The 116,200-nt window shown below is 45.0% G+C and overlaps 5 protein-coding genes across 24 annotated transcripts in view; 3 read left to right on the forward strand and 2 right to left on the reverse strand.

The window, feature by feature from the left end:
• LOC109879703 (far upstream element-binding protein 1) overlaps positions 1-4,455 on the reverse strand; it is a 27,641-nt gene extending 23,186 nt beyond the window's left edge. Inside the window, exons 1-3 of one of the 2 annotated variants that reach the window (XM_020471868.2) lie at positions 4,294-4,455; positions 3,586-3,682; positions 1,554-1,589 (exon numbers count right to left, since the gene is read on the reverse strand). In XM_020471868.2, the coding sequence (XP_020327457.2) occupies positions 1,554-1,589; positions 3,586-3,682; positions 4,294-4,383 (223 nt within the window). In that variant the 5' untranslated portion in view covers positions 4,384-4,455. Of the gene's footprint in view, positions 1-1,553; positions 1,590-3,576; positions 3,683-4,293 lie in introns of both variants that reach the window. The other variant, XM_031806505.1, reaches the window with a different exon arrangement.
• Positions 4,456-7,921: 3,466 nt separating this feature from the next.
• On the forward strand, positions 7,922-14,187 carry dnajb4 (DnaJ heat shock protein family (Hsp40) member B4). The gene is made up of 3 exons (XM_031807229.1): positions 7,922-8,531; positions 9,908-10,512; positions 12,293-14,187. The coding sequence occupies exons 1-3, from the start codon at positions 8,321-8,323 to the stop codon at positions 12,524-12,526; spliced, it is 1,050 nt and encodes a 349-aa protein (XP_031663089.1). The 5' UTR covers positions 7,922-8,320; the 3' UTR covers positions 12,527-14,187.
• A 14,141-nt stretch (positions 14,188-28,328) lies between these two features.
• On the forward strand, positions 28,329-74,487 carry LOC109879698 (PDZ domain-containing protein GIPC1). Its single transcript, XM_031806506.1, has 6 exons — positions 28,329-28,944; positions 62,099-62,284; positions 71,425-71,605; positions 71,999-72,111; positions 72,264-72,345; positions 72,794-74,487. The coding sequence occupies exons 1-6, from the start codon at positions 28,672-28,674 to the stop codon at positions 72,943-72,945; spliced, it is 987 nt and encodes a 328-aa protein (XP_031662366.1). The 5' UTR covers positions 28,329-28,671; the 3' UTR covers positions 72,946-74,487.
• Positions 74,488-76,325: 1,838 nt separating this feature from the next.
• Positions 76,326-94,620, reverse strand: txndc12 (thioredoxin domain containing 12 (endoplasmic reticulum)). 2 transcript variants are annotated; one of them, XM_020471862.2, is made up of 7 exons: positions 93,886-94,620; positions 81,105-81,165; positions 80,806-80,858; positions 80,646-80,719; positions 78,457-78,526; positions 77,412-77,495; positions 76,326-77,306 (listed from the first exon to the last, which is right to left on the reverse strand). In XM_020471862.2, the coding sequence occupies exons 1-7, from the start codon at positions 93,980-93,982 to the stop codon at positions 77,230-77,232; spliced, it is 516 nt and encodes a 171-aa protein (XP_020327451.1). In that variant the 5' UTR covers positions 93,983-94,620; the 3' UTR covers positions 76,326-77,229. The 2 variants fall into 2 exon arrangements, 1 of the variants encoding a protein (XP_020327451.1); XR_004205729.1 differs by having other exon boundaries at positions 76,327-77,306; positions 77,412-78,526; positions 93,886-94,402.
• A 9,192-nt stretch (positions 94,621-103,812) lies between these two features.
• LOC109879692 (transcription factor BTF3 homolog 4) lies at positions 103,813-111,372 on the forward strand. Of its 18 annotated transcripts, none has more exons than XM_031806781.1 (6): positions 103,813-103,977; positions 104,612-104,673; positions 106,598-106,711; positions 107,117-107,318; positions 108,850-108,915; positions 109,328-111,372. In XM_031806781.1, the coding sequence occupies exons 2-6, from the start codon at positions 104,620-104,622 to the stop codon at positions 109,372-109,374; spliced, it is 483 nt and encodes a 160-aa protein (XP_031662641.1). In that variant the 5' UTR covers positions 103,813-103,977; positions 104,612-104,619; the 3' UTR covers positions 109,375-111,372. The 18 variants fall into 18 exon arrangements, 2 of the variants coding, with proteins under 2 accessions (XP_031662641.1, XP_031662639.1); XR_004205756.1 differs by having other exon boundaries at positions 103,815-103,977; positions 104,612-106,711; positions 109,328-110,634; positions 110,969-111,372; XR_004205758.1 differs by having other exon boundaries at positions 103,815-103,977; positions 104,612-106,711; positions 109,328-110,482; positions 110,588-111,372.
• The last annotated feature ends 4,828 nt before the right edge of the window (positions 111,373-116,200 follow it).

Raw genomic sequence — 116,200 nt, forward strand, 5'->3', positions numbered from 1 at the left:
GAAGGGGGAGCACCGACGAAGAAAGACCCTATTGGTAAAATAACCAGAACTGAAGTAGAACAGGAAGCTAAGCTGAAAACAGGACCCTGTCCAGGTGTACCAACAGGAACCCTAGTCGCTATATAGTAGGGCTGGGAATGACCCGGTACCTCACAACAAGATATTAGCTATTATACTTAGGTGCCGATACGTTATGTAATGCGATTACATACTGAGATTTTATTGTAATTTGATGTTCCGAACATATTGCATAGTCGTTCCCCATCCAACCTGACAGAGCTTGAGAGGATCTGCAGAGAAGAACGGGAGAAACTCCCCAAATACAAGTGTGCCAAGCTTGTAGCGTCATACCCAAGAAGACTCACGAAAAATGCAGGCCTTTTGGCGCAGGTACAGACGACTAGCACGAGCTGACGCTACCTACCAATTTTTTTTTCTAAATCGATACTTCGAGTCAAAGAACCAATGTAGTATTCTCACAAAATAATTGTGATATTTAAAATATCAAATCTCCCCCCCCCCACATCACGACTACACATACAGTACTTTAGACTAAAGCCTTTCACCTTACGGCACAACGTTGGCAAGTTACAAGGTACTCTCTGAAAGACCCACCCAACGTTAATTGCTGCCATGCAACACATTGAGAAGAATAGGGAGACTTGTGGTGGAATATTCTATTCAAATAAGAGAGAAGGTCATTTCTTCAATCAATCATCCTTATTCAATATCCATTCATTATTGCAATAATGAAACAAGTCGGCACGAGAGCCTACCCTTCACAGACCATGCTGTTCCACATATACCCGATATAAAAAATGTCTCAGCTGATTCAACCCCCGACCCCAAATACATTAAGGGGCACCATAAGCCACCTCGGGTTCATCCTCAGGTCATCTGGTGTTGTCTCCTAGATGCTAGGATAATCAGGAATACTGGGGCCTTTGTTCTGTTGCTCCAGGCTCTCCCTCTCAGTGACACCCACATCTGATCTATGGAATCATCCCTTAAAAATCAGTTGCTAGCCCAGGCCCCTCAGCTAACTCAGAAAGAGAGGGAGGTCCTAAGAACCTCACTCTATTAATTAAAAACAACCATTTGGAGCATAAATATAACAGAATCTTGTAATCCTGCTACCACAGGATGAATCACTAAAAACACTTAAATGGTTAGTCTAGACAGGACAACCTACACCTGTCCTTTAACAGCGAGCTAGAGATGAGGGACAACAATCGATGGTCACTCAACAGGATATTATTATTGACGATATATTCTATCATTTTGTCGCCAGTTTGCTGCACCAGAAATATTTTTATTTTTCCTTGATTTATATAAATAGGAAGTCAATTTGTTTTCAGACATTTTAGTTCCAAGGTCAAAGTTCGTTTTCTCCCATCGCCCCCTTATCCCCCCCTGCATGGTGAACAAGACGTCTGGAACATCGAACCGCAATACATATAGAATTGTGAGAATCGGGAATAAAATGTCATATCGGGCACCTAAGTACGGTGATAACATTGTGCTGCGAGGTCCCTGGCCTAGCAGATACTCACAGTCATTAGGTGCCACCTTCTTGGTCTCTGGTTGGTCTATAAGGAGAAGAGGAGACTGTCGTTATTGAGATGAAGACAGAGTTAAAGCCCTGTCATGGGTGTGCAGAGTTGGGGAGGGGGCTCATACTTCTGGAAAGAAAAATGGCCTTTTGACATCACTTCCTGTGCGACATGGTACAGACATAGTATTTTCTAGAAACAACTTCGTAACTACTGAATATATATATTTATTTTTTAAGGACAAAGGCAAAGGTTCCCGGTTTATGACCTAGGTGACAATCCCCCTGCGAAATGCAAAGCTTTCAAGCCACAGAATTAAAACAGAATTTCTGTAGAAACAAAATGGGGCATCTCTGAATACACGATCAGGGATTTTTATCCTGCCTTTAAAGGAATATAGAACTAAAACAAGTCAGGCATTTTGTGGCAAGTCTTAACAGCACTGAATAAAAGTTTTTTTTAATTAAATGAAATCAAAGTCAGAGGGTACTGCCTCCTACTATGTCCCAGATGCTAATATATGCATATTATTATTAGTATTGGATAGAAAACACTCTGAAGTTTCTAAAACTGTTTGAGAGTATAACAAAACTCATATGGCCGTCAAAAACCTGAAAATCCAAACAGGAAGTAGGAAATCTGAGGTTTGTTTTAGTTTTTTTACTCCGCCCCTATCGAATACACAGTGGGATATGGGTCATGTTGCACTTCCTAAGGCTTCCACTAGAGGTCAACCATCTTCAGAACGTTGTTTCAGGCTTCTACTGTGAAGGGGGGGGGGGCCGGATGAGAGCTCTTTGAGTCAGTGGTCTGGCAGAGTCTCACACGCTGGTTCCGCTAGCGGAACCCCGGTCCTAGACAGGTTTAACTAGACTATATCACCCTGTTGATCGTCACTAACCAGACTATATCACCCTGTTGATCGTCACATGAAGGCCAAAAAGATCATCAAGGACAACAACCACCCGAGCCACTGCCTGTTCACCCCGCTACCATCCAGAAGTTGAGGTCAGTACAGGTGAATAAAAGCTGGGAGAGAGTGAAAAACACTTTCTATCTCAAGGCCTTCAGGCTGTTAAGTGGTCATCACCCAGTGACTCAACTCTGCACCTTATAGGCTGCTGCCCACTATAAACAGACATGGATTTGTGAATTGGTGTGAATTGTTAGATATTACTGCACAGTTTGAGCTAGGAACACAAGCATTTCGCTTCACCCACAATAACAGCTAAATATGGGAATGTGACCAATAGAATGATTTGATTTCTCCTTTAAAGATAAACTATGCATATGTAACGGATGTGAAACGGCTAGCTTAGTTAGCGGCGGTGCTCGCTAAATAGCGTCATCATGTGTAACGGATGTGAAACGGCTAGCTTAGTTAGCGGCGGGGCGCACTAAATAGCGTCATCATGTGTAACGGATGTGAAACGGCTAGCTTAGTTAGCAGTGAGCGCTAAATAGCGTTTCAATCGGTGACGTCACTTGCTCTCAGACCTAGAAGTAGTGGTTCCCCTTTGCTCTGCAAGGGCCGTGGCTTTTGTAGAGCGATGAGTAACGATGCTTCGAGGGTGACTGTTGTCTGTGTGCAGAGGGTCCCTGGTTCGCACCCGGGTATGGGCGAGGGGACGGTCTAAAGTTATACTGTTACACATATTTCTGAGACAATCCATGTCTATCGGTATATTAGTGGTTTGGTTACTTGTCACGTTTCATGATGCTGTCATGTTCGCAGAGACCCTTGTGCGTGATTTAAGACATTCATACATTGTTTATGTCTTTCAGGAATAGTGTTCTCATCAAGCATATACTCATATATGGAAAAGGTATAACTAACATTTTTCTTAAACAAAATATTCCCTCTGTAGCAAAATACCCCAAAACAGCAATAGGTACTGAACCATGTGTTGTGTTTATTTTAACACACGTACTGTCTTGATAATAGAGTAGGCAAAAGCACAATCAGACAGGCAAAATAATGGATCAATAAAGAAATGGAGGTATGAAATGGGGGGTAGCCTACCGTACTCACCGGCATCTTCAAGGGGTCGCTTCTGGCCTCCATAGCCAAACTCACTGCCTGAGGGCGCCGCGGGGGGTACGCCGTCCCCCCCAATCTTTGCCGCAATCTGAAACACACAAAACACTCAGTTCCAGCGGAATCATAACGTTGAACTAGGCTCCTCGACAAACACCACAACTTATTTCGTTAACTATTTTCTCAATGCGTTTTCAATTTGGTTAGCGAAAACGTACATATACTGCATAAACTAACTCCGCAGAGTTAAGAGGGCATGTGGGGTGGGGGGGTGCGTTTTCTGATTCATTTCACACAATCACACTCCACAGAATTCAACAGCATTTTCAATAACAATACAATTAGGGACTTTGTTGAGGTAATATGGTTTTCGTAGAGAGCTAACTTAGTTTAGAGTTTTGTTAGATTTACAGCCCCCTTATAGAAAATGATATCAACATTGTACAGTCGGTAAGTTAGTGGATCAATTCACAGACGAACGTCATCACATTGAAACAGATAGCTAAATTAGCGTAGCAATACCCGATTAATTAGCTAGACTTAACTACATTTATTTAGCTTTATTCAACAGGCATCTTCCCGAAGGCCGCAAAATCGTCTCGTTGGCAAGTTGGAGGTTTAAGGCCTAAAGTTGATTTGCTTTTGACGAGTTTTCAATTTCGACGTGCTTCAACAAAACCATATCAAATTATTTATCTTTACCTGTCTAGCTCGCTGAAGTGCGTCTTTAAAAGCGTCGTTCATTCCTGCGCCATTTCCCGACGGCGGAGCCACGTTTGAATAGTCGGCCATATCTGTTGCAAATGAACAAATCCGGAGAGAGAGAGAAAATGGCCGTTCTCATCGGAAATGATCCTGACCACACAGATAGAACAAGGATACAGATTTCACCGGATGTATAAAACTGAAGCATCCGCTATGGCGTTTCCACACCCAAATATGGTAGTGAGAGGAAGCCCACTGGCCGGCTGTGGCAGAAGACAGAACGAGATTGATTTTGTCCGATATTCTGCACATTTTCTCATCGATTAAACATTTGATTTCAATACAGCACTCTGTTCTCAAAACTACAATATGTTATGAACAGAATGTATTACATTTTGTAGACTTTACCCTTTGCAAAGGTTTTAAAAAATATCGTTGTTCAGAAGGAGTACAAAGGCGAATAGAGTTAATGCACATGCGCACTGCACAGAGGAGGTGTTACCTAGCGGAAATATGCAGATCAATGCTAGAACGCGCCAATAGGATCTCGCTAACATATGCTTGGCTCTGCCCACCCACTTGCTTGTTCTGCCCACTCTGACTTATTTATTCCTGGTTGGAAACGACTGTGGCTGTGGTCTTGGTTGAGTAATATTTGCTGTCGCTGTGCGTGCTGCGACACAGCAGAAAAGGTCACACAAATCTCGCGAAATGGCTCTGTCATGCGTCCATCAAAGAAGAAGGCGGAATTATTGTGCTTGCTGCTACTATGATATCACAGTAGAACATCTTTGATGATATCATGGCGGTCCGCAAACAAACGTTTAAAGTGCATGCCGCCACCTACTGTGCTGGAATGTACGATTAAATCATGATCCACACAATTCGAAACAACAAAATGAATAAAATAAATCCCTACTAACTTCTACCACACCCTCTCCCCCCCAAAACGCTACCTCCAATATCTTTTGTTGTCTCCACAACAAACCTCTCCACAAGTCATATTGATAACCTTACCAATAAATGCTATGAAGTCAACTTATCAACTTCATTATCAAAGTTTCCTTTGACACTTCACGTTCTTGAGCTTGAAGATTTCTGAACAGGCCTCGAAAACCATACCAGGACCAGAAAAAACACCAGCCCTGACAGTAGGTCCACTTCATACAGGAACATCCGTGTAAAGCTCCCATCATTCCTACACTGTCGCGCCAACAACCGGTCTTACCGCCTCTGCATATGATACATCATAACCGATTTCATATCTGTGAACCTCTCTGAGCCTCTCTCTGCACCTGGCACACACCAAATGCTGCACTGTCATCCAACAATCTAACAATACACACAAATCTAAAGTAAAAGAATGGAATTGAGTATATATAAATATTTGGATGAGCAATGTCAGAGAGGCATAGACTAAGATACAGTAGAATATAATACAGTATATACACTGCCGTTCAAAAGTTTGGGGTCACTTAGAAATGTCCTTGCTTTTGAAAGAAAAGCTACTTTTTTGTCCATTAAAATAACATCAAATTGATCAGAAATACAGTGTAGACATTGTTAATGTTGTAAATGACAATTGTAGCTGGAAATTACTGATTTTTTTATGGAATATCTACATAGGCGTACAGAGGCCCAATATCAGCAACCATCACTCCTGTGTTCCAATGGCAAGTTGTGTTAGCTAATCCAAGTTTATCATTTTTAAGGACAGTCTGTGAGTCAGTGTGGGTTAGGGTTTAGGGTTAGTGGGCCTATGGGCCAGAGGTTAGTGTCAAATCAAATCAAATCAAATTTATTTATATAGCCCTTCGTACATCAGCTGATATCTCAAAGTGCTGTACAGAAACCCAGCCTAAAACCCCAAACAGCAAGCAATGCAGGTGTAGAAGCACGGTGGCTAGGAAAAACTCCCTAGAAAGGCCAATGCCTAGGAAGAAACCTAGAGAGGAACCAGGCTATGTGGGGTGGCCAGTCCTCTTCTGGCTGTGCCGGGTGGAGATTATAACAGAACATGGTCAAGACGTTCAATGTTCATAAATGACCAGCATGGTCGAATAATAATAAGGCAGAACAGTTGAAACTAGAGCAGCAGCACAGACAGGTGGAAGTTGAAACTGGAGCAGCAGCATGGCCAGGTAGACTGGGGACAGCAAGGAGTCTTCATGTCAGGTAGTCCTGGGGCATGGTCCTAGGGCTCAGGTCAGTTGAAACTGGAACAGCAGCATGGCCAGGTGGACTGGGGACAGCAAGGAGTCATCATGTCAGGTAGTCCTGGGGCATGGTCCTAGGGCTCAGCTCCTCCGAGAGAGAGAAAGAAAGAGAGAAGGAGAGAATTAGAGAACGCACACTTAGATTCACACAGGACACCGAATAGGACAGGAGAAGTACTCCAGATATAACAAACTGACCCCAGCCCCCCGACACATAAACTACTGCAGCATAAATACTGGAGGCTGAGACAGGAGGGGTCAGGAGACACTGTGGCCCCATCCGAGGACACCCCCGGACAGGGCCAAACAGGAAGGATATAACCCCACCCACTTTGCCAAAGCACAGCCCCCACACCACTAGAGGGATATCTTCAACCACCAACTTACCATCCTGAGACAAGGCTGAGTATAGCCCACAAAGATCTCCGCCACGGCACAACCCAAGGGGGGGGGGCGCCAACCCAGACAGGATGACCACAACAGTGAATCAACCCACTCAGGTGACGCACCCCCCCCAGGGACGGCATGAGAGAGCCCCAGCAAGCCTGTGTCTGTCTCAAGTGTTGTCTATAAGCCTGGACAGGAGGCCTACGGGTCAGAGGTTAGTGTCAGTCTCAGTAGGTACAGGTCAGAGGTTAGTGTCTATCTCAGGAGGCCTACAGGTCAGAGGTTAGTGTCTGTCTCAGTAGGTACAGGTCAGAGGTTAGTGTCTGTCTCAGTAGGTACAGGTCAGAGGTTAGTGTCTGTCTCAGTAGGTACAGGTCAGAGGTTAGTGTCTGTCTCAGTAGGTACAGGTCAGAGATTAATGTCTGTCTCATTAGCTACATGTCAGAGGTTAGTGTCTGTCTCAGTAGGTACGGGTCAGAGGTTAGTGTCTGTCTCAGTAGGTACAGGTCAGAGGTTAGTGTCTGTCTCAGTAGGTACGGGTCAGAGGTTAGTGTCTGTCTCAGTAGGTACAGGTCAGAGGTTAGTGTCTGTCTCAGTAGGTACAGGTCAGAGGTTAGTGTCTGTCTCAGTAGGTACGGGTCAGAGGTTAGTGTCTGTCTCAGTAGGTACGGGTCAGAGGTCTATAAGCCTTGACAGGAGGCCTGTCCTCTGGTTATGGACCCCCTCCTCGCCGTAGCTGATCATTTGAACAGTAAGGCACCAAATTTAGGCTATTTCTCAATTCAAATAGTCCTCCTCTTACCAAACACCAGCCCTTTATCACAGGACCTATAATAACCTGTCAAGGCTGTTACAGTGTAATGATTGTTTTTGTAGGCTACCATTTTCTTTTCACTCAAGTTGAGATGTCAATTCCATGTGGATGGGTGTTTAAACAGAGATAATCAAATAAAAACCGGAATCTTTGCCGAATATGGGAAATGACGTGCTTCAGCAGCATTTAGCATCTATGAAGAGCCCCTGGATGACAGCGAGCAACGCCGCCGGTGGGTCGGACGCAGGAGAGGGAGCCACAGCTATTTAAAGGGAGTCTAACGGGGGAGGGTGATGGATAAATAACCCAGGATCCACAGCGCTGAGTAACCACTCTAAACATCGCTACATCACATCCCGTTCTCTAGCTTCTCACGATTCAACCTCCTCTGTCTCCGTGTCTATCTACTGGTTATTGTTGTTTAGAGAGGCAGAGAGAAGCGGTTCAGGGTTTTTCTTTCTCTTGTTCGCCATATCAACTTCCTCAGAGGGGTTTGTCTCTTGTCTCTCCTCTCCTGGATATATTGCCCCATCAAACTAACAGGCAGCTTCCGTAGAACAGCGGCAGCTTCTCTTTGGCTACTGCGAGGGGCCGCTTCGGGGGAACTATGGGGAAAGACTATTATAAAATCCTGGGGATAGTGAAAGGAGCGGCTGACGAGGACATTAAAAAGGCGTACAGAAAACAGGCTCTGAAATGGCACCCGGACAAAAACAAAGCGGCCAACGCCGAGGAGAAATTTAAGGAGATCGCCGAGGCATATGAAGTCCTCAGTGATCCGAAGAAAAGGGAGATATATGATCAGTATGGAGAAGAAGGTAAGAAGATAGGACACATTCGGATGTTTATTAATTCCTTGTCATTTCATCCAGTCCATTATTTAGTAAACAACAGAACGTGTTGTAATATAATTGGCCATTATACAAGTCATACACACCGATATTTTAACCACACTGGTTAGAAGAGACCACACAGCATTTCACTCATTATTTATTCATACCATTTATGATAATAAGAAAGCCAATAAGCAGACGCAGAATAACCACCCTGTTGTCAGGGTGGCATATCGGTCTGCGCATAACATGTAGACATGGCTGTTGATTGGTCAGAAATACAGGAAACGTCAGATTGTATTATTTTTAGGCTACTATCAATTACATGAATTGATATTGAACATGTCAATATCGATAATGTTACTAGCTGAAGGCATCATGACCCTTTCAAATAGCAGATGGGGAAAGAGCAGATTTGCCATGGGTGGGAGGAATCCACTGACCTGCCCCATATGACCGATGTCTTGACATTGAGGGCTATTGGACTCATGAACTTACTGTTTATATTAGACCAGCATCAATGTAGGATTGCAACCCTTTCCCTGTATGGTACAGAGTCTACATGGTTATTCTGTGAGCAACCCTTTCCCTGTATGGTACAGAGTCTACATGGTTATTCTGTGAGCAACCCTTTCCCTGTATGGTACAGAGTCTGCATGGTTATTCTGTGAACAACCCTTTCCCTGTATGGTACAGAGTCTACATGGTTATTCTGTGAACAACCCTTTCCCTGTATGGTACAGAGTCTACATGGTTATTCTGTGAACAACCCTTTCCCTGTATGGTACAGAGTCTACATGGTTATTCTGTGAACAACCCTTTCCCTGTATGGTACAGAGTCTACATGGTTATTCTGTGAACAACCCTTTCCCTGTATGGTACAGAGTCTACATGGTTATTCTGTGAACAACCCTTTCCCTGTATGGTACAGAGTCTACATGGTTATTCTGTGAACAACCCTTTCCCTGTATGGTACAGAGTCTACATGGTTATTCTGTGAACAACCCTTTCCCTGTATGGTAGAGAGTCTACATGGTTATTCTGTGAACAACCCTTTCCCTGTATGGTACAGAGTCTACATGGTTATTCTGTGAACAACCCTTTCCCTGTATGGTACAGAGTCTACATGGTTATTCTGTGACTGTACAGATCACATACACAATACTTTCAGAGCACTTGATTTAGGAGGTTGTACTTTTGGGAGTATTCAATTGATTTTATTATACCGGGCAAACTCAAGTACAGCTCAAAGATTTCAAGGATATTTGACCTATGTCTGGTACAGTATATAGTAGGTTGTCATCTATATTATCTGAACTGTTGATGCCTTCAGTGTCCTTGTTCCTCCTTTTGTCCCTCAGGTCTCAAAGGAGGTGGCGGCCCCGGCAACGGTCCAGACGGACAGGGCAGCAACTTCACCTCTTACACGTTCCACGGCGACCCCCATGCTACCTTCGCCACCTTCTTCGGCGGCGCCAACCCGTTCGAGATGTTCTTCGGCCGTAAGGCCAACGGACGCGGTCCAGGCGGCGGGGACGACGAGGACATGGAGGTGGACGGCAACGACCCGTTCGGTTCCTTCACCTCGTTTAATCTCAACGGGTTCCCTCGGGACCGTCACGTGGGGCTGGGCGGGCAGCAGAGGAGGAAGCAGGACCCGGCCGTTCATCACGAGCTGCGGGTATCGCTGGAGGAAGTGTTTCATGGTTGCACCAAGAGGATGAAGATCAGCAGGAAGAGGATGAACCCTGACGGACGGACCATGAGGACGGAGGATAAGATTCTCACCATAGAGATTAAGAGAGGGTGGAAGGAGGGGACCAAGATCACGTTCCCCAGAGAAGGAGACGAGTCGCCCAATACCATCCCTGCTGATATCGTGTTCGTCATCAAGGACAAGCCCCACATGCACTTTAGAAGGGAGGGGTCGGACATCGTGTACCCGGTGAAAGTTAGTCTACGACAGGTGAGATGTGTTTTGCTTGGGGCGGATTGTGGTGGCCCGCCTCAAAGTGACAGTAAGGGGAAACACTTCCAGTAGAAGGTGGTTCAGTGTGGAATAATCTAGCTTGGTCTGGCTAGTGTAGATGCTATAGAAATAGGCATTCAGATTGGATCGTGTTCAGTTGGCACATCGTAGCAAAACATTTTGCAACAGAAAATGTAAATCTGTGATCTTGTTGTTCAAGTGATACCTCCCTGTTTCACTTTATTTCACAATCTCCTGTTTGGGGTCTACTGAACACAAGCCTGGCCATTGTTCAGCAGACTGGAGGGAGAACAGGGTTTAGACCAGTGCAGACAGAGAACATTATGATATAAGGACTATGTTATGTAATTCCCACTGTAAAGGAGAGAAACAGGAGAGGAGGCAGTAACACTTCAGGAGTGTGAAGAGACAGCAGGCTGGTAGCCCACGCATACTGACTGAGTTAGGAATACTAATATGGCCTGCTCACTCTCTCCTCTCTCTCTCTCTTGCTCTCGCTCTCTCTCGCTCTCTCTCCTCTCTCTTTCTCCTCTTGCCCTCTCTCTCCTCTTGCCCTCTCCTCTTGCCCTCTCCTCTTGCCCTCTCTCCTCTTGCTCTCTCTCTCCTCCTCTCCTCTCCTCTCTCTCCTCTCTCTCCTCTCTCTCCTCTCTCTCCTCTCTCTCCTCTCTCTCCTCTCTCTCTCCTCTCCTCTCACCCTCTCTCTCGCTCTCTCTCTCTCTCTCTCCTCTCTTTCTCCTCTTGCCCTCTCTCTCTCTCTCTCCTCTTGCTCTCTCCTCTCTTTCTCCTCTTGCCCTCTCTTGCTCTCTCTCTCTCCTCTTGCTCTCTCTCTCTCTCTCTCTCTCTCTCCTCTTGCTCTCTCTCTCTCTCTCTCTCTCTCTCTCCTCTTGCCCTCTCTCTCTCTCTCTCCTCTTGCCCTCTCTCTCTCTCTCTCTCTCTCTCTCTCTCTCTCTCTCTCTCCTCTTGCCCTCTCTCTCTCTCTCTCCTCTCTTTCTCCTCTTGCCCTCTCTCTCTCTTTCTCCTCTTGCCCTCTCTCTCTCTTTCTCCTCTTGCCCTCTCTCTCTCTCTCCTCTCTCTTTCTCCTCTTGCCCTCTCTCTCTCTCCTCTCTCTCTCTCTCCTCTCTCTCTCTCTCTCCTCTCTCTCTCTCCTCTCTCTCTCTCCTCTCTCTCTCTCTCTCTCTCTCTCTCTCTCCTCTTGCCCTCTCCTCCTCTTCTCTCGTATCGTGACTTGAGCTCAGTCGTGTTTTGATTAAAACAACAAAGTGCCTACTTGCACTACTAATGCACTACTTTTGACCAGGGCACAATACGGAGTAGGGTGCCATTTGGGACGCCCTTGTGCGAATGTTCTGGAAATGTTGTCGGAATTCATACAATGAAAACAGCTTTACTTTAAATCACTGCCTGAGCCTTGCTTATCAGTAGTGAAACATCTTTTCTGCTTAGAAGCAAAGTCCTGTTTTAGCAAACCACCAAACCAGAAGAACACAAGTTCAATCTGTTATAGAAACCTAACCACAAACCTAAATGCCCATTCTGTTAATGACTAGCAGGTTTCTGTGTGATGTATGTGTGCCCTGTGTTTAACACTCTGTGTGACTCTCTCCTCTCTCTCTCCTCTCCTACTCTTTCTCTCCTCTCTCTACTCTCTCGCTCCTCTCTCTCTCTCTACTCTCTCTCCTCTCTCTCTACTCTGTTCTCTCCTCTCTCTCTCTCTTCTCTCTCTCTCTCTCTCTCTCTCTCTTCTCTCCTCTCCCAGTCGCTGTGTGGTTGCTCTGTGACGGTGTCTACGATAGACGGGAAGACGTGTAACATGAAGATCACGGATGTGATAAAACCTGGCACGAAACAGACTGTAGCAGGACAGGGCCTCCCCTTACCCAAGAACCCCGAGCAGAGAGGTGACCTGGTGGTGGAGTTTGACGTCAACTTTCCAGAGAACCTCCCCAGCAACGCCAAGGATGTCCTGAAGAGGCATTTACCTGTATCCTAGAAGAACAGACATGGATACAGACACAAACACAGACACACCTGGACAACAGAAAGAAAGGGGTGACATCAGCATGCCAGCTCTCACATTCTCCTCTTCTTCTCTCCTCTCTCTCTCTCATCCTCCTCTCTCTCTCTTCTCTCTATCCTCCTCTCTCCTCTCTCTCTCTCCTCTCTCTCATCCTCCTCTCTCCTCTCTCTCATCCTCCTCTCTCCCCTCTCTCTCTCATCCTCATCTCTCCTTTCTCTCTCTCCTCTCTCCTCTCTCATCCTCCTCTCTCTCTCTCTCCTCTCTCTCATCCTCCTCTCTCCCCTCTCTCTCTCATCCTCATCTCTCCTTTCTCTCTCTCCTCTCTCCTCTCTCATCCTCCTCTCTCTCTCTCCTCTCTCTCATCCTCCTCTCTCCTCTCTCTCCTCTCTCTTATCCTCCTCCTCTCCTCTCTCCTCTCTCCCTCCCTCTCTCTCATCCTCCTCTATCCTCTCTCTCTCATCCTCCTCTCTCCTCACACATAAGGACAATGATGAATGTTCACAGATGAAACCCCTTTCTAAATGAATGTTAATATAATTGATATAGGTTGATGTTTTTTCTATATGCCATGCATGCAGTCCGAATGAGTGTGTTGATATCTGAACATGACTTAACTGATATCTGAACATGACTTAACTGATATCTGAACATGACTTAACTGTGTGGATTCTTTCCACATTCACCTCTCTGTTTTCTATGATATGGTGAAAACCTTTAGTCCCAAATAGCACCCTATTGTCTATTTAGTCCCAAATAGCACCCTATTGTCTATTTAGTCTCAAATAGCACCCTATTGTCTATTTAGTCCCAAATAGCACCCTATTGTCTATTTAGTCTCAAATAGCACCCTATTGTCTATTTAGTCTCAAATAGCACCCTATTGTCTATTTAGTCCCAAATAGCACCCTATTGTCTATTTAGTCCCAAATAGCACCCTATTGTCTATTTAGTCCCAAATAGTACCCTATTGTCTATTTAGTCCCAAATAGCACCCTATTGTCTATTTAGTCCCAAATAGCACCCTATTGTCTATTTAGTCCCAAATAGCACCCTATTGTCTATTTAGTCCCAAATAGCACCCTATTGTCTATTTAGTCCCAAATAGCACCCTATTGTCTATTTAGTCCCAAATAGCACCCTATTGTCTATTTAGTCCCAAATAGCACCCTATTGTCTATTTAGTCCCAAATAGCACCCTATTGTCTATTTAGTCCCAAATAGCACCCTATTGTCTATTTAGTCCCAAATAGCACCCTATTCCCTGTTTAGTCCCAAATTTCACTCTATTCCCTTTATAGTGTGCTACTTATGACCAGGGCCTATACGGCGGAATAGGAGGCCATTTGGAAAGTCACATTATATAGTGTATTAGAGGTTGACCTCTATACTATATAATGTAACACAACATGTGGGAGTGGAGGGATTTGTTTGGCCCCTTTTCAAACCTGCACGCGTCTGTCCTTTCAATGTATATAATGTATATAATTTATAATGGCCTCATTGTTCTGGGTAACATTCACATGACATTTCCTGACCCATTAAGTCAGCTAGCTACATCGTGGAAACAAAGTACTGTACGTATTTTCATAATAAACATTTGTAACCCAACGTACTAGACAACGGGGAGGAAACGAGATTTGGATATGTTGTTTACGCCATGGAATAAGGCCCAACACTTTCAACACAAAACGGCCTAGTGTAGAGAGGTGATGAGTGAGCAAATATAGCCTGGTGTGTGTGTGTGCAGAGTGGTGGAAAAAGTACCCAATTGTCATACTTCAGTGAAAGTAAAGATACCTTCATAGAAAATGACATACTGAAGCAGAGCATGATCCCCTCCCTTCGGAGACTGGGCCGCAGGGCAGTATTTCAACATGATAAGACCCCAAACACACCTCCAAGACGACCACTGCCTTGCTAAAGAAGCTGAGGGTAAAGGTGATGGACTGGCCAAGCATGTCTCCAGACCTAAACCCTATTGAGCATCTGTGGGGCATCCTCAAACGGAAGGTGGAGGAGTGCAAGGTCTCTAACATCCACCAGCTCCGTGATGTCGTCATGGAGGAGGACTCCAGTGGCAACCTGTGAAGTTCTGGTGAACTCCATGCCCAAGAGGGTTAAGGCAGTGCTGGAAAATGATGGTGGCCACACAAAATATTGACACTTTGGGCCCAATTTGGACATTTTCACTTAGGGGTGTATTCACTTTTGTTGCCAGCGGTTTGTTGAGTTATTTTGAGGGGACAGCAAATTTACACTGTTATACAAGCTGTACACTCACTACTTTACATTGTAGCAAAGTGTCATTTCTTCAGTGTTGTCACATGAAAAGATATACTCAAATATTGACAAAAATGTGAGGGGTGTACTCACTTTTGTGAGATACTGTATCTTCCCCACGGGCCGACATTAAAATACAACCACTGTATGTTTCAATAGGAACATCTCCACAGGACCTATCTTCCCCACGGGCCGACATTAAAATACAACCACTGTATGTTTCAATAGGAACATCTCCACAGGATCTATCTTCCCCACGGGCCGACATTAAAATACAACCACTGTATGTTTCAATAGGAACATCTCCACAGGACCTATCTTCCCCACGGGCCGACATTAAAATACAACCACTGTATGTTTCAATAGGAACATCTCCACAGGACCTATCTTCCCCACGGGCCGACATTAAAATACAACCACTGTATGTTTCAATAGGAACATCTCCACAGGACCTATCTTCCCCACGGGCCGACATTAAAATACAACCCCTGTATGTTTCAATAGGAACATCTCCACAGGACCTATCTTCCCCACGGGCCGACATTAAAATACAACCACTGTATGTTTCAATAGGAACATCTCCACAGGACCTATCTTCCCCACGGGCCGACATTAAAATACAACCACTGTATGTTTCAATAGGAACATCTCCACAGGACCTATCTTCCCCACGGGCCGACATTAAAATACAACCACTGTATGTTTCAATAGGAACATCTCCACAGGACCTATCTTCCCCACGGGCCGACATTAAAATACAACCCCTGTATGTTTCAATAGGAACATCTCCACAGGACCTATCTTCCCCACGGGCCGACATTAAAATACAACCACTGTATGTTTCAATAGGAACATCTCCACAGGACCTATCTTCCCCACGGGCCGACATTAAAATACAACCACTGTATGTTTCAATAGGAACATCTCCACAGATCCTATTAAAATATAATCAGAAAGCAAACCATACAGTTCTAAAAATCAAATCAAATGTATTTATAAAGCCCTTCGTACATCAGCTGAGATCTCAAAGTGCTGTACAGAAACCCAGCCTAAAACCCCAAACAGCAAGCAATGCAGGTGTAGAAATAAACTTAGTTCACAAGATTAAACATTTCGGATCTAGGTTGTGAGATGTTGGAAACCAACCAGAAAAACCTGGCTTTAACCAGCAAAACAATGTTTACTATACTACTAAAAATGAAATAGAAACGTGTTTGTAGATCTCCTGAGGTGAATGAATCTACAGCAGCCGAGGTGATAATGGCTGGGGACATTTTCGCTTGTTGTTGCTGTTCTCCAAACGGCGTTTTAACATTTTTTCATTGTATATAAATGGAATAAATGAGTTCCACTTTCAAAAAATGTCCTCCCTGACCTAAAACTCCCTGGTTACGGCCCTGGCTAGGGGCACGCTTCGACACTCAGACATCATTCACAAACTGTCCTCCCTGACCTAAATCTCCCTGGTTACAGCCCTGGCTAGGGGCACGCTTCGACACTCAGACATCATTCACAAACTGTCCTCCCTGACCTAAATCTCCCTGGTTACGGCCCTGGCTAGGGGCACGCTTCGACACTCAGACATCATTCACAAACTGTCCTCCCTGACCTAAAACTCCCTGGTTACGGCCCTGGCTAGGGGCACGCTCCGACACTCAGACATCATTCACAAACTGTCCTCCCTGACCTAAAACTCCCTGGTTACGGCCCTGGCTAGGGGCACACTCCGACACTCAGACATCATTCACAAACTGTCCTCCCTGACCTAAATCTCCCTGGTTACAGCCCTGGCTAGGGGCACGCTCCGACACTCAGACATCATTCACAAACTGTCCTCCCTGACCTAAATCTCCCTGGTTACAGCCCTGGCTAGGGGCACGCTCCGACACTCAGACATCATTCACAAACTGTCCTCCCTGACCTAAATCTCCCTGGTTACAGCCCTGGCTAGGGGCACACTCCGACACTCAGACATCATTCACAAACTGTCCTCCCTGACCTAAATCTCCCTGGTTACAGCCCTGGCTAGGGGCACACTCCGACACTCAGACATCATTCACAAACTGTCCTCCCTGACCTAAATCTCCCTGGTTACGGCCCTGGCTAGGGGCACGCTCCGACTCTCAGACATCATTCACAAACTGTCCTCCCTGACCTAAATCTCCCTGGTTACGGCCCTGGCTAGGGGCACGCTCCAACACTCAGACATCATTCACAAACTAAGCATTTGTGTTTAGTGATTCCTCCAGATTAGAGGCAGTAGGTATGACTACGTGTTCTCTTGATAAGTGCGTGAATTAGACCATTTTCCTGTCCTGCTAAGCTTTTCGCAATGTAACAGGTGCTTTTGAGTGTCAGGGAAAATGTAAGGAATAAAATGTACATATTTTCTTTAGGAATGTAGCGGAGTAAATATAAATAGTAATGTAAAGTACAGATACCCCCCAAAAATACTTAAAGTACTTGGTTACTTCACACCACTGTGTGTGTGTGTGTGTGTGTGTGTCTACAACTGCTGTAACCAACTACTACTGTCTGTTACTAACACATAACAGTGTAACTAAAACACATGACCTTTGACTGTTCCACCAGGGGGCGCCACAACATCGGTATCTATAGGAGCTGAGCCATGTGGGCTTTTGACTGAGAAGTTTCCCAAATGGCACCCTATTCCCTAGATAGTGCACCCTATTCCCTAGATAGTGCACCCTATTCCCTAGATGGTGCACGCTATTCCCTAGATGGTGCACCCTATTCCCTAGATGGTGCACGCTATTCCCTAAATAGTGCACCCTATTCCCTAGATGGTGCACGCTATTCCCTAAATATTGCACCCTATTCCCTAAATAGTGCACGTTATTCCCTAAATAGTGCACCATATTCCCTAAATAGTGCACGGTATTCCCTAAATAGTGCACGTTATTCCCTAAATAGTGCACCCTATTCCCTAAATAGTGCACGTTATTCCCTAAATAGTGCACCCTATTCCCTAAATAGTGCACGTTATTCCCTAAATACTGCACCCTATTCTCTAAATAGTGCACCCTATTCCCTGTTGAGCGTGAAAAACCCAGCAGCATTGCAGTTCGACACACTTAAACCGGTGAGCCTGTCACCAACTACCATATCCCAAAGGCACTATTTTGTCTTGTCCATTCACCCTCTGAATGGCACACATACACAATCCATGTCTCAATTATCTCAACGCTTGAAAATATATATTTTTACCTGTCTCCTCCCTTTCATCGACAACAGGCCTGGGCTATTCCAGTCCTCGGGGGCCTGATGGGAGTCACACTTTTACCCCCATACCTAGGGCCTGATTGGAGTCACACTTTTACCCCATACCTAGGGCCTGATTGGAGTCACACTTTTACCCCCATACCTAGGGCCTGATTGGAGTCACACTTTTACCCCCATCCCTAGGGCCTGATTGGAGTCACACATTTACCCCCATCCCTAGGGCCTGATTGGAGTCACACATTTACCCCCATCCCTAGGGCCTGATTGGAGTCACACTTCTACCCCCATACCTAGGGCCTGATTGGAGTCACACTTTTACCCCCATCCCTAGGGCCTGATTGGAGTCACACGTTTACCCCCATCCCTAGGGCCTGATTGGAGTCACACTTCTACCCCCATCCCTAGGGCCTGAATGGAGTCACGCGTTTACCCCCATCCCTAGGGCCTGATTGGAGTCACACTTCTACCCCCATACCTAGGGCCTGATTGGAGTCACACGTTTACCCCCATACCTAGGGCCTGATTGGAGTCACACTTTTACCCCCATCCCTAGCCACCACACCTGATTTAAACTAATTGCATTCTAAACTGAAGATCATGATTAGTTGATTATTGGAGTCAGGTGTGTTTAGCTGGGGCTGGGGCTGGGTCAAAACAGTGACACCAATCAGGCCTCTGAGGACTGGAGTTGCCCAGGCCTGATCTACACTGATTGAAGTGGATTTAACAAGTGACATCAATAAGGGATCACGGCTTTGACATGGATTCACCTGGTCAGTCGATGTCTTGGAAAGTCTAGGTGTTCTTAATGATTTGTATACTCAGTGTGAGTGTGAAAACGGGAACTCCCGTGCGGCTCAGTTGGTAAGGGCATGGCGTTGGCAACGCTGGGGTTGTGTGTTCAATTCTCACAAGGAAAAGTAGGAAAATGTAAGCACTCACTACTTAATGTAAGTCGCTGCAGATAAGAGTGTCTGTTATTAAATTATACACAGTACCAGTCAAAAGTTTGGACACAACTACTCATTCCAGGGTTTTTCTTTATTTTCTACATTGTAGAATAATAGTGAAGACATCAAAACTATAAAATACACATATAGAATCATGTAGTAACCAAAAAAAGTGTTAAACAAATCAAAATATATTTTATATTCTTCAAACTAGCAACCCTTTGCCTGGATCACAACTTTGCACACCCTTGGCATTCTCTCAACCAGATTCACCTGGAATGCTTTTCCAACAGTCTTGAAGGAGTTCCCACATATGAGCAATTGTTGGCTGCTTTTCCTTCACTCTGCTCTCCAACTCATCCCAAACCATCTCAACTGGGTTGAGGTCAGGTCATCTGATGCAGCACTCCATCACTCTCCTTCTTGGTCAAATAGCCCTTACACAGTCTGGAGGTCTGTTGGGTCATTGTCCTGTTGAAAAACAAATGATAGTCCCACTAAGCACAAAGCAGATGGGATGGCATATCGCTGCAGAATGCTGCGGTACGCAGGCTGGTTAAGTGTGCCTTGAACTCTAAATAAATCCCTGAATGCCTCTGCTGATCCTACAGCAGAGTATATACTGTATACAGTAATCATGTGCCTCTGAACCAGATAAACACTGTTAGCACTGAGGCGGTGTGCCCTAGGAGGACATCCACTGTGTGCAGCTCACCCTGCACTAACATAAATAACATGAGCATGTCCACATGCTTTTTAAAAGAGAGGTTGGAATCAAATATGATGCCAAGGTACTTAAAATCGGATACCACCTGGAGCTTCTCCCCTGACACATATACATCTGGCTCAGTAGCATCTGTTGCCCTCTTTGTGAAGAACATGCAAACAGTTTTTTTCACATTGAGATGCAAACACGAGTCACTGAGCCACTTTGTAACCTGGACCATTACAGTAGTGAGTTCTTGTGCAGCTTGTTGTTTGCTCTTTGCATGCACATATATCACTGTATCATCTGCATACATTTGAACTTCAGACCCAGTACAGACAGAAGGCAGATCATTAATGTACAGGCTGAACAGGAGGGGCCCCAGTATTGACCCTTGGGGCACGCCCACATCATAGCTACGAGTGGGCGACAGCTCATTGCTCACTCTGACACACTGAGTTCTGCCTTCAAGGTATGATTTCATCCATCTCAAGGCCATCCATCTCATGAAACCAATAATTCACTAGTAAAAGCCAATGTGTCTATGTATGCAGATGACTCCACACTATACATGTCAGCTACAACAGTGACTGAAATGACTGTTAAGTGTTGCAAAGTGCTGCAGTTAGTTTCAGAGTGGGTGGCATAGAATAAGTTAATCCTAAATATTTCTAAAACTAAACACATTGTATTTAGGACAAAGCTCAACTAAATCTTGTAATAAATAATGTGAAAATTGAGCAAGTAGAGGTGACTAAACTGCTTGGAGTAACCCTGGATTGGAAACTGTCATGGTCAAAACATATTGATACAACTGTAGCTAAAATGGGGAGAAGTCTGTCCATAATAAGGTTCTGCTCTGCCTTCTAAACAGCACTATCAACAAGGCAGGTCCTACAGGCCCTAGTTTTGTCGCACCTGGACAACTGTTCAGTTGTGTTATTATTATTATTGGTGTCCTTTAGAAGTGGTTTCTTTGCAGTAATTTGACTATGAAGGCCTAAATCACACAGTCTCTTCTGAACAGTTGATGTTGAGATGTGTCTGGGCTGCAATTTCTGAGGCTGGTAACTCCTAATGAACTTATCCTCTGCAGCAGAGGTAACTCTGGGGCTTCCTTTCCTGTGGTGGTCCTCATGAGAGCCAGGTAACTCTAATGAACTTATCCTCTGCAGCAGAGGTAACTCTGGGGCTTCCTTTCCTGTGGTGGTCCTCATGAGAGCCAGGTAACTCTAATGAACTTATCCTCTGCAGCAGAGGTAACTCTGGGGCTTCCTTTCCAGTTTCATCCTAGCGCTTGATGGTTTTTGCGACTGCACTTGAAACTTTCAAAGTTATTGACATTTTCCGGATTGACTGACCTTCATTTCTAAAAGTAATGATGGACTGTCGTTTCTCTTTGTTTATTTGAGCTGTTCTTGCCATAATATGGACTTGTTCTTTTACCAAATAGGGCTATCTTCTGTATATCACCCCTACTTTGTCACAACACAACTGATTGGCTCAAACGCATTAAAAATGAAAGTAATTCTAGGGCCTCCCGGGTGGCGCAGTGGTTAAGGGCTGTACTGCAGCGCCAGCTGTGCCATCAGAGTCCCTGGGTTCGCGCCCAGGCTCTGTCGTAACCGGCCGTGACCGTCCGTGGGGCGATGCACAATTGGCCTAGCGTCGCCCGGGTTAGGGAGGGCTTGGTCGGTAGGGGTGTCCTTGTCTCATCGCGCACCAGCAACTCCTGTGGCGAGCTGGGCGCAGTGTGTGCTAACCAAGGTGGCCAGGTGCACGGTGTTTCCTCCGGCGCATTGGTGCGGCTGGCTTCCGGGTTGGATGCACGCTGTGTTAAGAAGCAGTGCGGCTTGGTTGGGTTGTGTATCGGAGGACGCATGACTTTCCTCCTTCGTCTCTCCCGAGCCCGTACGGGAGTTGTAGCGATGAGACAAGATAGTGCTCCACAGGGATGCTGGCCCATCTCCAATGCTTCCCAGAGTTGATCCGGATTAGAAACTGTTGAGGTGAAAAACCCAGCAGCGTTGCAGTTCTTCACACAAACCGATACGCCTGGCACCTACTACCCCGTTCGAAGGCAGATACATTTTTTGTCTTTTCCATTCACCCTCTGAATGACACACACACAGTTGAAGTCGGAAGTTTACATACACTAGGTTGGAGTCATTAAAACTAGTTTACATACACTAAGGTTGGAGTCATTAAAACTAGTTTTCAACCAAACTATAGTTTTGGCAAGTCGGTTAGGACATCTACCTTTTGCATGTCATTTTTCCAACAATTGTTTACAGACAGATGACTTCATTTATAATTCACTGTATCACAATTCTAGTGGGTCAGAAGTTTACATACAGTAAGTTGACTGTGCCTTTAAACAGCTTGGAAAATTCCAGAAAATGATGTCATGGCTTTAGAAGCTTCTGATAGGCTAATTGACATCATTTGAGTCATTTGGAGGTGTAATTGTGTATTTCAATGTCTACCTTCAAACTCAGTGCCTCTTTGCTTGACATCATGGGAAAATCAAAGCAAATCAACCAAGACCTCTGAAAAATAATTGCAGACTTCCACAAGTCTGGTTCATCCTTGGGAGCAATTTCCAAACACCTGAAGGTACCACGTTCATCTGTCCAAACAATAATATGCAAGTATAAACTCCATGGGACCGGGCAGCTATCACACCGCTCAGGAAGGAGACTCGTTCTGTCTCCTAGAGATGAACGTACTTTGGTGTGAAAAGTGCAAATCAATCCCAGAACAGCAGCAAAGGATCTTGTGAAGATGCTGGAGGAAACAGGTACAAACGTATCTATATCCACAGTAAAACGAGTCCTATATTGACACAACCTGAAAGGCCGCTCAGCAAGGAAGAAGCCACTGCTACCAAACCACCATAAAAAAGACAGACTATGGTTTGCAACTGCATATGGGGACAAAGATTGTACTTTTTGGACAAATTTCCTCTGGTCTGATGAAACAAAAAAAGAACTGTTTGGCCAGAATGACCATCGTTATGTTTGGAGGAAAAAGGGGGATGCTTGCAAGCCGAAGAACACCATCCCAACCATGAAGCACGGGCGTAACAGCATCATGTTGTGGGGGTGCTTTGCTACAGGAGAGACTGGTGCACTTCACAAAATAGATGGCTTCATGAGGAACAAAAATGATGTGGATATATTGAAGCAACATCTCAAGACATCAGGCAGGAAGTTAAAGCTTGGTCGCAAATGGGTCTTCCAAATGGACAATGTCCCCAAGCATACTTCCAAAGTTGTGGCAAAATGGCTTAAGGACAACAAAGTCAAGGTATTGGAGTGGCCATCACAAAGCCCTGACCTCAATCCTATAGAAAATGTGTGGGCAGAACTGAAAAAGCGTGTGTGAGCAAGGAGGCCTACAAACCTGACTCAGTTACACCAGCTCTGTCAGGAGGAATGGGCCAAAATGCACCCAACTTATTGTCAGTATTTTGTCATGTTTTGTGTTCTTTAGTCATAGTGTTCTTTAGTCATAGTGTTCTTTAGTCATAGTGTTCTTTAGTCATAGTGTTCTTTAGTCATAGTGTTCTTTAGTCATGTGTTTAGTGTTCTTTAGTCATAGTGTTCTTTAGTCATAGTGTTTAGTGTTCTTTAGTCATGTGTTTAGTGTTCTTTAGTCATAGTGTTCTTTAGTCATAGTGTTTTGTGTTCTTTAGTCATGTGTTTAGTGTTCTTTAGTCATGTGTTTAGTGTTCTTTAGTCATGTGTTCTTTATTCATAGTGTTCTTTAGTCATGTGTTCTTTATTCATAGTGTTCTTTATTCATAGTGTTCTTTATTCATAGTGTTCTTTATTCATAGTGTTCTTTAGTCATTGTGTTCTTTAGTCATAGTGTTCTTTAGTCATTGTGTTCTTTAGTCATAGTGTTCTTTAGTCATAGTGTTCTTTAGTCATGTGTTTAGTGTTCTTTAGTCATAGTGTTCTTTAGTCATGTGTTTAGTGTTCTTTAGTCATAGTGTTCTTTAGTCATGTGTTTAGTGTTCTTTAGTCATGTGTTTAGTGTTCTTTAGTCATAGTGTTCTTTAGTCATGTGTTTAGTGTTCTTTAGTCATGTGTTTAGTGTTCTTTAGTCATAGTGTTCTTTATTCATAGTGTTCTTTAGTCATGTGTTTAGTGTTCTTTAGTCATAGTGTTCTTTAGTCATTGTGTTCTTTATTCATAGTGTTCTTTAGTCATTGTGTTCTTTATTCATAGTGTTCTTTAGTCATTGTGTTCTTTATTCATAGTGTTCTTTAGTCATTGTGTTCTTTAGTCATGTGTTCTTTATTCATAGTGTTCTTTAGTCATGTGTTCTTTATTCATAGTGTTCTTTAGTCATGTGTTTAGTGTTCTTTAGTCATAGTGTTCTTTAGTCATGTGTTTAGTGTTCTTTAGTCATAGTGTTCTTTAGTCATAGTGTTTAGTGTTCTTTAGTCATAGTGTTCTTTAGTCATGTGTTTAGTGTTCTTTAGTCATAGTGTTCTTTAGTCATGTGTTTAGTGTTCTTTAGTCATGTGTTTAGTGTTCTTTAAATCAAATCAAATCAAATCAAATTTATTTATATAGCCCTTCGTACATCAGCTGATATCTCAAAGTGCTGTACAGAAACCCAGCCTAAAACCCCAAACAGCAAGCAATGCAGGTGGAGAAGCACGGTGGCTAGGAAAAACTCCCTAGAAAGGCCAATACCTAGGAAGAAACCTAGAGAGGAACTAGGCTATGTGGGGTGGCCAGTCCTCTTCTGGCTGTGCCGGGTGGAGATTATAACAGAACATGGTCAAGATGTTCAATGTTCATAAATGACCAGCATGGTCGAATAATAATAAGGCAGAACAGTTGAAACTAGAGCAGCAGCACAGTCAGGTGGAAGTTGAAACTGGAGCAGCAGCATGGCCAGGTAGACTGGGGACAGCAAGGAGTCATCATGTCAGGTAGTCCTGGGGCATGGTCCTAGGGCTCAGGTCAGTTGAAACTGGAACAGCAGCATGGCCAGGTGGACTGGGGACAGCAAGGAGTCATCATGTCAGGTAGTCCTGGGGCATGGTCCTAGGGCTCAGGTCCTCCGAGAGAGAGAAAGAAAGAGAGAAGGAGAGAATTAGAGAACGCACACTTAGATTCACACAGGACACCGAATAGGACAGGAGAAGTACTCCAGATATAACAAACTGACCCCAGCCCCCCGACACATAAACTACTGCAGCATAAATACTGGAGGCTGAGACAGGAGGGGTCAGGAGACACTGTGGCCCCATCCGAGGACACCCCCGGACAGGGCCAAACAGGAAGGATATAACCCCACCCACTTTGCCAAAGCACAGCCCCCACACCACTAGAGGGATATCTTCAACCACCAACTTACCATCCTGAGACAAGGCTGAGTATAGCCCACAAAGATCTCCGCCACGGCACAACCCAAGGGGGGGGGGGGGCGCCAACCCAGACAGGATGACCACAACAGTGAATCAACCCACTCAGGTGACGCACCCCCTCCAGGGACAGCATGAGAGAGCCCCAGCAAGCCAGTGACTCAGCCCCTGTAATAGGGTTAGAGGCAGAGAATCCCAGTGGAAAGAGGGGAACCGGCCAGGCAGAGACAGCAAGGGCGAGTCATGTGTTTAGTGTTCTTTAGTCATAGTGTTCTTTAGTCATAGTGTTCTTTAGTCATAGTGTTTTGTGTTCTTTAGTCATGTGTTTTGTGTTCTTTATTCATAGTGTTCTTTAGTCATAGTGTTCTTTAGTCGTGTGTTTAGTGTTCTTTAGTCATAGTGTTCTTTAGTCATGTGTTTAGTGTTCTTTAGTCATAGTGTTCTTTAGTCATGTGTTTAGTGTTCTTTAGTCATGTGTTCTTTATTCATAGTGTTCTTTAGTCATAGTGTTTAGTGTTCTTTAGTCATAGTGTTCTTTAGTCATAGTGTTCTTTAGTCATAGTGTTCTTTAGTCATGGTGTTTAGTGTTCTTTAGTCATAGTGTTCTTTAGTCATGTGTTTTGTGTTCTTTAGTCATGTGTTTTGTGTTCTTTAGTCATGTGTTTTGTGTTCTTTAGTCATGTGTTTAGTGTTCTTTAGTCATGTGTTTAGTGTTCTTTAGTCATAGTGTTCTTTAGTCATAGTGTTCTTTAGTCATAGTGTTTAGTGTTCTTTAGTCATGTGTTTTGTGTTCTTTAGTCATGTGTTTAGTGTTCTTTAGTCATAGTGTTCTTTAGTCATAGTGTTCTTTAGTCATAGTGTTCTTTAGTCATAGTGTTCTTTAGTCATAGTGTTCTTTAGTCATAGTGTTTAGTGTTCTTTAGTCATAGTGTTTAGTGTTCTTTAGTCATGTGTTTAGTGTTCTTTAGTCATAGTGTTCTTTAGTCATAGTGTTCCTTAGTCATAGTGTTCTTTAGTCATGTGTTTAGTGTTCTTTAGTCATAGTGTTCTTTAGTCATAGTGTTCTTTAGTCATAGTGTTCTTTAGTCATGTGTTTAGTGTTCTTTAGTCATGTGTTTAGTGTTCTTTAGTCATGTGTTTAGTGTTCTTTAGTCATGTGTTTAGTGTTCTTTAGTCATAGTGTTCTTTAGTCATGTGTTTAGTGTTCTTTAGTCATGTGTTTAGTGTTCTTTAGTCATAGTGTTCTTTAGTCATAGTGTTCTTTAGTCATAGTGTTCTTTAGTCATGTGTTTAGTGTTCTTTAGTCATGTGTTTAGTGTTCTTTAGTCATAGTGTTCTTTAGTCATAGTGTTCTTTAGTCATAGTGTTTAGTGTTCTTTAGTCATGTGTTTAGTGTTCTTTAGTCATAGTGTTCTTTAGTCATGTGTTTAGTGTTCTTTAGTCATGTGTTTAGTGTTCTTTAGTCATAGTGTTCTTTAGTCATAGTGTTCTTTAGTCATGTGTTTAGTGTTCTTTAGTCATAGTGTTCTTTAGTCATAGTGTTCTTTAGTCATGTGTTTAGTGTTCTTTAGTCATAGTGTTCTTTAGTCATGTGTTTTGTGTTCTTTAGTCATGTGTTTAGTGTTCTTTAGTCATAGTGTTCTTTAGTCATAGTGTTCTTTAGTCATAGTGTTTAGTGTTCTTTAGTCATGTGTTTAGTGTTCTTTAGTCATAGTGTTCTTTAGTCATAGTGTTCTTTAGTCATAGTGTTTAGTGTTCTTTAGTCATGTGTTTAGTGTTCTTTAGTCAGTGTTCTTTAGTCATAGTGTTCTTTATTCATTGTGTTCTTTAGTCATGTGTTTAGTGTTCTTTAGTCATGTGTTTAGTGTTCTTTAGTCATAGTGTTCTTTAGTCATGTGTTTAGTGTTCTTTAGTCATAGTGTTCTTTAGTCATGTGTTTTGTGTTCTTTAGTCATGTGTTTTGTGTTCTTTAGTCATGTGTTTTGTGTTCTTTAGTCATGTGTTTTGTGTTCTTTAGTCATGTGTTTAGTGTTCTTTAGTCATAGTGTTCTTTAGTCATAGTGTTCTTTAGTCAGTGTTCTTTAGTCATAGTGTTCTTTAGTCATAGTGTTCTTTAGTCATAGTGTTCTTTTGTCATAGTGTTTAGTGTTCTTTAGTCATGTGTTTTGTGTTCTTTAGTCATGTGTTTAGTGTTCTTTAGTCATAGTGTTCTTTAGTCATAGTGTTCTTTAGTCATGTGTTTAGTGTTCTTTAGTCATAGTGTTCTTTAGTCATGTGTTTTGTGTTCTTTAGTCATGTGTTTTGTGTTCTTTAGTCATGTGTTTAGTGTTCTTTAGTCAGTGTTCTTTAGTCATGTGTTTTGTGTTCTTTAGTCATGTGTTTAGTGTTCTTTAGTCATGTGTTTAGTGTTCTTTAGTCATGTGTTTAGTGTTCTTTAGTCATAGTGTTCTTTAGTCATGTGTTTAGTGTTCTTTAGTCATAGTGTTCTTTAGTCATGTGTTTTGTGTTCTTTAGTCATGTGTTTTGTGTTCTTTAGTCATGTGTTTTGTGTTCTTTAGTCATGTGTTTTGTGTTCTTTAGTCATGTGTTTTGTGTTCTTTAGTCATGTGTTTTGTGTGGACCCCAACAACTAATGGGGATCTGAATAAAATCATAAATGCCAAACTGATGCAGGTGGGGATAAATGCCTAAATGAAGGCCTACATTTGAATCAGACCATTTGCCTAATTGGCTCATAGGTTTTTGTAAATTCCTCCGTGTTTACGTGGTCCTTACATAGGCAGCTACAGTCTTATTCATATAGTTTTCAAATAAAAAGTCAGTGGAGGGAAAACAATAGGATAGTTTGTGGGGGAGGGGAGCTTTACATTATAGATGGCTGGGAGGAATGGCTGCAGCAGAAAAGAAACATAGATAAATCTGGCTAGTAAATGGTCCAATGTGTTTCAAATGCCAAAGCCAATATCTGGTCCCAGTCAATAGCCCCTTTATAGGCCTAAATAAATCAACTCCATATGAAGGGGGGGGGGGGGGGGTAACAACTTTAAGTACTCTACTTTAGAACAAAATGTGTACATGTGTGTTCTTGAAACATATGTTGTTTAGATTGAAGACTCAAATTGGTCACCTGAGTCAGCAGGACGACAGGTATAACAGGCCTGCCTGTACGGCGCATATCTCCATGCCCCACTGCGCCTGCGTTCCCGGCATATTGAAACAGAGGCGCAGTTGTCTGACAGAGTTGAGAGATACAGTAAGATAGATACAGTATGATAGACACAACGAGGAAAACATCGCGTCGCACGTTCGCCACCTACCTGTTGAATATCACCGCGGTTTAATTTGTAAGTTTGGGGTTGGGTTGACGAGTCACTCACTGTCGAAGAACAAAGTCGAACCTGGAAAAAGGAGAGTCAGTCGAGGTTTTGTCGAGGTAAATGCGGAAGGAAAGAGGATTTGTGCAACTGGTAGCCACTCCAATGTTCTAACCGGACCGACAGACCAAAGGATTTATCAACCGATCAAACCGATTTATTGACGCCAAAAAAACACAATGCCTTTAGGACTGAGGAGAAAGAAGAACAAGTCGAGAGAGAGCTCGAACCTGGTGGAGAATGAGGAGGTCGGTGGACACGCAACTGGGAGCTCCGTGAAGTCGACCGTAAACGGAGCGGGGCTCCCACCACCACCTGCCAACCTGCGGCCCAAACTAGTGTTCCACACTCAGCTCGCCCACGGCAGCCCCACGGGAAGGATCGAGGGATTTACTAACGTCAAAGAACTCTACGGGAAAATAGCTGATACGTTCAATTTAAGTCCACCAGAGGTATGTTTTTCTTAACAACTTTTGTAGTTCTAGACAGATTTTAAAAAAACGAGGTTTTCTGAATGCCAAAACGGGGCAAAGTTTTTGCGCAAGGTGCGCCCTGACCGTGCAGCTTACCTACGCACAAAGAGGCTGAGTTTGACGTTCACTAGACTGAGGATAAGCAGTACCTGGTGGAAGTGAGTCAGAACCAAGCCTTATTTATCCTAGGCTACATGAGACCTCACATGATTTGACAGGTATTCCATTTAACTGTAGTTTCTGGGGCAATTTGGTGAGACTATTGTCCCTATTCAGTTTAGGGAATAATAATGGCATCAAAATAAATCAAATAACTTATTTTAATAGATTGGGCTGTATGGGCATCTGGGTTTACCTGGTCATTGAATCACATTAATAAATGGGGCTATATTTACCTGGTCATTGAATCACATTAATAAATGGGGCTATATTTACCTGGTCATTGAATCACATTAATAAATGGGGCTATATTTACCTGGTCATTGAATCACATTAATAAATGGGGCTATATTTACCTGGTCATTGAATCACATTAATAAATGGGGCTATATTTACCTGGTCATTGAATCACATTAATAAATGGGGCTATATTTACCTGGTCATTGAATCACATTAATAAATGGGGCTATATTTACCTGGTCATTGAATCACATTAATAAATGGGGCTATATTTACCTGGTCATTGAATCACATTAATAAATGGGGCTATATTTACCTGGTCATTGAATCACATTAATAAATGGGGCTATATTTACCTGGTCATTGAATCACATTAATAAATGGGGCTATATTTACCTGGTCATTGAATCACATTAATAAATGGGGCTATATTTACCTGGTCATTGAATCACATTAATAAATGGGGCTATATTTACCTGGTCATTGAATCACATTAATAAATGGGGCTATATTTACCTGGTCATTGAATCACATTAATAAAATGGGGCTATATTTACCTGGTCATTGAATCACATTAATAAATGGGGCTATATTTACCTGGTCATTGAATCACATTAATAAATGGGGCTATATTTACCTGGTCATTGAATCACATTAATAAATGGGGCTATATTTACCTGGTCATTGAATCACATTAATAAAATGGGGCTATATTTACCTGGTCATTGAATCACATTAATAAATGGGGCTATATTTACCTGGTCATTGAAGACAATTGAAAAGTTTGACAACTGTACAGGTTTTTGGATCATAAAAAATCCTTCTTGATTCTCTTTGAGCTAGTTGGACTTTGTTTATGTGGTTAAATACCATCCTCTTTGAAGAGAATGAAGGCCTCTACTCACAGACAGACAGACAGACATTAGTGCAAAAGGTGTATTTCAAACGACCACGGCTCTGTAAACAACAAGTGCATGTTCACATCCCATTCTGTCTGCCCTCATCCCTGAGCCTGCCAGGCTCGGCTACCAAGGCTATAACATCCCAAATCACACCCTATTCCCTATAGGCCCTGGCCAAAGGTAGTGCACTAAAAGAGGATAGGGTGCCATTTAGGCCTCAGTCCACAGTCATTGTGCTGTCGGTCTTTGTTAAAGGAGTCTGTGAGTGACATGTCTGTCTTTTGTCTTTCTGAGCTGGACCTGATAGGTTGGCCGACCAGCCCGCCTCTGCTATCACACAGGGATACATTTGAGCTGGAGCCATCGTTTTACACACACACACACACCACCAGCGTAGATGATCCCACAGTGACAGACGCAAGAGAGCGAGAGAGAGAGATTCTCAGGAACCAGACAAACCAGACCGATGGACAAACTGGGGGAAACAAAAAAAACATAAAGTTAAAAACATTTTAAAAAACAAAGTTAAACATAATGTTGTCTTTTCATTTGACCTTAACAGAAACTGAACCGTTTCACAATGTGTTGCATCACTACTGCCAGACATTGCTATTATGTATAATAATTTCTCTCCAAACGTGCCCCGACTTCGCCCGACGACTCGAAGTGAGTTCTTCCGCAGCAACTTGGAAGTCGTTTGTGGTGACATCCACAATGAGGGCTTTGTACAAAACAAAGTCATCAGCGATTGGACCATCTCCTAACCAATTAGAGTATCAAAGCCAATTACACATTTTCAAAACGCAGCTTTACACACCTGGCTCTGGCACAACTCAATCGGTTTCTGCGACCAATCAGAAGGTCTAGAATGGATTTCCATTCTAGAATTCCCCTGGGGAGGTACTCCGATCCAGACTCATTGTAGAAACTAATGTCTGTGGGCGTGGCCTAGCGTTTGGCCGGAACAAGGACTAACCAGACAAGTCCCGCCTCCCAACGTGTTTGAACATGACTCCTCTTTCTTGGTTTGAGAGCATGTTGTTGAAAACATATCTTCACTACAGGATAGGGGCTGTTTGACATGATCTGGGGATAGGGGAGGAGCTAGATCTGTTGTATCTCCCAGAGAGAGGCAGGGAGGGAGGTGTTGTGGTGGTTGGAAATCTCCCAAAGGAAGTCCCCTACTTCCTGCCGGTGGGCACAGCCTAAAGACCATCCTGATAAAGCCTCTCTGTCCTGGACCATGGGTCTTCAGGGAGACGAGTTAGAACTAACCACACCCCTACAACTTTCTACTTTGTCAACTACTTGGCAGAAGTGTAATATAGTATTGACCCAAATATTATTTTGGTGAGACCGGTAAAGGTAAGTTGCCAGACAAAAAAAGACAGATGGGATTCATTGTTTGGTAACGTCAGCTAGGGCTTTGTATAGGAAATAGAGGTTGACCTTAACGTCAGCTAGGGCTTTGTATAGGAAATAGAGGTCGACCTTAACGTCAGCTAGGGCTTTGTATAGGAAATAGAGGTCGACCGATTATGATTTTTCAACGCTGATAACGATTATTGGAGGACCAAAAAAGCCGATACTGATTAAATTGGACGATTTTTATTTATTTGTAATAATGACAATTACAACAATACTGAATGAACACTTATTTTAACTTAATATAATACATCAATAAAATCAATTAAGCCTCAAGTAAATAATGAAACATGTTCAATTTGGTTTAAATAATGCAAAAACAAAGTGTTGGAGAAGAAAGTAAAAGTGCAATATGTGCCATGTAAAAAAGCTAACGTTTCAGTTCCTTGCTCAGAACATGAGAACATATGTGGTTCCTTTCAACATGAGTCTTCAATATTCCCAGGTATGAAGTGTTAGGTTGTAGTTATTATAGGAATTATAGGACTATTTCCCTCTATACCATTTGTATTTCATTAACCTTTGACTATTGGATGTTCTTATAGGCACTTTAGTATTGCCAGTGTAAAAGTATAGCTTCCGTCACTTTCCTCGCTCCTCCCTGGGCTCGAACCAGCAACACAACGACAACAGCCACCTTCGAAGCAGCGTTACCCATGCAGAGCAAAGGGAACAACTACTAGAAGGCTCAGAGCGAGTGACGTTTGAAACGCTATTAGCGCGCGCCAACTAGCTAGCCATTTCACTTCGGTTACACCAGCCTCATCTCTGGAGTTGATAGGCTTGAAGTCATAAACAGCGCAATGCTTGACGCACAACGAAGAGCTGCTGGCAAAAAGCACGAATGGGCTGTTTGAATTCATGTTTACGCGTCTGCTTCTGCCTACCACCGCTCAGTCAGATACTTGTATGCTCAGTCAGATTATATGCAACGCAGGACACGCTAGATAATATCTAGTAATATCATCAACCATGTGTAGTTAACTAGTGATTATGGTTGTTTGTTTTTTATAAGATAAGATTAATGCTAGCTAGCAACTTACCTTGGCTTACTGCATTCGTGTAACAGGCAGTCTCCTTGTGGAGTGCAACGAGAGAGAGGCAGGTCGTTATTGCGTTGGACTCGTTAACTGTAAGGTTGCAAGATTGGATCCCCCGCGCCGACAAGGTGAAAATCTGTCGTTCTGCCCTTGAACGAGGCAGTTAACCCACTGTTCCTAGGCCGTCATTGAAAATAAGAATGTGTTCTTAACTGACTTGCCTGGTTAAATAAAGGTATAAAAAATCAATAAATACTGATTTCCGATTGTTATGAAAACTTGAAATCGGCCCTAATTAATCGGCCATTCCGATTAATCGGTCGACCTCTAATAGGAAATCACTTGAACACTCATCGTGCAAGTCAGACTTGTTGTGAACATGGTCTCCATTACCATGGCTTACCTAAAACACAAACCTTCAGTGCATTTCATCACCGCCGCGACGTCTGGGATTCTGTATATTACCACACACGTCATCACCTCATGATTATGAAGGACACGTGGAGAAAGCAGTCCTCATCTCTCACTGAGCTCTGTCATGAGGACGTTTTACAGCGTAGAAGCTAGGCTTACTCCAGTCACAGGTGATCTGTACCTGTGACTACAGGTCAAAGTCTGCTGCAGTAGAGCTTTTTACTACAGGTGAGTTACCAGGACCACAGGTGTGGCTCTCTGGCAGGCGGCGTGACCTGCAGCCTGTCTCTGTCCACCTGCCGTCTCTATGTATCTACCTGTACTATTGGCTAGCTACTAGGGTTAGACTGTGTGTGTGGTCTCTGGGTACCCATCTACCTATCTGGCTGTACTATTGGCTAGGGTTAGGCCTTGGTTTTTGTGGGCCTGGGCATTATGGCCTAAAAAAAATCATATCTACATTTTCTTTCAAACTTTTATGGGTGCTTCCATGATATCTAATTTAAAAAAACCTAAATAAAGATCAAATACAAACAGTCAGCTATGGTCTAATGGATTCAGGGCTTGCGGAGTTACAACTAGGCTGAATATATAAACCTTCCACAACCATAAGACCCACTAATAATTACATCATTTTATCAAAATAGTTTAACTTGCTTTTGTGCAGTAATCACTGATCTGTCTGTGAAAAAGCAAAAAAAATTTGTGTTACAAATTTAACATGACCATAACGCACATTCACTAATAATGATTGACTTATTCAGCACGTGGGCTTGTGTTCGAGTAGCTCTCTGGCAGCATGACCAGCATCCTGTCTGTCCACCTGCCGTCTCTATGTATCTAGTATTGGCTAGTTACTAGCTAGCGAGTAGCTCTCTGGCAGCGTGACCAGCATCCTGTCTGTCCACCTGCCGTCTCTATGTATCTAGTATTGGCTAGTTACTAGCTAGCGAGTAGCTCTCTGGCAGCGTGACCAGCAACCTGTCTGTCCACCTGCCGTCTCTATGTATCTAGTATTGGCTAGTTACTAGCTAGCGAGTAGCCAGCTGATCTTTATATTTCAAGTTTAGCCAACTTGTTACCAAACAGATCCAAGGTTGAACAGTTGCATTGTTATGAACACACCCTGTTCATCTCCCACTGTTTGAACAGCAGGCTAGCCTGTCCACTTTGTTCAGATGTTGACATCAACCTACCTTATTTCTCAGAGTGAGAACAAGCAGGCTAGCCTGTCCACTTTGTTCAGATGTTGACATCAACCTACCTTATTTCTCAGAGTGAGAACAAGCAGGCTAGCCTGTCCACTTTGTTCAGATGTTGACATCAACCTACCTTATTTCTCAGAGTGAGAACAAGCAGGCTAGCCTGTCCACTTTGTTCAGATGTTGACATCAACCTACCTTATTTCTCAGAGTGAGAACAAGCAGGCTAGCCTGTCCACTTTGTTCAGATGTTGACATCAACCTACCTTATTTCTCAGAGTGAGAACAAGCAGGCTAGTCTTTATGTAATTGTGTTTTATGCTTATTGCACATTCTTTATAAAACACAGTCGCTAGAAGCATGTTCAATGATACTCCTGTTATTAGTAGCGTCTGCTCTTAGGCTTGGGCGGTATTTCATATATATCGTACACCAGGGTATTTTGGAAAAAGCCACAGGATGGTTTTCCCCAATACTGTTGAAACCAATGTTTATATATATATATATACATACATACATACATACATACATACATACATACATACATACATACATACATACATACATACATACATACATACATACATACATACATACATACATACATACATACATACATACATACATACCGTGGGGAGAACAAGTATTTGATAACCTGCAAAATCGGCAGTGTTTCTTACTTACAAAGCATGTAGAGGTCTGTAATTTTTATCATAGGTACACTTCAACTGTGAGAGACGGAATCTAAAACAAAAATCTAGAAAATCACATTGTATGATTTTTAAGTAATTAATTTGCATTTTATTGCATGACATAAGTATTTGATACATCAGAAAAGCAGAACTTAATATTTGGTAAAGAAACATTTGTTTACAATTACAGAGATCATACGTTTCCTGTAGTTCTTGACCAGGTTTGCACACACTGCAGCAGGGATTTTGGCCCACTCCTCCATACAGACCTTCTCCAGATCCTTCAGGTTTCGGGGCTGTCGCTGGGCAATACAGACTTTCAGCTCCCTCCAAAGATGTTATATTGGGTTCAGGTCTGGAGACTGGCTAGGCCACTCCAGGACCTTGAGATGCTTCTTACGAAGCCACTCCTTAGTTGACCTGGCTGTGTGTTTCAGCTCGTTGTCATGCTGGAAGACCCAGCCACGACCCATCTTCAATGCTCTTACTGAGGGAAGGAGGTTGTTGGCCAAGATCTTGCGATACATGGCCCCATCCATCCTCCCCTCAATACGGTGCAGTCGTCCTGTCCCCTTTGCAGAAAAGCATCCCCAAAGAATGATGTTTCCACCTCCATGCTTCACGGTGGGGATGATGTTCTTGGGGTTGTACACATTCTTCTTCTTCCTCCAAACACAGCGAGTGGAGTTTAGACCAAAAAGCTCCATTGTCGTCTCATCAGACCACATGACCTTCTCCCATTCCTCCTCTGGATCATCCAGATGGTCATTGGCAAACTTCAGACGTGCCTGGACATGCGCTGGCTTGAGCAGGGGGACGTTGTGTGCACTGCAGGATTTTTATCCATGACGGCGTAATGTGTTACTAATGGTTTTCTTGGAGACTGTGGTCCGAGCTCTCTTCAGGTCATTGACCAGGTCCTGCCGTGTAGTTCTGGGCTGATCCCTCACCTTCCTCATGATCATTGATGCCCCACGAGGTGAGATCTTGCATGGAGCCCCAGACTGAGGGTGATTGACCGTCATCTTGAACTTCTTCCATTTTCTAATAATAACAGTTGTTGCCTCCTCACCAAGCTGCTTGCCTATTGTCCTGTAGCCCATCCCAGCCTTGTGCAGGTCTACAATTTTAACCCTGATGTCCTTACACAGCTCTCTAGTCTTGGCCATTGTGGAGAGGTTGGAGTCTGTTTGATTGTGTGTGGACAATACAGGTGTGCCAAGCTTGTAGTGTCATACCCAAGAAGACTCGATGCTGTAATCACTGCCAAAGGTGCTTCAACAAGTACTGAGTAAAGGGTCTGAATACTTATGTAAATGTGATATTTCTGTTTTGTTTAATACATTTGGAAAAATGTCTGTTTTTGCTTTGTCATTTATGGTGTGTTTTGTGTAGATTAAGGGATTATGTTTTTAACAAAGTGGAAAAAGTCCAAGGGTCTGAATATTTACTAAATGCACTGTACCTATCGGTACTATTAGCTCGGGTAGGGCTCTCTGTGTACCCATCTGTACTGCTTGGCCTCACCACGTCATTTGCTTACAGTTTGAATACTTCAGCTTCCTTCGACCAGGTGTCGCTTGTTGTCTCTTTCTTTATTGGTACTAACTACAGTATGTTGTCTGCCGCTGAGCGAGTGCAGTCCATGTAAACCAGGTCTGAGTAGTCTTTTTTTTTGTTTGGCTAATTTCAAGCTTTGTAAAAGTGTACAGACTGTGAAGTAGACTGCGCTAGAGTAGACCAATGGTAGTCTCGTGTTATTTTAAGTTTACAGCAAGCCTGACATTTCCTAATTGCTCAAAGGGATTAAAATGTTACAACCAATCCCATCTGATGGAAGCTGTGTGTGTGTGTGTGTGTGGGTGGCTTTCTTGACATGGAGACATCTCAAGATAATCCAAGGCTTACTCTACTGGGAGAGTTGTGGTTTAAAAGGAAGGGGTCAGCTCATTGTTATTGAGAAGCAGAGCTCATTGTTGTTATTGAGAAGCAGAGCTCATTGTTATTGAGGAGCAGAGCGCATTGTTGTTATTGAGGAGCAGAGCTCATTGTTGTCGTTATTGAGAAGCAGAGCTCATTGTTATTGAGGAGCAGAGCTCATTGTTATTGAGGAGCAGAGCGCATTGTTGTTATTGAGGAGCAGAGCTCATTGTTGTTGTTATTGAGGAGCAGAGCTCATTGTTGTCGTTATTGAGGAGCAGAGCTCATTGTTGTCGTTATTGAGGAGCAGAGCTCATTGTTGTTTTTGAGGAGCAGAGCTCATTGTTGTCGTTATTGAGGAGCCGAGCTCATTGTCGTCGTTATTGAGGAGCCGAGCTCATTGTCGTTATTGAGGAGCAGAGCTCATTGTTGTTATTGAGGAGCAGAGCGCATTGTTGTTATTGAGAAGCAGAGCGCATTGTTGTTATTGAGAAGCAGAGCTCATTGTTGTCATTGAGAAGCAGAGCTCATTGTTGTCATTGAGAAGCAGAGCTCATTGTTGTCATTGAGAAGCAGAGCTCATTGTTGTCATTGAGAAGCAGAGCTCATTGTTGTCATTGAGAAGCAGAGCTCATTGTTGTCATTGAGAAGCAGAGCTCATTGTTGTCATTGAGAAGCAGAGCTCATTGTTGTCATTGAGAAGCAGAGCTCATTGTTGTCATTGAGAAGCAGAGCTCATTGTTGTCATTGAGAAGCAGAGCTCATTGTTGTCATTGAGAAGCAGAGCTCATTGTTGTCATTGAGAAGCAGAGCTCATTGTTGTCATTGAGAAGCAGAGCTCATTGTTGTCATTGAGAAGCAGAGCTCATTGTTGTCATTGAGAAGCAGAGCTCATTGTTGTCATTGAGGAGCAGAGCTCATTGTTGTTATTGAGGAGCAGAGCTCATTGTTGTTATTGAGGAGCAGAGCTCATTGTTGTTATTGAGGAGCAGAGCTTAAGGCTTTCTGTTGATTAAATTATTTAAAATGTCGTCACTTCTCTGGGTAAATAATGCATTTTAGTAAAGAAAAACAGGGAAGCCATTGAGACGAAGTCCTTTTCCAGATGTGTCCTGTAGAATACAATATAAAATACACAAACACATATATATACATATATATATATATATATTATACCCACAGTACCTGTCAAACGTTTGGACACACCTACTCATTCCAGGGTTTTTCTTTATTTTTACTATTTTGTACATTGTAGAATAGTAGTGAAGACAAAACTATAAATAACACATATGGAATCATGTAGTAACCAACAAAGTGTTGTATATTTTAGATTATTCAATGTCGCCACCCTTTACCTTGACAGCTATGCACTCTCTTGGCATTCTCTCAACCAGATTCATGAGGAATGCTTTTCCAAAGGTCTTGAAGGAGTTCTCACATATGCTGAGCACTTGTGGGTTGCTTTTCCTTCCCTCTGCAGTCCAACTCATCCCTAAACATCTCAATTGGGTTGAGGTCAGGTGATTATGGAGGCCAGGTCATCTGATGCAGCACTCCATCATTCTCCTCCTTGGTCAAATAGCCCTTACACAGCCTGGAGGTGTGTTAGGTCATTGTCCTCTTGAAAAACAAATGATAGTCCCAGTAAGCCCAAACCAGATGGGATGGTGTATCGCTGCAGAATGCTGTGGGAGCCATGCTGGTTAAGTGTGCCTTGAATTCTAAATAAATCACTGACAGTGTCACCAGCAAAGCACCATTACACCTCCTCCTCCATGCTTCACGGGGGGAAAGATAATCTGTTCACCTACTCGTTAATTTATTTTTTTACCCCTTTTTTTCTCCCCGATTTTGTGGTATCCAATTGGTAGTTAGTCTTGTCTCATCGCTGCAACTCCCGTACGGACTCAGGAGAGGTGAAGGCCGTGCATCCTCCGAAACACAACCCAACCAAGCCACACTGCTTCTTGACACAATGCCCACTTAACCCGTCAGTCCGCCACACCAATGTGTCGGAAGAATCACCGTACACCTGACGACCGTGTCAGTGTGCGCTGCGCCCGGCCCGCCACAGGAGTCGCTAGTGCGCAATGGGACAAGGATATCCCTGCTGGCCAAACCCTCCCCTAACCCGGACGACGCTGGGCTGGACCCTCCCCTAACCCGGACGACGCTGGGCCGGACCCTCCCCTAACCCGGACGACGCTGGGCCGGACCCTCCCCTAACCCGGACGACGCTGGGCCGAACCCTCCCCTAACCCGGACGACGCTGGGCCGAACCCTCCCCTAACCCGGACGACGCTGGGCCGAACCCTCCCCTAACCCGGACGACGCTGGGCCGAACCCTCCCCTAACCCGGACGACGCTGGGCCGAACCCTCCCCTAACCCGGACGACGCTGGGCCGAACCCTCACCTAACCCGGACGACGCTGGGCCGAACCCTCCCCTAACCCGGACGATGCACTGCCCATGGACCTCTGCCTGTGACAGAGCCTGGACTCGAACCCAGAAACTCTAGTGGCAGTTCCTTTCACCACTCGGCACTCGGGAGGCCCTGTGTGTAGATCGATGAATTCTAAATAAATCAGTGTCACGAGCAAAGCACCCCCACACCACCACCTCCTCCATGCTTCATGGTGGGAACCACCCATGCGGAGATAATCCATTGGAACCAAAAATCTCAAATTTGGACTCATCAGACCAAAGGACAGATTTCCACCAGTCTAATGTCCATTGCTTGTGTTTCTTGGCTCAAGCTCCTCCATAACCTGTTTCTCCTGGACAGACATGGGGCTCTATAACCTGTTTCTCCTGGACAGACATGGGCTCTTTAACCTGTTTCTCCTGGACAGACATGGGGCTCCTCTTTAACCTGTTTCTCCTGGACAGACATGGGGGTCGTCCATAACCTGTTTCTCCTGGACAGACATGGGGCTCCTCCATAACCTGTTTCTCCTGGACAGACATGGGGGTCGTCCATAACCTGTTTCTCCTGGACAGACATAGGCTCTTTAACCTGTTTCTCCTGGACAGACATGGGGCTCCTCCATAACCTGTTTCTCCTGGACAGACATGGGGCTCCTCCATAACCTGTTTCTCCTGGACAGACATGGGGGTCGTCCATAACCTGTTTCTCCTGGACAGACATGGGGGTCGTCCATAACCTGTTTCTCCTGGACAGACATGGGGTCGTCCATAACCTGTTTCTCCTGGACAGACATGGGACTCCTCCATAACCTGTTTCTCCTGGACAGACATGGGGCTCCTCCATAACCTGTTTCTCCTGGACAGACATGGGGGTCGTCCATAACCTGTTTCTCCTGGACAGACATGGGGTCGTCCATAACCTGTTTCTCCTGGACAGACATGGGCTCTTTAACCTGTTTCTCCTGGACAGACATGGGGCTCCTCCATAACCTGTTTCTCCTGGACAGACATGGGGGTCGTCCATAACCTGTTTCTCCTGGACAGACATGGGGGTCGTCCATAACCTGTTTCTCCTGGACAGACATGGGGCTCCTCCATAACCTGTTTCTCCTGGACAGACATGGGGCTCCTCCATAACCTGTTTCTCCTGGACAGACATGGGCTCTTTAACCTGTTTCTCCTGGACAGACATGGGGGTCGTCCATAACCTGTTTCTCCTGGACAGACATGGGCTCTTTAACCTGTTTCTCCTGGACAGACATGGGGCTCCTCCATAACCTGTTTCTCCTGGACAGACATGGGCTCTATAACCTGTTTCTCCTGGACAGACATGGGGCTCCTCCATAACCTGTTTCTCCTGGACAGACATGGGCTCTATAACCTGTTTCTCCTGGAGACATGGGGCTCCTCCATAACCTGTTTCTCCTGGACAGACATGGGGCTCCTCCATAACCTGTTTCTCCTGGACAGACATGGGGCTCCTCCATAACCTGTTTCTCCTGGACAGACATGGGGCTCCTCCATAACCTGTTTCTCCTGGACAGACATGGGGCTCCTCCATAACCTGTTTCTCCTGGACAGACATGGGGCTCCTCCATAACCTGTTTCTCCTGGACAGACATGGGGCTCCTCCATAACCTGTTTCTCCTGGACAGACATGGGGCTCCTCCATAACCTGTTTCTCCTGGACAGACATGGGGCTCCTCCATAACCTGTTTCTCCTGGACAGACATGGGGCTCCTCCATAACCTGTTTCTCCTGGACAGACATGGGCTCTATAACCTGTTTCTCCTGGACAGACATGGGGCTCCTCCATAACCTGTTTCTCCTGGACAGATATGGGCTTCTCTATAACCTGTTTCTCCTGGACAGACATGGGCTCTTTAACCTGTTTCTCCTGGACAGACATGGGGCTCCTCCATAACCTGTTTCTCCTGGACAGACATGGGGCTCCTCCATAACCTGTTTCTCCTGGACAGACATGGGGCTCCTCCATAACCTGTTTCTCCTGGACAGACATGGGCTCTTTAACCTGTTTCTCCTGGACAGACATGGGGGTCGTCCATAACTTGTTTCTCCTGGACAGACATGGGGGTCGTCCATAACTTGTTTCTCCTGGACAGACATGGGCTCTTTAACCTGTTTCTCCTGGACAGACATGGGGCTCCTCCATAACCTGTTTCTCCTGGACAGACATGGGGCTCCTCCATAACCTGTTTCTCCTGGACAGACATGGGCTCTTTAACCTGTTTCTCCTGGACAGACATGGGGTGGTCCATAACTTGTTTCTCCTGGACAGACATGGGGGTCGTCCATAACTTGTTTCTCCTGGACAGAAAGCTCAGGTGTGAACTGAGACGTGATTACAGTGAAAGGGCTTCAGTTGATTAAGTGGCTGTTTACCCGCCAAAGGGGATAGAAGGGTTGCCACGGTCACGGCATTGTTGAGACGGAGGGTAAGACAGTTTTCATTGGCTGCTGAGAGGCGTGTGTGTGTCTGTGTGTGTGTGTGTGTGTGTGAGAGCAGGTGGTGACCTCCAGTCATTGCTCAACCATTTACAATTACGATGTGATTGAATGATACTTTTGAAAAACACATTGTGTTGTGACCTGATGTATTTTTTACCTTGGGATTACAATCTCTTTGTGACACACATGACTGGAGAAAGAGTGGACGCTTGTAGTTGGAAGGGAAAAACTCCTGTTCACTTCATCAATGTCTTTATCTAGTGATGTTCTATTTCTATTTGGGTCGACAAATAAAGCTATTGGTAGACCGAAAGGCATCTATTCTTTACACCAATCAAATTGCTCAAATTTTAAATCATATATACAGTGCCTTGCGAAAGTATTCGGCCCCCTTGAACTTTGCGACCTTTTGCCACATTTCAGGCTTCAAACAAAGATATAAAACTGTATTTTTTTGTGAAGAATCAACAACAATAAAATGAATAATGAATGAATAATTTTGCACGCCCAATTTTTCAGTTTTTGATTTGTTCAAAAAGTTTGAAATATCCAATAAATGTCGTTCCACTTCATGATTGTGTCCCACTTGTTGTTGATTCTTCACAAAAAAATAGTTTTATATCTTATATCAAGGGGGCCGAATACTTTCGCACGGCACTATATATATACTATATATATATATATATATATATAGTGTGTGTGTGTGTGTGTGTAAAACAGATACAATGTGTTTTAATAAAATCCACTATATCGTCTGGTGAAGGTTTGGTGCCTGAAGGTTTGGTGCCTGAAGGGAAACCAGAAGAGTGATAATTTACCTGACCCAACTTCTCCTCCCACTCCTGCTGGTTTTCACAGATTCTGCCATTACTCTCCTGAAGATGCCGTTATGGTTTTCATATGCACATTTTTTGCTGAAGTTCCCAATTTAAAAAAAAATATATCTTCATATCATTGTCATGTGGATAATCAAGATTCTATCCAAATAAATGCAACGAACTTCAAACAAATTTGGTCCGGCCAGAGGCTTGCTCTAGCAACATTGTATAAAATATTCTGGGCCCTCAATTTCCCACTCCAGTGAGCTCAGGACAGACACAGCCGGAGGCTATTTGATCAAGGGATAAGAAGCAGTGGTTGACTTGGACAGGAGCTGAGTTCAAAATGTTCTACTGCTTGAGCTCCTGTTCCTCTTATAGAATATCAACTCAACAGTATTGTGGAACACCTAAATAGAAAACAGAACCCATTTCAGCCCAAGTCAAGAACTAAGGATGACAGAGGCAGAGAATTTTAACGTTAACAGGGAATTTATTTCCTTCACACGGTAATTTGGGGAAAAGGGTCTGGACGGAACCAAAGAAAGTAAGAGTTAAGGAGCCCCCTCTCCTACCCACTACTTACCTAACCAGCACCACCTGGTGCGCTAACCAAAATACAGGGGGTGGTGCCTAGACAGAGTACATACTGCAGGTATATGTATACGCGCAGGCCTCTTGCCTCAGCACTCCTAAGGTGCCCCCTGAGAACAACAGAAAACAAACTTAAAGTGAACAACTTCACAAATCAAAAACACAGTTCTATGGCATACGCAAACCACCACCACCACCACCACCACCACCACCACCACCACCACAAACCACCACCACCACCACCGCCACCACCGCCACCGCCACCACCACCACCACCACCGCCGCCGCCGCCGCCGCCGCCGCCGCCGCCGCCACCGCCACCGCCACCACCGCCACCGCCACCGCCGCCACCGCCACCGCCACCGCCACCACCGCCGCCGCCGCCGCCGCCGCCGCCGCCACCGCCACCACCACCACCACCACCACCACCCGCTGCTTTCCTAACAAAGGACCACTGGCTTTTATCCAGCTGGAAAAGGAGTCTGTAATTGAAGACAGCTGTATCCCCTAACGAGAGGGTGGGGTCAGCTCCAATTAGCAATGGGGCCGACCAATCAGCTGCTTTGGACTTCAGGAAGCCATTTCCTGAAATACACACATAAACACAAACAAACCCACAACAACTGGAACATAAACCAATTTCATGTTTCCACTGGATCAGAGCACTGATAAGAAGTAATCAGGTAGGACTATTTGTATGGATCAGAGCACTGATAAGAAGTAGTCAGGTAGTCTATAGGTCTACTTCTATGTGTCATCAGGTAGTCTATAGGTCTACTTCTATGTGTCGTCAGGTAGTCTATAGGTCTACTTCTATGTGTCATCAGGTAGTCTATAGGTCTACTTCTATGTGTCATCAGGTAGTCTATAGGTCTACTTCTATGTGTCATCAGGTAGTCTATAGGTCTACTTCTATGTGTCATCAGGTAGTCTATAGGTCTACTTCTATGTGTAATCAGGCCAGGTAGTCTATAGGTCTACTTCTATGTGTCATCAGGTAGTCTATAGGTCTACTTCTATGTGTCATCAGGTAGTCTATAGGTCTACTTCTATGTGTCATCAGGTAGTCTATAGGTCTACTTCTATGTGTCATCAGGTAGTCTATAGGTCTACTTCTATGTGTCATCAGGTAGTCTATAGACCTACTTCTATGTGTCATCAGGTAGCCTATAGGTCTACTTCTATGTGTAATCAGGCCAGGTAGTCTATAGGTCTACTTCTATGTGTCATCAGGTAGTCTATAGACCTACTTCTATGTAATCAGGTAGTCTAGGTCTACTTCTATGTGTAATCAGGCCAGGTTGTCTATAGGTCTACTTCTGTGTGTCATCAGGTAGTCTATAGGTCTACTTCTGTGTGTCATCAGGTAGTCTATAGGTCTACTTCTGTGTGTAATCAGGTAGTCTATAGGTCTACTTCTGTGTGTCATCAGGTAGTCTATAGGTCTACTTCTACGTGTCATCAGGCCAGGTTGTCTATAGGTCTACTTCTACGTGTCATCAGGCCAGGTTGTCTATAGGTCTACTTCTATGTGTAATCAGGCCAGGTAGTCTATAGGTCTACTTCTATGTGTCATCAGGCAGTCTATAGACCTACTTCTGTGTGTCATCAGGCCAGGTAGTCTATAGGTCTACTTCTATGTACCAAAACATCAACCAGGAAGCATAGGAACTGAGAAGTGGTCTGGTCACCACCTGCAGAACCACTCCTTTATTGGGGGTGTCTTGCTAATTGCCTATAATTTCCACCTGTTGTCTATTCCATTTGCACAACAGCATGTGACATTTATTGTCAATCAGTGTTGCTTCCTAAGTGGACAGTTTGATTTCACAGAAGTGTGATTGACTTGGAGTTACATTGTGTTGTTTAAGTGTTCCCTTTATTTTTTTGAGCAGTGTATTTGTTTGTTTGTTACTGCTCGACTAAAATAATCTCTGTTGACCAACGGCCTAACGACCAAGCAATCGACTAGGTGGCTAATCCTGTCTCCTTCATAAAGGTGTTTATCCATCCAGTGATTTTATTTCTTCATGACTTCATGACCCCTAGTCAGTCAGTCAGTCAGTCAGTGATCCTAAAGACATGATGCTGACTGGCTGTATCCCCTGTCAACAACCAGACCTACATGCCCCCTAGTCAGTCAGTCAATGATCCTAAAGACATGATGCTGACTGGCTGTATCCCCTGTCAACAACCAGACCTACATGCCCCCTAGTCAGTCAGTCAATGATCCTAAAGACATGATGCTGACCGGCTGTATCCCCTGTCAACAACCAGACCTACATGCCCCCTAGTCAGTCAGTCAGTCAATGAATGATCAGTTTCTCCTGAACTTCCTCTCATCTAATGCTAGGCTGGGACAATTGAACACTGCATGTTGTGAGGTCAGCATTTTCATCGAACATCTCTAGATTAGCCATTATTAAAATTCCATGTCTTTCTCAATGTAGGAAGCAACACAGCTTCCTAAAACAAATCCTTAGGTATATTCAGTTAGTTAAACAGGTATATGACAGACAGCAGCATGTATATACACACTTCAGCGATTGGCTTTCGCGGCCTACCACTTCACGGCTGAGCCGTTGTTGCTCCTAAACGTTCTTATTGTACAATATCAGCACTGACAGTTGACCGGGGCAGCTCTGACCGGGGCAGCTCTGACCGGGGCAGCTCTGACCGGGGCAGCTCTGTATGATGAACTGACTTGTTGGACAGGTGGCATCCTATGACGGTGCCACGGTGAAAGTCACTGAGCTCTTCAGTACGGGTCAGAGTCAAATCCACTCATTTTGAAGGGGTGTCTACCTTTTTGTAGTACATTTATCTGCCAAAACATGACACCCACCCTGTTTTCAAGAGAATGTTGTCTCATCACAACACAAACTCCTCTGTTGATGAGGATGTAAAATAAGGTCTAAGCTTCAATGTGAAAATGAACATTTGAGTTTTTAGATAATTGACGTTAAAGGTGAATAAAATGTACCCCAATTTTTATTTTTTCAAAAATACAATTGTTTGACAACCCTGTTTTTCTAAGCTTTTTAAATGATATCCAACTCAACCTGTGTGTCTTTCCCAGTGATGAAGACATGGATGTCTCATGGTAGGGTGGGCTATGCAATAATGGGTCAACATCTCCTAAATGTTTTAGCATTCAGATCCAAAAAGTAATTTTCTGATGCTTCTACCAAATATGGCAAATATGTATGGAAAGATCTAGATGTTCATATTGTCATATAGCAGCGTACCTAGTGGTTAGAGGAGGCAGGTAGCCTAGTGGTTAGAGGAGGCAGGTAGCCTAGTGGTTAGAGGAGGCAGGTAGCCTAGTGGTTAGAGGAGGCAGGGTAGCCTAGTGGTTAGAGGCAGGTAGTCTAGTGGTTAGAGGAGGCAGGTAGCCTAGTGGTTAGAGGAGGCAGGTAGCCTAGTGGTTAGAGGAGGCAGGTAGCCTAGTGGTTAGAGGAGGCAGGTAGCCTAGTGGTTAGAGGAGGCAGGTAGCCTAGTGGTTAGAGGAGGCAGGTAGCCTAGTGGTTAGAGGAGGCAGGTAGCCTAGTGGTTAGAGGAGGCAGGGTAGCCTAGTGGTTAGAGGAGGCAGGGTAGCCTAGTGGTTAGAGGAGGCAGGTAGCCTAGTGGTTAGAGGAGGCAGGTAGCCTAGTGGTTAGAGGAGGCAGGGTAGCCTAGTGGTTAGAGGAGGCAGGGTAGCCTAGTGGTTAGAGGAGGCAGGGTAGCCTAGTGGTTAGAGGAGGCAGGGTAGCCTAGTGGTTAGAGGAGGCAGGGTAGCCTAGTGGTTAGAGGAGGCAGGGTAGCCTAGTGGTTAGAGGAGGCAGGTAGCCTAGTGGTTAGAGGAGGCAGGTAGCCTAGTGGTTAGAGGAGGCAGGTAGCCTAGTGGTTAGAGGAGGCAGGTAGCCTAGTGGTTAGAGGAGGCAGGTAGCCTAGTGGTTAGAGGAGGCAGGTAGCCTAGTGGTTAGAGGAGGCAGGTAGCCTAGTGGTTAGAGGAGGCAGGTAGCCTAGTGGTTAGAGGAGGCAGGTAGCCTAGTGGTTAGAGGAGGCAGGGTAGCCTAGTGGTTAGAGGAGGCAGGGTAGCCTAGTGGTTAGAGGAGGCAGGGTAGCCTAGTGGTTAGAGGAGGCAGGGTAGCCTAGTGGTTAGAGGAGGCAGGGTAGCCTAGTGGTTAGAGGAGGCAGGGTAGCCTAGTGGTTAGAGGAGGCAGGGTAGCCTAGTGGTTAGAGGAGGCAGGTAGCCTAGTGGTTAGAGGAGGCAGGTAGCCTAGTGGTTAGAGGAGGCAGGTAGCCTAGTGGTTAGAGGAGGCAGGTAGCCTAGTGGTTAGAGGAGGCAGGTAGCCTAGTGGTTAGAGGAGGCAGGTAGCCTAGTGGTTAGAGGAGGCAGGTAGCCTAGTGGTTAGAGGAGGCAGGTAGCCTAGTGGTTAGAGGAGGCAGGTAGCCTAGTGGTTAGAGGAGGCAGGTAGCCTAGTGGTTAGACGAGGCAGGTAGCCTAGTGGTTAGACGAGGCAGGTAGCCTAGTGGTTAGACGAGGCAGGTAGCCTAGTGGTTAGACGAGGCAGGTAGCCTAGTGGTTAGACGAGGCAGGTAGCCTAGTGGTTAGACGAGGCAGGTAGCCTAGTGGTTAGACGAGGCAGGTAGCCTAGTGGTTAGACGAGGCAGGTAGCCTAGTGGTTAGACGAGGCAGGTAGCCTAGTGGTTAGACGAGGCAGGTAGCCTAGTGGTTAGACGAGGCAGGTAGCCTAGTGGTTAGACGAGGCAGGTAGCCTAGTGGTTAGACGAGGCAGGTAGCCTAGTGGTTAGACGAGGCAGGTAGCCTAGTGGTTAGACGAGGCAGGTAGCCTAGTGGTTAGACGAGGCAGGTAGCCTAGTGGTTAGACGAGGCAGGTAGCCTAGTGGTTAGACGAGGCAGGTAGCCTAGTGGTTAGACGAGGCAGGTAGCCTAGTGGTTAGAGCGTTGGACTAGTAACTGAAAGGTTGCAAGATCGAATCCCCGAGCTGAGAAGGTACAAATCTGTCGTTCTGCCCCTCAACAAGGCACTGTTCCTTGGCCGTCATTAAAAGTAGGAATTTGTTCTTAACTGACTTGACTAGTTAAATAAAGGTAAAAATAAATACCATCCTTTTCTCACACTGGTGTATATATGGTATTACCAGTTTAGTACACAAGGGGGTGCAAAAAAAAAAAAAAAGCCCATTGGGTGTAGCCAGCCGACTTTTTTCTCTACTTTTCTGGGCGTAGCCAGCCTACTGTTCTGGGCGTAGCCAGCCTACTGTTCTGGGCGTAGCCAGCCTACTGTTCTGGGCGTAGCCAGCCTTCTTTTCTCAGGTAAAATGCCAGATTGGGTTTAAGCTTAACATTAGGAAATGTAGCTCCATTCTTTCTTTGACGGGCCTAAACCATTAGAAATATGATGGCCATGCATCGTTTTAGCTTTTTCATTGTAGCTCATTTACTTGTGTGTCTCCTCTCCTCCTCCTCCTGCCCTGGCCTCCCCTCCTCCTCCTGCCCTGGTCTCCCCTCCTCCTCCTGCCCTGGCCTCCCCTCCTCCTCCTCCTCCTGGCCTCCCCTCCTCCTCCTGGCTTCCCCTCCTCCCACTACCCTGGCCTCTCCTCCTCCTCCTTCCCTGGCCTATCCTCCCACTGCCCTGCCCTGGCCTCTCCTCTCCTCCTCCTCCTCCTCCTGCCCTGGCCTCCCCTCCTCCCACTGCCCTGGCCTCCCCTCCCTGTCCTCCCGTCCTCCTGCCCTGGCCTCGCCTCCTCCTCCTGCCCTGGCCCCTCCTCCTCCTCCTGCCCTGGCCTCCCCTCCTCCTCTTCCTCCTGGCCTCCCCTCCTCCTCCTGGCTTCCCGTCCTCTTCCTGGCCTGGCCTGACTTCCCCTCCTTCCTTCTGCATACTGCCCTGGCCTCCCCTCCTGCCCTGGTTTGGCCTCCCCTCCTCCTCCTGGCCTCCCCTCCTCCTCCTGGCATCTCCTCCTCCTGGCTTCCCATCCTCTTCCTGGCCTGGCCTGACTTCCCCTCCCTTCTTCTGCATACTGCCCTGCCCTGGCCTTCCCTCCCTGGCCTCTCCTCCTCCTCCCACTGCCCTGGCCTCTCCTCTTCCTCCTGGCCTCTCCTCCTCCTCCTCCTGGCCTCTCCTCCTCCTGGCCTCTCCTCCTCTCACTGCCCTGGTCTCTCCTCCTCCTCCTCCTCCAGGCCTCTCCTCCTCCCACTGCCCTGGCCTCTCCTCCTCCTCCTCCTGGCCACTCCTCCTCCCACTGCCCTGGCCTCTCCTCCTCCTCCTGGCCACTCCTCCTCCCATTGCCCTGGCCTCTCCTCCTCCTCCTCCTCCTCCTGGCCACTCCTCCTCCCACTGCCCTGGCCTCTCCTCCTCCTCCTGGCCTCTCCTCCTCCCACTGCCCTGGCCTCTCCTCCTCCTCCTGGCCACTCCTCCTCCCATTGCCCTGGCCTCTCCTCCCCCCCTCCTGGCCACTCCTCCTACCACTGCCCTGGTCTCTCCTCCTCCCCCCCTCCTGGCCTCTCCTCCTCCCACTGCCCTGGCTGTGTTCCCAGAGAGCTTCTGTTCAGTTCTGTCCTGTCCTGTGACTGTTCTGCTCTGTTCTACTCTGCCCTCCTCTGTCCTGTTCTTCTTTGTCCTGTCCTGCTCTGCTCCATACTGTTTTGGCTGTGTGGTGTTGGTGAAAGCTGGGAGTTTAGCCAAGTAGAGAGTCCACTTCACCTCCCACCCAGCCCCCTTTGCCTCCGCCTCCTCCTCCTCCTCCACCCCCTCGCCTCAATTCAAAGGGGCTTTATTGCCAAAACAAGTGAAAAAACAAACAAAAGCGAAGAAGACGAAACAACAAACTAAAAACTATTACAATTGAACAGTAAACATTGCACTCCAAATGTTTTATTTTTAAAGAGACATCTCAAGTCTTATTATCAACTATGTACAGTGTTTCAGCAATGTGCAAATAGTTGTAGTTTGAAAGGGAAGATAAATATTGGTGGTATTTACAATGTTTGTTCTTCACTGGCTGCCCTTTTCTCATGGCAACAGGTCACACATCTCGCTGCTGTGATGTCACTTCACCTAACAGATATGAGAGTTTATCAATGTTTGATTTGTTTTCTAATTCTCTGTGTGTCTGTGGGAAATATGTATTTCTAATGTGGTCAGGAAGTGCAGCTCAGTTTCAGCTCTCTAGAGAAGACAGGCTATGGTGGAATCTCTGCTCACTGAGTCTGTATGTAATTTTTTATTTATTTAACCTTGTTTAACTTGGCAATCAGTTAAGAACAAATGATTATTTACAATGACGGCCGACCCCTGCCAAACCCTTACCCGGACGACGCTGGGCCAATTGTGAGCCTCCCCTATGGGACTCCCAATCACGGCCGGTTGTGATAGAGCCTGGAATTGAACCAGGGTCTGCAGTGACGCCTGTAGCACTGAGATGCAGTGCTTTAGACCACTGAACCAGGGTCTGTAGTGACGCATCTAGCACTGAGATGCAGTGTCTTAGACCGCTGAACCAGGGTCTGTAGTGACGCCTCTAGCACTGAGATGCAGTGTCTTAGACCGCTGAACCAGAGTCTGTAGTGACGCCTCTAGCACTGAGATGCAGTGTCTTAGACCGCTGAACCAGAGTCTGTAGTGACGCCTCTAGCACTGAGATGCAGTGTCTTAGACCGCTGAACCAGGGTCAGTAGTGACTCCTCTAGCACTGAGATGCAGTGTCTTAGACCGCTGAACCAGAGTCTGTAGTGACGCCTCTAGCACTGAGATGCAGTGTCTTAGACCGCTGAACCAGAGTCTGTAGTGACGCCTCTAGCACTGAGATGCAGTGTCTTAGACCGCTGAACCAGGGTCTGTAGTGACGCCTCTAGCACTGAGATGCAGTGTCTTAGACCGCTGAACCAGGGTCTGTAGTGACGCCTCTAGCACTGAGATGCAGTGCCCTTAGACCGCTGAACCAGGGTCTGTAGTGACGCCTGTAGCACTGAGATGCAGTGTCTTAGACCGCTGAACCAGGGTCTGTAGTGACGCCTCTAGCACTGAGATGCAGTGTCTTAGACCGCTGAACCAGGGTCTGTAGTGACGCCTCTAGCACTGAGATGCAGTGCCCTTAGACCGCTGAACCAGGGTCTGTAGTGACGCCTGTAGCACTGAGATGCAGTGTCTTAGACCGCTGAACCAGGGTCTGTAGTGATGCAGTGCTTTAGACTTCTGCGCCACTCAGGAGCCCTTAATCCTTGACATTCCTTAATTTTCCACCTGATAGGTGTGGCATATCAAGAAGCTGATTAAACAGAATGATCATTACACAGGTGCACCTTGTGCAGGGGACAATAAAAGGCAACTCGCAACGCAATGCCGCAGGCTCAAGTTGAGGGATCAATTGGCATATTGACTGCAGGAATGTCCACCAGAGCTTTTGCCAAAAAATGAAATGTTAATTTCTCTACCAACATAGTTTTTTACAAATTTGGCAGTATGTCCAACCGGCCTTACAACCACAGACCATGTGTAACCACAACAGCCCAGGACCTCCACATTTGGCTTCTTCGTCTGAGACCAGCCTCCCAGACAGCTGATGAAACTGGGTTTGCACAACCAAATCAATTTCTTCACAAACTGTTTGAAACCTCTTCAGGGAATCTCATCAGCGTGCTCGTGATCCTCACCAGGTGCTTGACCTGACTGCAGTTTGGCTTCGTCACCAAGAAGAGTGGGCAAATGCTCACCTTCGATGGGCACTGGCACGCTGGAGAAGTGTGCTCTTCACAGATGAATCCCGGTTTCAACTGTATTGGGTAGCTGGCAGACAGCGCGCGTCTGGCGTCGTGTTGGCGAGCGGTTTGCAGATGTCAACGTTGTGAACCGAGTGCCCCATGGTGGCGGTGGGGTTATGGTATGGTGTTTACTGATGTCAACGTTGTGAACAGAGTGCCCCATGGTGGCGGTGGGGTTATGGTGTTTACTGATGTCAACGTTGTGAACAGAGTGCCCCATGGTGGCGGTGGGGTTATGGTGTTTACTGATGTCAACGTTGTGAACAGAGTGTCCCATGGTGGCAGTGGGGTTATGGTATGGTGTTTACTGATGTCAACGTTGTGAACAGAGTGCCCCATGGTGGTGGTGGGGTTATGGTATGGGCAGGTGTAAGCTATCGACAACGAACGCAATTGCTTTTTATTGATGGCAATTTGAATGCACAGAGATGCCGTGATGAGATCCTGAGGCCCATTGTGGTGCCATTCATCCACCGCCATCACCTCATGTTTCAGCATGATAATGCACAGCCCCATGTCGCAATGATCTGTACACAATTCCTGGAAGCTGAAAATGTCCCAGTTCTTCTTTTGACATGTCACCCATTGAGCATGTTTGCGATGCTCTAGATTGACATGTACTTCAGCAGGTTCGAGTTCCTGCCAATGTCCAGCAACTTTGCACAGCTATTGAAGAGGGGACAACATTCCACAGGCCACAGCCAACAGCCTGATTAACTCTATGTGAAGGAGATGTGTCGCGCTGCATGAGACAGGGTGGTCAAACCAGATACTGACTGGTTTTCTGATCCATCCCCCTACCTTTTTTAAGGTATCTGACCAACAGATGCATATCTGTATTCCCAGTCATGTGAAATCCATAGATTAGGACCTAATGAATTTATTTACATTGACTGATTTCCTTATGAACTGTAACACAGTAAAATATTTTAAATTGTTGCATGTTAATTATTTTATTTTTTTGCAGAATTGTTTGTCCCGTTTTCTGAATTCTTGGTTGGTGAGTTCAGACCTCACAACCATGGAGGGTAATGGGTTCTATCTGTATAATGTACTGGTAGTGTAATGTGGGTTCTAGAACTGATTTTAAGTAATTTTTTTTGCCAGATCTTAATTGGTATGTTGAATTTTATGTTCCCTTTGATGGAGTAGAAGGCCCTTCTTGCCTTGTCTCTCAGATCGTTCATAGCTTTGTAGAAGTTACCTGTGGAGCTGATGTTTAGGCCGAGGTGGGTATAGTTTTTTTGTGTGCTCTAGGGCAACCGTGTCTAGATGGAATTTATATTTATGATCCTGACGACTTTTCCTTTGGTTGTCTGCTTGACATTTCACATTCACTTGAACTGAGAAGCTGTACAGCCTGTTGCTTGTTTCTGTTTATCAGTCTGTGTATTAAATAATATGAAACAGTCTGTTTGCTGCTTTTCATTAAATCATGCAGAGCTGTGTTCATATGAGCAGACTAGAGAGCTATAGGAGACCACATTTATATCAGTTATTAAATAGAACATTCAGACCACATTTATATCAGTTATTAAATAGAACATTCCATGCGAAAATATCTGGTTAAACAGCCACCACTGACTTTTTAATTTTTAAAAAGACTGTCACATGACTACATAAATTGAAACATCGTGATTTTAGAGACACAATTTTAACAATTGCCTATGATTAAAAGTTTAGGCTATAATGGACTCATCATTCTTCATCATCATCATTATTCACACCATTCCAATTTAACCAAGTCACAATTATCAGCTTTGGAATTGACATCAGTGAGCAGGCTTTCCGAGTGAGGAGAGACACGAGTGGACCAAAGGAACACGTCTGAAAAATTAATTATGGAATTCGAGCCACAGAAATCCAATGTTTATATAAAATGCCTGCCTTTATCCCAACATTTTAAGTATGTTGTTTTCATTTAGTCTCCCTATAATATGAAAAATGTAGGCTATTTAAAAATAACAGAATACCATATTTTGAGTTGGCTCTATAGGCTATTATAGTGAAGACCTATCCGAGGTTCAACTTTAAGGCAAGGGCATCTTTTGATACTCACCTCATGTCTTGGACTATAGTCTCGTTCATATTATCATGCTTTGAACTCAGTATTTGTCCATCTCTCCCATTTGTTCCCATTTTCAATCAGAAAAATATGCCTGAGAGACTCACCAGACGGAACATTGGAATGTTGTGAAGTGCTGCCCAACCCTGGCTGGCCAGAACACTCCCCTGAATAATAATAATAGGCATACAAACTGAAGAATACTATTTTAGTATTTTATTAACTTAAGATTCTCACCAAGACAGGCAGACAGTCCAGACAAACAGTACAGTAGGTTATACATTGTACAAGAAGAGTATATAGGCTATTTTAAGAGAATGAACACAAACGTATGCTGCTAATGAACGATAACTAGGCCCAATCCATTACCTTAACTGTCCTCGTTGATCAGATCTGAATAAATGGGGTTGATGGATGTCCAGCAATCCAATTGCAAGCCATGAGGTGACTACCTCATGAAGCTGGTTGAGAGAATGCCAAGAGTGTGCAAAGCTGTCAAGGCAAAGTGTGGCTACTTTGAAGAATCTCAAATATAAAATATTTTTAGATTTGTTAAACACTTTTTTGGATTACTACATGATTCCATAATGTGTTATTTCATAGTTGTGATTATTCTACAATGTAGAAAATAGTAAAAAATAAAGAAAAACCCTTGAATGAGTGTTCTAGAACTTTTAACTGGTTCTATGTGTATATATTTGTAGCCAAACATGATTTAATGAAAAGCAGGGGAAACGTGCTACTTATTGTAGCCTCACGCAGATGAAAGAGTAGCGGAGGAAGGAGTTTTCTTCTGTTGCGGTGTTCGCGGTAAAATATTAAGCATTACACAACATGTGGGTCTAATCTTGAATGCTGATTGGTTAAAATCGCATTCCAGCCGGTGTCTATTCCACAAGTTACCACCGTCTAAATCTATGACGTTAAAATGCCTATTTACTCTGTTCCATCTGACTGTGCAATCCACTGTCTCATCAGCCCAGCCAGGCAATTTATAAACTTGATCTCCATTATTTTAAAAAAGCATCTAGATATTATCTTGCAGAACAAAAAAACTGAAAGACTGTGTCGCGCCTCTGGCAACGGAATCGATAGAACGACCAGCTGGCTTGGGTAGCAACCCTAGATTTGTGTCTGTGTTTAGAGGATCTATTGGTATGGTTTGCCGGCCCTCGACCTTCATCTCAGGCCTAACAACACCGGGCCAATATATTCTCCAAACACCGGCTTCAAGGGCATTATCACTTAAATGTGGCGGTGCTTCAGAGTGTTTGTTTGTGGGCTGACTGTGAACGCTCTGAGAGACTCTGGGTTGAGGTCAGTGATAAAGTAGTCTACAGTACTATTGCCAAGAGATGAGCTGTAGGTGTACCTTCCATAGGAGTCCCCTCGAAGCCTACCTGTTGACTATGTACTGACCCAGCGTGTGACAGAGCTGGAGGAGTTGTGACACTTTTTTTGTTGGTTGTTTTGTCATAGTTGTGCCTGGGGGGGGGGTATTTGGGTAGGTGTTTGTCCCCCTGTGTGCTGAGAATGTCAGGTTCTTGTCCGGTTCTGGCATTTAGGTCGCCACAGATTAGTACATGTCCCTGAGCCTGGAAATGATTGATTTCCCCCACCAGCATGGAGAAGCTGTCTTCATTAAAGTCTGGGGATCCTAGTGGGGGGATATAGGTAGCACACAGGAAGACATTTTACTCTGAGATCATTTCCTTCTTTATTTGTAACCAAATGTAAAATATCCAGTTTTGATTCATTGAATAATGGTCTGCTCTATACCAAATTAGCATAACTCCTGAATCTCTTCCCTGTGTAACACCCGGTAGTTTGGCTGATGGGACTACCAGCTCTCTTTTAACATGGAGGGCAACCAGTGGGTCCGTCTCCACTCTCTCTGACCCTCACTCGCTCTCTCTCTTGGTCTCTCTCTCACACTCTCTCATTCTCGCTATCGCTCTCTTCCTGACTCTCTCTCTCTCTCTCTCTCTCTCGGTCTCTCTCATTCTTTCTCCTCGATCGCCCCCCCCCCCCCCCTTCCAATTATTTATACTCCAGTAACCAGGGGCAACCCTTGCTTGTGTCAGTGATTGTCAGCTGATGCGCATGCAGTGCAGAGTGGAGCAGTGCTCTGTGTCTGTTAGTACACAATACAAGCAAAGAGGCCTAACAAGGAACGTCTTTTCTCTGCCACTCACGCTAGTCTGTGTCCCAAATGGCACCCTATTCCATATATAGTGCACTACTTTTGACCAGAGTCCAATGGGCCCTAGTGCACTATAAAGGGAATAGGGTACCTTTTTGGTACGCATCCTAGATAAGAGCCCTGTAACACTCAGAGGTCATTCTGATGACCCCATACTAATACAGCATGTCAGGTAAGGCAGGTCAGGAAACTAGTACATCATATCAGGAACCCCATCGATATTGGTATCATATGGGGTGGCAGGGTAGCCTAGTGGTTAGAGTGTTGGACTAGTAACCGGAAGGTTGCAAGTTCAAATCCCCGAGCTGACAAGGTACAAATCTGTCGTTCTGCCCCTGAACAGGCAGTTAACCCACTGTTCCCAGGCCGTCATTGTAAATAAGAATTTGTTCTTAACTGACTTGCCTAGTTAAATAAAGGTATAAAATAAATTGATATGGGTGTCATATCAAAAACCCCATAGATATTGGTATCATATCAGAAACCCCATAGATATTGGTATCATATCAGAAACCCAGAAATAAGGCGGTTCAGGAAACTAGTGCATCAGACTGCCTCAACACTTTGTCATTTCATCACACCAGGTTTAGAAAGTTTCATACAAACTGAAATTGTTTTAAACTCACTCAAGAACAAATGTCTACTGTACCATTATTCTCTATTGGTGTCGATACAATAGCATTGAAATAAATTGTCTGCTTGAAAGAAGCTTTGACAAGGGTTGATAGAATAATATAATATCTACCATTTTATCTATGGGTTTCTGAAATGGTACCATTTATCTATGGGTTTCTGACATGATGCCATTTATCTATGGGTTTCTGACATGATGCCATTTATCTATGGGTTTCTGACATGATGCCATTTATCTATGTGTTTCTGACATGATGCCATTTATCTATGGGTTTCTGACATGATGCCATTTATCTATGGGTTTCTGACATGATGCCATTTATCTATGGGTTTCTGACATGATAGTATTTTATTGGAGCCCTTTTGTACTGTCATTATTAGCCCTGTGTTTATTTATTTTACCTTTATTTAACTAGGCAAGTCAGTAACACACACAGACACAACCTGTGAAACACACACAGCCCATCTGTGATGTAAATAGCAGTGGAATAAATGATTGACCAGCGGTAGAGTCCTCCCAGTAGCTTTGGGGGACCAGCGGTAGAGTCCTCCCAGTAGCTTTGGGGGACCAGCGGTAGAGTCCTCCCAGTAGCTTTGGGGGACCAGCGGTAGAGTCCTCCCAGTAGCTTTGGGTGACCAGCGGTAGAGTCCTCCCAGTAGCTTTGGGTGACCATCGGTAGAGTCCTCCCAGTAGCTTTGGATGTGTCCCAAATGGCACCCTGTTCCCTTTGGGCCCTGGTTAACAGTAGTTCTCGATACAAGGAATGGTCTTCCATTTGGGACGCAGAGCCTTTCACCAGCCCTCCCAGTGGACTGAGCCATGGTCAGTTTAAAGGCCTTTTAAATCAGGCCTCAAACAGATCCCATTACCAACACCCCCTGGGTCTGCCACGAGGTTCCTACTGAAGGTGTGTCTCTGCTGCATCACTGGCGCTGGTAGAAAGGTCACCTTCCTCATCTGCTCTACCAGTGGGAATAGGACATGACCAAAGAATAAACACATGACTCACACATTAATGATTTCTCTGTTAACACGCTGACGCTCACGCTGAAAATAAACTTTGAACTCAAGGCTTGAATCGCAGACGGACATCAGGGAATGCTGTCTTATGTTTTTACAGAGATTTTGGGACAATACACTCGACTCTGTTATTCAACCAGACGGCTTTTCCATTTCCCGTATGGATCGAATGGCGGCTTCTGGTAAGAGTAGGGGGAGGGGTATGCTTTCTCATCAACAATTCCTGGTGTACCGAAGTTGAAAACATCTTGAGCGCCTGTTCACCCGACCTGGAGTTTCTGATGCTAAAATGCAGACCCCGCTATATGCCGAGGGAATTCACGTGCGTTATCACAGCTGTGTACATACCACAATAAGCAAACACCAAGATGGCACTCAACGAACTGTACAATAACATTAATTAGCAAGAATCCTCTTAACCGGAGGCAGTCTTTATTGTCGTGGGTGATTTAAAAAATAAAAAATTTAATCATTTGAAATATCACAAACATGATATCATCAACATGACATTCCCCAACCAAACCGGACATTCCCCAACCAAAAACCCTGGGTGAACAGAGAATCCGTACCATGCTGAGACCCGTACTGCAGCATTCAATGTCAGCAGAATGGACCCCCATGACTCGGTTGCGTGCAACGCATACAAAGCAAGCAGGTACAAGGTCCACAAATCCATCAGGGATGCAAAAAGACAATACAGACTGAAACTTGAATTGATGTTTGACAATTCAGACTTGCGACACTTGTCACACCTGGACAAAAGGAACACCTATGTGAGAATGCTGTTCATTGACTACAGTTCAGCATTCAACACTATTGTTCCCTCCAAGCTCAGAACCCTAAGTCTGGACACTACCCTCTGCAACTGGACACTGGACTTCCTGACGGGCAGACCAGTGTCATGACGTGGCCCTTTCTGTGTACATAGATTGTGGCTTCCCCTCTCTCTCCTACACCCAGGTTCTGTTATCTCAGGTCGTAAATTTCTGGTGGAGACTCTCCCCCTGGCAATGCAGTATGGAGAGAGAGATTTTCACAGTAGAACAAAGGAACTCCCACCAAATTCTACTACATTGCAGAATTTGAGAATTGAACAATATCCATATTTTGGAGAATGTGTAAACGGTCGATGGAGAAGCCAGCTACGACCCGGTCTGTTTTTGTTTCGTGTTTGTGATGAAAGACAATGCAGCCACATTACCCTAACTCTGTTTATACAGGTTCTTCAGTTATGAGGCTTGCATCTAATTATTGTATAAAATGAATGAGTAAAGATGAAACTATTTGTGAAATGATGTGATGTTAAACCTTTAATGTGAGAGAATTGTATTCCATTTTAAGTTTAACTAAGTCATTGGCACAGACATGATCAGGCGTCATGGAACCGCCTATTCTACTGTTGCAAATAAAAGCCCCTCCTAATAAAATCCTCTTCAGACTGAGCAAACCCACAGCGTGAGCTGTGATTGCGAATAGTTATTGAATTCCTAACCATACCATGTGGAGCATTGGCTACACGGCTGGAAATGGTTAAACTCTGAGACTATCGATCCCTACAGAATCTTAGATACTAATTACTAGTTTGCAGCTAGGAATTATGTAAACTTGGGACGAGAATACCGCCAACCGCCGAAACACCTATTCTATGAGAACATTTCTGAATGGTACTCTGAAGTATCCATTCTAAGACTTTGATCTTCAGGGAAACAGAAAGAGAGAGAGAGAGACTCGGATGAACTCTCCAGCAGACAGACCGGATTCCAACAGAGATCACAACGACACATGGGCGTAAATATATATTGATTGCAATTATTCCCAAATGAGTGAGCGTTCATGTGCAAAGGATTAGCATTTAAATTAATATAATTATCAACTGTGTGTCGTGATCCCTTTTGTCTTTCCCGCTTCTTTCCCAGTCCACACCGTGCCACCTGGGTCCTCACCCAGGACTATCGCTGCACCGTGCCACCTGGGTCCTCTCCCAGGACTATCGCTGCACCGTGCCACCTGGGTCCTCTCCGTTCCTCTCCCAGGACTATCGCTGCACCATGCCACCTGGGTCCTCTCCGTTCCTCTCCCAGTACTATCGCTGCACCGTGCCACCTGGGTCCTCTCCCAGGACTATCGCTGCACCGTGCCACCTGGTCCTCTCCCAGGACTATCGCTGCACCGTGCCACCTGGGTCCTCTCCCAGGACTATCGCTGCACCGTGCCACCTGGTCCTCTCCCAGTACTATCGCTGCACCGTGCCACCTGGGTCTTCTCCCAGGACTATCGCTGCACCGTGCCATCTGGTCCTCTCCCAGGACTATCGCTGCACCGTGCCACCTGGGTCCTCTCCCAGGACTATCGCTGCACCGTGCCACCTGGGTCCTCTCCCAGTACTATCGCTGCACCGTGCCACCTGGGTCTTCTCCCAGGACTATCGCTGCACCGTGCCATCTGGTCCTCTCCCAGGACTATCGCTGCACCGTGCCACCTGGGTCCTCTCCCAGGACTATCGCTGCACCGTGCCACCTGGGTCCTCTCCCAGTACTATCGCTGCACCGTGCCACCTGGGTCTTCTCCCAGGACTATCGCTGCACCGTGCCATCTGGTCCTCTCCCAGGACTATCGCTGCACCGTGCCACCTGGGTCCTCTCCCAGGACTATCGCTGCACCGTGCCACCTGGGTCTTCTCCCAGGACTATCGCTGCACCGTGCCACCTGGGTCCTCTCCCAGTACTATCGCTGCACCGTGCCACCTGGGTCTTCTCCCAGGACTATCGCTGCACCGTGCCATCTGGTCCTCTCCCAGGACTATCGCTGCACCGTGCCACCTGGGTCTTCTCCCAGGACTATCGCTGCACCGTGCCATCTGGTCCTCTCCCAGGACTATCGCTGCACCGTGCCATATAGTCCTCTCCCAGGACTATCGCTGCACCGTGCCACCTGGGTCTTCTCCCAGGACTATCGCTGCACCGTGCCATCTGGTCCTCTCCCAGGACTATCGCTGCACCGTGCCATATGGTCCTCTCCCAGGACTATCGCTGCACCGTGCCATATGGTCCTCTCCCAGGACTATCGCTGCACCGTCAAGAAATGTATTTTAAAAAATGAATGAAAAATATATCAAATAAAACACTGTGTATAGAAAACATTAAGAACACCTTGCTAATATTGAATTGGAACCTACCTTTGGCCCTCAGAACAGCCACAATTCATCGGTGCATGGACTCTACAAGGTGCTGAAAGCGTTCCACAGGGATCCTGGCCCATGTTGACTCCAAATCTTTCCACAGTTGTGTCAAGATGGCTGGATTTATTTTTGGTGGTGGACCATTCTTGATACAGACGGGAAACTGTTGAGTGTGAAAGAACTAGCAGCATTGCAGTTCATGACACAAAACGGTGCGCCTGCTGGCACCTACTACCTTACCCCGTTCAAGGGCTTGCCCAATCACCCTCTGAATGGCACACATACTGTACACAAACCGTGTCTCAATTGTCTCAACAACACTTAAAAACCCTTATTTAACCTGTCTCCTTCTGTTCAGCTACACTGATTTGAAGTGGATTTAACAAGTGACATCCAATAAGGAATCATAGTTTCACCTGGATTCACCTGGTCAGTCAATGTCATGGAAAGATCTGGTGTTCTTAATGTTTTGTCCAGATCAGAAAGTATTCACCCCCCCCTGAAACAATACATGTTAGAAACTCCTTTGACAGCGATTACAGCTGGGAGTCTTTATGGCTAAGTCTCTCTAAGAGCTTTGCACATAAAATGTTTAAAAAAGGAATTATCTTAGTTAGTGATATTATGAATAGGAAAGGCTGAGTTATGTCACATGTGCAGTTAACAATCATATGGGAATATCTGCTCAATCCAAATTAAAACCAACTGATTGCAGTGTTACTGCAAAAATGGAGGAGGAAGGAGGAAGGGGGAGAAGGTAGGGAACGTGTCTGTCCTCCCTGAGTCGAAAAACCAAAATTGGCAACAACAAAAAAAATGTTGGGAAGAGTTTAACTTGAGGACCAAAATGTTGACCGAGGCTCCATACAGGTTGCAAAATTAGTTAGGAAGAGATTTTTTGATGTTCCGATTCCGTGGCACATGGTTTTATCAACTGTCTCTCTGTCTCTTCATGTGTCTCCAGATCCTGTTCTGTACATTGAACACCCATAAGATGGACATGGAGAAGCTGCTTGGTGGTCAGATCGGCCTGGAAGACTTTATATTCGCCCACATTAAAGGGATTAAGAAGGAGGTGGAGGTGTTTAAATCAGAGGAGGCCCTGGGACTCACCATCACAGATAACGGGGCGGGATACGCCTTCATCAAGGTAGGATTTTGTTTAGATATTTAAAAAATAGAGAGAGATGTTATTGAGATATGAAAGATAGGAGCGTTTGCGAGTCAGAATGGCCGGATCACAACCCATCCTGGTAGCCTTTACATGTGCCAGGGTGCCGAGTACTCACTGCTTGATTACTCAGGCCACATCAAGGTAGGATACAATCAATCAATCCATAAAATCTCATCAATCAACCAATAAAATATATCAATTGAATCATTACAATCACAGGGCTGTCACTTCTATTAGGCAGTTATTATAGACGATAGTTATATGATCAGGACTCGGGTGTCAATTATGTAGTGAAGTAAAACAATCGTTGGGGTTTAGTACTTCCTGGTCTTAGAGAGGCTAGTTTAGTACTTCCTGGTCTTAGAGAGGCTAGTTTAGTACTACCTGGTCTTAGAGAGGCTAGTATAGTACTACCTGGTCTTAGAGAGGCTAGTTTAGTACTACCTGGTCTTAGAGAGGCTAGTTTAGTACTACCTGGTCTTAGAGAGGCTAGTTTAGTACTACCTGGTCTTAGAGAGGCTAGTTTAGTACTACCTGGTCTTAGAGAGGCTAGTATAGTACTACCTGGTCTTAGAGAGGCTAGTTTAGTACTACCTGGTCTTAGAGAGGCTAGTTTAGTACTACCTGGTCTTAGAGAGGCTAGTTTAGTACTACCTGGTCTTAGAGAGGCTAGTTTAGTACTACCTGGTCTTAGAGAGGCTAGTTTAGTACTACCTGGTCTTAGAGAGGCTAGTTTAGTACTACCTGGTCTTAGAGAGGCTAGTTTAGTACTACCTGGTCTTAGAGAGGCTAGTTTAGTACTACCTGGTCTTAGAGAGGCTAGTATAGTACTACCTGGTCTTAGAGAGGCTAGTTTAGTACTACCTGGTCTTAGAGAGGCTAGTTTAGTACTACCTTAAGGCTGGTTTTATGATCAAAGTTTTCCAAAGTTTTGGCTGAAGGAAACAGCGGTATTAATGTCAGGGTTTTATGACGACAAGCTGGTGGGCTCTATAGGCTAGTGTGTAAAACATTGCCCCCCCCCCCCCTGGTGGGCTCTATAGGCTAGTGTGTAAAACATTGCCCCCCCCCTGGTGGGCTCTATAGGCTAGTGTGTAAAACATTGCCCCCCCCCCTGGTGGGCTCTATAGGCTAGTGTGTAAAACATTGCCCTGCCCCCCCCTGGTGGGCTCTATAGGCTAGTGTGTAAAACATTGCCCCCCCCCCCCCCCCCCTGGTTGGCTCTATAGGCTAGTGTGTAAAACATTGCCCTGCCCCCCCCCCCCCCCCCCCCCCCCCCCCGGTGGGCTCTATAGGCTAGTGTGTAAAACATTGCCCCCCCCCCCCCGGTGGGCTCTATAGGCTAGTGTGTAAAACATTGCCCCCCCCCTGGTGGGCTCTATAGGCTAGTGTGTAAAACATTGCTCCAAGACACCCCCTTGTGTTGGTGAAGCGTCACGGTATCTTCAGAGCGTTTACACCAGAGGTTTTCTTACTGTTTTGATTAGTCAGCGTTTTCCAGAACAGACTGACCCCCGGGTACACGAACCAGCTTCAGGGGAAAGATGGACTATAGTATCTGTGTATGTGACAAATAAATTTGATTTGATTTGATCTTTGTATCTACTGTATGCAGTTTGGGTTAATTGTTACCTATATAGTCTGTTTGATGGTGTCAGCACTAGTTCACCAGGGCCCGGTTTCCCATTAGTGATTCAAATTAGACTTACGAGTGTTTTTTTTATTTTAACGATGCCTCTTTCCGACAACGGCCGAAGATGTAACGTGTGTTTTCCCAGAACACCACACTGAGAGAAGGTTCACTAAGTGTGTCCTTGAGGCGTAGTGTTGATACTGATAGGATGGAAAGAAAGGGAGCTCTCGGATCAGCTTTCTCCATTCAAATCTTACCTTTAACATTAGAATTATTTCACCAAACTGACAATGGATCAGCTTTCTCCATTCAAATTGGACCTTAATGGTCAAATCCACTCAAACTATCTCTAGCGCTGTTTTGCATCAGTTCACGGTTGATTCAGTCCCAACATGTTTTGCATGTCAGTTATCAAGATATTGGACTTTCAAGAAGCAAAGTGTCACAGGTCACGTCATCATGATGATGATGCAACATTTAGAATTCATTGACAATACTGACGACCAATCCGCTCCTAAGAGAGATATTATCGAGGCGGCTTATTCTAATGCGTATCCAATTAAAATGCTCTAAATCCCAGATCTGGCGCATCATCGCACGTTAGGCTACACATCATGAGATATATTGAGACTAATTACAGACAGTAGCCTACCAATAACAAAACAGAACTCTATTGAATGAACATGAATTGTATTGATAATATGTATTGATAATTGATGATATGATTGAATTATATACAGTAGGCCTATGTAGCATATACTGTAGGCTATTCATTTTTTTTATGCAGTTGTTACAGTATGACTTTAGACCGTCCCCTCGCCCCATACCCAGGCACGAACCAGCGACCCTCTGCTCACATCAACAACAGTCACCCTCGAAGCATCGTTACCCATCACTCCACTAAAGCCGTGGCCCTTGCAGAGCAAGGGTAAACACTACTTCAAGGTCTCAGAGCGAGTGATGTCACCGATTGAAACGCTATTTAGCGCGCACCACCGCTAACTAAGCTAGCCGTTTCACACCCGTTACACATGATGATCCTATTTAGCGCGCACCACCGCTAACTAAGCTAGCCGTTTCACATCCGTTACACATGACGCTATTTAGCGCGCACCACCGCTAACTAAGCTAGCCGTTTCACATCCGTTACACATGATGACGCTATTTAGCGTTACACAGCCATCTCGGTTATCATTTGAAGCTTTTTATCCTTCGATTTGTTTGTAACATTTACAAAGACATTGGCAACTTTGTTCTGATGTTACCAACGGTCATAGAGAGACAGATAAACATCTTGATTCTATGTTTAGCGGAGAACTTGTGTGTATAAAGTGATGCTGGAGGGCAATAAAAGCATCTTACGATGCTCTCCGTTGTTCTAGAGTGGTCTGGGGAAGAGGTTGGATTTACCAGTGTTTTCAAGAGCAACTTTAGTAACGATGGTTTTTGGGAAACAGCTCGTAGACTTAACGATGCTCCTACGAAGGTTCTAACGATGAGCTTTTTGGGAAACCGGGCCCTGGTCATATTCCTTGGTGAATAAAAGTACCTCTGATTTGTGGTCATAAAGCTGACTGTGGTTCTGAAGGAACCTGGTCAGTCATAAAGCTGACTGTGGTTCTGAAGGAACCTGGTCAGTCATAAAGCTGGTTGTGGTTCTGAAGGAACCTGGTCGGTCATAAAGCTGGTTGTGGTTCTGTAGGAACCTGGTCGGTCATAAAGCTGACTGTGGTTCTGAAGGAACCTGGTCGGTCATAAAGCTGGTTGTGGTTCTGAAGGAACCTGGTCGGTCATAAAGCTGGTTGTGGTTCTGAAGGAACCTGGTCGGTCATAAATCTGGTTGTGGTTCTGAAGGAACCTGGTCGGTCATAAAGCTGGTTGTGGTTCTGAAGGAACCTGGTCGGTCATAAAGCTGACTGTGGTTCTGAAGGAACCTGGTCGGTCATAAAGCTGACTGTGGTTCTGAAGGAACCTGGTCGGTCATAAAGCTGGTTCTATTTGTGGTTTTGAAGGAACCTGCTCGGTCATAAACATTTGGGAGGGACCATACTGGTTCTGTGAACCTCCCTCTCATTCCTTAACAGACTCAGCCTGTATTAAGTGGATCATTCATATTCACACAGAACCAAAACCCAGGACCGTGCAGATGATCCTAAATTAGGAGATAAATCTGCACGGATATATTTTCTTTATTTCAACTCTTTGAAGCCTCTCATTATCAGAGAAGCCTTTCAACTAGTCCTCTATAGCCTTTCAACTAGTCCTCTATAGCCTTTCAACTAGACCTGTATAGAAACTATAGATCTTGATATTTAACTAGGCCTCTATAGAAACTATAGATCTTGATATTTAACTAGTCCTGTATAGAAACTATAGATCTTGATATTTAACTAGTCCTGTATAGAAACTATAGATCTTGATATTTAACTAGTCCTGTATAGAAACTATAGATCTTGATATTTAACTAGTCCTCTATAGAAACTATAGATCTTGATATTTTTAGACCTGTCCTATAGATCTTTAATCACCTGTAGGAATAAAAGATCAATTATACCAAGTTCTTAAAATAATTCATTTGTTGGAACTGATTATGGTTAGACAATTTGATTCACTGATTATGGTTAGAGACAATTTGATTCACTGATTATGGTTAGAGACAATTTGATTCACTGATTATGGTTAGAGACAATTTGATTCACTGATTATGGTTAGACAATTTGATTCACTGATTTGGTTAGACAATTTGATTCACTGATTATGGTTAGACAATTTGATTCACTGATTATGGTTAGACAATTTGATTCACTGATTATGGTTAGACAATTTGATTCACTGATTTGGTTAGACAATTTGATTCACTGATTATGGTTAGACAATTTGATTCACTGATTATGGTTAGACAATTTGATTCACTGATTATGGTTAGACAATTTGATTCACTGATTATGGTTAGACAATTTGATTCACTGATTATGGTTAGACAATTTGATTCACTGATTATGGTTAGACAATTTGATTCACTGATTATGGTTAGACAATTTGATTCACTGATTATGGTTAGACAATTTGATTCACTGATTATGGTTAGACAATTTGATTAGACAATTTGATTCACTGATTATGGTTAGACAATTTGATTCACTGATTATGGTTAGACAATTTGATTCACTGATTATGGTTAGACAATTTGATTCACTGATTATGGTTAGACAATTTGATTCACTGATTATGGTTAGACAATTTGATTCACTGATTATGGTTAGACAATTTGATTCACTGATTATGGTTAGACAATTTGATTCACTGATTATGGTTAGACAATTTGATTCACTGATTATGGTTAGACAATTTGATTCACTGATTATGGTTAGACAATTTGATTCACTGATTATGGTTAGACAATTTGATTCACTGATTATGGTTAGAGACAATTTGATTCACTGATTATGGTTAGAGACAATTTGATTCACTGATTATGGTTAGAGACAATTTGATTCACTGATTATGGTTATGCCATTTTTGTCCGACATCGAAGACTTGTGATAATGTCAACATACGCTCAATTTAATTGGCCTTTATTGGCCCCTATTAGAACATGCTGTATGTTTTATATTGCCGAAGCCACTGAAGAAACAACTAAACATGAACACATTAACAGTGATAATTACACTCATAAAGGATTAAGATGTTTCAAATGTCATGTTATAAGCTGTGTTTTGGCAGTTGTAGTAGGAATAGTAGTGGAAGATAAATAAACAGAGAAATATTGGTGGTATTTACAATGTTTGTGCTCCACTAGTTGCCCTGTTTTCAAATCGTGCTGCTGTGACACACATTGTGGTATTTCACCTAACATATATTGGAGTTTATCAATGTTAGCCTTGTTTAAAAATGTGTTTTAAGATTAAATTTAAGATCTGTGGGAAATACGTGTCTCTAATATGGTCGTATCTTTGGCAGGAGGTTAGGACCTGCAGATCAGTTTCCAGCTCATTTTGTGTGGCAGCCTTTCTTTTCTCAAGAGCCAGGTCTGCCGATGTTGGCCTCTCTCAATAGCAAGGCTATGCTCATTTAATCTGTACAGGTTCAGGTTCACCTCTCTGTAGGTGAGGGCTTTGTGGTGGAATGCGTGGACATCTCTTCCATTTAGGTGGATATTGAATTGAACAGCTCTTTTCTGGTGTTTTGATAATTAGTGGGGGTAGTCCTAATTCTGCTCTGCATTGTTTGGGGTTTTGCATTGTACATGAAGGATATTTTGGGCAGAATTCTGCATGCAGAGTGTCAATTGTGTGTTTGTCCCATTAGAGTGAATTCTTGGTTGGTGAGCAGACTCCAGACCTCACAACCATAGAGGGGAATGGATTCTACAACTGATTTGAAATAGAAAGCCCTTCTTGCATTTTGTCTCAGATCAGCTTTGTGAAAGTTACCTGTGGTATTGATGCCGAGGTAGGTATAATTATTAATGTGCTCTAGGGCAACAGTGTCTAGATGGAAATTGTATTTGTTGTCCTGGCAACTGGACCTTTTTTTGGAACACCATTATTTTGGTCTCACTGAGATTTTACTGTCAGGGCCCAGGTCAGACAGGGCCCAGGTCAGTCAGAGCCCAGGTCAGTCAGAGCCCAGGTCAGTCAGAGCCCAGGTCAGTCAGAGCCCAGGTCAGTCAGGGCCCAGGTCAGTCAGAGCCCAGGTCAGTCAGAGCCCAGGTCAGTCAGAGCCCAGGTCAGTCAGAGCCCAGGTCAGTCAGGGCCCAGGTCAGTCAGAGCCCAGGTCAGTCAGAGCCCAGGTCAGTCAGAGCCCAGGTCAGTCAGAGCCCAGGTCAGTCAGAGCCCAGGTCTGTCAGGGCCCAGGTCTGTCAGGGCCCAGGTCAGTCAGAGCCCAGGTCAGTCAGAGCCCAGGTCAGTCAGGGCCCAGGTCAGTCAGGGCCCAGGTCAGTCAGGGCCCAGGTCAGTCAGGGCCCAGGTCAGTCAGGGCCCAGGTCAGTCAGGGCCCAGGTCTGTCAGGGCCCAGGTCTGTCAGGGCCCAGGTCTGTCAGGGCCCATGTCTGTTAGGGCCCAGGTCTGACAGAATCTGTGCAGAAGATCTAGGTGCTGCTGTAGACCCTCTTCGGTTGGGGACAGATCTAGGTGCTGCTGTAGGCCCTCTTCGGTTGGGGACAGATCTAGGTGCTGCTGTAGGCCCTCTTCGGTTGGGGACAGATCTAGGTGCTGCTGTAGGCCCTCTTCGGTTGGGGACAGATCTAGGTGCTGCTGTAGGCCCTCTTCGGTTGGGGACAGATCTAGGTGCTGCTGTAGGCCCTCTTCGGTTGGGGACAGATCTAGGTGCTGCTGTAGGCCCTCTTCGGTTGGGGACAGATCTAGGTGCTGCTGTAGGCCCTCTTCGGTTGGGGACAGATCTAGGTGCTGCTGTAGGCCCTCTTCGGTTGGGGACAGATCTAGGTGCTGCTGTAGGCCCTCTTCGGTTGGGGACAGATCTAGGTGCTGCTGTAGGCCCTCTTCGGTTGGGGACAGATCTAGGTGCTGCTGTAGGCCCTCTTCGGTTGGGGACAGATCTAGGTGCTGCTGTAGGCCCTCTTCGGTTGGGGACAGATCTAGGTGCTGCTGTAGGCCCTCTTCGGTTGGGGACACAAGTATCAGATCATCAGCGAACGGTAGACATTTGATTTCAGGGTGAGGCTGGGTGCTGTAGATTGTTGTAGTGCCTTTGCCAATTAATGTGTGTGTGTGTGTGTGTGTGCGCACAAACACACAGTGCATTCGGAAAGTATTCAGACCCCTTGACTTTTTCCACATTTTGTGATGTTACAGCCTGGTTGAGGAAACCATCAATACCACAGGCCTTTTTGGGTTGGAGGGGTTGTCCTGTAGTTCATTCAATGTAATTGGAGAGTCCAGTGGGTTCTGGAATCCAGTGGGTTCTGGAATCCAGTGGGTTCTGGTCTTTAATAGTTGATTCTAAGATCTGTATGTGATCATGTATATGTGTTTGCTGTTTGTTGTTTGTTATAGAGCCAATCAGATTGGAGAAGAGGTTTATCCATACATCTCCATTTTGGATAGATAACTCTCTGTGTTGTTGTTTGTTTAGTTTTCCAGTTTTCCCAGAAGTGGTTTCTTCCTCAATTACATTGAGCTGATTTCTGACGTGCTGTTCCTTCTTTTTCCGTAGTGTATTTCTGTATTGTTTTAGTGATTCTCCATAGTGAAGGTTTTCTGGGTCTCTATGTTTTGGTTGGACAGGTTTCTCTATTTCTTTCTTAGATTTTAGCGTTGTTGATCAAACCATTTCTCATTGTTGTTCATTTTCTTAGGTTTTCTGCTATAATATGTTAGCAATGTTAGGTCAAACATTTTGTTCAGGATTCCTACTGCTAAGTTTACACCTTCACTACTGCAGGGAAACATTTTTTTCCAGGAAGTTGTCTAGGAGGGTTTGGATCTGTTGTTGTCCAATTGTTTTTCCCTCTAATTTTTTGAATAGCATGTCTTTTTTTCCAGCTTCAATAACCCATGGTTGAGTATTGCTCTGTTACAAGTAGACTGTGATGTTGCTGTGATCTGATAGGGGTGTCAGTGGACTGACTGTGAACGCTCGGAGAGACTCTGGGTTGAGGTCTGTGATAAAGTAGTCTACAGTACAACTGCCAAGAGTAGAGCTGTAGGTGTACCTACCGTGGGAGTCACCTCGAAGCCTACCGTTGACTATGTACTGACCCAGTGTCAGACAGAGCTTGCACAGCGGTCTAAGTGCAAGTATCGTCATCACAGTCCCTGGTTCAAATCCAGGCTGTGTTCCATAGGGCGGTGCATAATTGGCTCAGCGTCATCCGGGTTTGGCAGGGGGTAGGCCATCATTGTAAATAAGAATTTGTTCTTAACTGACTTGCCTGGTTAAATATATAAAAGTAGTAGTGACCTGTTTTTGTTGGTTGTTGTGTGTAGGGGGGATATTTGGGAGGGAATGCTGTCACCTCCAGGTAGATGTTTGTCCCCCTGTGTGCTGAGGGTGTCAGGTTCTTGTCCGGTTCTGGCATTTAGGTCGCCACAGACTAGTACATGTCCCTGGGCCTGGAAATGATTGATTTCCCCCTCCAGGATGGAGAAGCTGTCTTCATTAAAGTTATGGGGATCCTAGTGGGGGGATATAGGTAGCACACAGGAGGACATTTTTCTCTGTTGAGATAATTAACTTATTTATTTCTAACCAAATGTAAAATGCTCCTGTTTTGATTAATTGAATAGTGGGTTGTGTCTGCTTTATAGTCTCTTCCTTGTTTCACATCTGGTAGTTTGGTGGATGGGACTACCAGCTCTCTGTAGCCTAGAGGGCAACCAGTAGGTCAGTCTTTGCTATACCATGTTTCTTGTAGGATGACAATGTCTGTATTTCTGATTTATTAAGTCCAGGTTCCTGCTCTTTAGGCCAAAGGCAGGTGACCTCTCTCTCTCTCACCCCTCTCTCCCGGTCCCCCCAACAGCGTATCAAGGAGGGCAGTGTGGTGGACAATGTGAAGGTGATCTCTGTAGGAGACCACATAGAGTGTATCAACGGGAAGAACATTGTGGGAACACGTCACTACGAGGTGGCTCGCATGCTGAAGGAGCTGCCTAAGGAGCAGAAGTTCACCCTCAAACTGGTGGAGCCGATGAAGGCCTTCGGTGAGTGGACAGGGGATGTTCAGTAACATTTCTAGAAATGTAAGCTACATTGGCGGCAAGTAGCCTAGTGGTTAGAGCGTTGGACTAGTAACCGAAAGGTTGCTAGATCGAATCCCTGACCTGACAAGGTACAAATATGTTGTTCTGCCCCTGAACAAGGCAGTTTAACCCACTGTTCCCTGATTGGCTGTCATTGTAAATAAGAATGTGTTCTTAACTGACTTTCCTAGTTAAACAAAGATCAAATACAAATGATGAACTGTAGTAGTTGGTCGTTGGTGAGGGCCTCATGTAGAAGGGTCTTCAACTTTGTAGGGTGTGCAGGCTTTTATTCTAGCCCAACAAGATGTTTAGATAAGTTGATCTGAAGCGTTTTATTTTGGTGCTGAACAGAGATGCTGGAGCCGAGGTCGAAGGGAGCCAAGCCGGCCAGTGAGAATAAGTTGGGGACAGGGAGAGGGACTCTGAGACTGCGCGCCAAAGGACCTGCTACCGTAGAGGAAGTGGTGAGTGTCTACTTAAGTTGTTTGGACGTCTGAATCCCACTGTCGCTAAGAGAAGGTCAGGGGGGGGGGGGGGTTCTCTCTCTCTCTCTCTCTGTCTCTGTCTCTCTCTCTCTGTCTCTCTCTCTCGTACTCACACTGTTTCTCCTTTCCAGCCAACAGAGTTTGAGGAGAAAGCAGTGAAGAAGGTGGATGACTTACTGGAGAGCTACATGGGTATCAGAGATACAGAACTGGGTGAGTTGATAACCCTGTTAAATCCAGATTGGATTTCAGAAGCAGTGTAGGAATATCTAATTTACGTTAATGTCTAGACTGGAAAACGATCAGAATACACATTGGTTTACTTTAAACAGAAACATGTTGGTGTAACCGATGTGAAATGGCTAGCTAGTTAGCGGTGGTGTTGGTGTAACCGATGTGAAATGGCTAGCTAGTTAGCGGTGGTGTTGGTGTAACCGATGTGAAATGGCTAGCTAGTTAGCGGTGGTGTTGGTGTAACCGATGTGAAATGGCTAGCTAGTTAGCGGTGGTGTTGGTGTAACCGATGTGAAATGGCTAGCTAGTTAGCGGCGGTGCGCGCTATTAGCGTTTCAAATCGGTGACGGAAGCTACACTGTTACATTGGTCATGAAGGCAGTTGTTCTAATCTGTGATAAATCCTCTCTACTCCCCCCCCCCCCAGCGGCAACCATGGTGGAGGTGGGTCGGGACAAGAAGAACCCTGATGAGTTTGCCATGGCTCTGGACGAGGCTCTCGGAGACTTTGCCTTCCCTGACGAGTTTGTGTTCGACGTCTGGGGCGCCATTGGAGATGCCAAACAGGGACGTCTTTAAAATAATGTTTTAACTGATTACCCAGATCACCAAGCCTGGTCCAAGACAGCACAAACACATCTGGAACCAGGCTACCAACCCCTGTTCCAGTGGACAAATATCAGCCAGTAGAGAATGAGGGAATTACCAGGGACCTCACGCATTGCGAGTCCATACTGTGATTTTATTCAAATTTGATGTTCCGAACATATTGCTCACTAAATGTCTGCTGCAGAAGGACAAGCTAGAGAATGAGGAAATTAGTTTTAAATCAGTCTTTGGAAATAAGTGGTCACTGTGTTAAAAGATGGAGAACAAACTATAGGATGGAAAATACCTGAATTTTGGCGCAGGTACATCCGAATAGCGCTAGCTAACACTACCTTTGAAAAGGAAAAGTCGATACTTAAAGAGTCAAAGTATCTACATAATACGGTCCAAAATAATATTGTGATATGTAACTATCGATTATATTCCCCTACTATTATTATATACACCCTCGAGGACAGAATCACTTATTGATCAGTCATGTCCCACTCAACCTAGTTCTCTGGATTGCATCCCAAATGGGCACCCTATTCCCTTTATAGTGCACTACTTGGCACCCTATTCCCTACAGTGCACTACTTGGCACCCTATTTCCTTTATAGTGCACTACTTGGCACACTATTCCCTTTATAGTGCACTACTTGGCACCCTATTTCCTTTATAGTGCACTACTTGGCACCCTATTTCCTTTATAGTGCACTACTTGGCACACCATTCCCTTTATAGTGCACTACTTGGCACGCTATTCCCCACATAGTGCACTACTTGGCACCCTATTCCCTTTATAGAGCACTACTTGCCACCCTATTCCCTACATAGTGCACTACTTGTCCTTTCCCACGGGTTCCAATGGGTACACACCTCTGTCTGAATCAGTCCTTCTAATAACTGGTGTGAATTGTAATGTACTAATGATCACATACTTACTGTTCATCGTGGCGTTTTATATTAGTCTTCTAATGTTGCTGTGGAGTTTTAAGCACCAGCAGATCCCCCATCAGAAACAGATGCCGTATGGTCTTCTTCATATGTTCCAACGCCTCACAGATGACTGTTTATTTAGAGCCTACAGAGAAATTAAATCGTTGTTTTTATTCTAGCTATGGAGGGTGAGGTCAGATCCCGACCCACCTTTCAGCTAATATTCCTTCACTTCGTGGCATTTTGTTTTGTACAGGCTGCTTAGTATATAATTATCATAAATACTTATTTGTTTATTTATTTTAAGCTGGAAAATATTTTATACAAAATCTCAAGACCGACGATTGGAATTCGACAGAAATCTTGAAAAGTGTCACTTCGTGGTCAATTGCAATTCAAAATGTCTGACACTGTCGAAAGAAACCACTGTAGATTGAATTGAATCACCACACTGAATTTGAATAGTAATTAATTCTTACTATAGTATGTGTATTGAGTTGTTTTAGAGAGGTTTACTACTGAACACAGCTTCAGTGTTTTATGGAAATACTTAAGGGATCAGTTAGACAAAAAAATAAAATGTACTATTCTCTAGCTGAGTGTTTTGTATTATTCATTAACTACAGAGATGTCATGTAGATTGAGCAGGAGCAGTTAGATACATGTTTTCTGTACGTGGCATGACTAAGGCCGTATCAGAGGTTAAACGTTACGGCGAGATTGAAATGTAAAGGCGATGTCGCAAACCACCTTTATTTCTAGTTCACGATCCAGATTGAATAGAGCCCAAAGTCGCTTTGGATAAAAGCATTAGCTAAATTGTCATTTCACACACGTCCTTATCCAGGGCGACTTGCACGAGCATTGAAGTCGTCATATTGGTGTAGACAAGTACTACATTAGCTTTCCCCAGAACATTCCACCCAGCACATTGCAGAACATTCCACTCAGAACATTGCAGAACATTCCACCCAGTACATTGCAGAACATTCCACTCAGCACATTGCAGAACATTCCACGCAGAACACTCCACCCAGTACATTGCAGAACATTCCACTCAGCACATTGCAGAACATTCCACGCAGAACATTCCACCCAGCACATTGCAGAACATTCCACCCAGTACATTGCATAACATTCCACGCAGAACATTGCAGAACATTCCACGCAGAACATTGCAGAACATTCCACTCAGCACATTGCAGAACATTCCACTCAGCACATTGCAGAACATTCCACTCAGCACATTGCAGAACATTCCACTCAGCACATTGCAGAACATTCCACTCAGCACATTGCAGAACATTCCACTCAGCACATTGCAGAACATTCCACTCAGCACATTCCACCCAGCACATTGCAGAACATTCCACCCAGCACATTGCAGAACATTCCACTCAGCACATTGCAGAACATTCCACTCAGCACATTGCAGAACATTCCACTCAGCACATTGCAGAACATTCCACTCAGCACATTGCAGAACATTCCACTCAGCACATTGCAGAACATTCCACTCAGCACATTGCAGAACATTCCACTCAGCACATTGCAGAACATTCCACTCAGCACATTGCAGAACATTCCACTCAGCACATTGCAGAACATTCCACTCAGCACATTCCACCCAGCACATTGCAGAACATTCCACCCAGCACATTGCAGAACATTCCACCCAGCACATTGCAGAACATTCCTTGCAGAACATTCCACTCAGCACATTGCAGAACATTCCACGCAGAACATTGCAGAACATTCCACGCAGAACATTCCACTCAGCACATTGCAGAACATTCCACTCAGCACATTCCACCCAGCACATTGCAGAACATTCCACTCAGCACATTGCAGAACATTCCACTCAGCACATTCCACTCAGCACATTGCAGAACATTCCACCCAGCACATTGCAGAACATTCCACTCAGCACATTCCACTCAGCACATTGCAGAACATTCCACTCAGCACATTGCAGAACATTCCACTCAGCACATTGCAGAACATTCCACTCAGCACATTCCACTCAGCACATTGCAGAACATTCCACTCAGCACATTCCAGAACATTCCACTCAGCACATTCCACTCAGCACATTCCAGAACATTCCACTCAGCACATTCCACTCAGCACATTCCAGAACATTCCACTCAGCACATTCCACTCAGCACATTCCACTCAGCACATTCCAGAACATTCCACTCAGCACATTCCAGAACATTCCACTCAGCACATTCCAGCACATTCCACTCAGCACATTCCAGAACATTCCACCCAGCACATTCCACTCAGCACATTCCACTCAGCACATTCCAGAACATTCCACTCAGCACATTCCAGCACATTCCACTCAGCACATTCCAGAACATTCCACTCAGCACATTCCAGCACATTCCACTCAGCACATTCCAGAACATTCCACCCAGCACATTCCAGAACATTCCACCCAGCAAACTTTATTAACACTTGGCTGTGTACATACATGTAAAAAAAAAAATCCAGCATGACAAGACTTATCACATCTAGTGTTCCTTCTATTCTTCACAGAAAGCAGTTTGGTCTAGTCAGTCAGAATTATGAGCCGCTTAGGGGAGGGGGGTCCACAAAATCATTTATAGCAATTGAACATTTTGCCCCAGATTCAACATTTTATTGATATACTGATTTGAAAAAGAAAGGAGAGAGAATTCTAGGCCCCTTGTATACATTGACGGAGCGAGTGTTTCAAAAATGAACCGTTGGAAGCACGTTAAAGTTGAAAGAACTCTTACCGTCTGGAAGTCTTGTGTGTAAGTGTGTGTTTTAAAATGCAGGACAGTTTATGGGTCCACCTGTTCTGTTGATCAACTTCTACAGAGTTGTTATATGGCCTGTATTCAACCTCAAATTAAATGTCTATGTGGATGGATTAAATCAAAAAGTTTACCATTAAAAACAAGTTAGATGGAGAAACTAAACTTGTGCACCTGTGTGTCAGATGGACGGTTTGCTTTGGTTGACCAAGATGGGACTCCCATTCATTCACACTCTAGAGTACTATACAGTTGAAACAACTAGTGTGTTGTGGTCTTACGGATTGTGAGGTACTGAAACAAACGTTAACAATTTTTTTTTTTTTTAAGAGTTGGTTTCTGGACAGTAACTTTCAACCGGTTAAGGGTGAGGAGAGAAAGTGGAAGCATCAACCTAATGCACACTGATGGAAAGAGAGCCCTGAAATGTACATCTGCTCACTTGTTTAAAAAGCCTTCGGAGTGCAGTAAGCATGTGAGAGTGAGGTGAACGAGGACACCTTCAGGTAGAACTCTGCAGCCTTCTCTCCCCACCTATCCTACCACCTTACAGCTCGTCTTCAATGTGGGTCCTGAAGGCATCTCCTGTCAACTTCTCCTGAACTTGCTTCATAGCAGACACAACTACAGACACACACGGGGGAAAAGGAGCCGTCAGAAGATTGACCTAAGCAAGGAACTGCAATGATTCAACCATCATCATCCAAACCTATAATATGTGATTCTCACCTTGGTCTGCGTTGCTGTAAAAGTACTTGTAGTTCGGGTTTCCGTTTTTGTTGGTGATCTCAGGGTGGACTTTACCACTGGCGTCTATGGGGTAGAGAGGAACAGGACTGTAGACAGCGTTGGGGGTTGGGAGCACAGACATTTATGAATAAAAAATACCTACCATTTTAGTAGCCTCTCAAACAATAACTTATTATGTAGAGACCTAGGAGCAGTCTCCTGGGGATGTCTCCACCACCAGGACTGTAGGGGTTCTTACCTAGCAACAGTCTCCACCACCAGGACTGTAGGGGTTCTTACCTAGCAACAGTCTCCACCACCAGGACTGTAGGGGTTCTTACCTAGCAACAGTCTCCACCACCAGGACTGTAGGGGTTCTTACCTAGCAACAGTATCCTGGGGATGTCTCCACCACCAGGACTGTAGGGGTTCTTACCTAGCAACAGTCTCCACCACCAGGACTGTAGGGGTTCTTACCTAGCAACAGTCTCCACCACCAGGACTGTAGGGGTTCTTACCTAGCAACAGTATCCTGGGGATGTCTCCACCACCAGGACTGTAGGGGTTCTTACCTAGCAACAGTCTCCACCACCAGGACTGTAGGGGTTCTCACCTAGCAACAGTATCCTGGGGATGTCTCCACCACCAGGACTGTAGGGGTTCTTACCTAGGAACATTATCCTGGGGATGTCTCCATCACCAGGACTGTAGGGGTTCTTACCTAGGAACATTATCCTGGGGATGTCTCCACCACCAGGACTGTAGGGGTTCTTACCTAGGAACATTATCCTGGGGATGTATCCACCACCAGGACTGTAGGGGTTCTTACCTAGGAACAGTATCCTGGGGATGTATCCACCACCAGGACTGTAGGGGTTCTTACCTAGGAACATTATCCTGGGGATGTCTCCACCACCAGGACTGTAGGGGTTCTTACCTAGGAACATTATCCTGGGGATGTATCCACCATCAGGACTGTAGGGGTTCTTACCTAGGAACAGTATCCTGGGGATGTCTCCACCATCAGGACTGTAGGGGTTCTTACCTAGAAACATTATCCTGGGGATGTATCCACCATCAGGACTATATGCCTCATCTTTAGGCTCCTCCTCATCCTAAGAACGTAACATTGTGTTAATTCATAATAGTAGTGACATAGGGACCTGTACTACAGCGTATTCAGACTATACCCACATTCTGTTACGTTACAGCCTTATTCTAAAATAGATTAAGTATTTTTTTCCCTCTCAATCTACACACAATACCCCATGAAAATACATTTTTTCCACTTAGTATTTTCTACCCCTTTTTCGTGATATCCAAATTGGTAGGTACAGTCTTGTCCCTTTGCTGCAACTCCCATACGGACTCGGGATAGGAGAAGGTTAACAGCCATGCGTCCTCCGAAACACGACCCTGCCAAGCCGCACTGCTTCTTGACACGCTGCTCTCTTAACCCGGAAGCCAGCCGCACCAATGTGTTTCTCCCATTCTTCTCTGCAGATCCTCTCAAGCTCTGTCAAGTTGGATGGGCAGCGTTGCTGCACAGCTATTTTCAGGTCTCTCCAGAGATGTTCGATCAGGTTCAAGTCCGGGCTCTAGCTGGGCCACTCAAGGACATTCAGAGACTTGTCCAGAAGCCACTCCTGCTTTGTTTTGGCTGTGTGCTTAGGGTGGTTGTTCTGTTGGAATGTGAACCTTCGCCCCAGTCTGAGGTCCTGAGCAGGTTCTCGTCAAGGAGCTCTCTGTACTTTTCTCTGTTTATCTTTCCCACAAGCCTGACTAGTCTCCCAGTCCCTGCCACTGAAAAACATGCCCACAGCTTGATGCTGCCATCACCATGCTTCACCGTAGAGATGGTGCCAGGTTTCCTCCAGACATAATGTTTGGCATTCAGGCCAAAGAGTTCAATCTTGGTTGCATCAGACCAGATATTCTTTTTGGCGAACTCGAAGCAGGCTGTCCTGTGCCTTTTACTGAATAATGGCTTCTGTCTGGCTACTCTACCATAAAGGCCTGATTGGTGGAGTGCTGCATCGGTGATTGTCCTTCTGGAACATTCTCCCATCTCCAGAGTGACCGTAGGGTTCTTGGTCACCTCCCTGACCAAGCCCTTCTTCCCCTATTGCTCAGTTTGGTGGGTTGGCCAGCTCTAGGAAGAGTTTTGGTGGTTCCAAACTTCTCCCATTTAAGAATTATGGAGGCCACTGTGTTCTTCAGGACCTTCAATGCTGCAGAAATGTTCCCTTCCCCAGATCTGTGCCTTGACACAATCCTGTCTCTGAGAACTACGGACAACTCCTTCGACCTCATGGCTTGGTTTTTGCTCTGACATGCACTGTCAATTGTGGGACTTTTATATAGACAGGTGTGTGCCTTTCCAAATCATGTCCAATCAATTGAATTTACCACAGCTGGACTCCAATCAAGTTATAGAAACATCTCAAGGATGATCAATGGAAACAGGATGCACCTGAACTCAATTTCAAGTTTCATAGCAAAGGGTCTGAATACTTACGTAAAATCTGCTAATTTTTTATACGTTTTAAAACATTTCTAAAAACCTGTTTTTGCTTTGTCATTGGGATACTGATTGCAGATTGAAAAGGAAAAATAATTTAATACATAAGGCATTAACGTAACAAAATGTGAAAAAAGTCAAGGGGTCTGAATACTTTCTGAATGCACTTTATGTGGTTACTTTATAACACAACGTAAATTTTAGCACCCCTTTAGGTAGAAAATATTTTATTTGGCCTTTAGCCCATAGAAACACAAAGAATAACATTCATAAATGGCAACAACAAAAGAAGTTTTAAAAAAAATGTATCGATTGGAATAAGCTTTTGAAGTGTCTTGTCCTATATCTAGGAGAAATAAGAAAGCTCAGGAAATATATATATATATTTGGGACATATTTAACCCCTCATTTTTGGTGGCACAATACTACCTTCATACTTCCATTTGTTTATAGGGGTTTACCTTCAGATGAGTCTTGTGACACTTGTGGGGATCATAGAGCAAAACGGAGAACAACATGGTGTTTGCAAGAGTTTTTTTTGGGGGGGGGTCTAGTCGTCTGACAAACACGGCTCTAACTCTGCCACCTTTCAACGCAGGTGTGGAAGGCAGATTGGGATGCAGCCCATGCAACAATAAAAAACCTCTCTAGCTTAAACCGACAGATTTTGATGGGTATTTTTTCAATTATGTTACACAGTCCATTATCCTCACCTCCAGGTTGACCATGACAAAGTTGTGAGCCAGCTCAGAGATCTCCTTGGACTCGGCGAACTTGGGCTTCAGAGCTGGAGGCAGAAAACTGAACGTGATGATGGCTTCATCGTGCAAGGTAAATGTATATCAGGTTATTATATAAGGGGAAGGTCTGTACCTTTGCAGGCTCCACACCAGGTCTTGTGAATGATAACCATCAGTGGTAGACCACTGTGAAGAGAATAAAAGTCATCGTGTTTAAAGTACTGGCCACAAAACTCCCCCAATGGTTCCATACAATTGACATCTATCTTGTAAGAGAGGTGGGATATATTCATTAGATCGGGACAAGGGGCAAAACATTTCTATAAACTTTAGACTCAAAAACAAGGTTGCTTCCATTTTTGGTTCCTAGTGAACACAACCCCATTAACTCTTCCAGAGAAGTGTTTATATCAGGTGGTTACATATCCTCACCTGGCCTCTGCCTCCTTCTTCCCATCGTCCAGACTCCTCCAGTGGATGTTGTCTCCGAACCCTGGGAGGAGAATCACATTCGATAGTGTCAAGTTATTGTGTCAAGCTGTCGGCTGTTTACGTAACTGGTTAACTAGGACATGGGGTGGGTCTTTTATCTTCGCTGAAAGGAACGAGGGGATCATTGCTGGGAACTGCACACAGTGAATCTCGCATGCTTTGTTCCCGGTAACGTGATTTTACTATGCTGATAATGACTGCAGGTTGGTTTGTGTTCTATGAACATTGTAACCAAACTAACTAGGTCTCAGAAAAAGATTCCATTTAAAAATTATACTTTGTCGATATAGATGCATGGTGAAATTAGAGAGTGCCTGACCTCACTAATGCTCGTGGCTGAATCGAAGCAAGTCCCCACAACAAGTGGAAAGCCTTCCCAGAAGAGTGGAGGCTGTTATAGCAGCAATGTTCCAACATCTAGTGGAAAACCTTCCCAGAAGAGTGGAGGCTGTTATAGCAGCAATGTTCCAACATCTAGTGGAAAGCCTTCCCAGAAGAGTGGAGGCTGTTATAGCAGCAATGTTCCAACATCTAGTGGAAAGCCTTCCCAGAAGAGTGGAGGCTGTTATAGCAGCAATGTTCCAACATCTAGTGGAAAGCCTTCCCAGAAGAGTGGAGGCTGTTATAGCAGCAATGTTCCATCATCTAGTGGAAAGCCTTCCCAGAAGAGTGGAGGCTGTTATAGCAGCAATGTTCCAACATCTAGTGGAAAGCCTTCCCAGAAGAGTGGAGGCTGTTATAGCAGCAATGTTCCAACATCTAGTGGAAAGCCTTCCCAGAAGAGTGGAGGCTGTTATAGCAGCAATGTTCCAACATCTAGTGGAAAGCCTTCCCAGAAGAGTGGAGGCTGTTATAGCAGCAATGTTCCATCATCTAGTGGAAAACCTTCCCAGAAGAGTGGAGGCTGTTATAGCAGCAAAGGGGGGCGACCAACTCCATATTAATACCCATGATTTTGGAATGAGACATTGGACATTGAAGACAACGAGAGAAGGATGTAGACCAGTTGAGGCCAATGAACAGAAGAGAAGCAGACGAGACTCCAACCTGACTGCTGGAAGCACAAGAGAAATAACTGGGTGAGTAGAGGACACACACACACAGCCTCTTGCATGGTGTTTGTTTCAATACTTGACCCTTGGAACTTTCGCAAACATGAATCCCTACTGTCTCCCTTACAGGTTTCACAGGGGAACTATGAGGCACAGACACAGGAGAGAGGCATGAGGCAGATGACAGGAGAGAAGAGGTGGTGTTGGCCAGGAGATGAATACCCTGAGCCGAGGACACACACACACACACACACGTTAGAGCCAGCCCCCAGTCCTGAGCCAAGGACACACACACACGTTAGAGCCAGCCCCCAGTCCTGACCCCAGGACACACACGTTAGAGCCAGCCCCCAGTCCTGACCCCAGGACACACACACACGTTAGAGCCAGCCCCCAGTCCTGACCCCAGGACACACACACACACACGTTAGAGCCAGCCCCCACTCCTGACCCCAGGACACACACACACGTTATAGCCAGCCCCCACTCCTGACCCCAAGACACACACACACGTTAGAGCCAGCCCCCAGTCCTGACCCCAGGACACACACACACGTTAGAGCCAGCCCCCAGTCCTGACCCCAGGACACACACACACGTTAGAGCCAGCCCCCAGTCCTGACCCCAGGACACACACACACGTTAGAGCCAGCCCCCAGTCCTGACCCCAGGACACACACACACGTTAGAGCCAGCCCCCAGTCCTGACCCCAGGACACACACACACACGTTAGAGCCAGCCCCCAGTCCTGACCCCAGGACACACACACACGTTAGAGCCAGCCCCCAGTCCTGACCCCAGGACACACACACACACGTTAGAGCCAGCCCCCAGTCCTGACCCCAGGACACACACACACGTTAGAGCCAGCCCCCAGTCCTGACCCCAGGACACACACGTTAGAGCCAGCCCCCAGTCCTGACCCCAGGACACACACGTTAGAGCCAGCCCCCAGTCCTGACCCCAGGACACACACACACGTTAGAGCCAGCCCCCACTCCTGACCCCAGGACACACACGTTAGAGCCAGCCCCCACTCCTGACCCCAGGACACACACACACGTTAGAGCCAGCACCCACTCCTGACCCCAGGACACACACGTTAGAGCCAGCCCCCACTCCTGACCCCAGGACACACACACACGTTAGAGCCAGCCCCCACTCCTGACCCCAGGACACGCACGTTAGAGCCAGCCCCCACTCCTGACCCCAGGACACACACGTTTGAGCCAGCCCCCAGTCCTGACCCCAGGACACACACACACACGTTATAGCCAGCCCCCAGTCCTGACCCCAGGACACACACGTTAGAGCCAGCCCCCAGTCCTGACCCCAGGACACACACGTTAGAGCCAGCCCCCAGTCCTGACCCCAGGACACACACACACGTTAGAGCCGGCCCCCAGTCCTGACCCCAGGACACACACACACGTTAGAGCCAGCCCCCAGTCCTGACCCCAGGACACACACACACACGTTAGAGCCAGCCCCCACTCCTGACCCCAGGACACACACACACACGTTAGAGCCAGCCCCCACTCCTGACCCCAGGACACACACACACACGTTAGAGCCAGCCCCCACTCCTGACCCCAGGACACACACACACACGTTAGAGCCAGCCCCCACTCCTGACCCCAGGACACACACACACACGTTAGAGCCAGCCCCCACTCCTGACCCCAGGACACACACACACACGTTAGAGCCAGCCCCCACTCCTGACCCCAGGACACACACACACGTTAGAGCCAGCCCCCACTCCTGACCCCAGGACACACACACACGTTAGAGCCAGCCCCCACTCCTGACCCCAGGACACACACACACGTTAGAGCCAGCCCCCACTCCTGACCCCCAGGACACACACACACGTTAGAGCCAGTCCCCCACTCCTGACCCAGGACACACACACACGTTAGAGCCAGCCCCCACTCCTGACCCCAGGACACACACACACACACGTTAGAGCCAGCCCCCACTCCTGACCCCAAGGACACACACGTTAGAGCCAGCCCCCAGTCCTGACCCCAGGACACACACACACACACGTTAGAGCCAGCCCCCAGTCCTGACCCCAGGACACACACACACACACGTTAGAGCCAGCCCCCAGGACACACACATTAGAGCCAGCCCCCAGGAAACACACGTTAGAGCCAGCCCCAGTCCTGACCCCAGGACACACACGTTAGAGCCAGCCCCCACTCCTGACCCCAGGACACACACGTTAGAGCCAGCCCCACTCCTGACCCCAGGACACACACGTTAGAGCCAGCCCCCACTCCTGACCCCAGGACACACACGTTAGAGCCAGCCCCCACTCCTGACCCCAGGACACACACGTTAGAGCCAGCCCCCACTCCTGACCCCAGGACACACACGTTAGAGCCAGCCCCCACTCCTGACCCCAGGACACACACGTTAGAGCCAGCCCCCAGTCCTGACCCCAGGACACACACACACGGTAGAGCCAGCCCCCAGTCCTGACCCCAGGACACACACACACGTTAGAGCCAGCCCCCAGGACACACACGTTAGAGCCAGCCCCCAGGACACACACGTTAGAGCCAGCCCCCACTCCTGACCCCAGGACACACACACACGTTAGAGCCAGCCCCCACTCCTGACCCCAGGACACACACACACACGTTAGAGCCAGCCCCCACTCCTGACCCCAGGACACACACGTTAGAGCCAGCCCCCAGTCCTGACCCCAGGACACACACGTTAGAGCCAGCCCCCAGTCCTGACCCCAGGACACACACACACACACGTTAGAGCCAGCCCCCAGTCCTGACCCCAGGACACACACACACACACGTTAGAGCCAGCCCCCAGGACACACACATTAGAGCCAGCCCCCAGGACACACACGTTAGAGCCAGCCCCCAGTCCTGACCCCAGGACACACACGTTAGAGCCAGCCCCCACTCCTGACCCCAGGACACACACGTTAGAGCCAGCCCCCAGTCCTGACCCCAGGACACACACGTTAGAGCCAGCCCCCACTCCTGACCCCAGGACACACACGTTAGAGCCAGCCCCCACTCCTGACCCCAGGACACACACGTTAGAGCCAGCCCCCAGTCCTGACCCCAGGACACACACACACGGTAGAGCCAGCCCCCAGTCCTGACCCCAGGACACACACACACACGGTAGAGCCAGCCCCCAGTCCTGACCCCAGGACACACACACACGGTAGAGCCAGCCCCCAGTCCTGACCCCAGGACACACACACACGTTAGAGCCAGCCCCCAGTCCTGACCCCAGGACACACACACACGTTAGAGCCAGCCCCCAGTCCTGACCCCAGGACACACACACACACGTTAGAGCCAGCCCCCAGTCCTGACCCCAGGACACACACGTTAGAGCCAGCCCCCAGTCCTGACCCCAGGACACACACGTTAGAGCCAGCCCCCAGTCCTGACCCCAGGACACACACACACACGTTAGAGCCAGCCCCCAGTCCTGACCCCAGGACACACACACGTTAGAGCCAGCCCCCAGTCCTGACCCCAGGACACACACACATGTTAGAGCCAGCCCCCAGTCCTGACCCCAGGACACACACGTTAGAGCCAGCCCCCAGGACACACACGGTAGAGCCAGCTACCCCCCTCCTGACCCCAGGACACACACGTTAGAGCCAGCCCCCAGTCCTGACCCCAGGACGGACACACGCGTTAGAGCCAGCCCCCAGTCCTGACCCCAGGACGGACACACACGTTAGAGCCAGCCCCCAGTCCTGACCCCAGGACACACACACACACGTTAGAGCCAGCCCCCAGTCCTGACCCCAGGACACACACACACGTTAGAGCCAGCCCCCAGTCCTGACCCCAGGACACACACACACGTTAGAGCCAGCCCCCAGTCCTGACCCCAGGACACACACACACGTTAGAGCCAGCCCCCAGTCCTGACCCCAGGACACACACACACACGTTAGAGCCAGCCCCCAGTCCTGACCCCAGGACACACACACACGTTAGAGCCAGCCCCCAGTCCTGACCCCAGGACACACACACACACGTTAGAGCCAGCCCCCAGTCCTGACCCCAGGACACACACACACGTTAGAGCCAGCCCCCAGTCCTGACCCCAGGACACACACACACGTTAGAGCCAGCCCCCAGGACACACACACATGTTAGAGCCAGCCCCCAGGACACACACAAACGTTAGAGCCAGCCCCCAGGACACACACACACACGTTAGAGCCAGCCCCCAGGACACACACACACGTTAGAGCCAGCCCCCAGGACACACACACACGTTAGAGCCAGCCCCCAGGACACACACACACGTTAGAGCCAGCCCCCAGGACACACACACACACACGTTAGAGCCAGCCCCCAGGACACACACACACACGTTAGAGCCAGCCCCCAGGACACACACACACACGTTAGAGCCAGCCCCCAGGACACACACACACACGTTAGAGCCAGCCCCCAGGACACACACACACGTTAGAGCCAGCCCCCAGGACACACACACACGTTAGAGCCAGCCCCAGGACACACACACACGTTAGAGCCAGCCCCCAGGACACACACACACGTTAGAGCCAGCCCCCAGGACACACACACACGTTAGAGCCAGCCCCCAGGACACACACACACGTTAGAGCCAGCCCCCAGGGGACACACACACGTTAGAGCCAGCCCCCAGGACACACACACACGTTAGAGCCAGCCCCCAGGACACACACGTTAGAGCCAGCCCCCAGGACACACACGTTAGAGCCAGCCCCCAGGACACACACGTTAGACACACGCAAGAGTCCTTCTAACCAGGACTCTTGCTCTATTCTAAAATGGACACCTACCCTCTAGGACCTTAACGTAGATATTATCTAGACCAATCACAGTCACCTCTTAAATTACTGGCACCCTTGATAAAGCAGTGGTTAATTGACCACAAAATCAACAAGTCATCCGTCTCCTGACTTTATCCCCATTTCAGACCAGTGGTTTGAATACAAGAGGGGATATCAAGGATCTGGACAGATCGTCTATAGAGGAATAGTCTAAGATCCCTCCCAAGGTGTTCTCCAACCTCAGAAAATATTTTAGAAAAAAGCTGTCCTGCTATCATCGCATGGGGAGGGTGCCAGTGTTGAAAACGGGAGACAATCCTTTTCATTTATATCTTTTTGATATAGAAATATATATATATATATTTATTTATTTTTAAATATATCTTTCTCTGAGAAAGGTACAGATGACAGTTGGGATTCCAATTGAGGTGGTTTAAAATCCCGCTATAGATGGACAAGCACAGTACAGCACCACATTGTGTGTGTGCGCAAGTAAAGAGCTAAATGTATTTATTTAAATTTTATTCCACCTTTTATTTAACCAGGTAGGCTAGTTGAGAACAAGTTCTCATTTACAACTGCGACCTGGCCAAGATAAAGCAAAGCAGTTCGACAGATACAACGACACAGAGTTACACATGGAATAAACAAAACAAACATGCAACAACACAGTAGAACAAAAGAAAACAAAAAGTCTATATACAGTGAGTGCAAATGAGGTAAGTTAAGGAAATAAATAGGCCATGGTGGCGAAGTAATTACAATATAGCAATTAAACACTGGAACGGTAGATCGGCAGAAGATGAATGTGCAAGTAGAGATACTGGGGTGCAAAGGAGCAAAATAAATAAATACCAGTATGGGGATGAGGTAGGTAGATAGGTGGGCTGTTTACAGATGGGCTGTGTACAGGTGCAGTGATCTGTAAACTGCTCTGACAGCTGGTGCTTAAAGCTAGTGAGGGAGATAGGAGTCTCCAGCTTCAAAGATTTTTGCAATTCGTTCCAGTCATTGGCAGCAGAGAACTGGAAGGAAAGACGACCAAAGGAGGAATTGGCTTTGGGGGTGACAATTGAGATATACCTGCTGGAGCACGTGCTACAAGTGGGTGCTGCTATGGTGATCAGTGAGCTGAGATAAGGCGGGGCTTTACCGAGCAGAGACTTGTAGATGACCTGTAGCCAGTGGGTTTGGCGACGAGTATGAAGCGAGGGCCAACCAACGAGTGTACAGGTCACAATGGTGGGTAGTATATGGGGCTTTGGTGACAAAAGGGACGGCACTGTGATAGTGTTGGAGGAAATTATGGTTGAAATGACAAATTATGTATACATTCTGATCAGAACTGACTAGTCCAAATGCTATTATGTACTGTCCCATTCCCAATTGTATATAATATAGTCAGGAGTTTAGTAACAATGACGGTCTGTTCCTTGTACAAATGAATGAACTATCTCCAGACTGTCTAGAATGCTGATTTACAAGGACTGACCTTGACTTCAGGCACGGAGGGAAGGCTCGTGAACTATAGGGCCTCTCTACCAGTGTCATGAAGAGATAGAACATTTAGAAAACGCTGACGTCATTTTCAGTTTATAACCTGTGGAAAAATGTGTGTGTGGCAGTACTCTCTTGAATTAAACGTCGTTACCTGACTTTTAAGACCGGGGCTCTGTCCATTTCTTATAAAAATATTGGGTCTTACAATCCCTTTAGAATGCATTGACAGAGTAATTAATTCTGATTGGGAAATAATACAGAGGAATTTAGAATTCCACTAACAGATAGACTGCATGAAGAAGATAAATGAAGAGTCACTAGCGACAGACAGAATATCTCCAATTCACACCTTATAAACAACATGCATGACTACAACATGCCTGATGACTTAATGCTATACAGGACCATTCAGCACAATACAACGTGACTGATGACTTAATGCTATACAGGACCATTCAGCACAATACAACGTGACTGATGACTTAATGCTATACAGGACCATTCAGCACAATACAATTAGGGGTTCCACCGCACCTGTACTACAAACCACAGCACCGTCATCTTCAGTACAGGGCTACAACAGCATAACGAACTGGAATACCTCTAAACAGTTAAACACAATGTAATACCCATAGAATTATGTACCATACACTTCTACAATTACAGGACATATACACAAACGCACTGGGGGGGGGGGCATTATCCTGTACAAATACTGGGTTAAACATCCGAAATGAAATGACAACCAAAACAGAGCTAGCCAGCTCACAGTAGCTAACTCGCGGTAGAAACTACTAATTAACGCAACCATAAAATATGACATTATCGTTGCTGACAAAAACACATGAAAGATATGAAATATGTACTTATATATCAACAAGGACGCATACTGGCCTTTAGCTAACACAATGAAAGCTAACTGGTGGTGGGGGGGGGGGGGGGAACACAAGGATGGCTGGAGCTTCCTCTCACTTGACTTCTCTGGAGCACGTGACTGGAGTGTGGAGCAAGATTCCGTCCGTCGTCTGGCCCGCTCCAACTTCAATTTGACTGGAGATTCCGTCCGTCTTCTGGCCCGCTCCAACTTCAATTTGACTGGAGTGTAGAGCAAGATTCTGTCCGTCTTCTGGCCCGCTCCAACTTCAATTTGACTGGAGATTCCGTCCGTCTTCTGGCCCGCTCCAACTTCAATTTGACTGGAGTGTAGAGCAAGATTCTGTCCGTCGTCTGGCCCGCTCCAACTTCAATTTGACTGGAGTGTAGAGCAAGATTCTGTCCGTCTTCTGGCCCGCTCCAACTTCAATTTGACTGGAGATTCCGTCCGTCTTCTGGCCCGCTCCAACTTCAATTTGACTGGAGTGTAGAGCAAGATTCTGTCCGTCGTCTGGCCCGCTCCAACTTCAATTTGACTGGAGTGTAGAGCAAGATTCCGTCTGTCGTCTGGCCCGCTCCAACTTCGCTCCAGTAACGCTCACTTCACCAGTTCATGGCATGCATTTGTAGTCTACTTGTGCGCTACTAATAGCCCCCTTGAGTTCGCTAAATATTTTCATAAATAAACTGATTTTTAAAAACACACACAGGTGCTAAATCAAGGTGACTTACAAAGACAAGGACAAATAGCAAGAGGGTGATGTCGTGTCCATTAGAGGTCGACCGATTAATCTGAATGCCCGATTAAATAGGGCAGATTTCAAGTTTTCATAACAATAGGAAATCAGTATTTTTGGGCGCCGATTTGCCTATTTTAATTTATACCTTTATTTAACTAGGCAAGTCAGTTAAGAACACATTCTGATTTTCAATGACGGCCTAGGAACGGTGGGTTAACTGCCTCGTTCAGGGGCAGAACGACAGATGTTCACCTTGTCAGCTCGGGGGATCCAATCTTGCAACCTTACAGTTAACGAGTCCAACGCAATAACGACCTGCCTCTCTCTCGTTGCACTCCACAAGGAGACTGCCTGTTACGCGAATGCAGTAAGCCACGGTATGTTGCTAGCTAGCATTAAATGTATTTTATAAAAAAACTATCAATCATAATCACTAGTTAACTACACATGGTTGATGATATTACTAGATATTATCTAGCGTGTCCTGCGTTGCATATAATCTGACTGAGCATACAAGTATCTAAGTATCTGACTGAGCGGTGGTAGGCAGAAGCAGGCGCGTAAACATTCATTCAAACAGCACTTTCGTGCGTTTTGCCAGCAGCTCTTCGTTGTGCGTCAAGCATTGCGCTGTTTATGACTTCAAGCCTATCAACTCCAGAGATGAGGCTGGTGTAACCGAAGTGAAATGGCTGGCTAGTTGGCGCGCGCTAATAGCGTTTCAAACGTCACTCGCTCTGAGCTTTGGAGTGGTTGTTCCCTTTGCTCTGAATGGGTAACGCTGCTTCGAAGGTGGCTGTTGTCGTTGTGTTGCTGATTCGAGCCCAGGGAGGAGCGAGGAAAGTGACGGAAGCTATACTTTTACACTGGCAATACTAAAGTGCCTATAAGAACATCCAATAGTCAAAGGTTAATGAAATACAAATGGTATAGAGGGAAATAGTCCTATAATTCCTATAATAACTACAACCTAAAACTTCTTACCTGGGAATATTGAAGACTCCTGTTAAAAGGAACCACCAGCTTTCATATGTTCTCATGTTCTGAGCAAGGAACTGAAACGTTAGCTTTTTTACATGGCACATATTGCACTTTTACTTTCTTCTCCAACACTTTGTTTTTGCATTATTTAAAACAAATTGAACATGTTTCATTATTTATTTGAGGCTTAATTGATTTTATTTATGTATTATATTAAGTTAAAATAAATAAAATATCGGCCGATTAATCGGTTGTGGCTTTTTTGGCCCTCCAATAATCGGTATTGGCGTTGAAAAATCATAATCGGTCGACCTCTAGTGTCCACACTACATCGCAAGAGAGGGTGATGTCGTGTCCACCACTAAAATAACCATTGTTGAATCTGAAAAGACACTGAACACATGATGGTGTACTTCCTACATGCACATGCTAACAGAAAGGAACAAGGTGGGTATATAAAACTAAGTGTGTCATTGTAGCAAAGTATTTATAAACCTTTATAAAACAATCAGATATCTTAAAACGTTTAGTTCATCTATACAATATGGTATAATTGATTTTGGCCCAATGGGCCTGGCATATTTCCACATTCAAGGAGCGTTTCTTTTTTGATTGAGTTATTTTGCCTAAAAACCTTTTAGGCCTACCTACAGAAGAATTTTTAAAAATAACTCTGCATCTCTGCCCAGCCTGACAAGCGTGGCCAAAAGTGTGTTTAGCATCCCCAGTGGGTCTACAGTCAGGAGAGGATGCTCTACCATCCCATGAGCCTGAAGGCACAAACTGACCAATCTCGTGTTTATAAAAATGAATTAAAATGAGCACTAAATTACATTGAGTTTAATGTGTATTTAATTCTAAGTAAATCACAGACTATATGCGCAATGCATAGATTATTTAATGTAACTAAAATGTTTAAATGCTGAGCACTTTGTGCCCATCGGCCTAGTGTGTCACACTCGCAAATGCTTCTCAATGTATTTCTTTGAAGGCTATAGCCTTGAAATAAATACAATTAAATTATACATTTCTGCATCTTTATATGCTGTTTAATATTATGTACAATACAGCTCAGCTCGGGGATCCCGAGTGGCGCAGCGGTCTAAGGCACTGCATCTCAGTGCTAGAGGCATCACTACAGACCCTGGTTTGATTCCAAGCTGTATCACAACCACTCGTGATTGGGAGTCCCATACATAGGGCGTCGCACAATTGGCCCAGCGTCATCCGGGTTTGGCCGGGGTAGGCTGTCATTGTAAATAATAATTTGTTCTTAACTGACTTGCCGAGTTAAATAGGGTTACACTTCCCACCCACTGCCATGATCTTCATGTCACGGTGCTTGTTTATGGAAAACAGACAGACAGAGTGGACTACTTGTGTTAATAAGCCAATATTGCGTCTCCTAACACCTGTGTGTAAACGGAAGACTGACACCACAAACGTGTTGTCACTGAAAAATACTGTATTAAAAATGGGTTTCAAAACAGTGTATATTTAGCATTTGTGAAATTATTTTGATGTGATATGGACAAAGTAGAGGGCTTTATGTTTTTAGAGCCGTAACGTAATTGGGAATCGATTCACGTTTAGAAATTTGTATTTGCCTCGAAACGAAAGTCCTTGGACTATAAGCAGTAACATTAGGATCCTTCAGTCCATTATTGGATTAGCCACATACAGTCTGATTAATCAGGCTGTAATAACCAATTCATTGATATATACAGCCCGAAAGTAAAAGTGTGTATATGTTCATTAAAAGACAATGTTTAATAAAATTACATTTTAAAAACATACTCTACCGGTTGTCTTTGCGGTGTGTCCAACTACTCAAAACTTTTTTTTTTTTATATCCTCCCCTGATTCCAAATATAACATTGTCATGGCATGCTTGGTTCAATAGCTATTGATGAGAGAATATTGTATATAAAACTAACTTTACCAAGGTGCCTAACCAAATCATATACAGTACCTCCCTACCAGCTCTCTAAAAGGTCAGGTAAATCATATATTCCTGTGGATATTTTATGTCAAATTTCGAGCAGCTGAAGGACAAACTGTACAGACAACTGGTAGAGTAAATTTGTATGTAATCTTATTCAACATTCTGGCTTGTTAGGAACATTTACACGATTTTGCAGGCATTAGCCTGTATACCAATTAAGGCTGTATACCAATTCATTGTTTCAATTTTCGAAGTCACGTGAAATGCGGTTCTTGGAGCTTTAAACCCAATAACAATGTAATACTAAAAATACATGTCTATTACTACAGCATGATTAATCAGATTACCACCACACCCAATGAGACATGGGTGAGGTTTGTTTGCAATATACAGGTAGCCTACGGGCGAGACAGTGTGTCGTCGACAACACAAAGCTGATAAAGCTTTTAAAAAGTTAGATAACTCAAACTGGGTTGTTACTATTTACCCCAGCCACAAAGTCAGAATTGGCTCGATCGTCAAAATAATTCCTGTAAACACAAATTCGTTTGTCTTAATTTAAGATAGAATTTGGCATAAGGTTAGCAGTGTGGTTAAGGTTTGGTTCAAAATTACATTTTAGTTGGATACATGTTCAGTATAGGCGGAGTTTAGACATAAGTATGACTTTGTGGATGTGGTAACTAGTGACGACCCTCAAACAGCTAGCAAGCAAAAATCTTGTTAGCATGACCTGATGATTGTTACAATAACGTTAGTTTTCAGAGCTGCCACCGAAGCTACATTTGACTGTCTTACCTCTCGCATTCGCCTCAGCTGCAACCTTCTGAATATGAGTCAGAGAAAATAAAACATAAGAGGACAACAAAGCGATGTTGACAAGAGGGGACTGCATATTTGTAGCTGTGTCGGCCTTTCTTCCAACAAACTAAGAGCGCGCACGGTGAAATAAACCGGAAGTGATGTTCGGTTGGATAGGAAAAAGGGGTTCCACCAGTTACCATAGCAACAAAATCTAAATTGGCTATAAAAATTTTGGCTTTTTGGCTTTTAAGGTTAGGGTTGGACATAAAGTCAACCGTTTGGTTGTTAGGATTAGGTTTAAAATTATATATTAATTGTAAATTGACTTTGACTTTGTGGCTGTGTTAACTAGTGACGAACAGGAAAAAGTGAAGTGGAGCGGTTCGAACTTCAAAATACAAGTCCTCGTTTCTTCTTTGTACAGTCTGCAGTGCCTTCAGAAAGTATTCATTCACCTTGTCTTAGTCCAAAAATGTTTGTGTTATAGTCTAAATTCAAAACGGATTCAATAGATGTTTTTTCTCACCCGTCTACACACAATAACCCACAATGTTCAGGCCAAAAAAGACTCCAGTCACCCAAGTCATAGACTGTTCTCTCTGCTACCACACGGCAAGCGGTACCGGAGCGAGTGCCAAGTCTCGGTCCAAAAGGCTCCTTAACAGCTTCTACCCCCAAGCCATAAAACTGTTGAACAATTAATAAAATGGCCACTCGGACTTTTTACATTGACCCTCCCTCCTCCCTTTTGTTTTTACACTGCTGCTTCTCGCTGTTAATTATCTATGCCTTACCCCTTCCTATATGTACAAATTACCTCGACTAACCTGTACCCCCGCACATTGACTCGGTACCGGTATATTATAGCCTCATTATTGTTATTCTATTGTGTTACTATAGGAAATATTAGGAAATATTTTCTTAACTATTGTCTAAAAACTGCATTGCTGGTGTTAGGGTTGCGTAAATTCAAATCTGGTATCAGGATAAATATAACAATGAGTCACCGATTTTATACTATGTATTTTTTAGTAGCTAAGTAATAAATGGCAAATGCAGGGCAGAACAGAGAACTGACAAGACGTATGTAAAACAGTATTCTTTATACTGTGATAGACAGTTCCAACCCGTCTGTTGGCCTATCACAGTAGAGACTGGGCGTGGTTTAAACTTGCCCAGCCTATTGCAGGCGCTCAGGCGGGTCCCCGCCTCTTGGCGCTTCTGTTGATAGATGTAAATGTTGCTTGTGAAGAACATCCAGGCTCTCATGCTCCATACCGTTATCTCGCACCTGGCTCCTGTTATCTAACAAAAGACCGCTTGTTCTCGCAACACCCCGCTCTGAATGTGCCCCCCTCCCAACTAATTTCAACAGTTCCTGTCTTCATGCTTCTCTGTATTTTTCCATCATGAGAAAGTCCCATGGCCCTGATACTTTTAACAATGTTTCAAGTCAGCTATGTTGCATAACACATACATACATCCACACAAGCCAACAGCAGATAATATTCAATCATATCTATGGTAATGGCTATAATGTAAAACACAGGATCCAACACTGGTTAAGGGCTTGGAAGTAAGCATTTCACGGTTAGGGCTACACTTGTTGTATTCAGCACACGTGACAAATACAATCTGATTCGATTTCTAAATGTTTTTAGAAATGTTAGCAAATTTATTGAAAATAAAATACAGAAACATAATTTAAATAACTATTCACATTTACATTTTTACATTTTAGTCACTTGGCAGACACTCTAGTCCAGAGCGATTTACAGTTAGTGTATTCATGTTAAGATATACAGTTGAAGTCGGAAGTTTACATACACTTAGGTTGGAGTCATTAAAACTCATTTTTCAACCACTCCACAAATGTCTTGTTAAAACAAACTATAGTTTTGGCAAGTAGGTTGGGACATCTACCTTGTGCATGACACAAGTAATTTTTCCAACAATTGTTTACAGACATATTATTACACTTATAATTCACTGTATCACAATTCCAGTGAGTCAGAAGTTTACTACACTAAGTTGACTGTGCCTTTAAACAGCTTGGAAAATTCCAGAAAATGATATCATGGCTTTAGAAGCTTCTGATAGGCTAATTGACATCATTTGAGTCAATTGGAGGTGTACCTGTGGATGTATTTCAAGGTCTACCTTCAAACTCAGTACCTCTTTGCTTGACACCATAGGAAAATCTAAAGAAATCAGCCAAGACCTCAGAAAAAAATTGTAGACCTCCACAAGTCTGGTTCATCCTTGGGAGCAATTTCCAAACGCCTGAAGGTACCACGTTAATCTTTACAAACAATAGTACGCAAGTATAAACACCATGGGACCAAGCAGCCGTCATACCGCTCAGGACGGAGACGCGTTCTGTCTCCTAGAGATGAACGTACTTTGGTGTGAAAAGTGTAAATAAATCCCAGAACAACAGCAAATGACCCTGTGAAGATGCTGGAGGAAACCAGTACAAAAATATCTATATCCACAGTAAAACGAGTCCTATATTGACATAACCTGAAAGGCCGCTCAGCAAGGAAGAAGCCACTGCTCCAAAACGGCCATAAAAAAGCCAGACTAGGGTTTGCAACTGCACATGGGGACAAAGATTGTACTTTTTGGAGAAATGTCCTCTGGTCTGGTAAACAAAAATAGAACTGTTTGGTCATAATGACCATTGTTATGTTTGGAGGAAAAAGGGGGAGGCTTGCAAGCCGAGGAACACCATCCAAACCGTGAAGCACGGGGGTGGCAGCATCATGTTGTGAGGGTGCTTTGCTGCAGGAGGGACTGGTGCACTTGACAAAATAGATGGCATCATGAGGCTGGAAAATTATGTGGATATATTGAAGCAACATCTCAAGACATCAGGCAGGAAGTTAAAGCTTGGTTGCAAATGGGTCTTCCAAATGGACAATGACCCCAAGCATACTTCCAAAGTTGTGGCAAAATGGCTTAAGGACAACAAAGTCAAGATATTGGAGTGGCCATCACAAAGCCCTGACCTCAATCCCATAGAAAATTTGTGGGCAGAACAGAAACCTGTGCGCGAGCAACAAGGCCTACAAACCTGACTGAGTTACACCAGTTCTGTCAGGAGGAATGGGCCAAAATTCACCTGACTTATCGTGGGAAGCTTGTGGAAGGCTACCCGAAACGTTTGACCCAAGTTAAACAATGAAAAATCTGAAAAAAATCATTCTCTCTACTATTATTCTGACATTTCACATTCTTAAAATAAAGTGGTGATCCTAACTGAGCGAAGACAGAGAATTTTTACTAGGATTAAATGTCAGGAATTGTGAAAAACAGTTTAAATCCAATTTTATTGGTCACATACACATGGTTAGCAGATGCAAGTGTAGTGAAATGCTTATGCTTCTAGTTCCGACCATGCAGTAATATCTAACAAGTAATCAAACAATTTCACAGCAACTACCTTATACACACAAGTGTAAAGGAATGAATAAGAATATGTACGTATAAATATATGGATGAGCGATGGCTGAACGGCATAGGCAAGATGCAGTAGATGGTATAGAGTACAGTATAAACATATGAGATGAGTAATGTAGGGTAGGTAAACATTATATAAAGTGACATTGTTTAAAGTGACTAGTGATACATTTATTATATCCAATTTTTACATTATTAAAGTGGCTGGAGTTGAGTCAGTGTGTTGGAAGCAGACACTCAATGTTAGTGATGGCTGTTTAACAGTCTGATGACCTTGAGACAGAGAGTTGAGTCAGTGTGTTGGCAGCAGCCACTCAATGTTAGTGATGGCTGTTTAACAGTCTGATGGCCTTGAGACAGAGAGTTGAGTCAGTGTGTTGGCAGCAGACACTCAATGTTAGTGGTGGCTGTTTAACAGTCTGATGGCCTTGAGACAGAGAGTTGAGTCAGTGTGTTGGCAGCAGCCACTCAATGTTAGTGATGGCTGTTTAACAGTCTGATGGCCTTGAGACAGAGAGTTGAGTCAGTGTGTTGGCAGCAGCCACTCAATGTTAGTGATGGCTGTTTAACAGTCTGATGGCCTTGAGACAGAGAGTTGAGTCAGTGTGTTGGCAGCAGACACTCAATGTTAGTGATGGCTGTTTAACAGTCTGATGGCCTTGAGACAGAGAGTTGAGTCAGTGTGTTGGCAGCAGCCACTCAATGTTAGTGGTGGCTGTTTAACAGTCTGATGGCCTTGAGACAGAGAGTTGAGTCAGTGTGTTGGCAGCAGCCACTCAATGTTAGTGGTGGCTGTTTAACAGTCTGATGGCCTTGAGACAGAGAGTTGAGTCAGTGTGTTGGCAGCAGCCTCTCTGTGTTAGTGGTGGCTGTTTAACAGTCTGATGGCCTTGAGACAGAGAGTTGAGTCAGTGTGTTGGCAGCAGCCACTCAATGTTAGTGGTGGCTGTTTAACAGTCTGATGGCCTTGAGACAGAGAGTTGAGTCAGTGTGTTGGCAGCAGCCACTCAATGTTAGTGATGGCTGTTTAACAGTCTGATGGCCTTGAGACAGAGAGTTGAGTCAGTGTGTTGGCAGCAGCCACTCAATGTTAGTGGTGGCTGTTTAACAGTCTGATGGCCTTGAGACAGAGAGTTGAGTCAGTGTGTTGGCAGCAGCCTCTCTGTGTTAGTGGTGGCTGTTTAACAGTCTGATGGCCTTGAGACAGAGAGTTGAGTCAGTGTGTTGGCAGCAGCCACTCAATGTTAGTGGTGGCTGTTTAACAGTCTGATGGCCTTGAGACAGAGAGTTGAGTCAGTGTGTTGGCAGCAGCCACTCAATGTTAGTGATGGCTGTTTAACAGTCTGATGGCCTTGAGACAGAGAGTTGAGTCAGTGTGTTGGCAGCAGCCACTCAATGTTAGTGATGGCTGTTTAACAGTCTGATGGCCTTGAGACAGAGAGTTGAGTCAGTGTGTTGGCAGCAGCCACTCAATGTTAGTGATGGCTGTTTAACAGTCTGATGGCCTTGAGACAGAGAGTTGAGTCAGTGTGTTGGCAGCAGCCACTCAATGTTAGTGATGGCTGTTTAACAGTCTGATGGCCTTGAGACAGAGAGTTGAGTCAGTGTGTTGGCAGCAGCCTCTCTGTGTTAGTGATGGCTGTTTAACAGTCTGATGGCCTTGAGACAGAGAGTTGAGTCAGTGTGTTGGCAGCAGCCTCTCTGTGTTAGTGATGGCTGTTTAACAGTCTGATGGCCTTGAGACAGAGAGTTGAGTCAGTGTGTTGGCAGCAGCCACTCAATGTTAGTGATGGCTGTTTAACAGTCTGATGGCCTTGAGACAGAGAGTTGAGTCAGTGTGTTGGCAGCAGCCACTCAATGTTAGTGATGGCTGTTTAACAGTCTGATGGCCTTGAGACAGAGAGTTGAGTCAGTGTGTTGGCAGCAGCCACTCTGTGTTAGTGATGGCTGTTTAACAGTCTGATGGCCTTGAGACAGAGAGTTGAGTCAGTGTGTTGGCAGCAGCCACTCAATGTTAGTGATGGCTGTTTAACAGTCTGCTGGCCTTGTATTTGGCTAAGGTATAGGTAAACCTCCAACTTAACTAGGTGGGACAACTGTAGCTAGGTGGGACACCTGTAGCTAGGTGGGACACCTGTAGCTAGGTGGGACAACTCTAGCTTGGTGGGACAACTGTAGCTAGGTGGGACAACTGTAGCTTGGTGGGACAACTCTAGCTAGGTGGGACAACTCTAGCTAGGTGGGACAACTGTAGCTAGGTGGGACAACTGTAGCTTGGTGGGACAACTGTAGCTTGGTGGGACAACTGTAGCTTGGTGGGACAACAGTAGCTAGGTGGAACAACTGTAGCTAGGTGGGACAACTGTAGCTAGGTGGGACATCTGTAGCTAGGTGGGACAACTGTAGCTAGGTGGGACAACTGTAGCTTGGTGGGACAACTGTAGCTAGGTGGGACAACTGTAGCTAGGTGGAACAACCACATATCACAGGCATAGAAAGTACATTTTTCCTCAATAAAGTAGCTATCAGTAGAGTCAGAGTTAGAAAGGGGGGAAGGTCAAGTGCTGGTTAAGGGTGAGACAGAGGATTATTTAAGATACTGTTTGAAGAAGTAGGGTTTAAGATGTTTTCAGAAGATGGGCAGAGACTCTGCTGTCCTAGCTTCAGGGGGAAGCTGGTTCCGCCATTGAAGTGCTAGAACAGAGAACAGTTTGGACTGGGCTGAGTGGGAGCTGCCCTCCCGTAGGGGTGGGAGAGTCAAGAGACCTGAGGTGGCAGAACAGAGAACAGTTTGGACTGGGCTGAGCGGGAGCTGCCCTCCCGCAGGGGTGGGAGAGTCAAGAGACCTGAGGTGGCAGAACGGAGTGCTCGGGTAGGGTTTGAACATTGCCCGAAGGTAGGGAGGGGCATTCACACCTCTGAGTCAATACTTTGTTGAAGCACCTTTGTATTTCTGGGTGAGTCTCTAAGAGCTGTCCACACCTGGATTGTGCAACATTTACCCATTATTTCTTTCAAAATCCTTCAAGCTCTATCAAATTGGTTGTTGATCATTACTAGACAACCATTTTCAAGTCTTGCCATAGATTTTCAAGTAGGTTTAAGTCAGAACTGTAACTAGGCCACTCAGGAACATTCATAGTCTTCTTGGTAAGCAACTTCAGTGTATATTTGACCTTTTGTTTTAGGTTATTGTCCTGCTGAAAGGTGAATTCATCTACCAGTGTCAGGTGGAAAGCAGACTGAACCAGGTCTTTCAATAGGATTTTGCCTGTGCTTAGCTTCATTCCATTTCTTTTTATCCTGAAAAACTCCCCAGTCCTTAATGATTACAAGCATACCCATAACATGATGTAGCCATCACTATGCTTGAAAATATGGAGAGTTGTACTCTGTAATGTGTTATGTATTCAGGACAAAAAGGTTTATTTCTTTGCCACATTACTTGCAGTTTTACTTTAGTGCCTTGTTGCAAACAGGATGCATGTTTTGGAATATTTTTATTCTGTACAGGCTTCCTTCTTTTCCCTCTGTCAATTAGGTTAGTATTGTGGAGTAACTACAATGTTGTTGATCCATCCTCAGTTTTCTCCTATCACAGCCATTCAACTCTGTAGCTGTTTTTTAAAGTCACCATTGGCCTCATGGAAAAAATCCCTGAGTGGTTTCCTTCCTCTACAACAACTGAGTTAGGAAAGAACCCCCTTTGTAGTTACTGGGTGTATTGATACACCATCTAAAGTGTAATTAATAACTTCACCATGCTCAAAAGGGATATTCAATGTCAGCTTTAAAAAAGATGTGGGCAGCGGTCTAAGGTACTGCATCTTAGTGGTAGAGGCGTCACTACAGACACCCTGGTTCGATTCCAGGCTGTATCACAACCGGCCATGATTGGGAGTCCCATAGGGTGTCGCACAATTGGCCCAGCATTGTCCGGGTTTGGCCGGGGTAGGCCGTCATTGTAAATAAGAATTTGTTCTTAACTGACTTGTCTAGTTAAATAAAGGTTAAAAATATATATAGGTGTCCTTTTTTGCGAGGCATTGGACAACCTTGGTCTTTGTGGTTGAATCTGTTTTTTTAAGCACATTTTTACTCATGAACGTATTTAAGCTTGACTACTTGTTGACTCAAGACATTTCAGCTTTTCATTTTTTATTCATTTTTAAACTTAAAAAAAAACCATGAAATATGGAATAATTTCTAAAGACACTGTATCTTACTGAAGAGCTCAGAGACTTTCAACGTGGCACCATCATAGGATGCCACCTTTCCAACAAGTCAGTATATCACATTTCTGCCCTGCTAGAGCCCCCGATCGTTATTTTTATTATTGTTATTGTGAAGTGGAAATTTCTAGGAGCAACAACTATTCAACCACGATGTGGAAGGCCACACAAGCTCACAGAACGGGACCAAGTGCTGAAGTTCGTAGCACGTAAAAAATGGTCTGTCCTCGGTTGCAACACTCACTACAGAGTTCCAAACAGTCTCTGGAAGCAACCTCACCACAAGAACTGTTCGTCGGGAGCTTCATGAAATGGGTTTCCATGGCCGAGCAGCCGCAAACAAGCCTAAGATCACCATGCGCAATGCTAAGTGTCTGCTGGAGTGGTGTAAATCTCGCCGCCATTGGACTCTCTGAATCACGCTTCAACATTTGTCAGTCCGATGGACAAATCTGGGTTTGGCAGATGACAGGAGGACGCTACCTGTCCCAATGCATAGTGCCAACTGTAAAGTTTGGTGGAGGAGGAATAATGGTCTGGGCCGGGTTTTTTGTGTGTGTTTAAAACAAAAAAGTATTTAACTCAGCAAACCAAACCCAGATGACGCTGGGCCAATTGTGCACCGCCCTATGGGACTCCCAATCACGGCCAGTTGTGATACAGCCTGTGTATCATGGTTCGGGCTTGTCCTCTTAGTTCCAGTGAAGGGAAATCTTAACGCTACAGCATACAATGACATTATAGACGATTCTGTGCTTCCAACTTTGTGGCAACAGTTTGGGAAAGGCCTTTTCCTCTTTCAGCATGACAATACCCCCATGCACAAAGCAAGGTCCATACAGAAATGGTTTGTCGGAGATTGGCGTGGAAGAACTTGACTGGCCTGCACAGAGACCTGACCTCAACCCCATCGAACACCTTTAGGATGAATTGGAACGCTGACTGTGAGCCAGGCCTAATCGCCCAACATCAGTGTTCCCGACCTCACTAATGCTCTTGTGGCTGAATGGAAGCAAGTCCCCAGCAACAATGTTCCATCATCTAGTGGAAAGCCTTCCCAGAAGAGTGGAGGCTGTTATAGCAGCAATGTTCCAACATCTAGTGGAAAGCCTTCCCAGAAGAGTAGAGGCTGTTATAGCAGCCATGTTCCAACCTCTAGTGGAAAGCCTTCCCAGAAGAGTGGAGGCTGTTATAGCAGCAATGTTCCAAAATCTAGTGGATAGCCTTCCCAGAAGAGTGGAGGCTGTTATAGCAGCAAGGGGGGGGGGACCAACTCAATATTAATGCCCATGATTTTGGAATGAGATGTTTGACGAGTAGGTGTCCACATACTTTTGGTCATGTAGTTCAATGGTTCCCAACCAGGGGTACAAGGCCTATCAGGGAGTACTTGAGAAGACTCATGAGACCATAGACCTTCTTTTAAAATGCACAAGAGGGGGTACTTCAGGGGTACTCCAGGCAGAGCAGAATTCAGTTGCTGGTACAGTAACCGGAAAGGGTTGGGACCCACTGAGTGTATTTTATGACCATGTTTCCATCCAACATTTTTATGCCAGTAAAGTTCATGTCGGGTTAAAAAACATTTAATGACAGGCTTGATGGAAGCAGCACATTTGTCGGTAAACTTAACAAATATTACCAAATGTCGACTAAACAAAATACTAGGTGGGATTGAATTGAATTAATAGGTGGGATGATAATACGAGAAATGGCGGTGGAAACGCTTTTTATGCGCAAATATTGATATAATAGCCATAATATCAAAGTAAACGTGGAATCAACCGATGACATGTCATCCCACTATACCTCCGGAAATCATGCAGTTTATTAGGCTACGGGTGAAGTAAACTGTAAAATAACTTTACAGGATGGTGAAAGTGAAAGTTGATGAGCGAGATGCTGCTTTCCAATAAATATCGAGGGTCTTATTCTAGTGATATCATCGTGAGCACACTCGCTATTTAAAGCAAACATTTTTTTTGTGAGAAAACCATCAGTAGAGTTAAATGCGATGGAAACCCATTTAACTTTTTTTTTTTTATTCGGTTCATGGTTATTTAACCGCCAAAGCTATTTCTAATGTGCAGGTTGTCATCACACACATATTATAGTCTGGTGCCTATAAATCTGTATGTGTTTAAAGTGATCAAGCTAATACATTAAATCAATCAATCAAAATCTCATCTGCTGAAAATGACACACGCAACCAAAACGACATTGCCTGAAATTCACCCAACACTCGAGAGAAAAGACACGTGGTGAGATTCGCCATCAGCGCCAACCGCGTGGTCTCTTTTGCTGTGAGCCACTTCCTGTTCTTCTGTGAGCCCGTGTGGATGTTGTGGCTTTAGGACTGATCAATCAAATTACTGACTCGCTCTTTACACAGGTAAACTTTATTTTATTTTTAACAACTAGAGCTATGGACTACGGTATATACGACAAAAACAAACAAAAGACCACAGCCTTAAAACAGTATCCGGTGTTTTCGGTTTGCTTTGAGCAACCTAGCCTACTGTGTTTACAATGCTAGCTAGGGAACAGTATCCACGTTGTCTTACTTAGCTATGGCTTTATGCAGTAACATTTAGATAACTAGCTACCTCGTCAGGAATATGAAATGGTTAACTGACTAAATGACAGCCAGATAGTTAACGTTAGCTACATTTTGTATGACTAGCGTTAGACCATGTCATTAACAAAGCTAGTTAACTAGCTTACTATTCATCTGTGTGTGTTTTGGCTGACGGGCATTATATATATTTTTGAATAGGCAGTCCTTAGGAATGTAACACCTGATGATTGCAGTGTTTACCAGACAATGAAAAATGTGTTGTCTAGTAAACTAGATAACTCAACTCTTGTCTCGTTTATAGCTAGGTCCATTAACAGCTTCCACGGTGGTTCAGGATAAACCTGAAGCTGATCACATTCATCCAGTGGGCTTGTGTGGTTTTTTTTGTCATTTGTTAATTCATGAGAATATTGTCTGACGACAACTCATCCACGTTACTCTTTTCCAGATAAAACCATGAACCAAGAGAAACTAGCCAAACTTCAGGCCCAGGTCCGGATAGGTGGAAAGGTAACTACTATCATCTCTACTGTTAAAATCTACATTTTTGTTATGACACAGGCATGACTAAATTGTAGTCCCTTCCATATCTGGGAATGTTCAGGGTTGAAGGCAGCTTTTTAGTAGCTTATCTGCCGGTCTGTTTGGTTGAAAGGCATTAGACTTGTCAAAGCAACTGGCAGTCCCCCTGAGCACATTACTCCTATTATGAGCAGATGCTTTGGCCCATCCGGCCTGGCTTTGTCTCTTACTGTTTGGTAAGGGCCTCGTTGTGTCTCCTCTCCACAGCTAGATGGCACTATTGGTGTGGCCTAAATTTAACACCTGCCAAATGTGTGTTGATTTGTGTCATTGGCGGCTATAAGGCGCTGACTAGACCAGGCACGTATGTGCGCAGTCGTGCACGTGTTGGTTTTTGTCCACCCACATCAGACGTGATCAGGACGCATGTTGAGATATCAAAACAAAGATTTAACCAGCGATATTAATTTGGTGGACAGGTAGAAAAGCATTAAACATTTATGGAAATTTAGCTAGCTAGCTGTTGCTAGGTAATTTGTCCTGGGATATAAACATTGGGTTGTTATTTTACCTTTAATGCCCAAGGTCCTCTTCTCTGACAATTAATCCACAAATTAAAGGGGGAAACCAAATATTTTTCTAGTCATCTCTCCTCCTTCCAGGCTTCTACTTCAGTCTTTATGTGGCGGTTGACAACCACCTTTAAGGTGCATCACCACCAACTGGACTGGCGTGTGGACCTCAGTTTGTTTTTAAATCACCCACGCGGGTAATTTACTCCTAGAAACTAATGAGGAGTTGAGAAAGGAGGGACTTGCAGCACGTGAACCGTCACAAATAGAAACGAGTTCTGTTTTAGTGCCTGGCTACGCAGACGCTCGCGAGCAGTGTGGATGCAATGATTGAATAATGTATTTTGCAACACTCGCAAACGTGACGTCTAAATAAAGAACTGACAGTGTCACCAGCAAAGCACCATTACACCTCCTCCATGCTTCACGGTGGGAACCATACATGCGGACATCATCCATTCACCTACTCTGCGTCCCACAAATACACAGCAGATGAACCAAAAATCTCAAATTTGGACAGATTTCCACCAGTCTAATGTCCATTGCTTGTGTTTCTTGGCCCAAGCAAGTCTCTTCTGTGTCCTTGAGTAGTGGTATTTCCGAGGCTGGTAACTAATGAAGTTATCCTCTGCAGAGGTAAATCTGGGTCTTCCTTTCCTGTGGAGATCCAGTTTCATCATAGCGCTTGGTGGTTTTTGCGACTTGAAGAAACTTTCAACGTTCTTTAAATTTTCTGTATTGACTGACCTTCATGTCTTAAAGTGATGGACTGTCATTTCTCTTTACTTATATGAACTGTTCTTGCCATAATATGGACTTGGTCTTTAACCAAATAGGTCTATGTTCTGTATGCCCCCCTACCTTGTCACAACACACCTGATTGGCTCAAACACATTAGGAAGGAAAGAAATTTCACAAATGTAACTTAACAAGGCGCACCTGTTAATTGAAAGGCATTCCAGATGACTACCCCATGAAGCTGGTTGAGAGAATGCCAAGTGTGTGCAAAGCTGTCGTCAAGGCAGAGGGTGGCTACTTTGAAGATTCTCAAATATATAAAATATATGTTTTGAATTTACACTTCACTTAACACTATTTCATAGTTTTGATGTCTTCAGTAGTATTCTACAATGTAGGAAATAGTCAAAGTAAAGGAAAACTCCTAGAATGAGTTGGTGTATAATCATTTGACTGGTACTGTGTATATATTTTATTGTTTTCTACCAAACCTACCACCCTTTAATTATATATTAATTTAATTAAATAATTATATGATTGACTATTTCAAATCACCCAGTTATCTGCAGTTCGCTCCAGGTAAATGTTTGTGTTGTCCTCAGGGAACAGCTCGCAGGAAGAAGAAGGTGGTTCACAGAACTGCAACAGCCGACGACAAAAAACTACAGAGCTCCTTGAAGAAACTGGCAGTGAACAACATCGCTGGGATTGAGGAGGCAAGTCATTACAATATTTATTTATTTTTTAAAAGGAGAGATTGAGTTGACTATCTTCACACTGAGCATGTCAACTAAATCAACTCTTAGCCTCTCCCCTTCCTTCGGGCATCAAATGTAGATCTGAAAGTCTCTGGAATAGGGTCAACAACCGCTTGTTCTTTGAAATGATTAGAATGGTAGACGGCTTGTCCTACGGTCAAATATCGCTGACACCTTTTTTTTCAATCCAATCTGGACCCTGTTCAGTTGCCATAGAAATTCCCCTAATAGAGCTGCCGTGGATGGTTCTTCTTCATGTCAGAAAAGCACGATATGTTCTTCATAGCATATTTCTATCTGAACGTTCCGGAAACATGGTGGTGCAGAATGCTTTTCTAAACCCCTGTCTCTATCCCCCACCAGGTGAACATGATAAAGTACGATGGCACAGTGATCCACTTCAACAACCCCAAGGTGCAGGCCTCTCTGTCCGCCAACACGTTTGCCATCACAGGCCATGCAGAGAACAAACAGCTGACAGAGATGCTCCCAGGCATCCTCAGCCAGCTGGGGGCAGACAGCTTCACCAGCCTTCGCAAACTGGCAGAGCAGTTCCCACGCCAAGGTGGGTGTAGTGGGCTCACTGCATTAGGAATGTATTCAAGACCACTTGATTTTCTCTACATTTTGTTAAGTTTACAGACTGTTTCTTTTTCCCCTGAATGAATTTACCCATAATGACAAAGCAAAAACATGTTTTTAGAAATTAAGTTATTAAAATAAAAATTCTGAAAGATCACATTTTAAGTGTTCAGACCCTTTTCTCAGAACTTTGTTGAAGCACCTTTGGCAGCGATTACAGCCTCCAGTCTTCTTGGGTATGACACTACAAGCTTGGCGCACCTGTATTTGGGGAGTTTCTCCCATTCTTCTCTGCAGATCTGTCAGGTTGGATGGGGAGCATCGCTGCACAGCTATTTTCAGGTCTCCCCAGAGATGTTCGATCAGGTTCCAGCTCTGGCTGGGCCACTCACTGACTTTCAGAGACTTGTCCCAAAGCCACTCTTGCTTTGTCTTGGCTGAGTCCTTAGAGTTGTTGTCCTGTTGGACAGTGAACCTTCTCTCTCCCCCCCAACAGTCTGAGGTCCTGAGTGCTCTGATGCAGGTTTTCATCAAGGATCTCTGTACTTTTCTCAGTTCATCTTTCCCTCGATCCTGACTAGTCTCCCAGTCCCTGCTGTGGAGAAACATCCCCACAGCATGATGCTGCCACCACCATGCTTCACCTTCGGGATGGTGCCAGGTTTCCTCCAGACATGATGCTTGGCATTCAGGCCAAAGAGTTCAATCTTGGTTGCATCAGACCAGATAATCTTATTTCTCATGGGCAGGCAGAGTCCTTTAGGTGTCATGTGCCTTTTTACTGAGGAGTGGTTTCCGTCTGGCCACTCTATTGTAAAGGCCTGATTTTGGGGGGGGTGCTGCAGAGATGGTTGTCCTTCTGGAACATTCTCCCATCTACAGAGGAACTCTGGAGCTCTGTCAGTGACCATCAAGTTATTGGTCACTTCCCTGGAGTGCTGCAGAGATGGTCCTCATTCTCATTGGAAAGGGGCTGATATTTCAGTATTATTTTGCAAACATTTCTAAACCTGTTTTCGCTTTGTCGTTATGGGATATTGTGGTGTCATTATGGGATATTGTGGTGTCATTATGGGATATTGTGGTGTCATTATGGGATATTGTGGTGTCATTATGGGATATTGTGGTGTCATTATGGGATATTGTTTGTAGTTTGAGGAGTACAAATCATGATTTAATCAATTTTAGAATTGGGCTGTAACGAAACAAAATGTGAGAAAAGTCAAGGGCTCTGAATACTTTCCGAATGCCCTGCAGTTACGCAGCCTCACGCCGTCCCCTGGGCAGTTACGCAGCCTCACGCCGTCCCCTGGGCAGTTACGCAGCCTCACGCCGTCCCCTGGGCAGTTACGCAGCCTCACGCCGTACCCTGGGCAGTTACGCAGCCTCACGCCGTCCCCTGGGCAGTTACGCAGCCTCACGCCGTCCCCTGGGCAGTTACGCAGCCTCACGCCTTGTTCAAGAATAAAATGTCAAATTTGACCCTCTTTTTTTTTTCTCCTTCCCGATTGCAGTACTTGACAACAAAGCGATGTCGATCAGCAAACCAGAAGATATCGAAGAGGAGGACGATGTTCCAGGTATTGTTTCTCACGACACACTGCTTTGTTAAAATGACGGCATCATGCGCTCTCTGGGGTGATTATGATGCTGGTAGAGGGGCAGAATGTTGGTCTACCTGCTGTAAGTAGTGGCATCATGCTCTCTGGGGTGATTATGATGCTGGTAGAGGGGCAGAATGTTGGTCTACCTGCTGTAAGTAGTGGCATCATGCTCTCTGGGGTGATTATGATGCTGGTAGAGGGGCAGAATGTTGGTCTACCTGCTGTAAGTAGTGGCATCATGCTCTCTGGGGTGATTATGATGCTGGTAGAGGGGCAGAATGTTGGTCTACTTGTTGGAAGTAGCTTTGAATTAGAGTTTCTGCGAAATGACCTAATGGTACTTTCCTGAAGATTTACATGTATCTCTCTCTCCTCTCTCCATCCACAGATCTTGTAGAAAACTTTGATGAAGCGTCAAAGAATGAAGCCAACTAATGAATCCAACTTCAGGCCCTTTTTACTCATTACCCTCTGCCCTTCCTCAGTATCATCTATTCAGAACCCACTGGGTACCCCCCCAATAACCTATCTTCTACCCATTACACACCTCTCTATCGTGTGGACTCAAAGTGGGATCTGGTCAGTAAGCTGTAGCATGACTTACAGAATCTATCATGGAGAACATATGAGTGTCAGAGCAGTCACCATTCCTATTCTCTCTCTCATGGCCTCAATACACCCAGACCTCCCCTCTCTCTCTCATGGCCTCAATACACCCCAGACCTCCCCTCTCTCTCATGGCCTCAATACACCCCAGACCTCCCCTCTCTCTCTCTGCACAGCTGCTGTTGAAGGAACAACATTGTCCAGTGTTTTAGCCTCAAGGCAAATCAAACTGGTGTTGTCCCAAATGGCTCCCTCTTCACTACTTTTAAACAGGCCCCATCGGGGATTTTAGTCAAAAAGAGTGTACAATGTAGTTGAGAATAGTTGACCATTTTGGTACGGCGCCAGTATACCAACCAACCACCAACTGTAACACAGCAATCCATGTCTCGTATTTTAACAGGTGATCCTATTAATGTCTACATTCCCTGAATGACTAGGGCACCAAGTACCCAGAATGACCCCCTGTCTAGTGCACTACGTTTTGATTAGAGCAAAGGGGGTGCCGTTTGGGAGGCCCAATTACTATCAGTATATCTATCAGACATGACGGTCTAGGCCTTACTGTAGGGTGTCAACAGGTCCTGGTGTAGGCCTTACTGTAGGGTGTCAACAGGTCCTGGTGTAGGCCTTACTGTAGGGTGTCAACAGGTCCTGGTGTAGGCCTTACTGTAGGGTGTCAACAGGTCTAGGCCTTACTGTAGGGTGTCAACAGGTCTTGGTGTAGGTCTAGGTCTTACTGTAGGGTGTCAACTGGTCCTGGTGTAGGCCTTACTGTAGGGTGTCAACAGGTCCTGGTCTAGGCCTTACTGTAGGGTGTCAACAGGTCCTGGTCTAGGCCTTACTGTAGGGTGTCAACAGGTCCTGGTCTAGGCCTTACTGTAGGGTGTCAACAAGTCCTGGTGTAGGTCTAGGCCTTACTGTAGGGTGTCAACAGGTCCCGGTCTAGGCCTTACTGTAGGGTGTCAACAGGTCCTGGTCTAGGCCTTACTGTAGGGTGTCAACAGGTCCTGGTCTAGGCCTTACTGTAGGGTGTCAACAGGTCCTGGTGTAGGTCTAGGCCTTACTGTAGGGTGTCAACAGGTCCCGGTGTAGGTCTAGGCCTTACTGTAGGGTGTCAACAGGTCCTGGTGTAGGTCTAGGCCTTACTGTAGGGTGTCAACAGGTCCTGGTGTAGGTCTAGGCCTTACTGTAGGGTGTCAACAGGTCCTGGTGTAGGTCTAGGCCTTACTGTAGGGTGTCAATAGGTCCTGGTGTAGGTCTAGGCCTTACTGTAGGGTGTCAACAGGTCCTGGTGTAGGTCTAGGCCTTACTGTAGGGTGTCAACAGGTCCTGGTGTAGGTCTAGGCCTTACTGTAGGGTGTCAACAGGTCCTGGTGTAGGTCTAGGCCTTACTGTAGGGTGTCAACAGGTCCTGGTGTAGGTCTAGGCCTTACTGTAGGGTGTCAACAGGTCCTGGTCTAGGCCTTACTGTAGGGTGTCAACAGGTCCTGGTCTAGGCCTTACTGTAGGGTGTTAACAGGTCCCGGTCTAGGCCTTACTGTAGGGTGTCAACAGGTCCCGGTCTAGGCCTTACTGTAGGGTGTCAACAGGTCCCGGTGTAGGCCTTACTGTAGGGTGTCAACAGGTCCCGGTCTAGGCCTTACTGTAGGGTGTCAACAGGTCCCGGTCTAGGCCTTACTGTAGGGTGTCAACAGGTCCTGGTGTAGGCCTTACTGTAGGGTGTCAACAGGTCCCAGCCCTGCCAGACATCACTCGTCTTATACAAAACAAAACAAAATCTTTCTCCTGTTTATTAAAAGCCAAATAAATCTGTGATCATGAATAGTTTGTTTGCTGTGTGTTTATTATGTGTGGTGATCAGCTTGTTTAAGCTAACATTGAATGGTTCAGATACTGTGTGTTTGTCTGAATTGGCTCCCTATATAGTGACCTGTAGGGAACCCTGGTCCACTGTGGGGCCCTATAGGGAATATGTGCCATTTGGGATCTGCGTGTTTCTGTGGTCTTGCTTAAAGCGGCAATATGTAACTTTTTGGGGTGAACCCTGACCAAATAGAAATGTGTGTTATAGATTTGTCATTCTCATTGAAAGCAAGTCTAAGAAGCAGTAGATCTGTCCTAAACTCGGCAGCAAAAGAAATGTCCCTTTTTCAGGACCCTGTCTTTCAAATAACTTCACAGATCTTCATTGTAAAGGGTTTAAACACTGTTTCCCATGCTTGTTCAATGAACCATAAACAATTAATGAACATGCACCTGTGGAACGGTCGTTAAGACACTAACAGCTTACAGACGGTAGGCAATTAAGGTCACAGTTATGAAAGCTTAGGACACTAAAGAGGCCTTTCTACTGACTCTGAAAAGAAAGATGCCCAGGGTCCCTGCCCATCTGTGTGATGCCTTAGGCATGCTGCAAGGAGGCATGAGGACTGCAGATGTGGCCAGGGCAATAAATTGCAACGCCTAAGACAGCGCTACAGGACGGACAGCTGATCGTCCTCGCAGTGGCAGACCACGTGTAACAACACCTGCACAGGATCGCTACATCTGAACATCACACCTGCGGGACAGGTACAGGATGGCCACAACTGCCTGAGTTACACAAGGAACGCACAATCCCTCCATCAGTGCTCAGACTGTCCGCAATAGGCTGAGAGAGGCTGGACTGAGGGCTTGTAGGCCTGTTGTAAGGCAGGTCCTCACCAGACATCACCGGCAACAACGTCACCTATGGGCACAAACCCACCAGACAGGACTGGCAAAAAGTGCTCTTCGCTGAGGAGTCGCGGTTTTGTCTCACCAAGGGTGATAGTCGGATTCGCGTTTATCGTCAAAGGAATGAGCGTTTTGTTGATTGAAAATACAGTTTGTACAATGATTCTCTACACATTTTTTTTGTCACAAACTGAAAATAAGGGAACTATTAGAATTTTAGCAACCGGGAAATGGCGGAGGGATTCCTGCATTTTGCACCTTTTTTAAAAATGTTTTGTATAAAAAATATGATTAAAAAATATAATTTAAAGTTACAAGTCCAAATTGTGACCGGCTGACTGATCTACAAACAACATTGAGATGTTATTAATGATGCAAGATGATTTGTAGTTTAGTTAGTCTCGCCTTTAAAATCGGCCATTAAAATGTTAGTGCTAGTGCGCATGTGATATTGGTGAAAACATGTTTTTTTTAACAGTCTACGGTACAAAGAAATATATAACTAACCCAATATAGATCATCTGTGTCGTTTACCGTGGGAACAAAGGAAGCATAGTGGGTAGAAAAAGCAAGGAAGTAGCCAAAGCCAAGCACGAGCTAGCGTGATTCTATTGGTGCGTTGTTGCACTATTTGCATATTTCCGTTAGGGAACGCTTCCTATTTGAGGTGCGTATGTGCACAAACTCAATTCGACTTTGCACTCCTAAACAACGGAATTACATTTTTTTAAAGTCTATAAAACTTAGTCCACTATGTTCGTAACAGATTCTATTTTTGGTATTTTGTATTTATTTTTATATCAGATGTTTCATCGATGAGAAAATTTGCAGAACGTCTGCCCGTTTTCACCTAGTTCCATCCTCGCTCACTGCCCGTTAATGGACTTCCTCTCACTACCATATTTGGTGGTGAGAAAACGTTCTGAACGGAGGGCAGCACAATTTATATTATATTATTATTATTATTTAAATAAGAGTCCCCCTAGAAAGATAATTTTACATACTTTTTATTTTAATATTGTCATTTGAATTACTCAATAGTCTACATAACTTAAAATGGTCTATTGGGCAGGGAAACGGGTTTAATTAAGTGACAGCCCCTCCATTCACTGCAATGCAATACACTGCATATGAATTACATATTGGCTTGTAGAGAAAAAAAAACTGTTCCAGTTGCCGATGTGAACGTGTGGTTGAGAGTACTCGGTAAGGTCTGTTGAATCTATATGATGTTATTTCATGGGGGACTGAGGTCTAAATACCCAGCAACACTATCCACACTCAACTCTTTCAAAAAAACTACTAATGATTGTTACTTGGCCCCTCCATTAGGGCAAGGCAAGAGTGCATGGAAGTCTAGTATGGGATGGTTGTTTTTTACATGCTGGAAATAAACAGGGAAATATGTATTTTTTTTAACTAAGTCTCACTCCAGTCTCCTTTTCACCTCAGTTTTTCAAACTGATTTTCAATACAAACAGTCAATTAATTTATTCTATTGGAATGAATATAACATGCAGGATTCCATTCATATGTCAAATAAAGGCTGAGTAATCACCAACCATTCAGAACATAATTGGGTTCGTAGAGATCCAACACTCTTTGGGGGAAAAAAAGGGTTCCCAAAGGGTTGTATGGCTGTCCCCATAGAAGAACCCTTTTTTGGTTCCAGGTTCCCTCTAAACTGCTCTCATGCTGCGCAGTAGCCCCAGGACTGCCAAGCAGCTCCTTTGGGACTGCCATGCAGCTCCTTTGGGACTGCCATGCAGCTCCTTTGGGACTGCCATGCAGCTCCTTTGGGACTGCCATGCAGCTCCTTTGGGACTGCCATGCAGCTCCTTTGGGACTGCCAAGCAGCTCCTTTGGGACTGCCATGCAGCTCCTTTGGGACTGCCATGCAGCTCCTTTGGGACTGCCATGCAGCTCCTTTGGGACTTCCATGCAGCTCCTTTGGGACTGCCATGCAGCTCCTTTGGGACTGCCATGCAGCTCCTTTGGGACTGCCATGCAGCTCCTTTGGGACTTCCATGCAGCTCCTTTGGGACTGCCAAGCAGAAGGAATATGAGCCCACAGAGAGAAGCACAATATTGAACTTTCTATAGTATAACACCCAGTTAACTATCAACGTTTCCCCTTTACTGTGGCAATTCTGAACAAATCAATGCAACATACTAAAACGAACTATGTACAGTTGAAGTCGGAAGTTTATACATAGCCAAATACATTTCAACTCAGTTTTTCGTAAACAGTAAAAAATCCCTGTTTTAGGTCAGTTAGGATCACCACTTTATTTTAAGAATGTGAAATGTCGGAATAATAGTAGAGAGAATGATTTATTTCAGCTTTTATTTCTTTCATCACATTCCCAGTGGGACAGAAGTTTACAGTCACACAATTACGATTTGGTAGCATTTCCTTTAAATTGTTTAACTTGGGTCAAATGTTTCGGGTAGCCTTCCACAAGCTTCTCACAATAAATTGGGTGAATTTTGGCCCATTCCTCCTGACAGAGCTGGTGTAACTGAGTCAGGGTTGTAGGCCTCATTGCTCACACATTTTCTATAGGATTGAGGTCAGGGCTTTGTGATGACCACTCCAATACCTGGACTTTGTGGTCCTTAAGCCATTTTGCCACAACTTTGGAAGTATGCTTGGGGTCATTGTCCATTTGGAAGACCCATTTGCGACCAAGCTTTAACTTCCTGACTGATGTCTTAAGATGCTGCTTCAAAATATCCACATTTTTTGTTCCTCATGCTGCCATCTATTTTGTGAAGTGCACCAGTCCCTCCTGCAGCAAAGCACCCCCACAACATGATGCTGCCACCCCCGTGCTTCAGGTTGGGATGGTGTTCTTCGGCTTGCAAGCCTCCCCCTTTTTCCTCCAAACATAACGGTGTCATTATGGCCAAAATGTTCTATTTTTGTTTCATCAGACCAGAGGAAATTTCTCTAAAAAGTACGATGTTAGTCCCCATGTGCAGTTGCAAACCAAAGTCTCGCTTTTTTATGGCGGTTTTGGAGCAGTAGCTTCTTCCTTGCTGAGCGGCCTTTCAGGTTATGCCAATATAGGACTTGTTTTACTGTGGATATTGATACCTTTGTACCTGTTTCCTCCAGCATCTTCACAAGATCCTTTGCTGTTGTTCTGGGATTGATTTGCACTTTTCACACCAAAGTACGTTCATCTCTAGGAGACAGAACGTATCTCCTACCTGAGCGGTATAATGACTGCATGGTCCCATGGTGTTTATACTTGCGTACTATTGTTTGTACAGATGAACATGGTACCTTCAGGTGTTTGGAAATTGCTCCCAAGGATGAACCAGACTTGTGGAGGTCTACAAAAAAAAATGTTCTGAGGTCTTGGCTGATTTCTTTGGATTTTCCCATGATGTCAAGCAAAGAGGCACTGAATTTGAAGGTAGGCCTTGAAATACATCCACAGGTACACCTCCAATTGACTCAAATGATGTCAATTAGCCAATCAGAAGCTTCTAAAAGCCATTATATCTTTTTCTGGAATTTTCCAAGCTGTTTAAAGGCACAGTCAACTGATTGTATGTAAACTTCTGACTCACAGGAATTGTGATTCAATGAATTATAAGTGATATAATCTGTCTGTAAACAATTGTTGGAAAAATGACTTGTGTCATGCACAAAGTAGATGTCTTAACTGACTTGCCAAAACTATAGTTTGTTATCAAGAAATGTGTGGAGTGGTTGAAAAACTAGTTTTAATGACTCCAACCTAAGTGTATGTAAACTTCCGACTTCAACTGTATGAGATTGTGTTGTAGGCAGAACACATTGGAGTAGAATTCTATTGCATTGACGCAAAACGATCCCCTACGAGGCATAGGTATCCCTCACTACCAATCAGAACTGCAGTAGGCCTATATGCAAATGACCATTGCCATATATGTATCTGTGTCA

This window comes from Oncorhynchus kisutch, linkage group LG27 (genome assembly GCF_002021735.2).
Source record: "Oncorhynchus kisutch isolate 150728-3 linkage group LG27, Okis_V2, whole genome shotgun sequence".
Taxonomy (NCBI): Eukaryota; Metazoa; Chordata; class Actinopteri; order Salmoniformes; family Salmonidae; genus Oncorhynchus; species Oncorhynchus kisutch.

Coding starts and splice junctions, on each gene's coding strand:
- dnajb4 (XM_031807229.1), top strand. CDS start 8,321: ATGGGGAAAGACTATTATAAAATCCTGGGGATAGTGAAAGGAGCGGCT. Junction 8,532..9,907: donor TGATCAGTATGGAGAAGAAG/GTAAGAAGATAG, acceptor TTTGTCCCTCAG/GTCTCAAAGGAGGTGGCGGC. Junction 10,513..12,292: donor TGAAAGTTAGTCTACGACAG/GTGAGATGTGTT, acceptor CTCCTCTCCCAG/TCGCTGTGTGGTTGCTCTGT.
- txndc12 (XM_020471862.2), bottom strand. CDS start 93,982: ATGCAGTCCCCTCTTGTCAACATCGCTTTGTTGTCCTCTTATGTTTTA. Junction 80,859..81,104: donor AAGAAGGAGGCAGAGGCCAG/GTGAGGATATGT, acceptor TTCTCTTCACAG/TGGTCTACCACTGATGGTTA. Junction 78,527..80,645: donor TTGTCATGGTCAACCTGGAG/GTGAGGATAATG, acceptor TTACGTTCTTAG/GATGAGGAGGAGCCTAAAGA.
- LOC109879692 (XM_031806779.1), top strand. CDS start 106,529: ATGATTGACTATTTCAAATCACCCAGTTATCTGCAGTTCGCTCCAGGT. Junction 106,712..107,116: donor ACATCGCTGGGATTGAGGAG/GCAAGTCATTAC, acceptor ATCCCCCACCAG/GTGAACATGATAAAGTACGA. Junction 107,319..108,849: donor AGAGCAGTTCCCACGCCAAG/GTGGGTGTAGTG, acceptor TCCCGATTGCAG/TACTTGACAACAAAGCGATG.
- LOC109879698 (XM_031806506.1), top strand. CDS start 28,672: ATGCCTTTAGGACTGAGGAGAAAGAAGAACAAGTCGAGAGAGAGCTCG. Junction 28,945..62,098: donor TCAATTTAAGTCCACCAGAG/GTATGTTTTTCT, acceptor ATGTGTCTCCAG/ATCCTGTTCTGTACATTGAA. Junction 72,112..72,263: donor CTGCTACCGTAGAGGAAGTG/GTGAGTGTCTAC, acceptor TCTCCTTTCCAG/CCAACAGAGTTTGAGGAGAA.